This window comes from Rhinolophus hipposideros, assembly GCF_964194185.1.
Source record: "Rhinolophus hipposideros genome assembly, chromosome: 6".
Classification (NCBI taxonomy): domain Eukaryota; kingdom Metazoa; phylum Chordata; class Mammalia; order Chiroptera; family Rhinolophidae; genus Rhinolophus; species Rhinolophus hipposideros.
This window is the reverse complement of record NC_138052.1, coordinates 89,296,462-89,440,640: the sequence shown is the minus strand read 5'-3', so window position 1 is coordinate 89,440,640 and position 144,179 is coordinate 89,296,462. Positions and strand designations below refer to the sequence as shown.

At 36.4% G+C, this 144,179-nt stretch overlaps 1 protein-coding gene across 2 annotated transcripts; it reads left to right on the top strand.

Annotated features, from left to right (window-relative positions):
* Positions 1-43,957: 43,957 nt before the first annotated feature.
* Positions 43,958-135,748, top strand: CUL3 (cullin 3). Of its 2 annotated transcripts, XM_081051877.1 has the most exons (16): positions 43,958-44,518; positions 65,356-65,553; positions 85,405-85,518; positions 104,591-104,751; positions 105,727-105,841; positions 107,939-108,167; positions 111,940-112,085; positions 112,828-113,004; positions 114,215-114,385; positions 114,966-115,073; positions 118,535-118,659; positions 119,291-119,387; positions 120,849-120,983; positions 128,055-128,241; positions 131,842-131,987; positions 134,870-135,748. In XM_081051877.1, the coding sequence occupies exons 1-16, from the start codon at positions 44,453-44,455 to the stop codon at positions 134,999-135,001; spliced, it is 2,307 nt and encodes a 768-aa protein (XP_080908003.1). In that variant the 5' UTR covers positions 43,958-44,452; the 3' UTR covers positions 135,002-135,748. The 2 variants fall into 2 exon arrangements, with proteins under 2 accessions (XP_080908003.1, XP_080908004.1); XM_081051878.1 differs by lacking the exon at positions 65,356-65,553 and having other exon boundaries at positions 44,093-44,518.
* Positions 135,749-144,179: the final 8,431 nt, after the last annotated feature.

Sequence of the window (144,179 nt, the reverse complement as noted above, 5' to 3'; positions counted from 1 at the left end):
ACACCCAAATAGAACAACAAAAAGGAAAAAGAATCCAAAAAAATAAGGAAAGTTTAACAGGCCTCTGAGACAATAACAAGCGTACCAACATTCACATTATAGGGGTACCAGAAAGAGAAGAGAGAGAGCAAGAAGTTGAAAACCTATTTAAAGAAATGATGATAGAAATCTTCCCTAATTTGGTCAAGAAAATAGATACACAAGCTCAGGAAATGCAGAGAGTCCTAAACAGGATGAAGCCAAAGAGGCCCATACAAACATACATCATTATTAAAATGCCAACAGTTAAAGACAGAGAAAGAATACTAAAAGCAGCAAGAAAAAAGCAGTTAGTTACCTACAAGAGAACTCCCGTAAGACTATCAGCTGATTTCTCAATAGAAACTTTGTAGGCCAGAAGGGACTTGAAAGTAATATTCAAAGAGATGAAAAGCAAGGACCTACAACCAAGATTATTCTACCCAGCAAAACTATCATTTAGAATCAAAGGACAGATAAAGAGCTTCCTAGACAAGAAAAAGCTAAAGGAGTTCATCACCAAACTACTATTTAAGGAAATCTTAGAGGGACTTCTTTAAGACAAAATAAAAAAATAATAAAATAAAAAATATGAATAATAAAATGGCAATAACTACATACCTATCAACAATTACTTTCAATGTAAATAGATTCAATGCTCCAATCAAAAACTGTTGTCTGAATGGATAAGAAAACAAGACCCTTACATATGCTGCCTACAAGAGACTCACTTCAGATGGAAAGACACACACAGACTGAAAGTAAAGGAATGGAAAAAAATATTTCATGAACATGGAAACAAACAAAAAAAACACACAAAAAAGACAAATCTGGGGTAGCAATACTTATACCAGACAAAATAGACTTTAAAACAAAGAGTCTAACAAGAGACAAAGAAGGACTTAGTAATCCTATTTCTGGTTATTTATCCAAAGAAACCCAAAATGCTACTTTGAGAAGAGGTGCTCATCCATATGTTCATTGCAATATTATTTACAATGGCCAATATATGAAGGCTATCTGGGTGTCCCTGGATGGATGAATGGATGAAGAGGAAGCCATACACAGTGTAAAAAAAGATGGAATATTACTCAGTGTAAAAAAAGAATGAAATCTTGCCCTCTGCAACAACATGGATGGACCTAGAAGATATTGTGCTGAGTGTAGTAAGTCAGACAGTGAAAGACAAATGTCATACAATTTCACTTATGAGTGGAATCTAAAGAACAACATAAGCGAACAAATAAAACAGAAACAAACTCACAGATACAGAGAAACATTTTGATGGTTGCCAGATGAGAGGAGGGTTGAAGTGGGTGAAAAGAAGGAAGGGATTAAGAAGTACAAATTGGTTGTTACACAGTAGTCATGGGGATGTACGGTAGAGCACAAGGAATAGTACAGTCAATAATATTATAATTAGTATGTATGGTGTTGGATGGATACTAGATTTATTGGGGTGATATATGGGAGTGGGGTTGGTGAAAAAGGTGAAGAGAGTAAGAAATACAAATTGGTAGTTATAAAATAGTCATGGGGATGTAAAGTGTAGGGAATATAATCAATATAATATGGTAGTAACTATGTGTAGTGCCAGATGGGTACTAGTCGGGCGTATCACTTCATAAACTACATAAATGTTTAACTACTGTGCTGTACACATGAAATTAATATAAAATAATGTGAATGTCAACTGTAATTGAAAATATTTTTAAAAGGGGAAAAAAGTATAGGGGAATAAATTTCAAAGTTCCTGGTACAAAACAAAATAAGTCAGGGGATGTAATATGGAGCATAGGAAATATAGTCAATAATATTGTGATAGCATGGTATGGTGTCCAAGGGTTGCCGGACTTATCATGGTGATCACTTCTTTAGCATAGGGAATATAATCAATAATATGGTAATAAATATGTATAATGTAAGGTGGGTACTTTTGAATAACTATAATGTACACCTGAAACTAATATAATATTGTATGCTAGCTATATTTTAATAAAAATCTTTAAAAATTGGCTGAAAAGGATATGCATCCTAAATCCTAGGAATGTGGCTGAGGCAAAAAATACTCAAAAATTGTTTCAGTGTCTTGGAAGTAGAGCAGCCGTTGATGGCAAAGTGTATCTTTGTTATCTGGAATGCTGGAACAAACTGTGTCCATGTTGATAAAGTGAGGTCAACAATTGACGGTCTGGTAAGAAAAGATGATATAGGAACATTTGTGACAACATGGATGGATCTTGAGAGTATAATGCTAAGCGAAATAAGTCAGACAGAAAAAGCAAAGAACCATATGATTTCACTGATATGTGGTATATAAACCAAAAACAACAAAAGAACAAGACAAACAAATGAGAAACAAAAACTCATAGACACAGACAATAGTTTAGTGGTTACCAGAGGGTAAGGGGAGTGGGGGTGGGAGATGAGGGTAAGGGGGATCAAATATATGGTGATGGAAGGAGAACTGACTCTGAGTGGTGAACACACAATGGGATTTATAGATGATGTAATACAGAATTGTACACCTGAAATCTATGTAATTTTACTAACAATTGTCACCCCAATAAATTAAAAAACAACAATTGAAGGTCTGATGTGTCCATTTCTGCTCAGATCCCTTCAACACAGCTTCTATATGTGTTGGTATCAAGTCATGTGCTAGGATCCTAGGTTTCCCCAATTGATGGTACATACCATCAATTATGGTTTCTTACCTTGCAAAATAAACACAATGTGGTCAGAGAGAATGGTCACAAATCTAAACAAATTGACTTTTCCCATTTGAAGAACCCTAATCAAGAATCAATTTCCAAAAAACGAACGTCCTATGTTTTTTAAATAAAAAATAGCATGTTAGGACTGTAAAATACAACAGCCACTCTGAAAAGCAGATGGTCAGTTTCTAAAATAAAAAATAAAAAAATAAAAAAACTAAACAGATACTTAGTATATGACCCAGTCATTGCATTTATCCCAAAGAAAAAATATATATATATATGTGCACACAGACCTCTATACAACTATTCATAGCAACTTCAATCAAAATAGCCAACAAACTGTGGTACATCTATACCATGAAATATCACTCAGCAATACAAAGGAATGAGCTATCGATACAATTTGGATGTTCTCAAGGGCATTAATATGAGCGCAAGAGGCCAATCTCAATAGGTCACATGATTCCACTTAAACAATTATCTCAAATGATAATATAAATATATATATATAAATGATATATATAATTATAGAAATGGAAAACAGATTAGTGGTTGTCAGGTTTAGTTATGATGGGAGAAGATGTAGAAAAGCAAGCGAGAAATTTTTGTGGTGCTGGAATAGCTTTGTATCTGATTGCTGTGGTGGTTATGTAAATCTATGCATGTAATAAAATGACATGGAACTATACACATACATTGTACAAGTCAGTTTCCTGGTTTTGATATTGTACTATAGTTATGTAAGTTGTAACCATTAGGAGAGACTAAGTGACATGTACAAAAGATTTATCTGTACTGTCTTTGCAACTTCCTGAGAATCTATAATAATTTCAAGAAAAAATATTTTTCAAGTGCATGTGTAAGTCATTCAGAATATTTAAGAAATGGCTGGTATAAAGCAGATCACTTCTCCCCTAACATAACCAAGATGTCATATATATCATAAGGATTTGTAATATATCATTTTAATTTTTCTATCCTCATAAACAACCTTAACAGAGTTTCCTCTAAATCACTGACTTACAGCAACAGTTCTCGTTTTTCAGAGATTCTCACCCAAAGTTAGCTCCCATTAGTTAGACAACGGTTGGTACACCCTGTTTCAGCAAGTGCCCAGTACACAGTAGCTGCCCAAATATCAGTTGAGTGGATGTGTATGGATAAAATAGAAAGAATAGGTATATAAGAAGAAGACAAATTGCCAGGGCAACCTACATGAGAATATGAAGAGATTAAAAATGAAACAATTTGTAAAGCTAGAGAATAAAAATGGGTGGGGGTGTTTCTCATTTGGTGCCATAGTGCTTTGTACAAATACAGAAAACCCTACTCTTCTCTCCACAATCAGACCTTCTAATAGAAACATGAGATGAACCATCTTCTTAGGGTAGTTCCCGGAAACTCTTTTGAGTTCCACGCCAATGCAAAGTCACAATTCTGTATAGACAGATGTAAAGATAACCAAGTTTTGACGTTTCTTTTAGTGGTTCCCCACCTCAGGAGTTCCCCAGGTGAAATCTGAAACTGGTCCCAGTACACAGAGAGCAAGAAGAGACCCAAGAAAGAGGCAGACCGCTCCAGATGGGTATATGGTAGGTACAATAAACAAGGGAATTTACATACAAGGCTTGTCTTGGACGGACACCAGCCTGCAGAATCTTACAAGTTCCCATAGAGGCCTTAACTGGGTTCAGTCATGTATTCAGTCTGGGTGCTTTCAACAGCAACTCACTCTCTCAAGGTTGCGTCCTTGAAAATGGCTCCCACTCTGGGGAAGAGGTTGGGAGCCTCCAGTTGCCCAGCACTCAGGTCTAGCGTGGTCATGTCCTCTCAATGACCTCCTCCAACATCTTCCAATACTGGTTTGAACACAGTTCTGAAAGCAAAGATTGAAAATGCTAATGGTTGCATTTACCCTAGGATGGTGAAAAAAACATCTGTTTTCCTCTGTATTTTCCCTACTTGACCGAAATAAGCTCAGCCTCAAAGTCTATTTCCTTCTACGGTTAGTCTGGGGTGGCAAGGTCAATGCCTCTGGGGCTGGGCAGGTAAGGGAAATGTGTGAGTCAAATAAGAGGTAGTGAGACAGTAACCCAAAAAAGCATGCCTCACCTAAAGTCATTCAAGTTCAGTCTTATAAAAAGAAAAAGCCACACGCATTGTGCCAGACTGACAACTTTGCCAGCTCAGGTTAGACCATCAGGGCCCAGGGCATCAGGTAACCGCTGACCCTGGCGAACAGCAGTCTTCCAGGTGTACAGTCACTGAGGTGGGAGCCAGGCTTGTTTGTTTTCTTTTGAATCAGGATGAGGAGGTGGCCATAAGGAGGAAGTACTGAATTTGTTGCCATGAAATACTGAGGGCTCCTCCCAAAACACCCACCTGTTGAACTATTTACTTTATCAAGACTTTGGCATGAAACTCGAAGGTATCACTGATGCAATGAAATAGGCTACAACCCTGAAAAACAGCAGCAGTAGGTTGAGCACATTAGGGTACCCAGAAGGCTGCTACAAAGCGTTCATGAATATTCTGTTTCCTCCCACTCACACTAACCCAATGTCAGTAATTTGAAACATTTATGTTGTTCTGGGTAAATGGTGACGAAAGTAGAAGAAAACTTGCATCAACAGTGAGTAGTTCCTAAAAGCTGCTGCCAGTTACTCTCTGCTGAGTTTCTGTTCAGCTCTGTAGTTTTAAGTCCCAATAATCACAAAATTTCTTAGAAATAACCTGCAAATTGGCAAACCATGATTCCATCCCCATCCTCCAGCAAAATAATTTCAAATCTATTAATGCAGCCTGAAAATCTGGAAGCTTTCATTGTGTGAAATTCAGAAGCTCATTTGATTCAGGAGCCAAATTGTTCATTAAAAAAATGTAGCACTTATGTCTGTTTACTGCTAAATGTTATTCAAATGGTTGACATCTGCTCTATTATAAAATCCTACGTAATTTGAGATCTGATTATGTTATTGTATCTTCCTCTGTTCCCCCCAGATAAGATGTTCTTACAAATGACTTCCATTTTAATATCAAGAAGGCAGGAATTATTTGGACTTTTTTTTAAACTATAGGACAAATGTAAATCAGATTTGCCACCTTTCGGAGTACTCATTTATTAAATTATTTATTCAATGGCATTTTGAACAACTATGTACTAGCCACCATAATAGATGCCAAAAATAAAAGAATGAGTAAAACACGATACTCACCCTCAGCAAAATCCAGCAAAGAAATAGAGTAGGTGGACATTGGTGATTATGTATCTAGCATGCATTCCCCTCTTAGGCCTTCCAAACAGAACTCTGGCTGAAGAGTAAATCCATTCCTCTTATCAGTGATTGGGCAGGTGAAAATTCTTGCCAATGAGCCTTGAGAAGAGGTATGCTGGAGGCTTCCCCTATGCTCATCAGAATGAGCTTCTAAAAGCTTTCTTTTGTTTTCCTCTGATAATATTGTTCATGGATTATATGTCTGGAACAGCTGCATTCAATTCACTACCAGCCTGAGCATGGAGCGACCTGGAGAGAGGTGCAGAGCTGAGAGTCTCAGGGAAATGAAGCTAGACTTGATGGATTAAGATAACTGAAAATCTGTCCTATGACTGGGCTTCCAGTTATGGGAGTCAATGAATGTCTGTTATTTAAGCCAGCAGTGTTCCTTCCCGTATTTCCAGCTAATTTAACCTGAACCACAACATGAGAAATGTAAGGTAGGCATATGAAAGTTTTTCAAATTGTAATTGTTTCTGTAAGCATATTTTCAGTTATAAAAATTGTTTTCAGTGAAAATATATTTAAACGTAGAGTTCTATTGCATTCATCTCACATAGCTTAAGGATAATTTAACTGAACCAAAGCTATAAAGAGTGAACCCAGGTAGAGTAGACAACCTCTCAAGAGTGGTTCCAGCCCTAGAGCCTGTGAACCATGGTTGTTTGTGTAGCTGGCAGAGCAGAAATGTCAGCCGAACTCTACTGATCACTATCTTCAATAGAAAAAGGCTGAAAGTGACAAAATGGGAATTTAGGATGGCTCAATTGAGAAATGGGGATCCATCACCTAAATGACTAATTCTGATGGTATCTGCTGGTCCTGAACTAGCTGTGGTTTTGTTGCCCCCCGCCCACCCCCTATCAGTATTTATATCTCTGTTGTAAAGGATGTTATTCTGTGTATGAACTGTCACAGATTCCTGGCCCACATGGGGATTAAGTGTGGATAATAGTATAGGATCCCATCCTGCCCACCATCTCTAACCATGCTTGTCCTTCACCGTGAGCAGCCAAATAAGTTCCTACACTAAAAAAGAAAAAAGAGAGAGAATAAAAGGCCTGGGGTTCTCAACACCACATCTACCATCCACATGGAACAAGTAGCGATCATTTCTATCACTTCATATTAGAAGAGTAGAGCCACTGTAGAAATTGGAGCCACAAAATGTCAAAATGAAAAAAAAAAATCTTTTCTTTAAATTTCTGAAGTGTTTAATTAAAATGCATGAAGGATAAAATCCTGTAATGATTATGATTTTCCTTTGAAAAGAAAATTCTTCAATCTCAACTTTAATGTAGGTAAAAATATTTAAATTTTATTCATTATAGTGTATGTGGCTAAATAAAGCAAGTGATGGCAATTCTATGTAGATATTTTGTTTTCTTTTTCGCTATTATATTTCCAAAGCCAATGGCCTTTTTCAAAGTACCATTGCTGGTTTCTCTAGCTATGGGTGATGGGGTACAGGATCTGTCGAGTATTTTAAAGGGCACTTTTTGAGAATTCCATAGTATTCACAGATTAATATACAGAAAAATACTCACCATTTCTCACTATGATAATATCACTATATATTTCTAGGATAGTTTATGTTTGTTTATAACACTTCTTTGCATGCATTCTCAGATTTTATTTTTTATTTGTCTGTGAGGTAGACCTCAGCATATCAATCATAAAAGATATGAAAAGTGAATATACAAAGACTATGAAAACTTAGAATTAGTACATTAAAACGTAGAACATGAGCTCCACTTCTCTGACGGCCAATTTAGTGCCTTTGAAAAAGAATGTTATTGTAAAAACACTGGTCATCCCAAGGAACAGCACTGACAAAGTGTCCTCTTTAAGGAATTCCTCTGAGAAATGTCAAAGTGACACAAACTCCATTACTGATTGACTTAGGCTGTCATTTGTGATGAAACTATTATTTCAAATTCAATATCATAATCAAAAATAGTTTTAGGGCCACACCCACATTAACTGGAGTAGCACAAGCCACATTTCTTAGCCTAATGCTTTAAATATAACAGGGTCTCAAATATCCTATGCCTTATTCCCTACAGAAACAGGACTCAATTGAGGGCACCTGCTTAGAGCAAGTTCCATCTTCCCGAGAGATTCTTAAACATATCAACAGGGGTCAAAGGCAAGCATCTTCCTCCGATTTTCTCCCCTCCAACAAAGTCAAAAGGGAGCTGCAGATACGCGCTTTGCCCACTCATTAACATTCAAAGCCTCATCACCACTACCTTCAATCCCCCAGAACAAATCTCGTTAAGCTCCATATCTTTGTTTATGTCAATCACCTTAGTAAGTCCCAGATTCTCAGGTCATCTGGACCCTTCCTCTCTCTAACCACTATAAAGCACTAGTCCCTATTTAACGCCATCTGCCACCCTGCCCACACTGCCCTCTGCAATTCACAGTACATCCTTCGTAAAATCCCTTTATCCACAAGCTGTCTCTGAATGGTCTCTTCTCTTTCTTGCTCTGACTGTCACCTGGCTCTCCCCTGAGGAAACTGTTTCCCCTGCAGCCTCTTAGCCAATGGACCTCTTTTCTCCCACAGCCTTGGTGTTCCTTGGATGTCTAACAGGGTATCTCAAGCCTGACATGCAAAACAAGTCCCGATCTTCCTCCACAAAAGTCCTCCACTATAGACTTCCCTATTTTATTGATGGCAACCCCACCCTTCCAGTTTTTCAGGTCCAAAACCTTGGAGTCATCCTTGATCCCATTTTCTGTCACACCTCCATTCAATCTGTAGGGAAATCCAGTGGGCTCTACTTTCAAAATATATTCAGAATTCCAACCTCTTCTTGCCATCCTCAGTGATCCACTACCATCCCTCATCTAGATTCCTGCCATAGCATCTTGAGAAGTCTCCCTGCTTCCACCTAAGTCTTTCCACCCAACTGGAATCTTCCCTCAACCCAGCAGCCAGAGCAATCTTCTAAATATGTAAGTCAGATCATGCCACCAGCTGGAGGCCTCCCAAAGACTTTCTGTTTAACTGGAGTAGCACAAGCCAGTACCCTTCTAATAGCCTAGGAGGCCCTACAGGGTCTGCTCCCTTGGCCCATCAGATGTCTTCCACTCTCCCTGCATTGTTGTTCTTTACTCCCCGATGCTCCCTGGAGGCAAACACTGTCTACCCGAGAGCATCTGAACTATTTTCTCTGCTCGAATCTCTCTTCTTCCATATATCCCCAGCACCTCCACCCAGTAATGGTGACCCTCTTACCCTGCCTGCTCTATGCTTTCTCCTAGCTGTTACCCCTTCTAACGTCTATATGTTTTCTTATGTATCACATTTTTGCCCCCCACCTTGCAGAAGAATGTAATGGCAGGTGCTGGAACCTTTGCTTGTTTTGTTCACTGAGGAGTCCCAAGTGTCTACGTAGAGCATAGGACTCACTCTTGATCATCTCCCACAAAACTGCTTCACCAACAGACACCCCCCCTCCCCTTCCGCAAATCAGTTGATGGCAACTCCATCCTGCCAGTGGCCCAGGCCAAACACATTGGCGGCATCCTTGACTCTTATCTGTTACACCCACATCCAATCACTCAGGAAGTTGTTTTGGCTCCACCTTCAAAATAATTGCTCGATAATTTCATGCCGAAAAAAGGACTCAGTGATCCTTTTGAAATCAGCTAATAGTATAATCCAATCCCAATGAAATACCATGCCCTAATCCCAACCTATCTAATCCTTTTACATATCCCACACATTGATATCCCACTAACTGCATTCATATGTATGCATATGAATAGTCATTCTAAATATAATAGTCATTCTAAATATTAATTTTGAAACCACTTTTGTCTGGCTTGACTTTTATTTTGTATAGACTTCAATAACTTCCTCAGTATGGGGACCATGTGTAAGATACTTTATAAATCTTGTAAGTTCAGTTCAGTTCTCCTGGCTATAAGGGCTCAGTAAGTTGATAGTAATGCAGATAGTGATTTCACAATCGGCAGTCCAAGTCAGAACTCGGAGTTCTTGAGATCCTATTAAAAAGTCAATCCAGTTTAACAAATGTTTCTTGCATGACTATACTAGGAATTCTACTGGATCCTGAAAAGGACAAAACACATAACTCTCAAGACACACAGCATCAAATAGAGAACACAGTCATTTAAAAAAATAATTTTAATACAGTGTTATTTATGGAATAAGAGTACTGATACAAGCTGAGGGTAGTTTGCCCCGGCAAGCCAGTGATAGGCAAGGGCAAGTCAGGAATACAGTGTGTGGTAAGAAATCTCAAGCAAGGAAAAATCGAACAGGACTTATGTGTTTGTTGTGAAGCTTCTGTCCTTTATTACTAGTGATGCTGCCTCTCTCCATAGCAAGGCAGGTGGGAAGGGAGGATTCAATTCATGGACCAGGACATATGCATTAGGTAAGAAGTTTGGATTCAACTCTTTCCAAAGTCCCTTGCAAAACTTTGATATATAATGACTCAAATGATCAAAAAAAAGACTTTATAAATTTCATCAAGTTTTGACTCATAGAATGCTTTTGGCAAGGTTTGCGTGAATAATACTACTTCATGTGTCTGATGCCAAAACTGAAATATTAATAGACTGTGTGAAGATTTAAATCTAGTCATAAATATGTCTCCAAGATAAGATGCCTGATAATTAGGAGAAAAAAATTATCTGGAGCCGTTTCTTTCTGTGAACCATTAGAACTGCAAACAGCTACAATCTGTCTTTGCATTTTCCTTGAAAGTCAAATCACACAAAAAACAAAGAACAAAACTGCCTGTACCTATACAACAGCCCGGATAGAATTCTGTTTTAAGAAATTTTAACTACTGTTATGGAAACATCTTCTTCTGGAATCTGTTAATTAGTCTACGCGTTGTTTTTCCAACAGGCCTGGGTAAATACATTCACGTCTTCACAAAACTGAAAATAGACAACAAATTTCTTCTTTCTTTGGGAGTCATGTGCATCTTTTGACATTCTTTAAGCTATTCTTGGAAACAGACCTGGATTTGAGTGCTGACTTTATTACATAGGAGGCAATTGTTTCTGCAAGCCTTTGTTTCCCTTCCTGGAAATGGAAATAGCAAGCCTTGCCTTATCTCACAAAGTATTTCTGAGGCCCAAGTCAGATCTGAAAGCACATCATAAATACTGAAACATCATATACAAACAAAAGCTTGTATATGAATGTTTATGGCAGCATTATTCAGAATAACCAAAAAGTAAAAATAACTAACTCAAATGTCCATCAACTGATGAATGGATGAACAAAATGTAGCACAGCTGTACAATGGAATGCTATTTGGCCATGAAAAGGAAAGAAATACTGATACATGTTACAAAACGGATGAACCTTGCAAACTATACTAAGTGACAGAAGCCAGCACAAAAAGCCACATTTATATGAAATGTCCAGAGTAGGTAAATCCACTCAGACAGAAAGCAGATCGGTGGTCTCGGGGCTGGAGGAAAGAAAACTAGGGAGTCGTGCTAATGCAGACAGGGTGATGCCAATGTTTTGAAACTAGGTGATGGCTGCACAACTCTACGAATATACTAGAAACCTCTCAACTGTAAACTTTCAAAGGGCAAATTTATGGTGTATGAATTATATCTCAATTTTATAGATTATACAATACAAATATACAAATATTTATTTGTTACTGTCATTATTTAGGAATCTATTTCCAGATTAGGGGTCCTTTCCTGAGCACATGCTATAGTTCCTTTTTTGCCCGTCAAAATCTCTCTAAAGCACTAAAAGCTGCCCTACAGGCTTCTGGACAAGAACTGAGAAAGCAATTAGTTCTTAAAAGAAAGCAGGGGTTGGGGTCAGAATTGAAGTTCACACACATGATCACACACAAGTGCCATCACGGGCTGGATGTGTTGTGACATCACTTTTTACTCAAAGTCACACTTAGTGCTTATTTTGAGTCAATCATTTCGTCTGGGTAAAAAAGTGTGTGTGTGTGTGTGTGTGTGTGTGTGTGTAAGAGAAAAATGTGAAGACACAACACAATTTGACCAGGGCTCTTGTCTTCCTGCCACTATAGTTCACCAAGTTCTTATCATTTCCCAAGTTTCTGAAGACTTTTTTTCTTAACTTCTAAAAAAATTAATTAAAACAATTTTGTCAGTAGAAGCTAAATGATCAAGTGTATATTAAAACTTTCACTAAAATTATGTAATATCATCACCCCAAATGTTGCATAATATTCATTTCCTATCCACAAACTGTTTTCAAACCAAAGGCAATATAATCTTATTTAGTTTAGTGATTTTGTAAGAACCACTAAGGCATATACATCACACCAAAAATATATATTCAGTAAAAATTCAACATGAGTTTCATAGATAATTAATTTGTTGTTGCACTGATTATTATTTTTTACCACCCAAAGGAATAGCATAGAGCAAGAAATGCAAAAAGAATTAAAAAATAATAATTTCTTTAAGAGTATAGGTACAAAACTGAAAACATTAAAAAAACAACATGTAAGATGTTCCCATTTTCATTGTTTTTAGTGCATCAACATGAAAAGAAGACGATGTGAACGGCAGTTATTAGTAGCTGTATCTGAGCCGTGGTTGATGGTTGTCTTGGCTTCTTTGTGCTCAGCTGTGTTTTTTTTTTTTTTACTTTTCTGTAATAAAGGTGTAATAAAAGATGCAGTAGCTGTATAACAGAAGTTATTTGTAAATAAAGACACTGTCCTTGGTTTAGTTCAAACAATGCCAAAAGATGCCCTCTGAAATAAAACCAGCTTCTCTGTGACTTCAGGAAGATTGATAAAAATTCCAGTTTGGGAATTTTGGTCAAGAGAAATTTGGTCTGATGAAGCAAGGAACATATAAAGCAAGTCCTTTCAAAATCAGAAATTTAAGTCATTCATATGGTCTGATTAGACTTCTCTAATTTTCAGCTTTTTGGTGGTCATTAGGAACTTAGCCTAAATGATAGAGTGCTTTTAGAGAAATTACTTTTTTTTACATTTCAAACTGATATTTTAAGAATAGTTGGTGATGTTTCAAACTTAAGCATTGGTTCTTCCCGGGCCTTGAGCCTTCCAACTGGAAGTACATCATTGGCTCTCCTGGGTCCCCTGCTGGCTGACCAGAGATCTTGGGACTTGTCAACTCCCACAGTCACATAAGTCAATTCCTTATCTTTTATTATGTACTGTTTATAATAAATCATCTTATTTAGGAGATATATACACATATATATTATATACACATATATCCATCCATCCATCCATCCATCCATCCGTCCGTCCATCCATCCATCCATCATTTTGATACGGTTTCTTTAGAGAACTCTGACTAATTAATTCAGACCAGAGTCAAGGAAATATGATCCCAGAGAAGCTGAGACATCCAGATCATACTATTTCCCAACTCTCAGAAGTGGCCTCTCCTGACAGAAAAGTGTACCAGGGCTAGGAAAATGATTTAGACACTCACTCTAACACTTTTACTAGAAACACTACCGAGAAATCTGTCTATACTAGTTTCATTTTTCTTATTTGTTTCACATACTGTTAAATGAATTTCAAATTCGTCATATAAAATGGCAGCTAGTGCTTACTCTGCTTCCTTCCGTCTGCTGTCCACGGGCAGATATGAATTGCATATAAAACTTTGCTTATAAATAAACATATATGCTAGACCATGAGATGAGACTGATTTTTTTAACACTTGGCCTTCCAGCTGTGGTAGATAACTGTGGTAGATAACTGTGACCACAACGGACAATGCACACCTTTTTGCAGGAGAGCTGTGGATTAAAATACCAGCCAAGCAGCACTTGGCGTAGATGCGTCAGCACTGGTAATTGTCTTTGCTCAATTCAGTTGCAATTGACAAAGGAAGATTTTTAATAAAAACTCAGAATTTATAGATCATCCTGGCAACGGAGTGGGGGAACATAAGGATATTATCAGAAGGATTTTGCCTTGTCCCTCATGAAGGAAGTCACAGACATATGACAATATCTGGGAAATTGGCAATTTTTTGAGGGGGAGATTAAGAGTCGAACTTAAACTTTCAGAAAAAAAGAACAATTTGAGGTTTAAGGGGATAAAGAGATAAAGGAAACATCTGCAGACAGTGAGTACAAATGCAAATAAATAGAAAGTGGAAATTTTAACATAACAATACTTGCCTCTACATAGCCTCATTTGACACTTATGTCTTTATGAGGATATAGTAATGCTCCTGTTTTCCAAATAAGAAATGTAAGGGTTGGAGAGTTCAGTCGTTTTAGAATCCTAGACTCCAAATCTAGGCAACACACTACCTTTCATCCATGTTTCAAATGTTCTGCTTTTCCTGGCCATTCTTCTCATTGCATTCATTGCCTTCCATGCAGTTCCTACAATACCAATTGTGTTCCTTCCAGTAAAAGTTTATTATTATGTAACCCATGGCGTAGACTTTCACTCTCTCTTTGTCCCTCTGAGATAGTCACTGTCTATGCAATGATTCTTCTAGACCCCAATAACCCATGATGAAGGCTGTGACTAGGAAGGGAAAAGAAAGCCATCTCTCCTCCTCAGTCACGGCCTCGTGTACCTTTGGCTGAAGCAAGTTTGCACGGGACTTGAAGAGTTAAGCCAATGCTTGCAAACAACACAATAGGTGGGCAGAACCATCTGGTACAAAGGGCACTTGTTTTCAATTTGAATCTGAGGGCTTTAAGGTGAGACACATGCTCACCACAACCCCAGCTGTCTTACACTTCGCTGCCTCTGACATTTAAGCTGCCTCTGTGGCCCCTGGAAGCATTTGAATTTATAGTGCCAGCCACAGGTCTTTACCTCCAGGTGGCTGGTGTTTATTCCAAAGGGGCGCTGAATAGGGAGTATAGGGAGATTGAGGTGGATTAAACATGGTACCCCTTGTCTAGCTGCTCAGTTTTCTTATGCCTCACTATGACCAGATTTTATGCCTCACTTTCTAGGGCAGAGGGATTAGGCCCATGAGGAAGTATCTCAAGCTTTCAGAGGGTGCCCTGCCTAAGTCTCCCTTGCTTCCTACCTCCTCTCTCTCCCTTCAACAGCTTCCCTTGTTATATCCCATTCCCTTATCTTTTCCCAGGACTTTTCACCTCTCCCTCAAGAATAATATCCAGTAAATTCCACAACCCAGGCATTGAGAGCCAATAATGATGAGGATGAGGATGATGAAGGTGATGATGATAATAGTTAACCTGCATAGAATTTACACTTTGTCTGCGGCACTATGTGCTAAGTACTTTAGTATTTTATATGATGCTCCAGGAACTTATTAAACATATTTTATATGGGAAGAAGCTGAAACTCCAGGCCTAGAATGACATTCAGTGCCATCAGGCTGTGGGATTCCAACCCAGACTGCCTGGCCAGGGCTCTCAGCGGCACTACCTCTTCTGTATCTTCTGCTTTAAAGAGGAGAGAACTGGGCTCTTACTCAGGATATGAAAGTCTGCCCCAGGCAAGGGAAGGACCAGGGAGGAGGGGAGGCAGAAGAGAGGGAAAGTGGGAGTTTCTCTTCCAGGCTGCAACAGCCCCCACTTACCCTCTGCAGAGAAGCAAAACCAAATACATCCACCAACTTATAACAATAGTCATGGAGGTGTGAAGTACATCAGAGGGCATGCAGTCAGTCGTATTGTAATAACTATGGATGGTGCCAGGTGAGTACTAGACTTAACAGGGGGATCACTTCATAGGTATGTAAATGCCTAATTACTATGTTGTATACCTAAAACTAAGATAATCTTGTACATCAATTGTTTGAAAAATAAATTTAAAAAAACTACATCCACCAACACCAAGATTTATTTCCTTCTGAAACTTGGTCTGGGGTCTAGAATAAAGATTTATATTCTTCCTATTAAGTCAACTTAACTTTGACTTTATTTCTTGCAAATTAATATCTTAGTGTTAGTAGGCCACAAAGAATTTGCCCTGACTTTTCCCCACATCACATCATGAAGCAGCCCTTGTGAACTAGACAGTGAATGATACAGGCCTCTATCACTTTCTCCAAGAGAGGACAATGGGTAAGGAATGACGGTAAGGAAGAGACTCAATGTTTCCTTTCATAGTTTAATATAAGATAAACTTTGATAAAACTTTGATGCCTTTTTAATATTAATTTTTAAAATGCTACATAAAAGGAGATGAAAGACACTCAGAAAATGCATCTGATACTGGGTCCTAGAGATCCAGAAATACCTACAGATCTCAAACTTGGTTCTGTCCCTGTGCATCATAAGAGGTTGGCATTTTTTTTTTTTTAATGGAAGCAGGGGCTCTGTGGGCCACCAAAGAGAGGCCTGTTAAGTGACCTAAGTCTCCTGTGACCTGGAAGTCATTCATGTGATGGTAACCATAGAGGCTTATAAAAGTTAAATAAATAACTAAGAAAAATAAATAAAGCATATATGTATTCATACATTTGTAATGTATTCAGACAAAAATCCATTCAAAGCTCATTGTTAAGCAAATTAACAGACTAACCGAATTGCCCAGAAATTGTTATTTAGTACGGATAACATAATGAGTGTGTTAAATACAAACCTTCATTGACCCTAGAGGAGCTTTTATTTAAGAAGGGGAAGAAATTATGCCTTAGAGCATTCATTTTTAAAGCTCTTTACCATCTGTTTGGGTGAAAGACTATATAAAGGCCAGTAATCACCATTATCACTAATTCTCTGTCACTAGAAATTTTTTTCAGTTTACCATTAGCATTAAATTTGAAGCAAGAAGCAAGCTTATTAAATTCTAGAACAGATTTTTATTCTTTATAGAGAAATGTAGTTTGCAAAACACTTTTGATATTCTAATGTGGACTCTTAAGTCCAAAAATAGAGGATCCAAGCCAACTCTACCTGGAAGTGCCTGTCCCGCCTCAGACTTGGAAGGCTGTACAATGTGGGCTCGGTTAGGTTCTGGACTCTAGGTTCTAACTGGATAGCCAGTTACCAGGGAGACTCTGCTAAATGTTGGAGGAGTACCAGGTAAGTGCTTGAGGAGGCTGCCCTGATGTAGACGGCAAAGGCCTTACAACTCTGAGATACAGTGAGCCTAGTCCCTGAAAGAGAAAGATAATACGTATTTACAAAATAGTGTTGTGGAAGCTGTCTTGTAGGTTACTAACTGCTTTTCTCTTGCTGCTTTTAAGATTCTCTCTTTGTATTTAACCTTTGGCATTTTAATTATGATGGGTCTTGGTGTGGGCCTCTTTGTGTTCATTTTGTTTGACACTCTTTGCTTCCTGGGCTTGTATGTCCATTTCCTTCACCAGGTTACGGAAGTTTTCCGTCATTATTATTTCTTCAGATAAGTTTTCAATTCCTTGCTCTCTCTTCTCCTTCGGTTCCCCTTATGATGAGAATGGTGGTACACTTGATGTTGTCCCAGAGGCCCCTTAAACTCTCATTTTTTAGGATTCTTTTTCCTTTTGCTGTCACGTTTGACTGTTTTCTGCTACCTTCTCTTCTAAATCGCTGATTCAGTCCTCCACTTCTTCTAATTTACTGTGGATTCCCTCTAATAATTTCTTCATTTCAGTTATTGTGTTCTTTATTTCTGACTGGTTCTTTTTTTATGCTTTTTATCTCGTTTTTGAAGTCCTCCCTGAGATCTTTGAACATCCTTATAATCAGTGTTGGGAACTCTGCATTTGGTGGATTGCTCGTCTCCATTTCATTTAGTTCTTTTTCTGGAGCTTTCTTCTGTTCTTCCATTTGGGACATGTTTCATTGTCTCCCCCATTTTGGCTGCCTCCCTGTATTTGTTTCTATGTATTAGGTAGGACTGCTGGGTCTCCCGATCTGAGTAGTGTGGACTGTGGGGCTCAGTGGCACACTCTGCCTGGTCATTAGAGCCATGTGCTCCAGGTGTGTCCAAGGGGTGCCCTCTTATTGTAGTTGAGCCTTGATTACTGTTTGCATATCAGTAGGAGGGACTGACACTCGGGCTGATTGTGAGAATTGGTCATGACTACAGTGGAGGAGCTGAGCCACAGGGGCTGACCCTATGGAGCAGGATTTGCTTTAGCAGGGCTCTGGTGCCTGCCAGTCTGCCCTTTGGGTGTGTCATCCTTGCAGAAGGCAGGGTGATGCTCCAGGTGGTCTGAAGCTGGCCACTGGTCGTGCCGGACCCAGGGCCTCCTGGGAGGAGAACAGCAGCAGGCCAAGTCCAGCCACAGCCTGTGCCCTACCCAGAGTCACCTGGCATGAGCCAGAAAGCAATCTGCAGATGGACGCCAACTGCTCTGTGCTTGGAGTTGTCTTAAGAGGCCAAGCTGCAAACCAAGGCCAGCTATCACTAGTGCCGGGCTTAGGGCTGCTCAGCTAGAGGCATGGGACATGCTGAAGTCAGATGCCGCTTGTTTGGATTTTGTGAACTGTGGGGACAAAGCCCCAAAAAGCAGTTTTCCAGGCTCTCGGCCTCACATAGAAAGGTGCTGGCTCGGGTAGTAAATGGCCATTAACTGTGATCAGATGGCCATCAGCTGTGGCTAGTTGGCCGTCAGCTGTAACCCGTAAGCCATTGGCCACTAATATAACTGCTGTGGCTACGCTAGCAGAAAAAGAATGGGGGCTAGCAAGAGCGGATTGCAGAGAGGCGGATGCCGCCGGTGAGAGTATAGTGCTATGACTCCCCTATCTATGGCTCCGTGGGTGTTCCTTTTTGGCCTCACCATGTCCTGCGTTCTTATGTGGGGAGCGGGAGCAGAGACACCTGACGCCCCGCACGACATGAACCTTTGAGAGATTTTAGGAAAGTCTGTAGCATAAACCAACATAGGCTTTTTGAAGGGAAAAGCCACTGGAAGTGGTTTGGGTGGGCCCATGAGTTGGGTGGGGTGTTATCTCAGGGAATCACTGGATTGGAGTGAACAAAAGGTGCTAGCCAGGCTTATGGAGATTCAGACATGGTGGCCACCTGTGTCTGCACACAGGGAGGAGTGAGGGCTCAACAGAATAACAATGACTTCCGCCAGCTCCTCCATCTGGTAGAAAGCTGCCCCTCCAGGTTTCACCCTGAAGCCAAGCAATTCAGTTCCTCCTCATGTGTCTCCCTGGCACCTTTCAAGCTGCTATCCTGTCAATGGAGCTCAGAGCGGGTGAGTCTATCAGCGAGTAAGTCTGTACATGGGCCATTTAAGAAGAGAGCCTGGCACTGCAGCCACCCTCTGTCTCACTCAGCTGCAATATCTGCTGGTTTTCACACCCAGAAGTTATAGGGAGTTCTCTCCTTGATACTGAAATCTGGACTGGGGAACCTGGTGTGGAGCTGGGACCCCTTTGCTCCTCTTGTGTGTGTGTGGGGGGGGGAAGGGGGGTGATCTCAACACCTAAAATATCCCTCCCAATTTTTAATAGTCACACACAGGTGTAGAACCAGCCCATTCCACATGTCTGCGCCTCCTACCAGTCTCATGGTGGTTTCTTCTGTATGTCCTTAGTTGTAAAGCTTTGGTTCAGCTAGATTTCAGGAAATTCTCAGTGATGGTTGTTCTGTAGTATAGTTGTAAGTTTTTTTTGGTTGTGAGAGGAGGTAAACACATCATTTACCTACTCTGCTATCTTGACTGAATCTCAGGTCTATTCTTAAGTCAGTACCATGTCAACCCAAAGCTATGTGCAAGACAAAGTTATAGAGCATCAGAGACCAAGAGTATGCAAAGAAAGTCCAGTTTGTCAAACAGAAGAGGGCATGCTTGCAAAATTATACACAGAAGAATTATCAGTCATTGAAAGAAAAAGCAACTGTGGTCCTTGGCATGTTCCCAGTTTGCAGCTCCATGCCCAGCTGTAACTCATTTATATGAGAGCTCAATATCCTAAAAATAAACCTCCTTTTCAATTGGAATTAATTTGAGTGGGTTTCTGTCCCTTACAACCATTGAGTTTGCCTTTAAAAAATACCCCCACTCATATAACGATTCTTCCATGATACTTTTCTGAGTCATCCCAGCTGGAACAATTCTTGCCTTGCTATGCTACCTTGTCATGACCTGCCTGCTTCTCTATTCTTCCTGCTTTCTCGTTACTGTACACCCCCTCCTAGAGGCTTAACCCTCACCCCAAGCCCTACTATAGATTGTGTTTTATTATCTGAGGAAACTGGAGAAGCCCTAGTTCAATCACCCAGCACTGCTCTGGTAGGAGTTAAAGCAGTCAGACTATAGCTTATTTCTGTGACCAAACTCCCATCTTTGTCCTTTCAATAATTTTGGTAATATCAGATCTTCCTAAATTGATTCTACCTTGCCCTAAGCAGTTGTTTTCTGAAATTCCAGTTTTAAGGCAGGGGCTGTGTGAGCGCTCCCTAACCTTAGAAACTTCTTGGTATCAGAGCAGTTGTTCTCAACCAGGGGCGATTTTGCTCCCAGGACACATTGGGCAAGGTCTGTTATCACAACCATATGGGGGAGGGGTGCTGCTAGCATCTAGTGCGTAGAGACCAGAGACGATGATCCAAAATTAACAATGCTGAAATTGAGAAACCCTACTTTAAAGTGCGGAGTAAATTACCTTGAGCCAGTTATTTAACAATTCTATGGTGCGGAATTTCCCTTCATAAAAATATATTCCTTATAGGGTTATCACAGTACCTATCACAGCACTCTCTTGGAGCCTTTAGTACTCTGTCATAATTATGTTTGTACAATGAAAACAAAACTTGTTAAATAATTATGCCATTATTTAATGATTCCTTTCTTATTCTATGTATATTTTTTGGAAAAATTCTTGGCAGTGATGAATTCCATGTTTACTTATCAAACCTCTCAGGATCCTAAGGCTTCAATCATATTCATCTCTTGATTCTTTTAATGACATTATTTTGTGGTGGTAAAATACACATAATGTAAAATTTATCATCTTAACCACTTTTAAGTATACATGTTGATGGTATTACCGTGTTTCCCTGAAAATAAGACCTAGCCGGTCCATCAGCTCTAATGCGTCTTTTGGAGCAAAAAGTGATATAAGACCAGGTCTTATTTTACTGTAAGATGGGTATAATATATAATTATAAAATATAATATAATATACTATAATATAATATAATATAATATATAATATAATACCGGATCTTATATACTATAAGACCAGGTCTTATATTAATTTTTGCTCCAAAAGACGCATTACAGCTGATGGTCCGGCTAGGTTATTTTTGGGGAATCATGGTAAGTATTCATATTATTGTGCAATCCTCACCATCATCCATCTCCAGAATTTTTTTCTTGCAAAATTAAAACTCTATACTCGTGAAATAACTCCCCATTTCCTCTTCCCCACAACCCCAAGCAATCACAATTTAACTTTCTGTCTTTATGATTTTGAATACTCTAGGTACTCATATAAGTGGAATCATAGAGTATTTGTGTTTTTGTGTCTGGCTTATTACACTTAGCATAATATCCTCAAGGTTCATCTCTGTTGTCGCATTGTGTCAGAATATATTACATGTTCAAAGCTGAAATATATATATTTAATATGTATTTAATATTTAATATATATGATTTATATTATAAATATATTACATATTTTTATGTTACACTTTGCTTATCCATTCAGCTATCAATGGACACTTGGGGTGTTTCCACATCTCGGCTATTATGAATAGTGCTGCTAAGAACATAGCTGTACAAATATGTCCTCAAGACCCTGCTTCTAATTCTCTTGGGTATATACATCCAGAAGTGAAATTGCTGGATCATGTAGTAAATCTATTCTCAAGGAATTGTTATATTGTTTTCCACAGCACTATGCTATTTTACATTCCCACCAACAGTGCACAAGATTTCAATCTGTGTCCTCACCAACACTTACTTTCTGCGTGTTTTTTTTTTTTTAATAGTAGCCATCCTAATGGGTGTGAGGTGGTGTCTCAGTGTAGTTTTGATTTGCGTTTTCCTAATGATTAGGGATGTTGGACATCTTTCCATGTGATTATAGGTCACTTGCATATCTTCTATGGAGAAATGTCTATCCAAGTCCTTGGCCCATTTTTGAGTTAGGATGTTTGGGTTTTTTGCTGTTGAGTTTTAGGAGTTCTCTATGTATTATATACATTATTACCTTATCAGATACATAATTTGCAAATATTTTCTGCTATGCTATGGATTGCATTTTTACTGTTAATAGTTTCTTTTGATGCACAAAAGTTATTATTTTCATGAGGTCTAATTTGCCTATTTTTATTGCCTGTGCCTTTAATGTCATATCCAAGAAATCACTGTCAAATCCATGTTGTGAGGCTTTTGTCCTATGCTTTCTTCTAAAAGTTTTACAGTTTATTCATATTCTCCTCTCGATTGGTTCTTAGAGCTTTATTTTCCCATATAAAGTCTACAGCCTAACTATGGCCTGTGTAACATACACACAAATGTATAACTCATCTGCAAAACACAAAGGTAATTAGCTATTGTGCTCATGCTTGTGCGCGTGCGCGTATGTGTGTGTATACCCAGGTGCTCACGTGCCTGTGTTAGGTCATCACTTGCTACAAGAAATAGAAAAACCATGACACCAATACAAGAAAATACGGGTATGTTGGGTAAAGGTTGTGGCTAAACAAATAACTCCAAAAATGTATAGCTGTTCAAACAAAAAAGTTCGTTTTATTTTTTGCTTATGTAACAATCCAAAACAAGTATTTCCAATGGATGGCAGGCTCTCCTTAAAGTGATAATTCAAAGACCCATGCTCCTTCATTCTTGTGCCATCTTTAACAGGCTGCAAGTCCACTTGCATCAAGCTGATGAAAAGGGACAGAGACTGGAGAAGCCAAACTTGCTTCTTAACCATCTTGGTTTAGATACCTGTGCAATGTCTACTCCCATCTTAGTTTAGACACAATGTCTACTTTCAGGCCTTTGACAATACCTAGTCATGTGACCTTCCTAGATGTAAGGTAACTGGGAAATGGAGTTCCTGACAGCAAAGCTACTTTCCAATGATTGCTCCATCCTTGTACTATTCAGTATGGTAGCCACTTGTCATTGGGCCCTCGAATGTGGTTCATCCAAATTGAATTGTGCCACAAGTGGAAAATGCACACCAGACTTTGATGACTACACATGAAAATAAGAATATAAATACCTCATTGATAATTTTTATATTAAATACTGATTGACATAGCAATATTGTGGATACATTGGGTTAAATAAAGTATATTATTAAAATTAATTTCACTTGTTTCTTTTTACTTTTTGTACTGTAGCTACTAGGAAATTTCGAATTACACTCTATTTCTATTGCATAGCACTGTTATGGAAATCAGCCTTCTCTATACACAGATTATCTCACAGAATCAAGATAAGGAATATGTCTGGGCCACCCACAGAATCAGGAAAAAAAAAAAACCTGGAAGTTCTCCATAATCAAGATGTGTGCTCTCTTTTTGCTATCTCTCTCTCTCTCACTGGAGCCATGTGGTCATTGGTCTCTCTCTCCATACCTACTGGCTTTACTCTTCTTTCTCGGTCTCTGTCTCTCTCTGTCTTTCTCATCCGTGGTCCAATCATTTGTGGTCAGGAGACTGGGGTCAAACAGCTTGCTTTCTAGTCACTAGAAGCAATGGGAACAGTTTCTCAAGAAGGGGACATGGGTAGGTCAGATAAATTGACTGATGTGTTGGCTCATAATGTAAAATGTGTAAATGCTACATGGGCTTGGCAGCTGTCAACATTCCCCAGTTATTACGCTTAATAGACTATACTTGCTTTGAGGCCTTTTGTAAGAACTCTGTGTTGAATAGGTGACAAATTTAATCTGAGGGTATTACTATTTGACTCATGTCATCACTAAAGAAAACATGTAACTAATCTTTCTTTCTGGGGCTTGCACAAGTACCCAGAAATGGTCAACCTTACTGATATGTCTTTAATTTCCAACAGTATATCTTGGGCTCAATGCATATTTATAGAATATAAGACAGCCCAAAGGACCAGGCTCATTAAGTCATATGCAGAAATTACATGAAGGTACAGAATTAATAAATGGGAGATATACCCCCAAGTGTAATTCTCCCTTTGGGCTGGAGCTTTAAAATTTTATATATACTATATATATTTATATATATGTTATATATGTGTATGTAATATACATAATATGTAATATATATAACTATATATAACAAATTATGTATTATATATACTATAATAAATATCTGATAACAGTATGAAAACAAGAATGTAAATATTTCAGTGATAATTTTTATACTGATTACATATTAAAATCACAATATTATGGATATATTTTTGTGTGTGTGTGTTATCTCAAGAGATTACCAGATGTTTTTTATGTTCTCAGCAATCATCTATATGCCAGATATTGTCCTAAATCCATTATCACAATTAACAATTAATAAGAAGAGGGGCATAAGGAGTGGAATACAGGTAGTAACTTTTGTTGAAAGATAAGATTTGATTAGCTTCAGGGTATGTCCAGGAAAGACGAACTTTACCAGGGCTCTGTAGAGGAACACTGGACAGCCAGGTGCAGATGAGGGCTCTGGGCATCAGAAAGGACATAAATATGGTGCAAAAAGGGGGGGCAGTAGTGTCTCCAAATACATATTTGCCTGCTTTATCTTTCTGATGGAAATGGAGCTTTAATAACAATACCCTTTTCCCTAGTCCAGTTGCACAGCCTGCTTTGAGGCTAGGGACGTCAAAGTCAGTAGGACTCTCCCAAGGCTCGAAGTTTCCTTTGGACTCGTCTCAGTAAGTAGGTGACCTTCCAGGAATGAGCTGACATTTCCTGTGGCATATTTAGGATGTTGAGCAGGGCTGGCTGTAAGCTGAACGGTGGTGGATGCATTCTTTGTCGTTCTGTCTCCTGCAAAGCCTGCTCAGAATCCAGTGTGTGTGTAGGTCGGACAGGAGATGACCTCCAGTCCATCAGCACACAGAGCTGGGCCTACCGTCTCCCACTGACATGCTGACCTACCTCCCTAGAAGCCTCCCCTTTTCCTGAGTATCATTTCTTTTCCCCTTTCACTGAATAGAGATGGGGCAAGCATGCTTCTGCCAGCTGTACACCCCTCTCAGCTTGGAATCCAGACAAATGCCCGAGGGCACGTTTGCCAGGGAGTGGGATGAAGTAATGCAAACAGCTTAGCTATCTTCCACAACTTGTGGGTGGCTATAAAGTCTACGCATGAATTTTGATTGAATCGTTGGCCTTTATATAATGCATTGTACTTTTTATATTCTTTCTAGCATAAGCTCCTGAAATTAAGCATATGTCTTATGCATATTCACCACATTTGACTAGATTATTAGCTCTATGAAGGCAGGGACCAACTCTGTCTTCTTGTTTTTTCTGGTATCTGTGGAGCTAAATACTGATTGCATGAATGAATAAATGAGTAATGAATTTACTTATACTCTTGGTGTTTTGTTGTCTATGTTGATTCTGCATCTTTGCTGTAGTTGTTCTTTTAGGGAAGACTAAGATGGATTTGGCTCAATAAGACCCAGATTCTATGTTTTCTTTCTGAAATTCTAATTAAACATATTCTCCATTTTTTTTCTTAGAAATGTTCTACAGTAAATCAGGTTGTTACAAAAGCAAAATCTTAGCTTTCATTAGAAACTGGTTCTACATTACAATCATAGTTACATAATTTGACTCTTACATGTTTTATAAAAAAATGACATTAAAATATATGTAATAGTATTAATGGAAGTCAAACAGTTTCAAATCAAGTATAAAGATTGTTATTAAAGGATTTTAAAAAGGTGTTTTTACTTTATTGTATCTAGGAAGCATCTATATCAGGTAACCACTTACTAAAAATTACTTGCTAACAAGCAATTGGAAAGAACACCCAGAAATTTTAGTTGTACAGAACAAATAACCCTTTCTTCTAAAGAACCAACTCCTTTCTCCCACGTATGTGAAAATAAATAATAATGGAGATCACATAGAGATAATAGTATCTGCATAAAACTCTAACATGTAATAAAAACACTTTCACATACATTACCTCTTTTTATTCTTAGAGCAATCTTCTCAGAAATTGAGCTGGCATTATAACTTGTTTAATTAATAAAAAGATAACTTAAGACCCAGATAGTTATAGTGTAGTTGAGGGAATATACCTCTGATGAACTAGAGGTAGGACTCAATCATTATGATGTGCTGCTTTCTTTAACTGTGAAATCTGGAAATAGAATTTTCTATGGTGACTTGCAATTTTAGCCAAAAATCATATTTTCTGTGTGACTCCTACAAATCCCTCAGATCTTAATTCAAAGATCTCTTTCTCAAGGAAGCCTTCTCTCTAATCACCAGGCTGGGTCAGGTCTCCCTAGTATATGCTTTCACAGGGCTTGGTAGCTTTCATACATGGTACTACTTATTACAATTGTCTCTTATGGGCTGTGTTTGTGGCATTATTTGATTACTATCTTGTCTCTATGGCCAGAAAGCATGCCATGCTTTCATGTATTCCTGGAGCTTATCACACAGATAATTCACTAAATACCATAACATTAATGAGTAATGCAACACATGATTTTTAAAAAAATGGAGTTTCAAGTCTTAGAAGGCATTCAAAGAATGAAAATTCTTTCTCAAAGGATTTGGATTGACGTTTATATTTTATAAGAATTCAGAAGAGTTTTAAAAAATTAAACAAATGTAGCAAAGAGATTAAATTCAATCCATTGTTACTAAATTGCAGTATTTTTAGTTACATATATGCACTAAAAGATTACTTCAAATATTTAAAACACTTCTTAATATCCATAAATCAGTAACACAATTTGAACTTACTTTTTAAAAACTTAATTTATTTTATGCTTTCTTTGTAAAAGCATAGGTTAAGTGCTGAATTGCATTATTTTTCCTTCTCTAAATAGCCTGAGTATCCTATGTTTAGGAAAAAAACCATTTGATTCAAATTATTTATAGCAATATATTTTATTAAATTGATGCTGAGCAAAGGAGAAAATGGCAAGGAAATTTCAAGAAATAAAAATAACGTCATAGTACATATGGATTAAATTTATAGGAAACTTTATCCTACTTCCTACTATAAAAAGTTTTATAGGGCAGTAAGACATCCAAAAAAATTATTTTTTAAGTTGACTAATAGAAGAAAAGAAAGTTTACAGGTTTTTCCAACTCTTCTTGATCCATAATAAAAATTAAGTACCATTTAATAGAATTTATTTAAATGTGGGAAAAGGCAGTAACTAAAAATAAAATATATCTCATTAAAACTGTCAAAATTTTAATATGGAATATCATGGTTACTTTTCTTTCATCCTAAACACTGATAAATATCTATAGAAAAATTATAATTTTCTTAACTTTTTTCATAATCAAAATACAGAGGGTGCCAAAAGAAGTATACACATTTTAAGAAAGGAAAAAACTGTAATACTCAATATATATAGATAACAAAAGGTGAACACAAGTCACATTTGACTTCTGCAATTACAAGAGGTGCTCAAAATGGTTACCATCAGTGTCCAGACACTTCTGATTACGGCGAACTACTGCTTGAGCAACGTTGACCAAAGTGTCCACTTGTATACATGTTTTTGGCACTCCTGGTATACACATACATGTAGTATTAAGATAGCCTTTGACTTAGACGAAGAAAAAATTACCTAAATTAGCAATTGCAAAAATGAGAAAAGGACTTAGGGGGAAATTCTTGAGACAATTTCATTAATATAAAGACTCAGAAAATAATGTAAAAGTGACTGAGATCTTTAACTAAGAGATCAGAGCAACCCAAGAGGACTGTCTGGGAAGAACAAAAGGGAATGGAGGTCAGGGACGTTACTAGAGTAGGAAATAGGCAAATCCACAGACCTCTAAAGCTTTCCATAAATATGAGTCTCTTCCCTGGTAAGCCGTAATTTCCTACTTGTGTTGTTTAACTTAATAGTAGAATTTTAGTTAAGTAGGATTACTAAAAGTCTTGAATGTTTTGTTTTGGTAAATTCCATCGTTACTATGATGCTTATTCACAGGAGAATGGCATAAATGATACATAATGCTAGAAAATTGAGTTGAAAATACACTTTTCTTTTATATTCTCATTCCCATAATAGAATAGAAAATTGAGTCTGATGCTGCTGTGTTACTGACACTTCAGTAAGATTTAATTAGTTTCTCTGACAAAGCAGTAAATCTTTAAATTAAGAAGTTCAGGAGTACTTAGCCCCATAAATTCTCTAAGGAAATTTAAATAGGAATAATAAGGTTTAAACACATCTTTTTTGGTGCTTCCCATGAGGCAGCCAATGTTGGCCCTTGACAAATAAATGGCTAACATAAATATACCTTGAATCTGTAAGAGTCCATTTCAGTCATTTAGTAAAATAAAACTTCAGGGTGTTAATGAATTAGAAGTCAACCTCCAGAATACCAGAAAATGATATAGACAAAATATCAATCAATTCATAAATGTCATATTCTTCTCTAACAGTAGCCAACATTTACTAAGTGCTTAGGAAACACTGGCCTGTTCTAAGTGCTTTACGTGGATTGAATTTTTCTTTAACCTTCTACCAACTCTATGTGATTAGTGTTATTATTCCCATGTTACAGATGAGAAAACGGGCATAAATAAATTGAGTGACTCCCTAAGGATATACTGATAGAGAATTTCTGTAGTAAAGGCTGTGGGTATGCCTACTGTTTTCCGTTGGGCCTTGTCAATGTAGTGCATACCACATTTCCAATTGCCAGGGCCCTTTGCAGCCCTGTCTGTGCTATATGCAAGACAGGCCAGAAAAGCCAGAGCTAGAACACTGACCCCCTCCCAGGAGCTCTGTCAATGATGGATGGAATTTGGTATAAAATGGCCCAGATCCCTTATCCCTCAGACTTGTGTATTCTATGTTGGCCAGTAAGTGTTCCCAAGTAGGATTAAACTTCTGTTACCCACAGTATAACTTACTTGAAAATTCTTCATTTATTGGTTGCCTTCTCTCCCCTGTCTTATTTCCTCAATCCTTACCAGCGATTTCTCAGGTCATTTCCCAAATAAACTGTTTTCACTCATATCCTTATTGCAGAGTCTGCCTGGAGGAACCCAAACTAAAAAAGAGCCCTACATAGGATTAGAACCCAGATAGTCTGGCCGCAGAGTCTGCGTGTTTAATTACTACAATATACTGCACATTCTCCCCAAAAGTTGGAGTATATTTTGTAAAAATTGTCGCAAGACAGGATAGAAGGAAGAATCTTTGTATCCATTTTATACCTCAACTTCTTGTCAAGAACTGTGAATGGTCTGAGATTTTATTTTACTCTCCTTGCCAGCAAACAAATTAGCATGTCATAGTTTGATTAAGGCTGGTAGAAGACATGAGACGCCTTGGTCAGAGACAAGAGACTATGACACACAGCAGTAGCAGTAGCTTCAGAATCAGCATTTGCACCAGTTCCCTGAGGCCCATTTTCCACAGCGCAATACAGATATGCCCAGATAGATAATTGCACATGCAGTGGACTATGGTTTGGGAGAGAAACCGGAGGTTAAGAAACTCAAATATTTTATACTGGACAATAAGCATGCCTGCTCTTTGCTCCCGAGAGAGACACTATCTTTATCTTTCAAGGATGTTATCTATACAAAAATCTTTGAAAAGATAGTCTGTAACAAAGGTAATAGTTGCCTCACTTGAAAGGTGTTCAGATACGCAAGAGACCCATGGAGAATTGTCTTCTGTGTTTTGAAATCAAGAAAGATGTTCATAGCTTCATCACACAATGGAAACAATTATGCCTTACAGACAACGGCAAAAACAAATAACAAAAAATTTAAAAATTGTTTATTGCATCATTCTTAGCTTTCATGTTTTTGTTATTTTGTTTTCAAAGCATAAACACATTTTCTGTTGATGCCCTCATAATTCTGTCAGTTAAGTATTTTATAGCTAATGGAAAAATGACTCAGAAGATAAGGTGCTTCACTGACACTCACCTAGTAAATAGTGGAGCCAAAAGTTAAACCCAGGACTCCTAACTCCAAAGCCACCAAACATTTGACCAATAGCATTAGAGTATATGGACAACTGCCTAGAACTTAAAAACTAAAGGATTTAGAGGATCTCTTCATTTTTTCAATGCCACCACATTCCCATGTTAGAATTTTGGGAGTACTATTGAAGACATGAGTTGGGTAGAAGAGAGAGAGATGCAAGTGGAAGAAAAAACATGTCCTTTTTTCCTTTTTAATGCTCAACTTCCCTTTTCTTTTAAGGTGGTATGAACTGTGTAAACCAGTCACTGCTAAAGTAAAATGTCCCAGTAAAGTCGAGGGCTTAGAATGGAGCTATGAAAAAATAAAATTCCGGAAGAATCAGAATTATAGCATTTTCACTCAAATAGATGTAATAATATTTATTTCAGAATTTAATGCAATTTTCTCCCACCAGGGAAATGTGCACAGTCTGAATGCATTCAAAAGCTCAAGTTAATGTTACATGCTTGGACATACTGAATAGCATCAGGTACCATCATTTATGACATATGTTATCCCTGAAATAAGTAGATAGGTCCACTATATCAAATTATTGTTAAAGTGCATTATGGAAATTTTTTTACTTAAAGGAATTTTATAGCGAATCCCTTTTGTGAAAAAACAAACAAAACAAACAAACAAACAAAAACAAACAAACAAACCACTGCACTTAGAGAGACATTACGATTAGTGGCAAATGCCTTGACCAAATGGTGGAAATTCTGGGATTCTAACGCTACTGACCCAGTTGTCATTTGTAATGAGGGATGGGGAAATTGAACTACAGATAATCTCTAAATGTCCCTAACTCAGATTTCCCTTTCCTAGAGTGCAGTGACTAGAGTGACTAAAGTGAGTGCCTAGAGGGCACTGGTTGTAGACTCACACAGATGTCGGATGGCTCTCAGCTGTGCTGCTTACTGGATGCGTACCCTCCTGCAAGTTATGTGATTTTCTTACACTTTTTCCTAACCTGTAAAATTAGGATAATACATACTTCAAATAATGCTTGGGAGTATTAAATTAGATAACACTTATTAAGCACTTTGTTCAGTGCCTGACACATACTAAGCACGGAATAAATTATACTCAATATCATTGGTAGTTGTACATTTTCATGTCAAGTTCACTTATTGTGAAATTTCCTATAATTCAGGTACGTGTTAGACTCTTAAATAAAGTCTGACTGTAAGTAATTTAATCCATGCACTCATGTTTTTTCTAACATTTTATTGAAAAATATCAAACCTATTATAAAAGTGAAATAACTATGCACTGAATACCTATATACCCACCACTTAGATTCTATAAATTACACTTCACTAGATTCGTGTTATCACATACTTGTATCTGTCTATCCATTTCTATATGCATTCAACAACCTTCTTTGTTGATGTTTCAAATTCTGTGGAAAACAGTACACTTTTCTCCTAAAAATATCAGCCTGCATATATTAAATAGAGTCCAGAGTTTGTTTGTGGGATTTTTTTTTCCTATTTGAGGTAAAACTTAACGTACAACAAAATTATGGATTTATTTTTATACTTGGAAGTGATTAAATATTCCAAATTAACTTTTGTGGTGACTTACATATTCAAAATCAAATCACTTATTATGTTTGCTATAACCTGTAACATAATGCCTTTAAAATCCCAAATGTCAAAGGGCAGTCTTATAGGACAGCTCAACCATATCAAGTGTCTCTTTGGTGGTTTTATTTGAACACGTAATTTGATCCTGGTGTTGTATATCCAAAACCATTTGTATATCCGAATCTATAAAATAATAAACCTTAATAAAAGGAAGTTCCATCACACACGCACACACACACACACACACACAACTGTCACTATGTCTAGTTGGATGTTAACTAGACTTCTTGTGATTGTTTCAATTATACACATGCTCATATATCGATTATATTGTACTCTTGAAACTATTATATGTCAATTGTATCTCAATTTTTAAAAAAAATACATATATAAATACGTAGTAAGAAGACATCAAAAAAAAAAAAAAGAAAAACAGACACTACAAGTCAATAAAATTGGAATGATAATGAAAGTCACATTCTGGTTCTACAAATTTTTGTTTGATTCCACAATGTTCAAACAGTCAAACTCACTAGTTTCTCTGAATAGCTAAGAGGAAGACAACTAATAGCTCCCCCACCAAAGAAAGGGCTTTGTCAATCTTGAGTCTTATTGGGTATATGCCAAGAGAAAGAATTCCAACAATATTATCCCCTACAGTGTACCTGTTCAGAGAGTTTTATCATTCACACTTATTCTTTGCCAACCTGTCATAAAATTGCAATACAAAGCAAACCCTGGACAGAAAAAAAAAAGTTCCACTGTAGTTATTGAAAAACATCAATTAACCATAGTTGGGTCACACAGATATATCTAAATTTTCTGGTAAACTAAGGAAATTCATCTTGCTTCAAATCCTCTGTGAAACTTTTGTTCCTTTTTCTAACATGTTAATTTATGTCTTTCTTCAAGCCTATGGTCTTCAGGAGTAAAGATCACAGTGACAGAAATAGCAAAGCTGCAGAGGATATGAAGAATGACGGACTCTGTACGGCCCCGTCCCCACCCCACACTAAGGTCACATGGGTATTTGTTTTACTTGCTGGTATGTTTGGTTTGTTTCCATGTTTCTTTCACGTCAGAAAACAAATCCTGATGTGATAGTTAATTTTATGCGTCAACTTGGCTGGGCTAAGGGATGCCCAGATAGCAGGTGAAATACTATTTCTGGGTGTGTCTGTGAGGGTGTTTCTACAAGAAATTAGCATTTGAATCAGAAGAGTGAGTAAAGAAGATAAACCTCACTAATGTGGGCATCATCCAATCCTCTGAGGACCCCAACAGAACAAAAGGTCAGAGGGAGAGGAAATCTACTCTCTGCTTGGGCTGGGCCTTCCATCTTCTTGGATTTGGTACTCCGGGTTCTTGGGCCTTCAGACTCAGGCTGAATCACACCAGCAGCTTTCCTGGTTCTCCAGTTTTCGGAGGGCTGATCATAGGACTTTTCAGCTTCCATAATGATGAGCCAATAGCTTATAGTAAATCTATTTGTCTAGCTAGCTAGCCAGCTAACTCTTCTATTGGTTCTTTTTTTCTGGAGAACCCTAATACTCATACATCTAGATTCTTGTCACTTAAGGTAAATGCTGTACATTGTACTAAATTCATTCTGCACACACTGAATGCGTTTTCAAAGCAGGGGTGACGCAGCCAGGTACACTTCCACCAGGACTTTCTCACCTGCTAGTTACGTGACATGAGGCAAATCACTTCACCTCGCCCATGCTATACTACTACATTTTTAAGCCATCACTCAGAATTGCAACAAGGTAGTTTGCCAGGGTCTTAGGCACAACTTTCCATTTATTGGTCACTCAGCAACATCCACTTAGTGCCCTCTAATGCAAAGCACTCAGGATGATACCGACCAAAAATTATTTTTGATTCACAACTTACTGGAGCTTCGTCCCACTCTCCTGTGTGAAATAGATGATTCAACGGAAAAAATAACACAGTTGTGAAGTAAGTGTGTGTACTCTAGAATTGGAAGAACCTGAAACTAGATTTTTAAAAAAATAAAAAAGTTTGAATCCCTCTCTCACGATTTACTTACGCAGTGACCTTAGGCAAATTACTTAACCTCTCTCAGATAAGACAAGTTACTTAGTGTCTCTGAAATTTGACTTGCCGACCTATAAAACAATAAAACAAGAGCAGACATTAACCAAGTGCTTATTAGTTGCAAGGCACTGAGCTAAGAGCACTTAGCATTCCTTAACTCAATTAATTCTCACAATAACCTCATGTCAGTAGGTACTACTGTTATCCCTTTTTATACAGGAGTACCCAGGGTCATTCAGCTAATTCGAATGGTGCCTGGGGTCAAACCCAGACCTCTTCATCACAATGCTAATAATACTGCATCACACAGGGTTGCTGTGAAGAGGCGGTGAGCCAAGCAGAGTTGTGGGGCAGGTATGTAAATGTTCAATCCGTGCTAGCAAAAATGTACCTGAAGAACACCCAGAAACTGTACTGTAGATATTTTATTACTTTTAGGAAGCTACTGAATGTTTAAAATAACAAAGGCAATAAATTAAGAATAGATCTACCCTAAAATATGAACTTCTACTGCCCAAAGAAGTTTCTGAGTTATGCCAGCTCTCTACATCTTTGGGAGACTCACATACCTTTGCTACCAAACAGTAAAGACAGGAAAGATCAAGAGCTTGAAAGGTTCCAGAATGATTAACGAACACTTTTTGCATCAATCAAGTATAATATAAACATTTCTGAGCTAAACACCCCAATACAAAGTGCTCACATACTCACCCATTCCCTTGAGGCGGGTCTAAAATGAACTCAAGGTCACACATCATTCTGGGGAGAGGTCTTGATTAATTTTCATTGTAACCTGGAGAGGAGTCAACCTCTTATTAAACAGCAGGCATTGGAGTGAAGAGAATCCCAGGATCCCCCTTAGCAGCCAGGCCAGGAGAGGATGGCACTCCCAGAGGACCACACCAGCCCTTCCCCATATATTGGCTCAAGTAGGGCACATGTTTGAATCTCTCTTGGTCACACCATTTTCCCATATATTTTACATAGATATGTTTGTTATTGGAAATTGCAGCAAAATGATATGGAAGTTGCTTTTCTCTTTTTAAAGATCCTGCCAAACTAGGGAATTTGCTTTTTTCCAGGTACACTTAGTTTCTACGAAATAGAAATGAATGCTAAGGTGTTGATGGCTTAATGCAGTCTTCTTCCCACAGCATTTACCTCTGAAAAGACCTTAGAGAGCCTAATGCTTTACCAGCAGTGGGATGGCTGGCTTTGGGGCTCAGGATGGAATAAATACTACGAGGTTCTGAGAGACAACAGAGGGCTTCTCACACCATGTCTCATATCTATCTTGTTCACCTAAGCAGGTGGCTCGTTTGGTCTCTCTGTTTTTGTCCATTTGGTTTGTTTAGTTTTGTTTTTAGTGGGAAGAGTTTGGAGAATAAAGAGGCATCTTAATCATCTGTCAAATTGCTCTATGCGGACAACCACTTTGTCCTCACTTGCCTGTGGCTACCGTTGTCTATTGGTCTCATGAAAATGGGGAGCAGAGAATAAGGTTTCTCTAGCAGCTCTGAGAGAGGAGCCTATGATCCCTGAAATGTGTGCAGGTGTCCGTGGAAATGTGTGTGCCCATGCTATCTTTTTGAAACAAGCTGCATCTTTCTGTGGGGCCCTGGCTGTCATGTGCTTCTCTTTAATCTCCTTATCCATGTCTGAGCTATTCTTTCAGTGTAGTTGGGGCCTGAGATCATGTCCCCTTTAGCCAAACACCCTATTATTACACACACACACACACACACACACACACACACACACACACTTCCTTTTATACTCCTTCAAATTCATTCATCTCCATGTGAAATCTCTTCAGAGATAAATGAATGTGTTCTGTACTACTAGGTGGTGGTGGTTGCCTCCAAGATCTATTTTAGCCCAATAATTAGTATAAACAAAGCCCATTCTCCCTTGCCACCAAGTGGGTTAATAGAGACATGTAACCTAGTCTTGGCCAATGAGCCATAAGAGTCTCTTGGGACTGCTTCTGGGAATCGTTTCCTAGCTCATAACTCAGAGCCGTAAGAAAGAGACGGTCTCTCCTCTTCCTCTAGTCTGGACTTTGTTGTGTCTATAAGTGATACTTATAGCCACTTTCCTAGCAGCCAAGGCCAGGGCCAAGAGAACTGCCACAAAGTTGGGCCAGATCCCTGATGCACCATGCCTAACCTACGCTAACTCTGGACTTCCTGTTATGTGAGATAATAGATTTGATTATTGCTTATGCCAATTTGAGTTGGATTTTCTGTTAACTTGCAGCAAAAAGTAATTTAGCTGATTCAGATGTACTGTTTTGATGGACAACCTTAATTGTTAACCGTCATTTAATTTCACACATTCAGCTGCTCATCTACCCGATTGCTCTGATATAACCATATTGTAATTGCTAATATTTTTTGAGTTCAAATTACAGGTCAGGTATTGATATAGAGGAGTCTGCTGGCTAGTTTTATAAGTTGAAATTGTTTATATTCAATTAATTTTTACTTATTCCCTATCCCTCCCATGGTAACTTGTTACAATGTGTAACTGGTTGGTGTAATGTTAGGCGGTAGCTGCGTAAATTTCCCCAAAACTGATGGCCAGTGGGTTGATCACACCAGAGCCACGTGGACCATTTCTTTTGCTTCTAAAAGTCTGGATACAGTTATGGAAAGAACTGCCTTCTTCTCAGTAGGCACACAAAAATAAATACTTCAGATAATACAACACCATACATTTAATCAGAATTTTGAGGATAAATTTAATTTACCACGTACTTACCACTGATGTGAGACTCATCATTTTTCAGTTATAACGATGTACGGTCCAGCTTTGCTGCCATCTTGTGCATAACGAAAGTGACATGGCAGTGGGGAAAGGAAGGCAGACGCACAAAGGATGAGGAACTGGATGATGTGTAATTTACATATCCAAAGCTTATAATTTGTGTGTTTTAGAAAGAAAGAATACAATATAAGAAAGATCACAAGAAGTGACAATTGGGATACAGACATGTAACCTAGTCTTGGCCAATGAGCCATGAGAGTCTCCTGGGACTGCTCCATGTATTTATTTTTAAAGGTCCATGTGTAACCTTAAATAAACATAACAGATTTAAAGTTTTAATCCTAGAATTGTGGTGAAACCAAATCTTAACGAAAGTACAGAGAGGGTATCCTAGTGACTTAAAGCTGTTGAAGATTTTGACTTGGTTTGAAAGTCAAAGTAGAGTTCCCATCATTACTTCTTCTTTTCAGTTGTTTTTAGGAGCTTTGCTGCTCCTATGTCTCCCCCTAGGAGGACAGCTACCTTGAGATCTTCCTCCATTGATAAGAGGGAGCTAGTCGATAAGCCTACAAAAGCAAATGTAGCAGGAAAGGTTAATGCTGATTGGAAAGTGATGTGATTGAGAGGATGGAAGTACAGATACCAGATACAGATGATGGGGAGACCACGGTGTAAGGGGTGATCAGACTGGAAATCAGGGAATAGATCGAGCAAATAGGATGCTGTGGGAGCTGCATGAACGAAAGTCGAAAACGGTATTAGAAGTTAACCATCAAATAACTGTTAATATTCCTTGAGTTCAAACTATGCACCAGGTGTTGCGCTAAGTACCTTACTTGTTTCATTTAATCCTCACACTAGCCTTGTGAAGTTGGCACTGTCACTAACCTAACTTTATCAATGAGAATAAACGGGGCTCACCTGATACACTGCAGAACTCCGATTAGAATCCAGGTAGTCTGACTCCAGAGCTGGCACTCTCAACTGTGGTGCTATTAATATATTATTTACTAGTTTAAAATATTAGTGTACTGGCAAAACAGCCACTGTTAGTCTATATGATGATTTTAATGTAAAGTACCGTGTTTCTTATATAAGACATGGTCTTATATAAGACCTGTTTTATATATTATATTATATTATATTATGTATTATATATTATACCTGGTATTATATTATGTTGTATTATATTATTATACCCGGTCTTATATTAAAACAAGACCAGGTCTCATATTAATTTTTGTTCCAAAAGACGCATGAGAGCTGATTGTCTGGCTAGGTCTTATTTTGGGGGAAACACAGTAGAAAAAGCCAAAGGGCCTTCCCAGTATCAGTCAAAAGTCTTGTTCGTAAATACTCTACGTGGATATTACTTGTTTGCCTCTCCAGATCTATTCTCCACCCTTCTTCACTCTGCTGTGGGTCTTGGAAGGCTGACCATTACGAGCTCCATCACTGGGCTCCTTTGCCTCCTGGCTTCTGGTTAGGGTCATCCAATGGGAGTCACCAGCCAGAAGTGCGAAGGGAGCAGGACAGTGAGGCCGCAGCATTTTCTGCCCTGTCTGCCTCCCTGCTGAGCCAGTAGCTTAGGTCCTCTCCTAAGGCTTCAGATGGCCAGGCAGCCTTCTCCCATAGCTACAGAGAGAACGCTCTTTCCAGGTTCTGGTGGCCACTTCTCCTCTTGGCCCTTCTAGCCTAGAAGTGGTGCAAGGCTCCCTGCTGTTGTCAGTCCTGAGATGCTTCATCATCCCTGCATCACTCCCTAACTGCCCACACTTCTGTAAATAGGCCCTGCACTAGAGTCGCCTCATATCCCTTGTTCTAGTGAGCCATCTGTTTCCTGCCAGGACCCTGACTGATACACAGCGGAAACAAACTTTGACTATTTTAAGCAAAAATGGAATATGGGAAAGGCATGTTTGAAGTCACAGAAATGAGGGGAGGTGGGAGGACCAGAGTTGGAGAACAAGCAGGAATCAAAGGACTGCTGTAAAGCTGAAGAGCAGGAATGACAGCTAAAGTCATCCAATGGGAAGCGCCCGGGCCACCCACAGCCACTGCCCACGTGCCCACCAACTGTTCCTGTGTCCTTCAGTCACCTACTCCAAAGTTTCTAGGAGAGGATCTGATGGCCTGAGTCTACATTGTACATCCCCAGCTGACTTGGGGAGTGGAGAGGAAAAATCAAGCCCCTTTGGCTACTGTGAAAGGAAGTAGACACCACTACCCACCAAGACCACGCCCAATGGGAGAATCCTTTAAAAGAAGAAATCACAGTACTGATAGAAAGCAACCCCCCCCAAAAAAGCACAAATGTTGCTGTAATAATTAATAAAAGAATGTGAAACTGCCTTAACAATCCAAGCATCTGAAGCAACTTTCCCCAAAAGATGAAGGTTCTTATAGAGATAGGCACTCAACAGAATTTCAGTAGCGGAGAAGTACCACTTCTAAAGGTCTCAGAAATGAAAATTCTTTACAAGGTTTTTTAACTGGGTTAGATATAAAGTTACTAGTTTCATCCTAACAAGGTGTCCATGTTGTCCATTTCTTAGAATTGCCCATTTAATGGGTCTTCTGCCCAATAACCAGCCACTCAAGAACCAGAAGATTCAGGAACCAGTAACAACAAATCAATTTATCTCCAGGAATTCAGTCATCATATCAATTTGGGACTAGAAATTGGCGCTGACAATTTTTTTTCTTATTTGTTAGTCTCTTAAAAGGTTATTTTTCATCTCTATTAGCAGTCCTTTGCTTTATTCAGATTTTGATTTTTACTAGTTCAAGATATAAGAATAAAGAATACAGTTTTACTGTGAACTAAAGACAAATAGCTTATTGAAGAAGTTTAAGATAACGCTATTTTATTACATTTGTTGACTGCTGTATTGATAATTCACATAATTATTAAATCTAGCGTAAAGTTTAGACTATTTACTTTTATATAAGTAAAAGCTCTTTGAATCCATGCTCTATCTCAACTCCAAAATTAGCTTACTTCACAAAGACCGAGCTGATGACTTATAAATGTCAACATATACTTTCTTTGTCTCAAATGAAAGCAATACATATTCGTAATTGTCCCCTGGAGATTTCTTGATACAGTTGTTGTTACCAATAAGAGGAAATTCTTTTTCATCAAAATAAAATTACACGGATGCAATGCCTATAATTTTCAATTGAGGATTTATGTTCTGTTAAATTAGGTTAGTTGGTTGTATATATAAATATTTTTATTTCCAAAATATTAATTTACTGGATAAATGTGGAATAAACAGAACACTGTCCAGGCCAACTAGAAAATTTCCAGAGCTGCCAGCTAGATGCTTTTATTTAGCATGATAATGTGATGAAAAATTGAGATGGGTTTTTATAAGAGTCATTTTAAGATTTTTCTTTAATTCAAGATGTAACTTTGTATCAGATCCTCATATGTTTTAGATGCTTCTTGTCTTGATGATATATGTAAGGAAAACAGTAAAGACAAACTAAAAAGGGGTATGGAGAAGACAGACAGTTTTCATATAAGTAAGTGTCTATGGTTATATTTCAATGGGATACTCTTCCAACACGTCATCTTATAAATCACATACAAATGCTACTGCTCTAAATATGTACAAATCTAATGGCCTACAATATATATTAGTATTACAGGAAGAAAGCAGAAGACCTAGCCCTTACTTTCCAATAAGTGATAATATCTATACATGTTCCCCTTCCGATTTGAAAATATTACAGTTTTCCCTAACACGGTCTTTGTCTATTCAAAACCATTGAACAGGTCTTTCTAATTGAATTGGTAGACTGTCAGCTGTTTTAATAACCAATATCAGCACAATCAAGCGAGCAGGTCTGATACAGTGATTAAAGTGGCTTGGTATCCTGGATACCTAGAAACTCATGGCCAAGAAGAGGCTATTCCCTTTCACTGGCTTCTCACAGTCCGTACTGTCCATTTCCAGACTGAGAAGTAGAGAAGGGGCTGGCTCACCCAGCCTCCCAGCTTTGACTGCACGTGCTCCACACAAATAAATGGAAATGTGGTTACTGTTCTCCTGTGTCAGGACACCATCAGCATAAGTAGAAATACCAACCAGCAGGCATGCAACATCTAGTGAGTTCCTATTCCAACAGTGCTTTCTCTGCTAGATCAGGTGGCATTTGGCAGAAAAACTAATATCCTGACAGTTAATTTGCTATTTGCAAGTCAGGGAATACCACTGGGCATAGAATGCTGCTTTAGAGAATATTTCGTATACATTTTGAGGATGCTGGTTTTCCTAGGAAGAAAAACATCTGATTTCTGGACTGGAGTGTATAGGAAGTTGTTGCCACATCCAACTTGGGTCTGTGGTTCCAAATTTTGAGATGTGAAAAGGAACTCCCATGTTTCCCTGAAAATAAGACCTAGCTGGACAATCGGCTCTAATGCATGTTTTGGAGCAAAAATTAATATAAGACCCGGTCTTATTTTACTATAACATAAGACATAACATTTACTATAACATAACATGTTATATTACTATATAAGACCGGGTCTTATATTCAATTTAGCTCCAAAAGATGCATTAGAGCTGATTGTCTGGCTAAGTCTTCTTTTCGGGGAAACACGGTGTATGTTCTGTGATGGCAGGTCTTATCTGTCTTATTCACTGGGAGCCTGACAGATAGCAGCCATTAAATAAATATTTCTTGAATAAATGAAGGAATAACTGAACAAATAAATGAGCAGTAGGTTTCTTAATGGCAGTAGCAGACAAATTCATTTTGAAGAGTTTTTCTGGGTCTTTGTGGTTAAAGCCTAACGGAACACATAGTTGATAGTGATTCTTTTAAATGCAGTTAAATTTTGCTTAAGCAAAACCAACATGAAAATCTGAGCTCAGAAAAGAAATTAATTAAAGGGTGATTATATGCATCCCAATTACATGGACACATGCTTTAATGCACGGAGTTCCTAAATGTAAGCCCATGATGTTTTCTCACGTTCACAGTGAAATGAGAAATATCAGCTCAGTGTAGTGTTCCTCACAAGCCTAAATTAATCAATTTAAGAAACTGTCCTTTATTCAACAATTAACCTTCCCCCACTTATGCATTTAAAATACTTTTTTAAAAAATAAAATAATGGACCCAGTTTCATGCTAGTTATTCCTTTTTAATGCCCTTACTTGCCAAAAAATATATTATTGGTTTGTGAAATCCAAGTGTTGGAGACTGGCTTATTTTTAAAATAAAATTTATTTTATAAAAGCATGCAAGCTTTCTTTTTTTTTTTTTTTTTTATAAACTTACATATTGAATAAAGGAAGATACCGTATTTCCCTGAAAATAAGACCGGCTCTTAACTTTTGCTCCAAAAGATGCATTAGGGCATATTTTCAGGGGATGTCTTATTTTTTCATGTACTACAATCTACATTTATTCAAATACAGTCATGTTATCTTCTTTTGGAACATCGTCACAACGTGTTGAATGCGTCCTTCTGGCTGACAATCTTAACTGGGGCTTATTTTCGGGATAGACCTTATTTTCGGGGAAACACGGTAGTATAACCTTGGCCTTGGTCCATGATAACAGCCAACAGGTGTTGAGTGGCCACTCTGTGCTGAGCACTGCTCTCAGCTTTCTAAAATGTATTAAATCATTTAAATTTCATAGTAGTCCCAGGAGGAAGTATTATTATTATCCCCTTTTTACAGATGAGGAACTCCAGGTATAAACAGTCAAAGCCTTACCCCAAAAGATACATAGAGGTAGTAGATAGTAAATAGAGGTAGTAAAGCGATAGAGCTAGGAATCAAATCAATGGGTCCAGAACATGTATATTCTTATATTACAAAGAAACTGGGCCACAGGACAGTACCATCAATAGAAAAACATTGGTTGTTATTTTCTAATGATTATGGAAATGCAGGCTCAATTAGCATACAGATTATAAACTTCTATCCAAGACTCATGTTATCTTACATTTAAATCAGAGCTCCACCCATTCTTACCTTATCAACCCAGTTCTTGATGACCTATTTTTAGCTTCAGTGTTTACACAGACTTTTTTCCAGCTACATCCTCATTTCTTAACGTTGTGTTTTGATTAACAAATACCAAAAAAACAAAACAAGAAAATATATCTCCAAAATGGGGCATTTCAATTAAGTAGGGGATGAAAGCACACACTCAAATTTAGTCATCAGGATTAAGTTAATTTAGGGCAAATTCAACCTTATCGTCAACAAATAGAAAAGTGTATTTCAGTTTAGTTACTAAAAGATATAAAACCCCCAACTTCCAAATGCTATATAAAAGTATTAAAACCCCAGCTTCCAAATGTAGATACCCATCCCAACAGTAGGTTCTTATTTAAAATGCAAAGATCACAAATTTTAGTGGGAACTCACATACATATTTCTCTGCAGCATCAGAAATCCCAATAAAACATCAATTGGACCAAGAGGTAAATTAGAAAGTAAAATTCAAAAGTAATGAATCAAACTAGACCTTTTGTCTATAATGAAAATAAAAAATTCCAAATTTGCAGCAAACTTAATCAAAGACAATAATTTGGCTTTCAAAACCTACAACACTCTTGGTAGTGGTAAAAATGATTAGGTAGGAGAAAGGTAGCGTCTACTAGGTTTGGTGCAAAAGTAATTGCGGTTTAAAACGTTAAAAAATATACATTGTAAAAACCGCAATTACTTTTGCACCAGCCTAATATTCTATCTTCTATTTAACACCATGCACCAAAATACTGCACTGCATTAAGGGAGTTGTCATTTTATTTCAATGGTATCGAAAAAGAAATGTTAATACTTTGAAGTCCTGGGTCCCTCAAAAAATATCAGGGATTGAAGACATCCTGGAGCTTCTTCAGTTTAAGGAAATTTTGTGGTTTAAAATTTCCACCACTCAGTCCTGTGAGTTGGGGTGGGCACATCCAATCCGAGTATCTTGTTAAGCATACAGGACCCTAACTTCTGACACTGCAGGTGACTCCTGCACAAACTTCTTTCAACTTTCTAGCTTCTGCTTAAGTACTTATCCCTAGTCCACATGCCCTAGAAAAACATAGGAACCAGTTCTAGAACGTAGTTACTCACCTGGCAGCTCACGCTCCTCCCCGAGACTATCCTCCGGCCCCAGCCCCAGCCCCAGCCCCAGCCCCCACCCTAGCCTAGCCCAGTCCAGACCCAACCAGCCCACTACAATCCCGCTCTGCCTATCCGAATTTCCCCCGCCCACTCGGTCCACGTGACCAGGACCCCCCACCCCGTTCCGCGCTCCACCAATCATCAACCTCGTCTGACCAGAACCGGTCTCCGACGCTCCCCTTTCAAAAAGGAAGCCTACTCCTCCCGCCCTCAGCCCCTCCCCTTTCGCACCTCCCCGCCCAGTTGGCCCCTCCCACTACCCCAGCTCCTGGTTCCCCTCCTCTCCTCGCGTTGCCCCCTCCGCTCCCGGGCTTCGCCCCGCCTTACCTGGGAGTGCGCGCTCGCCCTGTTCTCGCGAGATCTGAGCGTCCCCCGCCGCGGCCAGCCGCCTCCCCCTCCCGTCCTCCCACCCCCCTCCCCCCAATCTCTCCACTCTCCGGCTCTCCTCCCTCCCTCCTCCCCCCTCCACCCTCTGGGCCGGATCTCGTCTCGCTGAGGCGGAGGAGGAGAAGGAGGAGGAGGACGTTCGGCCTGCGCAGTGAGATGTTTGTCCGTCGCCGCCGCCGCCGCCATCGCGGAGGAGCGCGATAAAGGGAGCCGAGCCGGGCGTGAGGGGGGACCCCGCGGAGCCACCGCGCCAGCGCAGTTCCCCAGCCAAGCCCCAGCCGCCGGAGCCTGAGCGGCCGCCGTGCCCGCCGCGGCTGCCCAGGGGCCGGCCAGCTCCTCAGCCCACCCCGGGGGCCGCGCCGCCGCCCCCAGCGTCGCCCCTCGCCTGCCCGCCCGCCTTAAATGTGACACCGGCGCCTCGGGGTGCGACCCGAAGCCGCCGCTGGGGAGGGGACGAGCACCATGTCGAATCTGAGCAAAGGCACGGGCAGCCGGAAGGACACCAAGATGCGGATCCGGGCCTTTCCGGTGAGTCTCCACTCGGCACCCGGGACCCCGGGGCCGGGGGCCCGCCCGAGAGCCGCACGCGAGGCCGGGGCTGAAGTCCCCCAACAGGCCGCGGCCCGTGCTCCCCTCCCCCACGCCGCCGGCCGCGGGGCGCGAGCCTCCCAGGCAACGGGGCGGCGCGGGGCCCCTGCGCGGCCGCCCTCCCGGGCCGTTCCCGGGGCCCGGCGCCGCGCCCCCGCCCAGAGCTGCGCCTCCGGGCGCTCCGCGGGCGTCGGCTCCGGCCGGGGCCGCGTCGCGGGTCCCCGCACCTCTCACGTTCCTGGGGTGGAGGCCCGACCCCTCGCTCTCCTGTCCTCGCCGGGTCCCGGAGACGCGCGGTCCTGCGGGGATGGGGGCTGTCGGAGTCCTGCCTGTGTGGGGCCGGCCTGCAACTTTTCACGTGTGGCTTCGCTGCGCTTTAACAACCTGACCCGGCCTAAACGACGGCCAGCCAGACGTCTGGGAGGATGACCACTGCTCTCCCTGCCCGTCCTCGGGGGGTTGTGCCATCAGCCTAGCCCGACGCAGTGACGGGGGTCCGCGTAATGCCAGGGGTGATGCGATGCACTAACAACGTCAAGTGTGTGCACAGCACCCCGCATCCACCGGCCTGCAGCGCTTACACGCTCTCTTGTGCAGGAATCGCCTCCCCACCCGTGGGAGGGTCGGGAGAAGCCAGGGAGAACACAGTGCACAGTGGGTTCCCAATTTCTCAGTCGTGGCTCCCCAAAGGAACGAGTAGTCACCCCCCTGAGTCGCTTTTCTCGATAGGGTTTAGTGACAGCAAACATATTCTGTTGAGAAACTTTCTTTTTAGCATTACGTTGAGTCCTACGCTTGCGGGGTTCAGTGTAGACGGTAGAACTCTGGATGCCATATCTGATGCAGGTAGGCAATGGCAAGCAATTAAGTACACTGTTGTAACAGAAACTGGACATACTTGCTCATGTCGCTACAGTAACGAGCATATGTCAAGACAGACAAACTAGTAATGGAACGGAAGATTTTGTTTTAAAACAGTAAAACTAGAGAAAGATCTTGGGTTTTCCTTCTTAGAATCAAACATACCGAGTGAGGAAGGAAAGGGGGAGGGTTGTGCTCCTTAAACCATGCTTTTTCTAAAGTGCGGTTCGCAGCGAAGACACACTTGACTGATATAATCGTCCTCGTTGAGTAAGAAACCCACCCAAAGAACTTGATCTCTCTGAATTCTTAAAACTTAATACATGTGATGCAGAGTTCTGAAATTGTAATAACAGAAGTACTAATGTCAGTGTGTGGAAACTTCCGGTTTTATGTAAATAAAGGTAGGATAGACTCAGCAGAATTAAGTATTTTGATAGTGATTAAAGGGATTTTGAAGGTTTAAAATTTTTTTCCCCCTAAGTAAATGAGAAACTACAGAGAAATTAAGAAATATTGACAAAAGACCACTAATGAAGTCCACTGGCGTGTTTTCTCTTATAATGGAACAGTGAACTGGGTTTATGAACTTGTGAGGTCACAAAATCAAATCTGACCATTTTTGGCAAAATTTAGAATTCAGTATTTAAATAATTTTATACAAATTTTCTAGGACGAGTTTGCTATTCTTGGGGTCTGAGTTCTTCTCATTCAGATTATTACTAAAATGTGGAATGGTTCACATTTGACATCAACTCACTTATGTTAATATTCTGATTAACCAGTTACACCTTTGTGTATTATTGTCAGCTCTTTGATCTTCGTAGTTTGCCTGTTCCTACCTGTTTTCACATTCCTTCCTTCATTCATTCAACAAATACTGAGTACTGTGTACCAGGTTCTGTTCTAGGGGCTTGGGGTACAGCAGTATAGCTTGAAAGACCAGGATCCCTGCTTTCTGGATTTTACATTGTTGGGAGGAAGTGATGAGAGAGAATTTCATTATTCCTTTAGCTGAGGAGATAATATCATGTGATAGGTTAGGGCATAGTACTGAAACTGAATCTTTTTTTAAGTAGCAGTATGATTATGAGCTAATTTGGATCCTTTCTGTCTCTAACTTGTTGCCTGATACGTTTTTCTAAAATCCTTGTGACTAGGGTTTGATATTTAGTAGTTAATATAGGCTAATTTTTAAAAGCATAAGACTTTTTATTATATCATTATTAACATCATTCATAAGTAGTTCTCAGTGAATCCGTACATTTTTTAATGTATAAATTTTTAAGTCGTACTTCCTTGAGCCTTCATTAAAGATAAAGATGTGCCTCAGAAGTATGGTATTTCACGTGGTAAATGTTTGAGTTCTTACAGACCTTCTAAATTTTTCCTTTCTCCACGTTAGTGATCTTTTACATAACTATAATCTTCATAGATTGCTAGTCAGAAGTAGTAAATACACAGTATTCCATAAATAAAAAATATTGTGTATGTATGTACATACTTACAAATACTGTATTTTACAGTACCATTTGGTTATATAGTTACTATAATTTAAGGGAAATTATAGTTTAAACAAGGTCTCAAGAGCTCATTTCAGATTCTGTTTTATAAAATTGGTGTGTAAAAGAACACAAAAAATATGTTTTGGGATTGTTTTGTTTTCATTGCAAAATAAGATATTTTATAGATGTGTAAACCTATACCAGATATAGTCCCATTAGTAGAATCAGGTTCTTTTTAGTGTTTTACAGTGCATATTTCAAGTGTGCTTTCTTGTTCACAAGAGTAGAAGTTGTGCCATACCAGTTTTATGCACAATTTGCATTTTAGGTAGACCTTTTCATAGCATTTCAAGGAAAATTGGTTCTTTTTAAAATGGAAAACAATAAAGAACTTTCTGGATTCATAAATTGTTGATGGAGGAAAAATTTATCCCAGCCTGCAAGCTTCCCTGCAGTGCACAAAATCTCTATCATTTAACATCTTTTTGTGGTTTTTTTTTGTTTTTTTTTTTGTTTTGTTTTGTTTTGTTTTGTTTGGTACCCAAGTAATAAGGGCCACAAAACTTTTTTAAGGAAGGAGGCTGTAGTTGCCCAATTCCTGGAAACTGGCTTTGGACCAGAGAATGAAGGCTACCCCAAGAAGTTCCTGCTCTCCTTTCCTTGCTGTTGCCATGTGTCTCACTGCTGAGCTTTTGTTCCACTATGTAGGATTAGTTGCTGTCAGGTGCTGCACCTTTTGTCCTTATCTCTCTCTGAAAAGCCATTCCTTACCATCTCTGTTTTCCAGGGTTATGACCACATGGGCTTGAAAAGTTTGATTGGATTGGAGGAGGTGATATTTAAATGGAAGTGCTGGCCTCTCCTCTGATTTGCCTTATTCGGCTTAGCTTTCAGAGTTTAGGAGACATGTTTTGGTAGTTACTGTCGTTAGAGTGTGATCTGGAAATGGCTTCAGTTACTAGTTTATAGACTCATGCTAAATCATGATAAAGAATCTCTGTTGTGATATCCACTCATATTTCCAGATGAGCTTCACAGAGCTCTACCTGTGTCATGGATAGGGAATGATACGGAGGTTATTGTTAGATGGAACCCATAAAGTGACTGACATTTATTAGTGATAAGTTTTAAGATCATTTCTGATGTACTTAAGAACACAAGAACTTGACGACAAATGAAGGCAGTTAATGTTTTTGTTTTTCCTAGCTACATAATATTTTCTGAATTTGGGGGGGAACCTGTTTGATCTTCATAATAGGTGTTTATTGTTTAGGGAAAGTAATGGTTGCCTAGAACTAGGTGGACTGTACATACAGGAAAGCTGAATAATAGTCTTGCAAATTACACACGGTAGGGAATTAACTAAATTTGTTTTTCATTCTCTGGTATTTTCTTGTAGAGAAATTCTGGAGTAAGGTGTAGCAGATTAATTAAAGTGTTACTTACACTTACTCTGATTCTCTTTAATAGTTTTAGGATGGCCTGCTGTGTTATAGATGTTAGTACCTCTAGCTTTAGAAGTTGAAAAATGAAAGCATAAAGTAGTTATCTATAAAGTGTTTATTTTGCATTATCTTCCTTGATAGCAGTTCAGAGGAGCTTGGAAAATTATTAGGACCAGTATTGACTTTGAAACTATTTTTGGTAGTATAGAACATAATGTGAGAATTTGGTCTTTTTAATAATGTATTAGCCACAAGGTCATTCATTCAAATAAAATAGAGAAAGCTTCACTTGTCTATACATCATTTATTTATAGGTTTGTACGTCATTCATTCATTAAATAACAGCATTTCTCTAGCTCAGAAATATTATATAATTAAGACTAGAAAAATTAGTATGCTTTCCTTTTTTATTAATTGGGAGACGTTGGAGGTAATTTTTTGCTGTTATTTTCATTCAAGATTGTCTTGATATTCTTTAGCAATTTTGTTAGATTTTTATAGAAGTTGCTAGACGATTTGTAATTTTAAATAGTGTAACTTTGAAAATAGTTCTTGTTTGTCCATTTTAAAGTCAACAAAAAAGTAAAGTGTTACCAAAGTGATACACATTCATGATAGAAAACAATAAATACCTAAATTTATAAATAAGGAAATAAAAATTACCTGTAACCCCACCGCTTGGAAATACAACATTATTAACGTGTTGATGTGTTTCCTTTTAATCTTTCATACATGTGTGAGCACACAGTATAAGTGGGGTACTATGTCATTTTATATACTGCCTGTTAAAAAGAATAATATTTTACTGTACATTTATTTCCATGTTAAATATATTGAAAACATGATTTTTATTGACTGTAATACTCTGTAGTACCTCAGTTTGCTTAATCATTTCCGTACTGCCAGGTATTTTGATTAAGTCCAGTAAATCCATATTTTCTCTATTATAAATAATACAGCTGTGACAAGGCGTATAAATATTTGAGCCCATTTATGATTATGGAATTACTGGGCTAACCGTGATTGATATGTATTATCAAATTGACAGAAAGGTAGTAACAATAATAACTAACACTGAATGCTTATCATGTGCTGTGCACTGTTTTCTCTGTTTTGCATACATAAACCCAGTAACTGCATAACTCTATAGACTACTACTATTCTTAATTTGTTTACAAACGAGGCCTTGAGAGGTTAAGTGGTTTGCTTAAGGTCACTATACTTGTTAAGTGGCAGAACTGGGATTCTAACCCAGACAGTCTGGCTCTAAAATGAATGCTCTTAAGAATTAATTACACCTCTCAAGGTTGTGTCAGTTTTAACTTCTGCCTAGCAGTGTCTTAGTCAACATATATGTTTAATTTCATAGATGAAAAAATAGCACTTTAATGCTTTAATTTGCATTTCTTTACTTCTTGTAAGAAAAAAAACTGGACAGACTGTAGAGAATTTTCATTTAGTGTTACATAGAAGGAGTGTGCCTAAAAAGTGGAGACTGAGAGCATCAGAGTGTGGGCTCTGGACTGCCAGGGTTTGAATGTCAGCTCCACCTCTTTCTAGCTGTGTTATCTTCAACAAGTTACTTAACCACATCTAGCTTCAGTTTTCTCCTCTGTAAAATGTAAACAGTGGTTGTACCTACCTTACAGGGTTGTTGTGACATAGGGAAAATAAAGCGTTAGAACAGTACCTAGCACACAGTTAGCTGTTGTAATACCAACATTTAGCCATGATTATGTCACAATTTAAGTACTAAAATTGAATGTTATTTCATATGCTTATTTTAGTGATGCTTTTTTTTTTTTTTTTTCTTAAACAACCAAAATTTATTTTCTCACTGTTCTGGAGGTTGGAAGTCCAAGATCAAGGAGCTGGCAGGGTGAGTTTCCTCCGAGACCTGTCTCCTTGGCTTGCGGACGGCTATCTCATTGTGAGTGCCTCCCTGGTATCTCGATGCTGCCATTGTGGTACAGTTTTTAGAACTTAAAAATGTTATGAAAAACTTACAGAGTCAATTTGTGAACCACCCTAAGAAATGAGTCTCAAAGGATATAGATTTGGTTCCACTGGGGCACTTCAAAAAGATGCTACTGGCTCTTGGATAGATTCAGAGGGGGAGGTTCCAGTAATGATTCTCACATAATCATTGGAGGAAGTGTGGAACTTGATTGAAGGATAAACACTTATTTGGTATGTACATTCTAATATGTACATTCAGTGTTTACCTAAAAATACATTTTTAAATTTCCTTTCAATTTTTTCTCCCTTTCTTTTCCACCCCCTTTTTTTGTTTCACTTATGAACTAGGTTGTGGTCCCTGCCCAAAGCTTATACCAGACACCCATTTGAACCACAAAGCACTGACGCAGTGTTAGAAAGTGTGAGTGGTTAGTGAACGATTGATTAAATGAGAAGCTAGTCCTTTAAGCCAAACCGTAGTAATTGATTAATTTGATAAGTCAGTGCAAGTAGTACTCTGAAATGTTTGATCTTTTTGCAACTATAAGTGAACTGTTAAGATGTAGTAGGTTATTAATGATCTTGTGGCACTTTCCTTAGCCAGGGAGTCAGGCTCATCTCCCAAAGCAATACTGACTTGAAAGTAAAAGGTGTAGGATTGCATTGGCAATAATCTTGGATTGAGCATCACAAGACTTAATCTGTGGTCCTGTCGTTTCTGTTCACTAGCTGTACTTTACATTGTACTCCCTTTACCTTGACTCGTCCTCCCAGTCTGTTCACCTGTACACTCTGGTCCCCTGCTTCACTCCACTGTATCCTCAGCCTGTAGTTGGAATTATTTGCTGCCTTTTCATCTGAAACCTGGTGTGCCCTGAGAATGCAGGCTTATCTTCTTGAATTGAGATGTCTATTTTCTTTGTAATCCTTGAGTCACTGGGCCCAGATGCCATTTATTGCCACATCCATCATTCTCTTGTGGCTCAGGCCCTTCTGAACTATTCTTTTGAGTGCTTTCTATGACCATCTTCTAACTCTTATGTGTGCTCCCTCAGTCGTTGAAGACGTTAATTCCTTCTTCACAGACATTCTTTCTAGTTTAAATCTTAACTTTATTCAGTGCATCTAGACATAGTCGTTCACTCCATTTAAATTACATTTATTATGTGTTCCTACTAGGGGTCAGGTACTAGACACAGTGATGGTCAAACAGACCTGGCCTCTTCTATATTTATCGTTATCATGTCTTGGAGCTTGTCATCCTGCTACTTCAGAAATCTTAGATTCCAGTCTTGTATTCTACACTAGCTCCTCCATTTATTAGCTCTAGCACTTGAGCAAATCACGTAACCTCTGCTTGTTTCCTCTTTTGTAAAAAGGAAGAAACAATAGTACCTACTTCATAAAGTTAATGTAAGGATAGAGTTAATACGTGTAAAGCTCTTACAATACTGCCTGACACATAGTAAGCATTATAAATAAATGCAAGCTGTTACTGTTATTTAATTATTCCATCCTGCTTTTTGCTTGTTTCCTTCTCACATTAGTGTCCTCTTGGATCTCAGGAAGACTTCTTTCATTCTCCCAAGCTATGGGGCCTATTACTAGTTGCCCCTTCTTTCCTACTACCTTCTCAGAGCAATGCCAGAAATACCAGCAGAAAGCATCTTGAATCATTCCACCTATCTGTTTTCACTGCTTGTACTTTTTAGGCTATTTGCACTTCTGGTAAAAATTGCAAGACACAGCGGTCTCTAACTTAGCTGAACTCTCAGTGCTTCAGGGCAATTTTTGTGTATCCCTTGTAAGCTCCCTCCCCTTTCCTGAATAAACTATTCCAGACTCTCATCACTGCTCTTAAGCTCTTTATTGAGAATTATCTCCCTTCAAGAAATTTAACTACTGCTTCATTGTGAAAACTAATGTTATTTTGTGTAAGTTCCTTCAGCTTCCTTCCCTTTCAGTTACATTCTTTAACCTGTATTTTTACTCATTCTCAACTCCTCTCAGGTTTCAGAGAAGGAAGATGTTCCTTTTCTGTCTTCCCTTTCATGGTGACTACATATTATTTTTCTTCATAGCTAGAGCCGTCCAGGAATAGTCTGTGTGTCCTCTATTAGAACACAGTTTTCTTTGGAGGCGGCAGTAAGTCTCTCTGTACTGATCTTACTGCAGCACAGTAGTGTCCCAGCAATGCTGAATAGTTTGTTTTGTCATCTTTGAGATAGGAACTAGAGCAATCTTTCTCACAGATTAATTGTGAGGATTAAAAGGAATAATATCAGAAAATGCTTTCTAATAAACAATGGCATCTATGAGACATTGAAAAGAATTTTCTAATCATAAACTTAGAATTTTCAACTAAAAGTAATATGTTTCATGTGGGACAGTTATTTTCAAACTCACATGGTCTCCAGGACCCAGGAGGGAGTGGAGTAGGTATATTTTTAAAATCTCCCCCTCTGGTAATGTAGAGTAATTGGTACATTGCCATTTGTATAAAAGATTTCATTTTACAAAGTTGTATCAGCATTTCTTTAAAATCGCTAGTCATTAATCCAGCCTTTTTAAAGTTGAGGAAGTCTACTTGCCCAGGTTGATAAAGTTAGTAGGAAATTGAGAACAGATCCAGGAGTTGCCTTAACCCTTAATCCAGAGCTTTGGCTCCTAAGAAAGCATTATTTTTTTTTTAAAGTCAGTTTTAAAGTTGAGAATGTAATTGAGGAAAACTTCTTAATTTCACTTTTTATTCATTTAGTATTTATGATCATTGAGAAAGAAATGGACCCAAATTTGCTCTTTAAATGAGAATGGCTACTGCTAAGCAAAAGAATAAAGACTTCAAAGGGATATTGTTACCTAGTTTAAGAAAATACAACTTTTAGATACACTTCCTATAAAAGCAAGCCATAATTAAGAGGGATGCCTTATAACATACTGACTGTAAGTCATTCTTATCTAGAGCAGCCCTTAACTGAGTAAAACTTAGCCTCTTCTATTTGCCATATCCTCTTAGAAGTAATCATGAAAAATTTTTTTTCCATTTTCATTTCTAATTTATTAATAGTATGATAAGTTGCTTTATAAGATTAGTATCTACAACTTGTTGAATGTCTATCTTGTGTTAGGCTCTGTTTTAGGTACTTTGAACTATAATTATCTCAAATCCTCACAACAATCTATAGGTCTTGTTACTCCTGTTTCAAATCAATCTGGGGATCAGAGACCTAGTGAATTATGTATAACATTACATTTACACGTAAGAAAGGGCAGAGAGCTGGGATTCATATCCCAGGCATGTCTGACTCCAACAACTCATGTTCTTTTCATTACACCACACTGCCTAATTATATTCTGTTAAGAATTTTCTAGATTCTGAAATGTTTACTTTTTTAATAGGAATGTACTGGAAAATTAATTCTGAGGTTTCTGTTTAAATTACTAGCCACGGGCAGATTCAGGGGGCCTGAAACTTATAGACTGCAGTACTCTATGAAAAGAATTCAAAATTAAATCTGGGCCTTGGAAGGAGTTTTTGCAAGCGTAAGCCACAGTAGATTCTAGGTAAATGCACCACCACTCACAGAATAAATGTTATTAAAAACTTTGAATCAATTGAAGTATATATTCAGTAAAATTTGAGTATATAAATTGCTTAAGGGGGCCCTGGTGTATGTTGACTTGAATAAAGCAGAATCATAATCTATAAGAAAGACGTTAGCTGACGTATTTATGAGTTAACACTTTTCCTTTTATAAGGCTGATAGCACACATTTTTAAACCCCCTTTTTAGTTAATCGAAATTTATCTTGTTGACTGTTTAGAAAAAAAGCAATTCCTTAAAATTAACAAGTGTGAACACTTTAATATAACCTTTAAATTTTTTGTCTTTGAGAATATTCTAAGTAGGTAAACAGTAAAATGAATTTGTAAGCACAAAGATCAGACGCTGAAATATTTTACTTTTCCTCATTGTATATGAAAGGTGTGTTTTTTTTGGAGGAACGCTATCACTAGCCAAATAAACGAGTAACTTATTTACTCCTATTTATATTCATAGTTTAATTTTTGAAAGCTAAGAGGAATTTTAGAGAGAATCTGTTCTGATCTTATTTAATAGATGAGGAAATGAAGGACTAGAGCGGGTGGTTTACCGAGAAAAGATACTCTCATGACTTGAATTAATGGAAGAACCATGACTTAGAAGGCTTATTTCCAGTTGAAAGGCTTTTTTCCCTAGACCAAACTGAAATAAGCATGTGGCCATAATAATTCAGTGTTATTGTTAGCCTATTCAATTATAAAATGATTTCTTAATATTGAGCACCAGGCGATTTGAGTTGACATGGTGTAAGGGACACGCACTTAGCTTAGGACACGTGGGTCCCTTCGTTGCTCTAACGAGCTATGTGATCCTGGATAAGCCACTTAACCACAGTCTCTTCATTTGTAAAATGAAAAGATTTTAATTTGGGGTTATTTCAGGCTTATTCAACTCTGAAGATTTCAGTAAAAGGCAGCATATTTATACAGAAGTCTAGCAACTGAAGGCTGGTGTGTTCCGTGGCCTAAAACATTTTGTGTGATGTTGCAGATGTCACCTATCTTTTCAGCCTTAGAATTTCTTTTAAAATAAGATTGGTATATTTCAGTGATGATTGTTAACTCCTAATATGAAGCAGTGGGAAAATTCACTATGTTCTTATATAGTTCTTTCTGTGTGAGTTGGTGGTTTTAGAGAAATTTTGAGCAGATTTGATGTCAGATTTTAGTAATAATTTTATATGGTAGACCTTTTGCTGTCATATCACATTGGGTTACAGCTTAGGTTCATTCAATTCAAACACAAAGCTAACCGTGGCAATTTATACTGTTGAACATGTTTTTATGTTTTCCTTTGGATTGTATGTAGCTGATTCTGGTATAAACTAATTTGTTACTGTCTTACAGTTTGTCGAGCTTTTACACATTATCATAGTTTTGGTAAAACTGGATTTACCCATTTAAAAAAAGAACAAAATTTAGTGACTTAAGCTAAAGAAAAGCAAATATTGTCACTTTTAATTAAAATCAATAATTTTAGATTATAGGATAAAAATACTAAACTCCATCACTCACTTAGATATAAAGTATTTTTTCCCTGCGATGCTACTACTGCTATTTTGAGATTTCATCCAAAATCTAAGATTCCTGTTTTTCTGTTTTTTCTGTTTTCCAGATGACTGTTTAAGGAGCAATTTTATACATAACATGCTTAATAGTGTTTGGTATTTAATAGTATATTGGGAAAAAGAACAAATCTTTTTATTATTTTAAAGTGTTGATCTTACAGATGCAATAACTAATTTCCTTAATAGGGAGGATCTCTAATTTTAATGTTTGAAGAGCTTCAGTTAAGGTGAATATTTTGCATTAATATTTTCTGGATAAAATGTGTTTAGAGAAAACAGTACCAATAGTTTGACAGTGACAAACTTCTTGCCTCAGTGAGAATACTTAGGATGGAATCTTTATTTGTTGTGGTCTTCAGACTGAAATGTTACACTTAACATTTTTTCATAATTCAAAAAGGCATTCACAGAGGTACAGTTGAAATAATACTGCATTGTTAGTACTCTTAAATCAGTTTGTGATTTAAATGGACTTTAATAGACTAATCTGGAAGCTTGACCTGTGTCTTTGAAAAAAATTGTTCCCAATTTTCAAATTGATTTTTGAACAGCCTACTAATGTTGAGGATTGAAATGCAAATTGTAATTGAACATTCTGTTGATGATTTAGTGTTCTTATTATGTCATTGTTCTATAACTTAATGATTTTAGAGGCCAATGAATGTAGATCAGACTTAGTTTGTGATTTCACTGAATTGTCCCAGGCTGCTGTGCTTTTCCAATTGAAAATCTTTTTCTCTCTTTCCTTGACATCAGTTGCTACTTTTGGCAGCACAATTCTGCTCCCACTGTAATCAAAGAGAAACCAGTTAACCAAACACCAGTAGTCTTAAATTTATATTCTGGTTTAAGTCAGTAAGTAAGACTATATGTCTCTTCTGTGTAGTAAAGAAATAAACACATTTATTGAGCAAGTACTGTGTGCCAGATGCTTTCACAACCTTACTTAATTGCCCCACAGTATACCATCTTCCCATTTCTCCTGCCATAAGGAGATGAGGAAAGTGAAGTTTGGAAAGTTAAATAACTTGTCCAAAGTCTGAGTATTTCTCACTGGGCTCTTTTCCTCAAAGCTTGGATCTTTGAGGCTATGTTTTTGCTGGTTGAGGTTGCTTACAGATTAATTGATGGATAAATGGGATCATTGCAGGTGTCTTCAGTCATTGTGTAGTTGTTGGTCATCAAATAAGATTCATCATCATTATGAACTATAACTGGGCAGCATTTAAATCATATTTTTGAATGTTATCTAGGCATTGTGCTGTGTCATAAAGGGTACAATAAAATAAAGAGAGACTTTATTTTACTCTGAGGTGCCTGCAGTTTGGGAGGGAGCTTCATTTCGTAATTTATGGCTTCGTTGTGTCTGACTAGAATACTGCCATTCCTCAGATATTTGTACCAAAGCAACTTTTTTGAGGCTAAAGCTCAAAATTAAGATCAAGCATTTTTCCTTGTTTATTTTTTTCTAGCTGTGTCATTCTGAATTGCTTGGAATTTCAAATTCTCACCCTTTTCTCCCACCCACCCTGTTCTAAATTTCTTGTAGAAAATTATTCACAGGGGACTAAAGACTTCTTGTTCTTTGTATGTAGTGGATGTGAAGAATACAGTTCTCTTCATTTTAGTTTTAATTGGCTTATGCTGTAGTTCTCTCCAACTCTTAGTAATTACAGAACCTGCAAGATGTGTAAGTATATGACAGACTTATATTCTTCAAATTCAGGCATTTTGAAGGTTATGTTTTATTTGAAGTCATGTAGATGAAAAGTCAGAAATGTTTGTGAAAGGAAATAAAGACCATTAGCGTAATTTTGGTTATTGATGATTAATAATGAGGGAATTGTAATCCTTGATTGGAGAAAGGTAAGGAGGGAGAAGGTCACTTTTAAAAATTAAAGTCTTGATTTTGATTTTTAAAAGTCTTACTAAGCCTTAAGAATTTAAGAATAATCACATCTTTCTTTAAAAAAAGAGCTTTGCTGCTTTTCCTGCTAAATGAATTTACTTTGCATACTGATGATCACTTTGTAACTTGAGCTTCTTGGGGATAGACACTGTGTACACCTAACAATTCCTGTGTGTCCTCGACAATGAGACCTAGCAGGACAGTCAGTGCGTCTTTTGGAGCAAAAATTAATATAAGACTCAGCATTATATTACATTACATTACATTATATTATGTAAGACTGGGTCTTATAATAAAATAAGACCGGGTCTTATATTAATTCTTGCTCCAAAAGACGCATTAGAGCTGATTGTCCAGCTAGGTCTTATTGTCGAGAAAACATGGTAGCAAACATTAAATGTTCATCTATATATGTGTGTGTGCATTTTATTTTATCATTTTATGGTTTTGCTGAAGCACTGTTACCAGATTCCTTCCTTGAGTGTATTGCAGTTATTGCAACCTAAGTAAATCTTTGTTTCAAGTGGAATTAAAATCCTGCTCACATAATTTAACAATTTAGAATATTACTTTAAAACAAGAACATTACTATTTTTTAAACTGTACATAAAACTAGGGACTTCAAATTTTGTAATGTTAATTTGTGTTCTGTATCAAGGATGGGTGAGAAATTAAAGTTCATTAACATAATTATTTTGCTACTGTTGTTGACATGTTGACTTGATGCCAAGACCAAAGCATGTATATGTAGAGATTTGCACTTGAAGCTAGTTTCCTTTGGCACACAGTTTTTGGACTTGTTTGATTTCAAGAAAGATTGTAGCTTATGGATCTTCTCCTGAATTGCCTTTTCCATCCATTAGTTTTCTCCCAGTTAACACTTAATAAAATTAATAATTAAGCAACCTTCTGAATGGAAAAATCTGAAAATACTACTTGGTACATGAAATTGGGTGTTTGTTGCTTGCATGTTATACCTTATTTCTATTTGAAAAAGACATTTGATTATTTAAAAATTACATTAATTTCTGTAGATAAGCACATTAAAATATTTTTCTATGTTATTGTGCTTAGTAATTCAGCTGTTCATGTTTCCAAAATTGCATTGGTGTAACATTCGTAAAATGATATGTATTCACCATACATTTGTTTATGGCCTTCTAAGTGGCATTGAAGAAAAATGCACAATCCCATAAGTATTTCATAGCCCAGTAGAAAAAGATGCACAAACATAATTATGAAGCATTATGGGAGTGTAATGATAGATATAACCTGGGTATATCTACCCAGGAAGAGCTGAAAAGGAGTCATTAGCTTTGCTTGAGGTCAGAGAAGGATCCCTGGAGAATATGGCACCTGAGCTGTGTTCAGAGGCTATGTAAAGAATCAGATAAAGAAGAGACAGCAGAGGGGGCTATAAAGAAGATACGGGAGGGTGGTGCCTGGGTGGGGAGGTGTGACCATGGTAGGGAATTACCATTGGTTTAATGTCATTGGGGAATACTTGTAAAGTAGGTAGTGGTGGGTGACAGATGAAGTTAAAGTGGGGATAGACTAAATCATGAAGAGTATTATGTTCCCTTTTAAAATACACCCACCCCCTCAACCCCTGTTTTTAATGAGAGCTGGGTTTTGAATAGGGACATGATCCATCCATGTTTATTTTGATCGTGATTTTGAGGAAGATAGATTCCAAGAGGTTATCAGAATTCATGATTGTTGGAAGGCTCTTGCAGTAGTCTAGATGAAAGTTTTACGACAGTAGTGTGCAGGACGAGTGAATGGGGGCATATTTGAGAAATATCTTGGACCCAATGTTAGTAGCACTTGATGATGGATGTGAAGAGGGTTCAGAGAGGAAGGAAGAAAAGTTAAGGCTTATGCTTGTAGCTTATAGGTTTGTGTTGCCTCAACTAGAGAATACAGGAGGAAATTTGGGTGGGTGTGGAGAACGAGTTTATCAGGGATTTTGGACATGGTTAAGTTTGATCTGTGTCTGGAGCAGTTGATTGGAGACGTCCAGCAGATAGTTGAATAAAGTAGTTTTAGGCTATAGGGGGAGCATCTAGGCTGGCAATATAGATTGTAGACAATTAACCTATAAGCCAGTAATTTATCTTCTTTGAGGTGTGGGCCAAACTTCTTGGGAAATCTGAGCTAGGGGCCAACCATCCAGAAAAGACGTACACACACGTTATATTTGCAAAATTTTGCGTATAATGTTAGGGGGCTCCAGAATCCCTTGCCAATCTCGAGTCTTGTAAATTTTAGAATGCTAGATGTGTGGGTAGTAGTTATAATCATGGTAGTGAAGGAAAATGCATGGGGACCCAGTGTACCACAGAAAGAGCCAAGGACCAAGGACAGAACTCGGGGGATTAAAATGATTTACATTTTACAAATAGTGTCTTCAGATAGAAGATACTGGAGAAATAGAAGATAGAAGTAGAGAAATACTGTTTCTGAAAGAAGGCTACATTATACTTACATTTAGCATAGTTATTCTCTTCGGGTACTGTTGTTTTAGCTCATATCTGTTTATTTGCTGAGCTTGAAAAGCTATATTTCTTTCTGACACCTGATATTCATAGATGAGAGTTCTAAGAGATTCTATCATTGGGCATTTTTGTTAGTCAGCATGTGAGGAATTATATTGTGCCCTGAGCTGGGCTAAATTCTACTGACATTCTCATTTAGTTTTCATGATAGTCCTTTGAGATAGATACTGTTATTAAGCCTGCTTTACACGTGAGGGAATCAAGGCTTAGAGGAGTTGAGTAATTTGCCCAAGATCACATGGCTTATGAATTTAAAACAGCATGACACAAATCCAGGCCAGTCGGACACCAGGCCTATGTTCGCTACTGATATCCATCCCCCATACTGTGTTTACCAAGATAATCAGTGTCTGGCACTGTGATACGACTTTTCCATATTAGCACCGTGGAATGTGAGGCAAGCCCAATAGTTTGGACTAGATTTAGGGATATATGAGTTCTAATCCCAGCTCTGTGATTTGGGTATGTCATTTAATCTCTCTGGGTCCATTTTCTTTTCGTTTGAAAATTTTGATACCTGAGCAGTCACCAGAAATGTTGTCGTGTTGCTCCATCTTTGTCCTATTTGTAAGGCACTAATACTGAGGAAAATACTAAATACAATCTTGAATGACAAGACAAATTTTGATTTATATATGTGAGAAATGATTTTATTATAATGTGACTTTACAATATTTGAAGCCTCTTGGTTTATATTTTTTAAATTCTTTAGTTTCTAACAGCAAATGTAATAATTCTTGCTGGCTAGAGACCATCACTACTCTTGCACTTTGGGGCCAATGCACTGTTTGTACATTTTCTAATTTTCGTGGAATCTTATGTTATAGAGCTTGAAAAGATCATTTGAAGTTTTACTTAACTATTGGCAGTATAGTTATCTCTGGAGTTTGTAGTCCATATTAACTTTGCTCTTTCTTTGAAATTGTCCTGAATGTCCTGCTTTATATGTTTGTTTAATGGTAAGGGATGGTGTCTTAGATTGCTTTTTTATAACCTCTGCATATGCTGTCAGCAGACTAAAACCGCATTGCACACTGTCTCCCCTTACCTGTGAGGGATACGTTCCAGTATCCCCACGTGGATGCCTGAAACTGGTAGTACTGAACCGTGTATATACTATATTTATTTCCTATACATACATACCTATGATAAAGTTTAACTTATAAGTTAGGCACAGTAACAGATTAACAACAATAATAAAATAGAATTGTAGAATTATATAATACAATTATAACAATACGATGTAAGTTATGTGAATGTGATCATTTGTTTCAGAGGATCCCTTTCTGAAGTTGTCATACGGGCTTAGTGCTTTCTTGCTCCTATGTTTGGAACACGTTTTCTGTTCATGTCTTTCACCCCCAAATTTAATTCCTTTTCTGCCTTAACTAAGCAATTAGCATGCACTGTGGCTGTTAACTTTTGCCATTTGATGTGCGACAGTAAAACTAGCACAAATTTCTTTTTCCTTCCTTACAATGGCATAGATAGACGAGTCATTCTTACCGTAGATTTTCCCAACCTCAGCATACTTTTTTAAAAATCTTATTAAGTCAAGAACTTTCACCTTATCACTTAAAGGAAGCACTCTATGGATTCTCTTTGGCATAGCCAAATTGCCAGCATCACTACTCTTGCACTTTGGGGCCATTATTTAATAAAATACAGGTTATTTGATCACAAGCACTGTGAAACAGCGACAGTTGATCTGATAACTGAGATGGCTAAGTGACTAACGGGCGTTTAGCATGTACTGCATGGATACACTGGACAAAGTGATGGTTCACGTCCTGTGCTGGACAGAGTGGAGCAGTGCAAAATTTCATCATGCTACTCCATGGCGTGTAATTGAAAAATTATCAGCTGTTTATTTCTGGAATTTTTCACTTAATATTTTCGGACCACGGTTGACCAAGGGTAACTGAAACCGCAGAAGGCAAAACCATGAATAAGGGAGACTACTACTGTACATTGAGTAGTAGGCCATAATTATCACATGGGCTTGTGTCTTTTAGTTACGAAAAGTTATAAATAGTTATATCTTGTATTTTATATGGATCTGATAAAAAATAGACAGTAGTTTAGGTGTAGGACTAAATTAAGACCATTTCAGAAAAGTCTGATAGACCTGGGATTTGAATAAGATTTGAGTAACAGGAAAGAAGTTGTTCTCTTAAAAAGTTCCTTTTTAAGCTCTCCAGAAAAGATTAGAGTAATAAGACATCTACTTACAAATCCTCCTGATTGATAATTGAGCTGGTAGTTTATTGATGGAGTGACTGAAAGAATTGTTTTGCCTACCTACTCCTTCCTCTTTCGCATTCATACCCATTAGACATGGCTTGGAGAGGATTCTTTTTTTTTTTTTTTTTAACATCAGTTTATTGAGGTATAATTGACATACAAAAAAACTATATATTTAATATATGCAACCTGATGAATTTGGAGGTAAGTATTCATCTGTGAAACAAACTATCACCATAATCTATGCAATAAGCATATCCATCAACCTTAAAAGTTTCTTCCTGCCCTCTTTGAGGTAGATTCTACCAGTTTAGTCATTTCTATCCAGTTCAGGTCAGAAGTATGTGTGAAGCTGATGTGTAATTGTTGCAGGGTTTCCTAGGTTGTGAATGCAGAACTTGTCAATTTTATGTGGCATATAAAGGGTTACTTAGTCAGAGATGAGGAGAAAATCAATCAACAAGTATAAGTAAGTGCCTGTTATTTGCTAGATATGATTTTATTATAGTGGCTAAGGGATTCAGCAGTGAAAAAAAACCTTGCCTTCATAGAGCTGACATTTAGCTGGGATGAGGGAGGCCAGGAAAATAAATAAGGAATGTGGGGTTGGACTGTGGGGGTCCCCAGTAGGAGGCAGCTGCTATTTTAAATAGAGTGGGCAGGTAAAACTTCATTTTAAGATGACAGTTAAGCAGTTTTGAGGTTGATAAGTGAATGAGCCATGCAGACATCTAGGGGAAGAGCATTTCAGAGAGAGGAGCAAATACAAATGCCTCAAGGTGAATTTGACAGATTCCAGGAATAGCAAGGAGGCTGGTGTGGCTGGAACAGTGAGCAGGAGGAAGACTATGCTCAAGTCAGGAGATTACCAGATCAAACAAGGCTTTTGTAGGCTAGTGTAAGGACTCTGGCCTGGACTCCTAGAGAAATAAACAGTCACTTGAGGGCTGGGAACAGACGAGTGACATGATCTGACTTGTGTTTTCAGAAGGTCATCTCACTGCTCTATGATATTGGGCCAAAAGCAGAAACAGACCAGTTAGGAGGCTGTTGCAGTAATCTGAGCGATGATGGTGGTTTGGACAAGGCTTGTTAACAGTGGTAGAGGTGAGAAGGAGTTAGATTCTGGTACATTCTGAAGGTAGAGAAAATAGAATTTCCTGTAGGAGTAGAAGTGAGGTAAGGGTGTAAAGAGGTATACAAGCTTTTTAGCATTAGCAAATGACAGAATGGATTGGACATTTGCTTGGTTGGAGAAGACTGCAGGAGAAGCAGACTCGGGAAAAAATTAGGGTTTCTCTTTTAGACTTGATAAGTTTGAGGTGTCTAGTAGGTATTCAAGTAGAAACATTGAGTAGGTAGCTGAATATATGACTGGTATTAAGGAGAAATGGCTAAATATATAAAATTTGAGGTTAACTTAAAATCATGAGAATAGATGAGATCAACTTCCCCTTTTAAAAACTGTCGGTAGACAGTTTTAGAACCTGAGCCTTAGGGTTGGAGGTTGTGGTGGCGTGTAAGAACCGGTAAGCAGACTGCCATATAGGAGCTAGAATAGGAAGAAAATGAGACTGCAGTGCTGGCAAGGCAAGTGAGAAATCTGTTCTAAGGAGTAGGAGTGATCAGCTCTTCCAACTGCTGCCAGATACGTCAAGGAACATAACTCAGACTGGGACCGTTAGACTTAGCGATGGGGAAGGCACTGCTGATCTTCTCGAGTAATTTCGGTGAAATGGTAGAGATGAAATCCTTACTAGAGTGGATTCAAGAGATGGCGGGAAGAATAGGACTTGGAGACAGCAACATAGAATATTTCTCCTCCTTTGCCCCATGATTTTGCTGTCAATGGAAAAGCGAAATTAGGTGGTGGTGGAAAAATATATGGGGATGTGAGGATTTGTTTGTTTTTAAGATGGGGAACGGATAATTTTGAATGCAGATGGAAATTATCTAGCAGAGAGGAAAAATTTGATGATGCTGGGAAGGGAGATTGCTGGGGATGGGTGTCCTTGAATAGGTGAGTTGTGATGGAGCCAGAGCAGCAGTATTGTTCAACTTCATTCTATATAGGGCTCATCTGGGGTTCTTGTTAAAATGCAGATTTGGTGCAGTCTGGATTGGGGTCTGAAATTCTGCATTTCTAACAAGATCCTCGCGTTTGCTTATGTTTCTGGTCCCTGTGCTATAATTTGAATATAAGAATTTGGCACTGTGAGCACAAGAACGAGCAGGTTATATTGGTATGCAATCAGGTATGTTAGTGGATATGGTCAGAGTTTGTGCAGTTTCTCTTCAGGTTGTTTCTGTTTTCTCAGTGGAACAGGAAGCAGGTCGTCATCCTAGAATGCGGATGGCGGAGGGGGTGTCAAATCCTCTAGGGGAGTTGGGTCAGGAGACTTGAGAAGTAGGATTGCGGGTTGCCTAAGGGCCTACTTTTGATTAATGATCCTGAATTTAAACAGATGAATCAAATATGGGTGTATGTATGTTATTCTTCATTTACTCTCAGCTACTTGGGTGCAGGTGAAGAGTAGGTGGGCAGTTGAGATTTAAAATAGCATGTATTTTGGAGGAAGAGAGGGGCAAGTGACTTATGAATGTGTATAAGCTAGTAAGAAGTGATGGACCATGAAGTCTGAGACGGGAAAGGAAGAAAATGAGAGAATGCTAGGTTAAACAATAAATATATGGTGGGCTTTTGTTTTTTCTTGTTTGTTTGCTTGGTTTGTTTTTAGTTGCAAGTCTCCCAGCTCTGTAAAATCTCCAGGAGAGGGAATCCCTGAGTTTGTGTTCTACTAAATAAACTTAGGGGAAAGACGTCTTACACTTTTGGCTAAAGCAAGTATTAACATCAGAGATTATGACTTTATTTAAAGTGGAGGGTTCTGCTTCAGATAAGAGAGGAGGGAGATCTTAAAGGATTTTTTAAAAATTGCTACTATCAGCTTTAAAAACTATTTTTAAATGCATCACTTTATTAAAACAGATTGTTAACATCCTTATAAGTCATACAGCTTTGTCATCATAGCCATATAATAAAATATTTATATGGACAAATACAGATTTTCAACCATTGGTTTTTGTTTTTGTTTTTGTCTCTTTCTCTCTCTTGGATATTACAGATGACCATGGATGAAAAATATGTAAACAGCATTTGGGACCTTCTGAAAAATGCAATTCAAGAAATCCAGCGTAAGAATAACAGTGGTCTTAGTTTTGAGGAGCTCTATAGAAATGCATATACAATGGTTTTGCATAAACATGGAGAAAAGCTCTACACTGGACTAAGAGAAGTTGTTACCGAACATCTCATAAATAAGGTATCCAACTTTAAAGGACTATTGCTAATTATATTGAATCTAGAAAATCCTTATATACCATATTTTATTTTGACTAAAAGTATTGTTTTTAAAGGCTCCAGATAGCCTATAGAAATAATAATTAATGACTGTATTATAAAACCTCACTCAAAACTAATCACCTAAATTAGAATTTTTGATAATTGAGAGAGGATGAAATTTGTGATCTGTAATAAATATTTTCTATATAATTAAGGAAGAAAACTTGCAGTAATTTACAAATGCTTATATTAATGCTAATTACAAATAATCATTTTTTTCCTTAAAATGCTTAATCAGCCCATTTTAGCTTTCTTTACTTTCTCTGTATATTTGAAAATAATAAAACTACATGGTTTAAAAAATATTGTCTTAAGACTTTTCACCATTTGAAATTGACTTTATTCATTTTAACAGAGTTTTATTACAGAAATGTGAATTAAAAACAGTACAATGGTGGGCTGTTAACATTATAAAATGGTTCTTTGGTTCAAAAAAGATGTATTTGTTTTTTAAGAACATATGTTTTTATAGAGCAAACTCTTCCACTGCAAGTATGTCTTGCTTTAAGATTGTTAGATAAAATGTAAATACCACAGATAAATAAAAACTTCTCAAAGTTTTTGTGTGGTATTAGGGTATTCGTTTTTTAAATTTTATTTTGCAAAAATGGAAAAGTTGCACCAATAGTACAATGATCTCTTTTATTGTAGATTCACCAGTTGTTAACATTTTGCCACATTTTGGCCAATCTTTTTATGATACTTGTTATTACTATTATGATATTATTGCTGAACAATTAGAGAATAAGTTTTAGATTTACTTACCCTCAAATACTTTGGAATGTTTCTCCTAAGAACAAGGAAATTCTCTTAACCAAAGAACAATGTTCAAAATCAGGCAGTTTAACATTAATATAATACTGTTATCTAATACAGTCCACATATAAATTCACCAGTTGTCCTGTGTAGCAGTGATGTCCTTTATAGCAGTTTGTTTTCTGATCCAGGATCCAATCCAGGATCACAGCCTTTCTTTGTCTCTCAGCACGTTGACATTTTTGAAGAGTATAGGTTAGTGTTTGTAGATTGTCCCTCAGTTTTTGGTTTGTCTGATTGTTTCCTCATGACTAGTTTCAGGTTATGCATTTTTGGCAGGAATAATACATAAGTGATGTTGTGTCCTCAGTGCATCACATCAGGAGGCACATGATGTCAGTTTATCCCATTATTGGTGATGTTAACTTTGATCACTTGGTGTCCGCCAGATATCTCCACTGTAAAGGTACCTTTTTTTCCCTTTGTAATTCTTAAGTAATTTGTTCAGATATATTTTGAGACTGTGTAAATATCCTGTTCCCCGAGAAACTTTCATGTGATGGTTTTAGCATCCATTGATGATTCTTGCATGAATCATTATTACTCTAGTGGTTACAAAATAGTCACTTTCTATTTCTACTATTCCTTCTACAAGTCCTTTCTCTTAAGTGGGGTTACATGAGCAGGTAGCTAGTATTTTATAAAGCAGGTGATTGTGTTCTTCATGCAATCAACAGTTTTTGTTAAGTGCCTACTGTGCACAACTTTTAGGAAAATACAGTGGATGCAAAGAGGTATATGATAACCATCGCTTCCTAGGTTTGTTTGTACTCCGATGTGAGACATGGCTACACACATTTAGCTAAGTGTGAGGCATTATATAATTAAGCGGTAAATGAGTTGTATAGGCAATACATGGTTTAGGAATTCTAGTGAAAGAGAGATTACCCTGGGCTGTCAGATTTCCTGGGGAAGGATCAAATTGGACTGAGCCATGACAAATTTGGGATATAAGTGAACAATGTGGAAGGCATATCAAGGATGGCAGATGTCACATGATTATATAGAAATAAGCTGGGTACACTTAAGTGGTAAGTAGAGTTTAATTGAGGTATATAATTTGTGGCTATTAGTGGATTATAGTGTTGCAAAAATGGTTTGGGAACAAATTGGAGAAAAACTTGAATGTCAAGCTAAGGAATTTGGACTTAATCATTAACAGTAGACATTTATTGGAGGTTTTTAAGTAGATGATAATGAGACAGACTATTTTAGGAAGATTAAGATAGAAATGTAGAATTGGGAGGATGTTTGCTAGAAGCAAGAGGAAACCGGAAAAATCTGAGTAAAGCAGTAGGCTAGAAATGAATGGGTGATGTCAGAAATTCTGAAGTAAGACTAGATAGAATTTGGTTACTGGGAGAATTTATGGTGCCACCAGTAGAAATACTATGAAGTTATAGTGGAAAACTGATTTGGAACTGGTAGAGGAGATGATAGATTTTATTTTAGATTATATTGGAAATTTTTATAGTTGTCAGGCACCTTAGAAATTATTTTATGTGTGAGGAAAATTGAGTGTGAGATCATAATAAGGTGCTCAAGTAGGAATATCATATGTTTAGAGATACACAGGTTTACAGTTTGGGCAGGAACTCAAAAGTGACGCTCAAGATTTGGCATTTGGTAGCATATATTGAGGGAATAAGTATTGGAGTTTAGAGAACGAAAATTCCAGAGTTAAGGGATGAGTCTTCAAAAGCAAACTGCGGTTAAGTAGGTGTGGGAAATAAAGAAGACTGATTTAAGAAGCTTGGTATCGAAAGAAAGAAGAAAAATAGAGCAGAAGAATTTTGCTTAAAGATCTTAAAGGAGAGAAGATTGGGACAACTGAGGTCTTGGATGTGGAGAGAGCATGGAATTGAGAACACTGGAGAAGTAAAGGTAGAAGAGGGACTTGTTCTCATTTGCCAGAGGTTTTGTAGGGAATGACGATGATCACGACTAACTCTTAATTACTGTGTGCTAGGTCCAGTTTTAAGGCTTTTACATGTATTAACTTAGTTAATGGTCACAATCCGATGAGCCAGATACCACTATTAATCTCTGCTTTACAAATGAAGAAACTGAGGCACAGAGAATTGGTGATTTGTCCAAATGCGTGCAGCTAGTAAGTGGCCTAGAAGGAACAGTTTTCAGTCAGTGTGGCTGCAGGCTGAGTCCTTGACTTCTCTGTCGATCTGCTCCTGGGGCATAGTGAGTGGGCTAAGATGCACTAAATAGGCTGTCACTGAGGGTGCTTAGGGGCCTTCAAAGACATTGGCTCGGTGTTTGGAAACCTATAGTCCTTTACATTCTAGGTCTTGATTTATATAATTAAAATGAAGGAATTGGCAGTAATAGCTCTGAGATTATTTAGTTCTAAAACGAAAATGAGCTGAAGAGACCTGGAGTATCCCGTGGGGAATATGCTGAGGAATTGCCAAGTGAGGGGAAAGATAGCTCAGTAGGAAATGGCCTAAATGTGTGAATTTTTTGTTTTGTTATTTTTTTTAAGCAGTGCTTTTCAGCTCTGGGCACCGATGCAGAAAAAAGCATCTGTAGTTACTGTGCTAGGATTGAGAATTGGCTTGTCTAAAAAGTGAGGAGAAGAGAGGAGGCCAGAGTTGTGAGGTCAGTGTTTATGTGATTGATTTTTGAACTCTGCGACATGGTTAGGTAGAAATTGAAGTCATGTTAATAAATAACTCCATGGTAACTGTGAGAGCTTTAGCATATTTTAAGTTGCTTAAAGTGGTCCTAGATCTAAGATTAACTGTCATTTCAAAATGCAGGCAGTGCCCTATAATATATTCCAGAGAACATGTATTCAGGTTGATTGTACTAAAGAAGTTAAAAATATATGTGTTCAATTCTTAAGTTTATTTTTTTTACACAGACATTAATGATATGTCACCAGTATCTGAAAATGTTCTTTTAATATTTTTCTTTCGCTAACACTCATTTAACCAGCTTGAAGTGTCAGTTTCTGACTAGGAAATATGCCAATTACATCATATCTAGTGATTGATTTCTTTGTTTCGGTTGAATTAAGTTTTTGAATTTCTGCTAGTATCTGCTCTTTGATTTTTATGTTTCCCATTTCATTTTTACTCTATGAAAAACTTCACTGTATAAATACAGTACTACTGTATGAAGGAGACACTATCAAGAGAAGCCTATTAGCTGACAGGCAGGGCCGTCAGACAATAGTAGCCTAAAATGTCCCCTGATTTAGGAAGTCTCACATTCTACCAAATGAGACTTTTAGGAAGGTGTCCGATAAAATATACTTAAGTGTGGTTTGCATGAAAATCTGTTACCTGTCTCAACTTCCTACCTTCTGGATGGAAGGTAAAGGAATGGTTTAGGGTTCTGTGGTACCACAGTAACCACCTTTAGTCTCACAGAATATATCCCATATATCCCTTTCTGTTTGGAAAGCATACTACGTGGTGTGTTCATCAAATTTTTGTTCGCTTTGCTTTTAGCAGTTAGCTGAACTGCCTAACTAATAATTATGTGTGTGTGTGTGTGTGTGTGTGTGTGTGTGTATTTTAGCAAAGTTATTTTCTACGGAAGTGAACCTTTTAGTGCAGCTGGAACCGATCTTTCATGTTGAAGAATTCAAAGGAAGTACAGTTTTTACGTGGATATGGGTTTATTATAGTTTGTTGGTACCCTTATTTCAAGATGAGAATAGTGAACATTTTGAGGAACATTTCTGGTAGAGTGCTACGTACTGCCAGAGGGCAGGTGAAGGGAGGACACATCTTTGAGATGAAAGTAGCTGATTATTGGCTTTGGAAACAAGTTCACAAAATTGAAGCAGGCTAAATGCTAGGAAAGCTAAATGCTGTTTCTCTTACTTGGTAGTATTTTCTTCCTATCGTAGAGGAATGTTCCCTTTGAGGAAACTGAGCCCCAAAGGAATTCAGTGACTTTGTCAAGACCACAAAGCAAAACTTGAGGGTGTCATGTGGCGTTTGTGCCTAGCCATAAGAAAAATCTTGACTTATTTTAGTAAACACGAAAATGTTGCAGAATTCACAGGGATTATATTTTCTTTAACATTTTTCTTTTAAATAGCTTTAAAAGCATGGTTATACTGGAGACAAAAAAGTTCTTCTACTTTTTAGTTTTAAGAATTTTTAAATTATAGATTTTGTAAAAGTCTCAAAAGTATCCAAATAAGACTTAAAATTCAACATTCAGAAGTATTTATTATTTGCCAGGCTCCGAATTAAATGTTAGAAATCTATTGGTAAATAGAATGCATCTGATCTTTGCCCCCATAGAACAGATAAACAAGTAAACAAATGTTTAGTTATAAAATATAATGAAGAAATCATGATATAGTGATAGAGAAAAATGATGAAGGCAACTATTCAACTCAAAGGGTTCTTTGAGGAAGTGCTGGTGTTTAACCTGGGATGGTAATGAGAAAGGTGCTCATGAGAAAAGTGGGTTGATGAGCATTCCAGGCAAACGGAATACCTATCAAACATTTTTTGTATAAAGGACCAGATAGTTCATATTTTCAGCTTCCTGAGCCATTTGTTCTCTTGTCGGGGCTACTCAGTCTCCTGTTGGAGCACGTGGACAGCAATAGACCATAGTGGTGAGTGGGTGTGGCAGCATTCCAAGAAAACTGTTTTAAAAGACAGCAGGCCATCTTTTGTCAATTCCTGTACTAGAGAAATTGGGGGTGGGAGGGCGGGGACTGTTCTGAATGGGAAATTAAGAATTGGCAGTGGGGAAGAGTGCAACAAGGCTGAGATTGGAGAGAGAAGCAGAAGCCAGGTCATGCCAAGCCTGGAAGCCAGCATGTACGGGCTTCGTACTTAATTATATGTACATTAGGAAACCATTCAAGGATTTTAAGCATGACAGTGATAGGATTTGATGTAGGTTTTTAAAATATTACTCTGGATGCTATGTGGTAAATGAGTTAGAGGGCCCAAGAGTTAAGAGAGAGGAAGAAAAGAGTAATCCAATAGTTCAGGTCAACGATGAGGGTGGTCTTGCAGGAGTGCAGAGACAGTGGGGATAGAGGAAAGTTTTCAGATTCAAGATGTATTTTGGATGTAGGTTTTACCTGCAGACTGATTATAGAGAATAATGAAAAGGGAAGAATCCAAGATGATTTCTAGGTTTGGGGCTCTTGAACAACTTAGTGATTCCATTTTTTGATTTGGAGTGAAAAAGGGAGCTCCATTTGGACAGGTTAATTAATAAGATGCCCATGAAATTGCATATGCAAATCCAGTTCTCGGAGAAGTTTGGACTGAAAAATGTAAATTTGGGAATTACAAGCATTTAGATGATATTTAAAGTCCTGTAAATAGGTGAAATAACAAAGAAAAAAAGAAATGAGGGCTCCCTTTGAATGAACCCCAATGAATTTTAACATTTCACATAGTTTGAGGATTGCAGTGGAGACTGAAAAATGGCTAGTGTTAGTGGTTAAGGTCAGCTCTGACCTCAAATTATAAATTTCAACATTTATTTATCTGAACTGTGGTTTTTCGTGTGTGTTTGTGTGTGTGTGAGAGAGAAAAGACCATTTTAAATTCAGAAATAGGGATAATCAATTGTTACTTGTGGGTAGGGTTAGGTAAGGGTTGAGTTGTTTCTTAAAAATTTTTTTTACAGATTTGTTGAGGTATAATTGACAAATAAAATTTTTAAGATTTAGAATGTTTTGTTTGGGGGGGGCATCTCCTTTTAGAAATTCCTATTTGGGGTTCAAACTTGACAGTCTCTAAGCTCATAGTACAGTAACCAAAGGCGTGCTTTTTCTTCTACCCACTGTTGAGCACTCCGTGTTTAATAGTGAGAAATAACTTAGAACTAAATTCAGTGGAAAAGTACTGGGTAGAAAGTAGGGAGAACTGGACTTTAGGCCTAATTCTCCACTAACAGTCTTGAACAAATTACTAGACTTTTTGAACTTCAGATTATTAATTTATAAAATGAAATGAGGGTTCATTTTGTTAGCCTGAATGAGCCTTAAAACTATATCATGATTACATGTCTTGACAACTTGGGGTTATTAAGACTTAGAAAGATCATAGTTTTTGCAGTTTACCATTGTTCATTCCTGTATCATAATACATATGTTTAGAATAAAAACTTTTCCATTTTTAATTGTCAAGGGAGAAACTTTCTTTTGTTTTAATGTGTCAAGAACTTGTATCTCAATTCTGTGATGCTTAACAGGTTTTTAAATTTGCCTTATACTTAATTTCCCTCTCTTTCAAATTATTACTCTATAGTAATAATTGAATACATGGCAGCCTCATAAAAGAGCTTTATAAAAGTTAATTCTCATACTTTTGAAGGTTTGTTTTCCTCTTAGAAAACAGCTGAACAAGAAAGGTGTTGACTTTAACTCTACTAGAAACAGCTTCTTATTGATAAAAATAACACTATTCCAGTGGCTTCCAAAATCCTTCTGTTCATACACCCTATTCTTAAATAATATGATTGGATGGCAAGAAGGCAGAATAAGAGGAGCTTTATCCTGCTCACTTTCATTCATTCAGAAAACTGTCTTTTGACGACCTATTATGTGACAGGCACTGGTCTACTAAGCATTTGCCATCTATCAAAGATCCCTGCCTTTGCAGAACTCATGTTTTGGACTTACATACTTGAATCTGTGCCTTCTAATTCTGCTCAATTCTAAGCTCTTTGTTTTACAGGCAAAGAAATGGAAGCCTTGAGGGGGAATAGTTTTCAATTTTTAAGTGATTTTCTTATTTGGATGCTTTTTTTTTGGTAAACTAAAGTATTTATGCAATAACACTCTACTGTTTATTTTGTGTATATAGGGTCTCATTTGCTGAAAATGATATCTTTATGTATACTATTGTTTTAATGTATTAATTTTTCTCCCCAGTTTTAGATGGAAAATGAGAAGAGGTAGAGTTTCAGATTTTATGTTTATTTGTAGGTAAATTAAGATGTTTATGTGAGGGTACTCATTACATGTGGAAATGAAGTTGGTAATTTTATGGTAAACTCAAGACTATTTTGTAGGCCAATTAAACAGACTTAGCTTTTATAATCAAGCTTTTAGGACTTTTCCTTCCTTTCTAGGCAAATGTGAATGAATGTAGAGAGATTTTTTAATGGCATCTATGTACAAAATATGTTGTAAATATAATGATTGCAGTGAATTATGAATGATGTTGATAGAAACACTCAGGAATAAGGTTTTTGTTAGCAAAGACAGATTCAGAGGCCCACAGATACTGAATGTCTCCGTGTCGCAGCCACCCAAAAATAATTAAGACACCATGCCTACCTATCAGCAGGAAGCCCCCAGTTTTAGAGAGGTAATCATCAGATTTGAAGGGGAATTGTTTTCCCTGAGGAATTTAGGACACGGTAGAAAGAGCTCACTTTTGATGAGCTTTAAAGGGTTATTAAAGACTCATCATGTGAATGAACAAAGGCAAAAGGCAGTCTCAGTTGGGAAAATGGCATGAGCGAAAAAGGCAGGGAGGTGTGAGTATTGGTGAGGTAGATCATTGTAGATGGCACATAAAGAACTTTAAGTGCTTTTGTAGGAAATGAGAATGGTAGTTATTTGGATTAAATTTTGAAAATCATTGTGGGGGGGATAGCTTTTATTCTGTGGGTGATGAGAGTCGTTGATTTTTATCTTTGAAAAGAGACTGAAGTGGAGAAGTTGGAGTCAAAGGTTTAGTAGGAATGCCATTTTCAGTGCTGCATTGCTAGTTATCTTTCATTCTCCTGCCATCTTGTCTTATTCTTTTTTCTAACTTAAAGTTGCTGGAAGAAACTGAGAACCCGTTGGATTAATATTGGCGTTGCTTAAGGTGATGACAGGAATGAGAAGAGAATGGCTGTGAGCTACCTGTACAAACCCTTGAATATGATATGGAAGAGTTACTTGATGGAAGAGTCTTCTGCTATGACACAGAAGAGTAATCACAAGAGGAAGAAATAGTTGGGGATAAGGTGGGGAATAGGGATTATTAGAGAATCAGGAAGATAGCAACCATAGGATATGACGGGCATAGGAAGGAAGTTGAGTAGCTTCTACTTTGAAAGGATTAGAAAAGATGTTCCTAGAGAGCCAAGTTTAAAGTGTTACTTAGCAAGTTCACCCATGTTAAATAAACACCAGCTATTTCCGCTTACATTGTTGAGTAGACTTATAAGTACTGTGAGTGCAGGTACCCCTGTCTGTCTTGTTTTCTGTTGTGTTTTCTAGTGATATTCTTTTAGTACATTGAATAAGTGAATGAACAAATAAGGACCTGTTTCATCCATCTTTGTGTCTCCTGCCTCTTCACATAGTTGGCAGTCAATAATTGTGTGTTGAAAAGAACCTTTAAGAATAATACTAGCAGTTAAATGGAAACCATCATGGTTTATATCCATGAACTGCCGAGATGTGTTTTGTCTTCTTTATGTAGGTAATACTTCTATCTACCCAAGTTAATTACTGAATCTAACCACTGTTTAAACAGAGTATGTTTCACCATTTAAAACCACAGTGTAATTTTTAGGTTGCATACATACCTCTGTTTTTTTTGAGACTGGAGTTTGTCAGTGTACTGGATACTAGATACTATGACCTTGTACAACGGTAGTTCTTTTTTTCCTTGGTACTCAAGAAAACAAAAAATTGCCATACTTTATATATGTTTTATGACTTATTCTGTCCGTATCCCCATTGTTCAGTTTAACTAAGGTACTTTTGCTATGATGGCTTTTAGTGTGTATCTTATTGTCTTAACCATTAGGAATCGAGTAATTTGCAAATGATAATTCATATTATCCTTCTGTGATATACTACTTTTTGCTTTTTGTTTCCCTTTTCAACCAGTAGGTAAAAAGCTACCTTTTTTTTTAATGGCATTACTTTGTACTCAGAAAAATCCTGATTTTCTAAGTTGTTTTATTAAACAAAAAAAATTAAAAAGAGTGTCTAAACAAAGAATGTATTTTTTAAATATGAAGCCAAATTTAGATGAAGTTTTTATTTACTTGAACATTTAGCAGATTTTCTTTATCTATGAAATTATGAAAATGTTCTAATTCTCATTGTGTGACCCTCCTTTGAACCCTCATGACTTTTCTAGTGCTAGTCATTGTATTCTACTTGGTAGTGCGGTCACATGAATGCTATTATTAGGATGCTCTTTTTTTCCTCCCTTCCCCATAGAGATGATACAGTGGCTGAATGTGTCTCGTGTCCCCCACAGTGACTAGCATCCTGCTTTGCTTGTTGCAAGTAACCATTAAATATTTGAATTCTCATTGGGGAAAGATTTTATATATTCTTTTGAATTAAGAGCTTCACTTTGGACACTTAAAGCAAAGAGTGAGTGGGGAATATTGCCCCTAGGAATGAATTTGATTTTGTAATTGCAAGTAGTGTGCTCTTTGTGAAGTGCTTAAACTTATATTACTGATTATCTATACATTAGAAGTTACTAGTAGAAGAATCTTCCAACATCAATCAAGAAAAAAATTTTCCCTGCAGTGGCTATCTTAATTAATGATAATGTCATGATTCCTCTAATCAATATTGCCATCTTTATTCTAAAAGTTTAGTGTAGATAATGAGAACAATCTTGTCAATCTAGCAAATATCAAGAGGGCAGTGAATTTTATATCATTCAGGAATCACTTGTCATTAGTAAATTCTTAGAAAGTTTTAAATATCTATAGCAGTTAAGATTAATTCTCCTAATCTTAATAGAAGCTTGCTTTGAAATACAAAAATCCTAAGGTTGTTATATGTATTATGAGAGCAGCATCTATTCACCAAACTTGTATTGAATATACAAATAATAAGAGATTGACTGCATTACAAGCTCCTCCAAATACAGAGTAAAATACATCCTTTTATTTATAGAGAATGTATTGTCTTTTAGATACCGCTGGTCTTCACAGAATGTGAAAGAATTTACCAGACTCAGAAGGAATAAGAAGTTAGAAAGTTTATTCAAGAATAAAGGCGCTGGCAGAGAAGCTGCCGGTGGGTAGACAACTGCAGGTTAGCTTTTTGTTATGTAGGAAAGGGTGGGTAAATTTTCTCACAGCAGATGTGACATCCATCTGACTTATAGACTGAGGTCATTTGATTGACATATGCAGGCTGTATAACTAGTTTCTTTCTACACATGCTCCTACCCATAATGCATACAGAAAAACCCACTGGGTAGCCAAGCCATAATGTTCATTTTATTCAAATTGTATTACAATGAGGCTGGAGTTCAAGCTGAAGGCAGGCTCCAGCAGATTGCGCAGGTGTCAAAAACTAGATATTTCTGGTTGGGGTCTTACCTCCTTTTTCTAAGGATGTTTCAACAGAAAAATTTATCTCTAAAGGCTGAGTCTGGGGAGGGGATGCAGGCCTGGGTGATCCCCTTGGGCTCACTGTTAATAACTCTCTTTCCGCCTCATCAGAGAAGTTTCTGTTTTATAGAGGAAAGGAAAGCAAGAATCAAGTGAAAATTGGGAGTTTAAAAATCCAATGTGAAATACGTGGATATGTGTGTGCATGTGTTTTATGTCACTTGTTTCTCAACATTTAAGGCCCTTAAGAATTTTCTGGTAATCTTGTTAAAATGCAGATTCTGACTCAGTAAATCTGAGACAGGACCTAAGATTGTACATTTCTAACAAGCTCCCAGATGATGACCATGTTGACCCTGAAACTACTGTGGAACACACTGAGGAGCAAGATTCAAATCCATACGTGAATAATATAAATATGTAACACAAATAATGTTGTTATGGTAGCAAATACTTAAATGTCATTTAATGTGGGCTAGGCACTGTTCTAAGCATTTTGTGTATATCAGCTCATTTTATATAAACAATAGGTCCTTGAAGTAAGTGCTGCTATTATTATTTTATTAAAACTGATGCACAAAGAAATTAAGTTACTCAAGGTTACACATCCACTTAGTGTTGGATCTGTGATTTGAATCAGGCAAATTGGCTTTTCAGCATCCATACTCCTGTGCTGCCACTATTCACTATATATGACTGTTATATAAAAACAGCAAAACATTGCACTGTCTTTCTTTAATCTTTTAAATCAGGAATTGTAGGGCTAAAGCAAGGAGCTGTGGAGTTCTTTTGAAATGTTTGTGTCGGATTAGAAGAAATGTCTTCTGTTATATTTTGTGGCTTAGCTTCCATTGAGATTTCACTTCTGTACTAAGCCACTTTTTCTGATAGATTTATGCCACATCACTCTGGTGTGATGAAGTGAAAATTTTTTGAGATCTTTAAGAATAATTCCTTAATGACATTTCTTGGAAAAATAGGATTTACGTAACGAGTAAAATTTGTAAAGTGACAAGCCCCCAAATCACGTATGTGGGACTGAAAAAATTCAAATGATATAAGTGCGAACTTAAATGCTCTTTTTAATCATGGGTAAATGTTGCATGTTTATGTAAATACTCTGGTTTCATCAGATGAAACAAGCAATATGTTTTAGAATTTAGAGCCAAAAAGATACATAGCAGACGTCCAGTGACTCTCAGTTATTTTAAAACCATGGGAAACCCCTTTTAAGTCATACAAAACCAATAGAAATCATGTTTCATCAGGGGAAACGGAGCCCGCCCTGCAGTGGTACTAAGGCATCTTAGTGGAGCGTGGTGTGAATGCCATTGATCTAACCAACCCCAGTCCTATTACAGGTAAGAGGAGCTGCAGACCAGATGGTTTAAGTAACTTGGTCATCGTCCTAGTTACAGCTGTCTGCCCTGGGCAGTTGTTTGTAAATACTAGTTGGATTGTTTTAGCTCCTGGATAAATGTTAAACTACTACAGATTTCTAGGAGGTCACACCTCTTAAAAGCACAGTATCTTTAGGATACTTTTTAATGTTCTTTGTTTAATTAGCATGTGCTCCTGTTATTTATGCCCCATTTTGTTTTTAATACATGATGTCTATTTTAGTGCAAAATAATGCTAAACACAAATTTCCATACTTCAGAAATAATGATTATTGTGCTGAGTTTTGAGACTTAAGAAGGGAGTCCTTAACTTTCAGTAATCCCTATCATCATTAATTATATTGCTCAGTTCTAGTTTCAGTGAACTTGAGAACTAACATCTTTATACATAATAAGTTTTAGCTGATGAATGTCTTTGTGTTACCTAGAAATTCTATTAGGATTGGCTGCCTGGGATTTTGCTTCAGGCATTGAAATTTAGAGGGTAAAAAAATGTTAATTAATGATGAAAAATTGTTGTATGTGGATGTGTTAGAGTGTGGGGAACTGTGCAGATTATTAATGCCCTTCAGCTCTCCCACCAGACGAGCTGCTGGCCCAGGGTCAGCCTCCTTGTCAATCCATGAAGATACTTGGATATGAAAACTGAAGGGCAAGCTTGTGCTCGCTGGCCTTTCCTGTCCTCCTCCTTTCTATCATCCTCTTCCTCCTTTGGCCAGTAATTTGACTGATTTGAGGATGTGTTTTTTGCAACTTAGACATTAATTTATCAGTGAACATGTTTTATTGCAATGTCAAAAAATAAAGGTTTTCATTTGACTTAATTCCACTTTAATCTTTGCTAGGGATATAGTAAAAAGAAAAGGAAAGGTTAAATTCACAGAAACAAAGAATGTAGTAGGACAATTTGAGTTATTGCAGTCATTCATAAGATTGATATACTCAAAATAATTCACAATTCCTTCATTGTTTGGCATTCAAGTGGCCTTTATGAGTTAAAACTGTGGTATCATAGCTTCTGTTTATGGTATGATAATAAAACAGGAACCAATTTAAGAATCATAATTGCTGCAAGATTTAAAAAATCAATATACAGTAAGACTAACCTTTTGTTTTTATGTACAGTTCTATGAATTTTATCTTGTGTAGATTCTGATACATATATAACCGATAATCAATATATAATAGAACATTTCCTCACCCTAGAAAACTCCGTTTTCCCTTTATAGTCACATCTTCCCCCATCCCTAATACCTGGCAACTACTGATCTGTGTCACTATAGTTTTGTTCTCTCAAGAATGTGATATAAATGGAGTCATATAGTTTGTAGCCTTTTGAGACTAACTTCTTTGTTGATTCACCATAATTACTTTGAGATTGATCCAAGCTGTTATATGTATCAATAGTTTGTTCGTTTTTGTTGCTAGTAACATTTTATTGTATGAATGTACCATAGTTTGCTTATATCCATTTACCAATTTACTTGTTGAAAGACATTTGGGTTGTATACAGTTTCTTGTATGAATAGAGCTGCTCCAAACTTTCGTGTACAGGTTTTTGTGTGAATATAAGTTTTCATTTCTCTAGGGTAAATATACCTAAGAGTGGGATTGCTGGGTCATATGGTAAGTGTGTATTTAACTTCATAAGATACTGCCAAAATGTTTTCCTGTGAGGCTGTACCGTTTTGCATTCCCTTCTTTTGCCATGTACCATGTTTCCCGGAAAATAAGACCTAGCCAGACAATCAACTCTAATGAGTCTTTTGGAGCAAAAATTAATATAAGACCTGGTCTTATTTTATTATAAGACCGGGTATAATATATAATTATAATATAATATATAATATAATACCAGATCTAATATAATATTATATAATATAATATCAGGTCTTATATTAATGTTTGCTCCAAAAGACTCATTACAGCTGATTGTCCAGCTAGGTCTTATTTCCAGGGAAACACGGTATGGAGAGTTCTAGTTGATGGGAATCTTCTCCAGCACTTGGTATTGTCAGTACATTTTATTAGCCATTCTAACCTGTGTGTAGTGGTATCTCATCCTGGTTTTAATTTGCATTTCCTTAATGGCTAATGTTGCTGAACATCTTTTCATGTACAGAATTGCTTTTATATATATCCTCTTTGGTCTAGTGTCTGTTCAAGTCTTTCGCCCATTTCTTAATTGAATTACTTGTTTTTCCGTACTGAGTTGTAAGAGGCTTTTATTTTTATGTACTCTGGATACAAATAATTTGATGTCTTCTCCCAGTCTATAGTTTCTTTCTAGTATTTTAACGGTATTTACAGAACAAAAGTTTTTAATTTTGATGGAGTACAATTTTATAGACCATGCTTTTTTGGTGTTATGTTGGAGGTTGCTTAAAATCTCAGATGACATTTTTCTTCTTGTGTTTCATTTTCGTATACCTTTTTCATTGAATTACTGTAGTGCTTTGGAAATGATACACTATAACTAGATATTTTTCTCCTAAAGTAAATGTTAATGTTCAGTGTTAGTTGATGACTTACAAAAATCAGGACTCATAATTGCATCAATATTATTAATATATAAGAACATATTCATGTTGAAGAAATTCTGTGAATGGAAGGAACAGAAATGGTTGGTGTGGCTCTTTTAAGCCAGTGGTTTCTTAATTCTGGCGGCAGTATCAGAATCGCTAGGTAGCTTTTCTTACCAAAAAAAAAAAAAAAAAAAAAAAAAACGCAACAGAGATTCCCTTTCTTTGGATCTTGGGTGGGCCCAAAATTTTTTTATTAGTCTTTATTTTTCAGAGAAGTTTTAGATGCACAGCAAAATTAACCAGAAGTTTTCCCATATACTCTCTGCCTTCACAGACAGTTATAGCTTCCTGTGCTTTCAGCATCTCACACCAGAATGGTACACTTGTTACAATGGATGAACCCACGTTGACGTATCAGTATCACCCAGTCTGTAGTTTACATTAGGGTCCCTCTTGAGTTTTGACAAATGAATAATGAAATGTATCCTCCATTATAGTACCAAACAGAATAGTTTCACTGCCCTCTGTGCTCTGCCTGTTATCTCTCCCTCAATCCTAACCCCTGGCAACCAGTTGTTTTTTTAGTCTCCTTAGTTTTGCCTTTTCCAGAATGTCTGTATGGTAGTTGGAATTATACGGTATGTAGCCTTTTTCATAATGTCTTCTTTTACTTAGTACTTACGCGCTTAAGGTTCTTCCATGTCTTTTCATGGCTTGATAGCTCATTTTCTTTTTAGTGTTAAATAATATTCTACTGCCTGGATGTAGCACAATTTAATTTGTTTACCTACTGAAGGTTGCTTCCAAGTTTTGGCAATTATAAAAGCTGTGATAAACATCTGTGTGGGGGTTTTGTGTAGATATAAGTTGTTAACTCCTTTGGTATTTTTACCAAGGAACATAATTGTTGGATCATATGGTAAGCATATGTCTAGTTTTGTGAGAAACTGACATACTGTCTTCCAGAATGTCTTCTATTTTAGCCTTTCCACCAGCAGTGAGTGAGAGTTCCTGGTGCGCTACGCCCTTACCAGCATTTTGTGTTGTCAGTGTCTAGGGTTTTGGCCCTTCTAATAGATACGTAGTGGTATTCCATTGTTTTAATTTGCAATTCCTTAGTGATCAGTTGGTGAACATCTTTTCATACGCTTATTTGCCATCTGGATTTTTTTTGTGTGAGATGTCCAGGTCTTTTGCCAGGTTTTTAAATTGGGTTGTTCATTTTCTTGTTGAGTTATATGAATTCTCTGTATACAGTAAGTCCTCACTTAACATCATTGATAGATTCTGTGAATTTAAGTGAAATGACATACAATGAAATCAGTTTTACCGTAGACTGAGAAACAAGGTAGAACAGTCCCTTATCAGATACGTCTTTTGAAAATGTTTTCTCCTAGTCTGTGTCTTGTCTTCTTATTCTCTTGATGAAAATCTGTTGCTCTTAAATGATTCTAATTCTCCACTGGGTTTCTGATTTCCTGTTTTAAACTATTGTCTGTGTATTGATTTTTCTTTTGCAAGATTAAGTGCTATGCACAGCCATCAGTTTTCAACTACTCATTCTACAGCTGATCCCGTCTTACACTCAACTTCCATGGCTTTCTTACTTGTTCGTGCTTGTCTTGTTCAAATTCCAACTCTTCATCTGGATAATCTCGTGTAGGTTTTCTTAAGCAACAATGCCAGTCATACTTACCTACAGGCCTCTCTGGTTCTGGTACCACCTCTATAGCAGGGTTCCTTCCCATTTGTCTTTGCTGGTGCAAAACCTAATGGTGGTTGTGTTAGAGTCTGAAACGAAGTTACTTCTACACACTGTCCTCACTTTCTGTCTTTTTCACAATTTATTGTTAACTTGTAAAATTAGGTTAATTTTTTCCACTTAATGTGTGTTTTGGTTTATATGCCAACTTATCTTTTTAAAAGCCTGTTTTAATTTTCATAAAAGTTGAATTTTCATCTCATTCTTAACCATTTTATTGTATATATGTGACCAAATATCCATTTGCTTTTCATCTATCAGAGTAGAAAGATATTTTCTAGTATTAGATAAATAATTTTTTTGCGCATAGAATGATCTGAATAGTTAAGAGGAGATTACAGCAAGTGTATCTTAAGAACATTTATTTTATATCTTTTAGGTATATGTGTGTATGTGTAATTATTCAGAAATAAATATAACAATTAACTCTTAATAACTGTTCTAAGTAATATTCACTCTAATTTGTGAGGATAATTTTTGGAAGTATGATGCAAATAGTTTTATTATTTATGACGTGCTAGTTGGTCACATTCTTATTTTGTTGAAAGGCAGGTACTACATTGGTACTTGTTGATATGTTTTACTTTAAAGTATATAAATTAGTGATTTTGAAAAACGTCTTATTTTATAACTTTTTAAATATAATTGGACTCTTTTTCATTTATCCAAACAAATATACCAAGCACATTTTTGTGTTCCAAATTCAAGGTGACTTTAATACAGGTAACACATAACTTGATTTTATAACAAAGGGTATACAGACATTCACTTAAGTCCTTAAGAATAAGTAATTGCTAGATATTCTGGTGTTTGGAATATATAATTTTATTTTTGTTATGTAGTACTGTAGTTTCTGAGGTATTGTCATGGTTTTAATTTAATTGACATTGAAAATTTAGTGGTTCCGTGAAAGAATATGAAGTTTGATGAAGAATTATAAATAGGTACATTTTCAACTGGCTGTGTTTTTGTTTTAGTGTTAGCTACCTTAGGAATTTGCATCTGACAAGTGGTAGGCTTAATGAGTTGAAATAAGTGATATATTTTTCACTTTGTATAATAGTATTTGTTTAACAGTACTATTAACTAATGGACATGGATGTTATCGCTTTTGACATAGTCAACATATTTACGGAATAATTTCTCAGTGATGTATTTTGAAGTCCAAGAGCTTCAAAATACATCTGTGTTTAAGACAAAATTCAGTTGTGAACAAAATATTAAATGTATAGTAAAGTCTAATTTATGTGATGTAGGCTAGTGGTTTTCATACTATATGTTTAGTAGAATAGATATATTGTCCCATCACTAAAATCTCTTGGTCTCTTTTTCTCTTAATATATAAGAAAAATAAATTAGATACAATTTTCTCAATTAGAATTTATTCTCCCATGTGTTGGGAATAGTTTGTTATGTGTATTTTCTAGCAGTGTTTGGCACTTCCAACCACTTGTTTATACTAGTTAAGAGACGCAGTGACATTTTATTTACATGTGTTTAGAATTCGGGTTTATAGATATATTATCTCAACACGTGTATTAAATAATGTGTTTCTCAAAAACACCATGACTTCAGATTCTCCCCAACCTGAAAAAGTTTACTAGTGCAGATTATCTATGGTAAAGGATGTTTGGAGAGAAAGGTGTCTGGTTAGGCTGGAGTTCTTGAGAGTTGAGCTAGACCACAGAGGATTGGTTGGATTTGAATAACTGGAAAGGTTGGCAATATAGTCCCAAAGTGTTATAAGAACTTAGGGGATAAACACACTACTACTTCATGGTAAAGCTGGAACCAGTCTAGATTCTGTTCCTTAGTCAAATAATATTTCCATTGGACTGATAGCATAGCAGGAAGTAGTAGTAGTCAGTAACCTTACTGGAGAAGGTGGCAGTATGTTTGTGGACTATGTTAAAGAACTTTTGAAGTCTTCATAATCTTACCAGGATTGCATTAGGAAGGCATTTCAGACTCAGGGAACTTTATGTGCAAAGGCAGATAGCCTGAAAGAGCTTACCATGTTGGAAGTTGATCATGGTATTGGAGGGGCGGGGGGAATGAAATAAAGGGTCTGTTCTAGGTGTGGGAGGTACACATGGAAAAGACAGAAGCCCTGCTGCTGAGGAGCTTACATTTTAGTGGGAGAAACAAATAAATAGTAATATAATAGGCAGTGATGAGTACTGGGAGGAACAATAAAGTACAGGGTGAAGGAGTAAAGATAGAGGTTGTTTGAGGTAGGGTGGTCAGGGCAAAGCTCTTGTGGGAGTGAAACAAGTAGTAAGAAGTGAGGGAGTGAGCTCTGAATCAAGGCAGAAGAAATGACAGCACATTTGCTGTGTGCAGCTCCATTTTAGCTAGAGTGTCCTAAATTAATAGTTTTTGCTCACTGAGTGTTTACGGAGTGCCAGGCACTGTTCTAAGTGTGTCACAAGTGTTAATTCAATCCTGACAACAATCCTATGAAGTGGACTCTATTTCCCACATGAGGAAACTGAAGCATAAAGATTAATTTACCCAAAGTCACACAGCTAGTCAGGGAGGTGGGATTCAAGCCCAGGTAGTTTGACCCCAGAATCAGTGGTCTTACCGTTCTTTAAAGATTGGGGATGGGGGGTGTAGTTGGAACAATAGCCTGGGGCCAGTACTGTAGGGCCCTGCAGTTCCTTACAAGTATTTAGGATTTTATTCTGACTGTGATGTTCAGTGCCCAGAAGGTTGCTTTCTGATTCTGGAGGTCGAGGGACAGGTCTGGACTACAAAACACATTTGTTAGTCATCGTACGTAGACTATATTATAGCTTAAAGTATTTCTACTGGCGTGTAATGTATTTTTTTAATTTAAAATTGAAGAGTCTACTTCATTATTTTATTGAACACATATGTGCATGTATACATACGAGCGTGTGTATGTATAAACAAACTGTAATGAACTCTTCTGTTAATAGGTACGAGAAGATGTACTTAATTCATTGAATAACAACTTTCTTCAAACGCTAAATCAAGCTTGGAACGATCATCAAACAGCTATGGTGATGATTAGAGACATACTCATGTATATGGTAAGTAGAGCTTTTTATGGTTGTTTTTCCTTTAAGAAGTTAGGCATTTCGAAGCAAAATGTCTTTTTTCTGTTCCATTTGTTGGATAGTCAAAGTCAGTGTGGAAGGTGCTTTTTTTAATAAACTATTTCTTTTGCGATGGCCACCTTATATAAGTGAAGTCTTATGTTTCATATACTTCCATTAGAGTGGAAGACTGAAAGGGAAAGATTTCATTTTTTTCTCAATATCTAGTACTTGAGCTTCAAAATGGAAAATAATAAAAAGCTTTATTAACATCTCCTCTTGAGTAAGGTGGTTGAGTGACAGCATGATAGATGAAAGCTGAATATTCTGTTACAAGTTTTTAAAACCTAATGTCCCTATATCTTCAGTGACAGGATGTCATTTTAGAAATATTTTTGTAATAATTACATTCTAATAGCTGCCATCTATCTCTCCTAATAGTAAATCCTTGCAGTATGTATATTCTTCAGGTATATATTCCATTTTTCACCTATTATTACTGTGTTTTTTATCAGTCAAGAAAATTACCTTGTTCAGCATGAAAATTTGGAAAACATTGACTTGAACTAAGATGTTTGATTACTTTCAAGAAGATTAAACTATCAGTTTTTTTAGCTTGAGTATGATTGTAGAATGAAACTAAATTCATTAAGCTTAATTATTCTGTCACTGCAAAATTATCAAATCTAGTAACTTGTTACTTCAGCGTTTATGTTTGGGAATTGGACATAATAGTTTTCTTGTAAGCTTTCACTCGCTGCTTTTCAAATTTTAATTTTCAGTTTCTTTAGTTTTGATTTTTAGTTGTAATATAGTGGTGAGAGCTTGTCCTAGTTTCTTTCACTTGATAGAGTAAGGTGTGGAAAGAATTTTCAATGAGAGCAAACAGCTGTGAAGCTTTTTGTTGTGCTGAGTGGATTCAGTCAGGCCTATTACCGTTGGTTTTGTAGGGCTTAATGGCAAGGGGGCCACGAAGAGCCTGCTTCATTTATCAAGGGGTTGATAAAGGTATAACAAATTATGTAGGCTTTCTGAGCCTCACGTTTCCTCTTCAGGATATAGATTCATCTTTTCTTAATATTTTGAGGCAAATGAGGTAGCATGTGCACACAAAATGTCTGAGATAAAAATGTAAAATAAGTTAGCTTACCGCTCTTCTCTGGAATTGATGAGTCTTTCAATTCTAGCACTAACACTAAGGTAGAAAACCACTTGTAATTTTATGATCCATTGCTCTACTTATGAAAGAAGTATTTTAAAATTATACATACCCACTCTTATATTATTTTTAAACTTTGTTTTATTTCAGTTCCTTTTTTTTGTTGTTCTCAAATGAAATCTCAAACCTGGGATCCTGGCTGTTACGTGACCATAGTCAAGTTCATTCCTCAGCTTCCTCATTTATAAAATGAAAATAATGTGCCAACTAGGTATGGTAGCCGTGGGGCTTAAAGGAGCCATTCACGTAAAGCACTTATAGGGCCCTGGACCACAGTAGTGTGCTTAGTAAAATTAACTGGTCTGCTTGTCCTTTCATCCTTTCATCAAACCCACCTGCTACTCCCACAACCCTGGATCAGCCTATCAACTTGAACCTTTCCTGGGCCTCTGCCGGAGGAAGCCCCACGCGAGGTAGATTAGTGCCACTATTTGTCCAGTGTCACAAACCTCCACACTGCCTAGCAGTCTCCCTCTTTCTCTATTCAGCTCATTCCACCACTTGGAAATATTTTTTTCTCTTCAAACTTCCAGTTCTCTTGCTGGTCTTTTAATAAATGATTTTGTGTGCTATCTCTGAAAGAAAAGAAAAAGCATCAGGTAGAAACTATGTTCACATCTTGCCACTGAATCTATAAGTTTACCTATGTTTTCTCCCCTTTGGTGTTTTTCTTTCCTGTTTTAATGGAGGGTGCTATCTCTTCTGTCAAAGGTCAGTTCTCCATCTGTGCTAAGGATCACATCCCTTTCTACCTTGGCAAAAACCTGGAGTATTTGCAGGTTCTGCCTTTTTACTGTGTGCTACTCATCAGCTTTATACATGTTTGGGCCACTCACATCCTCAAAATAAAATTCCACTTTTTCTGTTGGACCCATGCTGCATTTCCGTTCACAGCTAAATGTCTCATAAGAAATGTTGACACTTGTTATCTATCTTTTCTCATCTTTCATTCACCTTGAATAATGTGTTCCAGTTAAGCTTCTGTCTTAACTATTCTGTTCTGTCTTGCTTTTATTATGATCACCATATCTACACATCTCAAGCAAAGATCACTGCTAATTCTCATGCGCCTTTACTTTTTTTCAGCAGCATTTGGCACAGTAGACTAGTCTTTTCTTCTGACATGTTGGGTCCTTAATTTCTGTGACAAAGCACTCTTGGTATGCCTCCTACCTTTCTGATTCTTCCTTCTCTGACCCTTGACTGGAAATGTTCTTCGGGCTTAGTCCTAGATTTCCTTCTCCGGGTACACTTCATTTACTACCATAGCTTCATTTGGTGCCTCTGTGCAGATGATTCCCAAATTACGTCACTAACCTCATTCTCTGAGGTTTAGGCTCATCTAGTTATTTGTCTAGTTGATGGCTCCCTTCATTGTCTGAGAAGTTCTTCCAACTTGGCGTCTCCAAATGAGCTTATAATCAGTGTCATTTCATTTGTTCATGCCGGAAACCTGGGACTTAGTCTTGTCAGTTTCTCTCTCTACATCATGTATTTCTAGAATCTGCAATTTCTCTCTGTTTTACATCTATTAACCAAGACCAAAGCACCTTCATTTCTCTCTTCGAGCATTCAGTAACTAGTGTTACAACATTCCCTGTGCTCCTCTCTATTTTCCTTTCCATATTGCTCCCAGAGTTACTATGTTACTTCCCTGCTGAAATCTTTCTCTGCCATCTTGGAATCTTCACACATGCCTGCTGTCTGGAAATGTTTCTAGAATGTTTCCTCTTTATGTGATTTGCTCCCACTCACCTTTTAAGTCTTAGCTTAAATTTCTGGTAAGCTTTCCCTGATTCACGCTGTGAATGTTCTGCCCACTGGCCGCACTTGCTTTTATTGTGTACCCAATACTGTAGCTTTGCAGCATTTATCACATTCATGAAAAACAGTTTAGTGCCTCGTTTCCTGACTAGATTGGACTTTCTGAGGAGGGGCTGATACCTCTGTCAAAATACTGTGTCTCCAGCACCTCACAGAGCTCCTTGCACAAACTGCGCACTTAAATATATTTCCAGTGAACTAATATACAGATTCTTTTTTAACAAATTGTGATTTTTTTCGTAGTGCTTGTTAAAATATGTTCTTTTAGATTCAGAAATTAAAGTGTTGATGAGATACCCTCATATTCCACAAAATAGAATTCTTTCATTTTCATATCCTCCATTCTCTTTTATTTTTTCTTTTTATTTACAGTATTCTGGGCTTAAATAAATGAGTGTTTTTAAAAATTAAGGTAAAATTTATATACACTGAAACGTGCGTCTTTTGGAGCAAAAAAATATATAAAATTATTTTGACAGGTATATACACCCATGTAACCAATAAATATGTCAGTCAGAATAAATGATTTTCTAAAAATCAAAAGTTTTTCCTGTCGACATCTACGTTATTATTATTATTATTATTATTATTATTATGAATATCTCTACCCTCATTCCAGACTTTTTCAGGTCACATTACCTGCTAGATAGGACATATACCTGAGGTGTACCAGTTCATGGCAACTAAACAGATTTCTTCTTTTTATGAATACGAACTCTAGATCTCCGTCTGAGAGAGAGAGGAGAGATGCTTCATTGTCAACCCACATACCACCTACTCAACTAGTTGACTTTTACTCTTAACAAGGAATTGTCTGTGTCAAAAATGTCACACATGAACCTCAGTGTGTAGACACTAGGGACACACTAACTCTTGAAAATGAAATGTGTTCACAGGTTACATGAAGGCAACCATTGGTCAAAATTTGTCCCACATAACTTGGTTGTTTGGCAGGTTCAGTGTTTCAAAAAAAAAAAAAGTGTTCATGTATCTAGATGGAACATGTGACCTCTAGTTTCTGCCACTCCACCTCTTCCTAATGTTTGACATTTGCATTACCTGTTTGGCCCCTGAACACAATAGAGTTTGTAATTTCAGCTTTACTTAATTTATTTTTAATTCATTCTTTTTTTAAAGAATGATTAACATGTTGAAATTTTAAGGTTGGTTTGGAGGTGCTCAGTATAAGCTTTATTTTCAGTTTTAATTGTTTAAAAGATTATAAAATACTCAAAATTTCCCCCAATTAGTAAAGTTTGTTATAGGTTACATACCATGTTTCCCCGAAAATAAGCCCTAGCCGGACATTCAGCTCTAATGCGTCTTTTGGGGCAAAAATTAATATAAGACCTGGTCTTATTTTACTATCAGACTGGGTATAATATAATATAATACCAGGTATAATATAATGTAATACCGGGTATAACGTAATATAAGACTGGGTCTTATGTTAATTTTTGCTCCAAAAGATGCATTAAAGCTGATTGTTTGGCTAGGTCTTATTTTCGGGGAAACAGGGTAATAGCTTTAATTGTATAATCCATAAGTATATATTAATGTTCCATTCATTTTTCCCCCTTAAATTATAAAAATGAATACAATATGAAGAGGAAATTAAATATGGATGGTATTTTATAGGCTTCTTTTGAGTAATTAGAATTAATGTCAAAGGAAATAGGAGAGCATTTCCTATTATGATATATAGGTTAAGAGAAAGTTAATAGAGGAATTTTCTACATAAAACATGGTAAATTTCAAAGATGTTTTTATGTTTTTACTTGAATTTTTCTGTTACTAGTGATTGTCACAACAGCAAAGATACAGACAGTAGTATTGCAAGTTAGTCTTAAAGTTTAGAGAGTATAAATTCAAAATCATGGGGAGAGTTAAATTAACTCAGGGAAGAGGGTCAGTGCTTCTTTGAGGTATTTGGAAAGTCATCAAGGATGATAAAGTGGTAAGGGTGGAATGTAGTAATAACTTTGTGGGGAGAAACTGAAGGAGGAACTCTCTTCTGATGCTCTTGTCTTCTCAGTAAAATAGAAGGTGAGGCCAGCAGTTGAGGGTGACAGAAGCATATGAGGTGTTGAGGAATGTGGTAGACTGAACAATGGTTCCTGAGATAGGTCCATAACTAATGTCTGGAACGTAAGGATTGTTACCTTATACGGCCAAAGGAACTTTGCAGATGTTATTAGATTGAGGATTTTGAGATGAGGAAATTGTCCTAGGCTATCCTGGTGGGCCCAGTTGAATCACAGGGTTCTTCCGAAAGAAAGGGTCACAAGACAGAGTCGGAGGAGAAAGGGATGTGATGACAGAGGCAGAAATTGGAATGGTATACTTTGAAGATGGAGGAGGACTACAGCCAAGGAATACATGTGGCCACTGGAAGCTGAAGAAGGCCAGGAAGTGGATTCCCCCTCAGAGCTTCCAAAAGGAACCAGCCCTGCAGACATCTTGACTTTAGCCCAGTGAATCTGATTTTAGTCTTCTGCACTCTAGAGCTATAAGAGGATATATAAGCTACTGAATTAGTGGTAATTTGTTCAGCAACAATAGGAAACTAATATAAGGGAAAAGTTTGGTCAGTCTCCTGTGCTGGGGTCAACTATCTGGAAATAAACAAATCACCTATAATTGTGAGGGCATAATTTAGGTGAGTTGGCACAAATTGTGTATAGTGGAGGCAGTCAGCAGAATTTATACTTTTTCCAAGGGATACTTGGCAATCTCAGAGAAGAATGTTCAAAATAAGGAAAACCCACTGGTAGAATTTGCCTTTTTGAGTATGGGGGAGAATTCCTTTTTTTCTTTTTTTTCTTTTTTTTTTTTAGAATAAGCTTTTTTTTTATCAAAGAAGTACTGATGCGCAAATGCTGCAGATTAACTTTCAAAAACTGCCTTCATGAATTCTAAGATCATTAGTATCACTGATGAAATGGTTGATCATGGCTGTTTAATAAGTAGGCATGTGAATCATAAGGTCCCAGGAAAAGTTTTAGGTACATATTAGGGATCAGTAGACCTGAAGATCCAGAGAGAGAAAAGAGCAGATTTGTTAAAGTGTAACAAAGTAGGAAATGTAGAAGGAAAAGATCTTCAGTGCCAGAGATGTTTGATGTTTTCTAATAATGAGGTTCAAGGTTTGCCCATATCAGTGTGAGGGAGGGAATCCTGGTAAGATGGGAGATGAAAATTAAGGCATCTGTAAGGAGTGTGTCAGATTGGTAGTCACTGAATGTTGCAGTTACCAAAGGTAATAGACCGTGAGGAGTAGAGTTGACAAGAATAATGTAAGCCATTTGCTGAAGGTACCAAGGACTGTGTGTCCTTGGACATCAGAAATAAGATGACAACATGGAGACGGTGGAACTTGTGAGTGTATTTTCTCCTATAGATTTTGATGCTTGTAGGTCCAAAAAACATTTCTTCTTTACAATATTCTAGATTACACATTTAGAGGAGTTTGAAAATAACTGTATTCTGGAAGAGCACAGATAGGTTGCTTAAGAATCTTCTTGGCACTTTCTCTGTTTTCAAAATAATATCTTAGAAGAAAATGGGATCTAGTGGCTGTGGGACCATTACGCTTCACTTCACACCTGTTCAGTGTTTTTTCTGACTGCTTTTGCAAGAAGGGTCTGTTCAAGGCAGGCTTTCCCCATAGGTGCTCTAGTGTTGGCATTGGTGGCTGACAGTATAAATACCTTGGCATCTTTTTATGGTTAGGTCAGAAGCCAAGTACGAGGCCCTTATGTGAAATAAAACCAGGGCATCATCATAAACACTTTAAAAGATTAGGAGTGTTGTATTTGATAATTGGGATTTCTTCGTTGCCTTCCATTTCAATTTCTGTTTCAAACAAATTAATAGAACCATAAATACTTCGGTTACTCTGCCTGGTGAACTGTGTGTGTGTGTGTGTGTGTGTGTGTGTGTGTGTGTGTGTGTGTGTGTGTCCGCGCGCAGGTGCGCGCTTGCGTGCAGTAAAGATGGAGCAGTCCTTGACACTGAATTCGGGAGGCAAGTATGTATTCAGCGTGAAGTAGGCCCTGTGGTACATCAGAAATAGAGCATGTATTTCTTTGTGTAAAAAGGAAGTAAAACTTGGGTACATAAAGGGAGCTGCTCCCAATTATACATAGGAAATTTGGAGTAGTGAGAAAGATACTTAATGATGAATTAAGAGACACCCAGCTTTAGTTCCTACTTTATCGTTCATTTGCTTAAGTCATTTAACCTCTCTGGGTCCCTTTTTTCCTTATAAGGAAAATAAGTTTATTGGATAAGCGTTCTGATTTCTGAGGCTTTCGGGGGTTATAAGCCCCTTGGAGAACGGCCCTCTCCTAGAAGATGCATGTGTGTGTGTACACACCATACAACATACACTTTATATGCAGTTCCAAGGGGTTCGTGGCTTCCCTGAAGCCTGTCTATGGGATCTGGTTGAAGACGTGTTGGTCAGATCATTTAAAATTTTAAAGCTCTTTCAGCTCTGAGGTTGATAGAGTATTGGCTGCCTATAAGCCTACCCAGTACTATTCCTTATAATGGCAGATAGCCCTTAGTGTGTGCCAGGTACTGTTTTAACCACCGTAAGTATATACTCATTTAATCCTCACAAAATACTACAAAATATTTTAAATACCTGACCTTTCAGGTGAGTATTGTACTCTACATTTTGTGAATGAATAAACTGAGTTAATCAGGTTAAAAGTTGAGGTTAGTGAGATTAACCTGCCAAGATCACACAGTTACTACATTACTGGAATAGTGAAGTCTTTGTTGATTCCAAACAAAGACCCATGGTCTTCACCTCAGTGCAGAATTATGTATGTCAAATCTGCTTAACAGAATTTATAAAAATTTACCCAGAATCGACCTAACATTCACTCATCTTTGTGCTTAGGACAATAAATTCATTCGTCAGCTATACAAGTATCAAGCCCGCTTCTAAAAAGCTGTTTCCTTTTTGCAAATTCTTCCGTCATTGGGAAATTTTTTGATGTGGATATCTGTTTGGGCAGGTAATCTTGGTTTCCCAAGCCTAGTTTAAGAACAGTGACTTTATCTATGATCCAAGTGTAAGCTACCAAAGCACATTGGAAAACTTTGCTATTCTGTGTTTCTTTTCTCATTTTTTATTTTGAATCTGATATTAAAACCCTTGTTGAAGAATTGACTTTCTAAGACTTTAGATTGTTAATTGTCATCAGAAGCGATTTAAAACCATCATTATTGTAATACTTAGAAACTCCCCAAAATGTTAACTGCCCTAGCAATTACTCTATCCACTTGATCGTATGCTAGCCCTACACTAATTTGAAAGTCGTCTTCTAAATTTTTTTGAAAACATTTTTGTTGATATATATCAAAAGTAGTACACAAGTCTGTTTTGCCCATTTTCTGAAAATGTGTTTTCTTGGTTTTGGTTTTGTTTTTTAGTAATTTGTGAAAGTTCTTTATATATTTTGGATAGATGTCCTTTGTCAGATAAATGTATTGTGAAATACCGTCTTCCCTTCTGGGCTTGCCTTTTTTCTCTCTTAATGGTAACGTTGAAGAAAAAGTTTTCAATTTCAGTTTAATGCCAGTTTTTCAGTCTGTAATTGCTGAATAAAGTATTGCATACATACCTGTTTGGACAAACTTATTAACCATGTTCCAATCTTTCACGTCTTTACTAATTTTTTTTGTCTGTTTGTCCTATCAGCTATTAAGAAATGTTCAAATCTTCAGATTTGTAATATTACTCATTACAAATTTAGATTTATGTATTTCTCCTTGTAGTGTATGTATTTTGAGTTTTTGTTACAAAGTGAATATTAATTTAGTATCATTTTATCTTTCTGTTGAATTGACTCATTTTTATGAAATAGCCTTCTTTATCTCTAGTAATACTTCTTGCCTTAAAGTCTGTTTTGTCTAGTATTACTATGTGACCTTTCCTTTTGTTAATATTTGCATGGCACATTTCTTCCCATCCTTCCCACCTTTCTGTGTCTTTGTATTTAAGGTTTGTCACTTGTAAGCACCACACAGTAACATGCTTTTTAAGTCCATCTGATCATCTTTGTTTTTAAATTGAAGCATATAGTTCACTTGCATTTAATGTAAGCACTGATACGTTTGGGTTTACTTTGCCATTCTACTATTTTTTTTCTATTTGTCTCATCTGTTTTTTATTGGTTTTCCCAGCTTGCCTTCTTGAGGTGCATTAAGAATGTTTTATTATACCATTAGCTGTTATTTATATGTTCTTTTTAAATTATTTTAGTGGTTAACTTAGAGATCACAATATAGATCCTTGACTTATAGTTTACTTTGTTAGTTTTGTTTTGTTTTTAACCATTTATTGAATACTGTAAAAGTCTTAGAATACTTTGACTTTCTGGGTTTTTTTCCCCCCTTGGTTTTCAGACACTTGATCCTGAGGTGTTTTGTTTTGGTGGTGGGGAACAAACCTGGTAATTTTACCAACACTGTATATAAAAATGTGAAGGCCCTGGATACTATCTTTCTTCAAAAGAAATATACTTTTCTTCTGGCAGGCAGGCACAGCCTGGGGCAGATCACTATGATTTAGTTGAGAGTTGGCTTTCAGGCTATGTTAAGGTTGGCCTATTTTTAGTTAGCCTTTATTTCCAGGACATATCTTTACTCACAGGGAATAACCCTTCTGGGGTCTCTGCTAAAACTTGAGGTGTTTATCAGTTTGCTTTCCACATTACGGCGCTTTGAATCCCAGCTTTGGTCTCCTCACCACTGCCAGTCGGCAGGCTGTGTCTGTTCAGCTCCTTTGCCTCCCAGCGCTGCTTTATTGGTGTTTTGGTGTCTCGCCCAGGTTTAGGTAGTGTGTCAGTAAACATCTCGATGAAACTTCTCTGCAGAATATCTGCTTCTTTGCATTTCTCTCCTCTGCAGACTTTGGCCTCCTAGGCCTAGCTGCTTGATAGCCAGCCCACCTGTGACTTTCTGCTTGGCCTCCTATTTCCAGTCCTCCAAATTCAACAAATGACCCAAAGGAATGAGTAAAGTGAGGCTCCTCTCCTATACGCGCCTTTTCTTTAGACTCTTTTCTTTTTTTAAGGTTTGTATTAAAATATGGCTAACATACAATATTATATTAGTTTGAGGTACATCATAGTTATTTAGCAGTACCCACCTGGCATTATATGCAGTTATTACCACACTATTGATTACATTCCCTGTGCTAAAGAAGTGATCACCGTGATAAGTCCAGCAACCATCTGACACTGTACCATGATGCTTTTACAATATTATTGACTGTATTCCCTATGCTGTACATTACATCTCCATGACTTATTTGTTTTATACTTGGAACTTTGAACCTCTTGTTCCCCTTTATCTCCCCCACTTTTTTAATTTTTCAATTACACTTGACATAGAATTTTGACCCCACAAATCCACGTTACCTTTGTTGCTCTTTGATGCTTTTAAACAGTTGGCGTTTGTTTGGCTTTTTAAAAAATTATTGTAAAATACACATAACATAAAATTAATTATCTTAACCATTTTTAAGTGTACAGGTCAGTGATATTAAGTACATTCACACTGTCGTGCAACTGTCACCTCCATCCATTTCTAGAATTTTGATCTTGGCAAAACTAAAACTCTGTACCCATTAAACAATAACTCCATTTTGTATTCCCTCTTCCCTGCAGCCCCTGGCCACCACCATTGTACTTCCTGTCTATGAATTTGACCACTCTAGGTACCTCATAAGTGTAATCATAGAGTTCATCTGTGTTGTATCATATGTCAGAATTTCCTTGATTTTTAAGGCCGAATAATATTCTGTTGTATGTATGTACCACATTTTGCTTATATATTTATTTGTCAGTGGACAAGGGTTGTTTTTCACCTTTGGCTATTTTAAGTAATGCTGCTATGAATATGGGTGTACAAATATTTCTTCAAGACTCTGCGGAGGAACTCCAGTTTCTCCATATCCTCACCAACACTTATTATCTGGTGTGTTTTGTTTGTTTGTTTGTTTGTTTGTTTGTGGGTTTGTTTTTATTTTTTGATAGTAGCTATGTTGGTGGGTGTGAGGTGGTAGCTTTTTATTTTCTTCCAGCTTTTATGGTTGTTCTTGCCAGAGGAGTTGGTTTTATAAAGCTGATTTTTTAAGCCTAGAAATAGAACTACGCGGAATAGCATCTTGATGTAGATACTGTTTTACAGATGGGAAGCTGACACAGAGTTAACGTGACACCTAGTAAATGGCAGAGATAGGATTGAAACAGTCTGTCTAGCACCTAAATCTATACTCTTAACAACCGAATTATACTCGTATCGCTTCTCTAATACACTTCTTTCCTAATTTCTTCTTACAATTTCATTGATCCAAGACCTGGAGGGTGTTTACTTTTATGGTTCTAATAGGGACTATTTTCTAGTGTTGTTGGGTTTTTTCTCTACCGTTAGATTATTACACTTTGGAGTAGGGAACAGTGCTTTTATTTATGATTTGGTGCAATATACACAGCTTTAGAGAAACATGACTAGGGTTTTGAGTTGTCAAATGTCCTAGTCCTAGGATGCAGTTCTTAAAATAAGTGAAAATTATTTAAAAATAGAATTTCTTACAACTGCATTATTTTTAAAACTTTCACAGGCCTGAGAGAGAGGCCTGTAAATTCTGGGCCCATTTACAGTGATGGAAACTGAGCTTTAGTTGTGGGACTGTTTTAAAACCAGGTTTTTTGACACCATGTTCTGTGCTTTTTCATTCACTTTACCAGTAATATTGTTAAATCCAGAAGTGATTCTCTTTGTGTACAATTTAATTGTTTCATGTGTTTCCAAAGGTTCCCTTTCAGCAATGGAATCAGGCACTAGCATTGTGGAAAATACTGAGATAGTTCTTTAAACTTTGATCTAATTAGACTTTTTTCCTACTACAATACTGCAGTAGAAACTTTCTGTTACTTTTCTGGGGTGGGTGGGTGGATGTGTGTTTGGGGGGGAGGGTGGTTGATGCTTTTAAATTTTCTATTTTTATCTTCATTGCGTTAAGCCTTCTTAAGTCATGTTTATTCATGTTTAGAAAGGGAACCCTATTTGAAAACACTTAGATTTATTACTTGCTGATAGAAGATAGCCTAGTGATTAAGCTTGGGAAAGCAGGTTCAAACATGTTCTAACAGACAGTAGCTACTTGTTACAGAGTTATTTGCTTGTTTGGTCTTTTTTGTAAAATGAGTTTTAACTCTTCAGGGTTTGTCTCTAGTTTCTGAGTAGGATAAATGTTTAATATTTATGAAGATTTTCAAAATTCTGTTTACATTCCTCTTTTCCTATCCTCTCTTTTAAAAAACAAGACAGTTATAGATCCTCTTGGCTGTGAGGACAAGAAACTGAAAGAATTATTTAAGAGTTTGATTAACCAGCTTTACAATTTGCTTGATAAACCAACTTTCAGAGCTATTTGCTACCATTTTAACTGTGGTCTTTGCCTAAATGAATAGCTGCCAGTGGCCACAGGGGGAACCAGGCAAGGAAGTATAGATGAATACCTACTAATCCATAATTGCCCTTGGTTCATTAGTGGTATTAAAAGTACTGAAGTATTAAAAGTACTACTGGTATTTGAAGGAAAAATTTTATAAACTGCTCCCTTAGGCACTATAATTAAAACAAAGGACTATTGTATTTATATTTGGAGCACTAAGTTTTCAGAATTGAATGTGACCCAAAGGTTAGTTTTAGAGTTTGCTTCCCAAATACCTCTTTAATTGTGCAAGAAAACATTATAAAATGAGACACTAGATATGAGTGATACTGTGAAAGGGCTTATAATTTGTTTCTTTCCTTGGGTGCACCATTGCTTACTGTGCCCAATATCCACTTATCCTAGTTTGCTTTCCTGTGACATAATGACTTGTTAAAAATATTTGTTAAATAATTTCTTTCAGATAAATTAAGTAGTAAGAGTTAAGTTACTTTTTGAACTTCTCATTAACAAATTATTTTTTGTTTTATTTTGATGTATTTTTAATACCATTCTCAGTAATGAAGCTGTTTAGCCCACTTACAAAGTCACTCCTTGACTTTGCACAGGTGTAGCTTTCATAAGATTTATACTTTTGCATAGTGCATCTTGACACCTCTAAGGATGCTTTTGCATGCTGAGTTTGATCTTACCTACATTAGTTAAATATTTAGGTATCTTGGTGGATTAGGTACCTTGGTGAAGACATCAGTTAAGGGGAAAAGGCAAATCTTTACCAAGATGGTGGGAGTAGTAATATCTGTGACCTTGTAAGGCCAAGCACTTTGTAGGCTGATGTCCTGTTGCTAAGAATGAGAAGAGCCCTAGGTCATGAGTAGGGGTTTTACATGGACATCAGCTGGTTGAGGTTCCCTTTCCTTTTGTAGCAGAGGAAGAAAGACTACAACTCTCTACCTCAGCTCCTAGAGACCTGTCTGTCCTAGTTGATGCTTTTAAACAGATGGTACTTTTTTTTTTAATCTAGCTTTTATAGTTGTTCTTGGCAGTTGGGAAGTTGGCTTATAAAAGCTATTCTTGTAAGAATAGAATTGGAAATAAGTGGAATAAGATTGTGAGTTAGGTGTTGTGTTACAGATGAAGCGCTTATAAGTTGGTTTATCAAGCTAACTATACAGACGAAGTCAGAGACAACAGCAGGCTTTTTCCCAGCTGTGAAAGCGGACAGTGAAGTGGTCCTATCATTGATTACTCCTTCTCACCCCCTGGTCCATCTGGTTTGTGAAGGTTCTTGCCCATTTCAGGTTTGCTTGGCCTAGGAATAGCAATTCCCGAGAGAACCATAAATTTAGAGATTTAAAATGTAGCTTATCTCAGTGATGATGAAACTCACATCCTTTGAGTAAATCTAATGTTTGATTTAGACATTAGGCTTTCAAACATGTTTTTCAGCACATTTTATATTTAAAATGCCTGCATTCACTCATATGTGAATAGGATATGAAACTGAAAGCAGCAAACGAACAAGACAAACAAGAACTCAAACAGCTTGGTGGTTGTGGGAAGGGTAAGTGGGGGAGGTAGAGAAAGGTAAAGGGGAGTCAAATATGTGGTGATGGAAAGAATTTGACGTTGGGTGGTGAACACACAGTGTGATGTGTAGATGTAGTGTAGAATTTTATACTTGAGACCTATATAATTTTACTAACCAATGTCACCCCAATAAATTTAATTTTAAAATTAATTGGAAAGGAAGAAATAAAACTACCTTATTTGCAGATTTAAAAATGCCTGCATTTTGGCATAAAAAGGCAAATAGAAGCAGCTACCAACCTTCTACCTTTGTTGAGCTCTTTTCAATAGATAAATGACTAGTGTTGGATTCATATAAAATACATTTTGGTCAAAAAGCCTGAGATTAAAATATTTTTAGATTATTGTTTAATATTTCTCTCTCTTCGGATGATTTTATCTTATTTGTACTTTGAGATTCTTTTTCTTTCTCTTTTTTTTGGCTAGGTTAGAAGTTAACTAGAGCTGGAATTTTTAAAGAAATCTTTTTAAAAATTAAATACTAACTTAGAAACATATACAAAATAAAAGTCCTACAGTGATTTAAATGATTAGAGCTACGTTAATACTGTATTACATAAAATCAGCCAGTTATTTTCTAAGAGTGATTCCTATTAGAATCTGTGATGAAAATGCTGTTGTGTACCCACAGGCTGACTTCCTTCTGGTAGTACTAATAAGCAATAAACAGAAGGTTTAGCGTGTTCATTTAGCAGTTATTTTCATATACATCTTGTAAAGATCACAAGTTATTGTGAATGTGTGCATGCATGCATTTCTATTTAACATGCACACAAACATGAGTGTATGCATGTATAGCTTTCCTTTTGCTAGATGGTCATTAATCATGCACACCAAACATTTAATATAAATGGCTATTTGGTATTACTAATTTAAATAGCCACACTCAAGTGTGTCGGTTTTCCCTTCTCCATTTATGAGCTCTCTGGTATCTATAGTGAAATTTCAGGGTTAACAGGTTTTCTTAACATTGTATGTCATTTAATTATAACCATTATATACACCTTCACAGTTTCACATTAAGAGACAAAGGTTCAGTTCTTACACTGCAACATCTTTATTTCCCTTATCTACAGTCACCTTCCATGGAATTAAATGGCCTATGCTCTGCTCAAACACTCCAACAGGGTGTTCCCATCATATTTCCTGTACTGAAGTTTCCTCCCCTTAGGCAGTGTACCTGAAGGATTCACCAGCTACACCTGACCCCTTTTCTCCCTTTCTGCCAGAGGGTTTGAGATAGCAGACGTTTTGGCCATAAGGTTTTAGATTTACCTACTTGGGTTGTGATAGCATCACTGTGTTTAGGATTGGAGAAGAGGGAAACTCAGGGAAGGGGAGACTGGTAACAAATAGAAAGGGAAGAAGTAATAGTGAAATGTATCTCGATCCCTGGTATGTGTTAATTTTTTATCAGAGAGTTAACTTTCATAGGAAATCATATTAGAGTTTTAGAGATATCTTAACCATCTCTTTGTGTTACCTAGGGCCAGAGTGGATAAATGACTTACGGTCACACAGCCAGTTAGTGATAAACACAGAGATCATACGAAGAATTCCTAACTCCACATCCATTATTTTCGTTACTAAAAAATGTACTGTAACTGATACATCCACTTTAGAAAAAACAGTTTGGCAATTTCCATGTGACCCAATACTTCTACTCCTAGAAATTTATCTCAGAAAAGTAAAAGCTTATGTCCACAAAAAGATTGTACCCAAATGTTCATAGCAACATTATTCATAGTAAACAAAAACTGGAAATAGCCCAAAAAACCTTCAGCTGATAAGTGAATAAACTAAATGTAGCATATCCATACAGTGAAGCACTATTCAGCACTAACAAAGAATGAAATGCTAGTACATGTTAGAATATTAATGAACCTTAGCAACTTTATGCTTAGTGAAAAATCTGACACCAAGATCATATTCCAACTATGTGAAATGTCTAGAAAAGGAAATTTATGGGAAGAAAAGGCAGGGGTGCTAGAAGTGGGAATTGACTGTAATAAACAGGCTTGAAGGATTTGGGGGGAGTGGGGTGATAGAAATAGTCTAGGACTGGATTGTGGCAATGGTTGCACAACTATAGAAATTTACTGTGAGTTATGGACTCTTAAAATAAGTAATTTTATGGCATGTAAATAATACTTCAAGAAAACCAAAAAAGGAGGAAACATTAAAAAAACTTCATTCTTAACGCTTAATTTACTCTGAAGATTACATTATATATGCCTTTTGTTTTCTTATAGGGAATAGTACCCTTTTACCAAAAACAATAAAATCTGACCTAATTCTTTGACATTTCTCTTAGCCTAAATTAAGAACATTGGATTTCTTAAGAAAGAGGTTCATATCTTAGTGACATGTTAAACTTGATAATATCATATGTATACATACAGAGGGTGTCAAAAAATGTATACACATTTTAAGAAAGGAAAACTATTAAAATTCTAATACTCGATATACTCATATACTGATAACAAAAGATGGATACAAGTCACATTTGACTTCTGCAGTTAGAAGAGGTGCTCAAAGCTGTTACCATCAGCGTCCAGACACTCCTGATTATAGCAAACTATTGCTTAAGCAACGTTAACCCGGGTCCACTTGCATACATTTTTTTGGCACCCCTGGTATATATCCTTTACAAGATTTGTTTCATATCCCATAGCATGTAGTTGAAACTTATAGTACTTGCAAGAATTACCAGTATTTTCTATATTTTGCTGTGAAATAGCTTGGTAACAAAGTTCTCTCACTGCTGTTCAATTACTTTCCAGTATATCTTCTCTATTTTGCTCTTACCAGTTGAGCTTTGTGCTCACTGAGAGTCAGTTGTACTTGTTCTCAAACCTGTTTTATACCAGCTGTACTTCTTTTATTATTACATAATTTAATATTGTGTAAACGAATAAAATGGTGTCAAAAACAATAGAATTTGTTTTTTGGCAAACTAGATCAAATGTTTTGGAAAAACTTGACAAAGGCAAATCACGAAATATTGGTTTGAATTAGGTGTGGGTCGTTTAAAAGACTGGAGTGGAAATTGTAAAAATCTCGAAGGATTTTGCATTCAGCTTGCTTCACAAATGTTTCTTGTTCAAACTACATCTTATTGAAAATGAAGAGAAATGTTAGACAATTTATTATGTATGAGTGTATGTAACAAAAACAATGTCAGAGGAATTATGGGACTCATATTGAAAGAAAAAGTCTTGATATCTCAAGGAACATTTTTGTCTGTTTTAAATTAAAATGTTTAAGATGCAGGTATATGTGTGTATTTAATAGTTTCTCTCTCTAACCACACATGTCTTTAGTTAACCAACCAGTTACTGGTTTTGATTATGTTGGATAAGAGTGATTCTGTATATGGTACTTTGATGTAACACACATGTGTATTCAGAACTATAAAACTCAAATTTATAAATAATTTATATAGTAATTGGAGTGATTATTTTCATAATAAAAAGGATTCTTGTTACTTTTTAAATTATTAGATTTATGCCATTTTTTTTAAGTGCATCTTGTTTTTTTATGCTGAAAGGGGATCCAGAATCTAGATGAAGGGAGGTTTGGGCTTGAAGGTCATGAGAGTAAAGAGTAGCTTCAGTGAATATGAAACAGTGAGAGCCATCAAAAAGGAGGGATGTGTTGTGGAGGGGGGTTAGGGGGAATTGGAATTTCAGATCTTGAGAATGAAAATGTGAAGTCCAAGAACTTGTCAGAAAAGTCATCAATGAAAATTTTGAACTTGCTAAAATTGATGTCAGGATTTGAAAAATGTGAGCACTGAAAATTCTGATAAAAGAGCAGCTTTCTTGTAGCCACTAGATATGTACCATTGTATAAGATAAATCAAAGAAGGTTAGAGGAATGATGTCATATGAAAAGAGTGCTGCTCCTGGAGAATTTAGTTAAAATTGGTTGGAAGGTTGATCAATACCATTTTAGTTGCATTGCCAACATGGTAGAACTTCTGTTCATGTTTGATGTTGCTTGTAATGACCGTGTTCCTTTGAAAAGTTCAAAGATCACAGTTTGCAGTGGTTCTTAACTGTTTTTGGATTACAGATGCCTATAAGAATCTGGTAAAAGCTCTGGGCTCTGTTTCCAAAGTACTTATGTATGAACAAACACAATAATTTTTATAATTTTAGGAAGTTTACAGACCCACCAAAGTCCAGAGAACAGAAAGGAATTCTGTTACTAATCCTTTTGTGAATTAAAAACAGTAGTTTTATTTCAGTGTACTTTGGTGTAAATACAGATTTTCAAATAATGCAAATAATAGGACTTTTATAGCCAGTTATTCTGGATTACATGTTGGTAAGAACTTGAGAATAAGATGACTGCTAGTAAGTAAGCTGTTTGAAATGACAGTAACTAGAGGTGTTTTAATGGTGTAACATTTAATGCTGCTCTATTTATAAGCATTAGAGCCTTTTTAATATTTACCAGTAAGCAATTAACATTTTCATTTGGATCTGTATTTCATTCAGCTCTCAATTTTACTTCATAAAATATGATCTTCAAGTGCAGTATTTAATAATGTCAGAACCATGTTTGGGCATGGTATGTATGGCTTTGAGGAGAAAGGAACATCTGCCAGCCTTGCTCTCTACCTTTCTCCTCTGCTTTCTGCTTGCTTGCCTCCCTGGGTCTGGTGCTTGCTTCCTACCCCCCACCCCCTGCACCCCTTTTTTTTAGGTAAATGGGCAACCACTTATAGCCATTGTTTGTTTCCATAACAGTTGTAGAGACTTACTTTTATATAGTCAAAATCGAATTCTATGTTACTTAAGATAGCTTGAAGTGTTTCTCACCTGAAAAATATATTGCTTTTGGAATTTTATTTTTTTTATATTTATTATGGCTCTCAGTGATTATTTTTGTGTCTGCAAGAGTTATATTCATATTTCTATGATTTTGTTTTGTTTTAACTGCAGGACCGTGTATATGTACAACAGAATAATGTGGAGAATGTCTACAATTTGGGGTTAATTATTTTTCGAGATCAAGTTGTACGTTACGGGTGTATTAGGGATCATCTACGACAAACGTTACTGGATATGATCGCAAGAGAGCGGAAAGGAGAAGTGGTAGACCGGTATAATCATGTTTTTACACTTTGGGTTTTGGGTTTTACAGTTACATGCTGACAGCCTATTCACTATCAAAATTTTATTAAAGCTTATTTAAGTTTGATTTTCTAGTACATGAAAATCCTCAAAAACCTGTATCACAGATAACAAAGTTACCTAGATTTTAACTTAAAAAGGACACCTCTGTTTTTAGAAGAGACCATCCTAAGCTGTTATTTAGTATACTTTTTAAAAGCAAATCAGCCATTAGTCTTCCCATTTGATTTTTCACATATTTTTTTATGCTGACATTTTGGGTTTTCTCCGTCTTTTCCTTTAAGGGCTTTTGGCTAGGTTTCTTTCTTAACATATATGAAGAAAAATGTTGAACATAGTCTCTAAAATGACTAAGAATTACTTTACCCTTCTGTCATATTCCTTCTCCCTTTCCAACATGATTACAGTGCCATTTTTATGACTCTACAGCTAGAGTAGCTTGAAATAATGCAATACTGCTTTCTCTGCTTCTCTGTATTCAAAGCAGCTATAAGGTGAAGACTTGTAAAGTTGTCTTTATTTCAGCTTTTGGTGCTTGGTCAGGATTGCCCAGAGCTATTTGATATAAAACAATGATATTGCCTAGTAGTCATTGTATGTTGTACCGTTTCAAGCAACACAGCCTCCTTCCCTCCTCTCGGCTTCCCGATAAGCAGCCTTTTTGTTCTGTCTGTGTCTTTAAATACACAGGAATATTTAGACAGCTTTAAAAGTTTTAAGTTATGACAGCATGACAGCAACTTGAGATAAAGAGCTGTGCGAGTCAAGATATAAAGTAATTTAAAATTACTTTAAATCTTGTGTTATAAGTGAGCTGCTTTCGGGAGATTGGTCACTTTGGTAAAAAAAAAAAAAAGGTTCTGACACTCTAGCTACTTCTATTGTATTTTTACATGAACCTTTAATGTAATTTGATTATCAAATGGTTTAACTTCTTTTGACAGAGGCGCAATAAGAAATGCTTGCCAGATGTTAATGATTTTAGGTCTTGAAGGACGATCAGTTTATGAAGAAGATTTTGAGGCTCCTTTTTTGGAAATGTCTGCAGAATTTTTTCAGGTAATTAGTGACAATATAAATAAGTGCTCTTTTAAGATGTTCTTAATTATTGAATGTAGTTACTAATTTGAACATTTTGACCTTTTTTTACTGAGGCCTTTGGGAAGGAACATGCAAAAAATACCCTTCAGCATACCTAGCCCACATTCTCACATTCCAGTAAAGGAACTTATTGGAGAGTTTGAACTTACACACATTATGTTTTAGCTTACATGTCATAAGACATATAAATATAGAAATAACTAACGTTTTATTGTATTTACATGTTACAGATTATTTGCCATAAATTCACAGGCAGTGCATCATCAATAAAGTCTCACTGTTCAGGCTTTTGGTAGTATCAGTTGCTAGTAAAATAAAGGTGGGAAATGCATGATCCCATAGTGCATATGTATCTTAAAGACTGTTGATTGGGAAATTACAGGTCAACAAGTACAATTGATGCAAATTTGTGGCAGTATATGCAACCCCAAACCAACTACATTGCTAAAAGTGAAGCTTAACTAGTACTAGCTTGTAATGAAATGAGGATGATAAGTAAGTAGCATGATGAACGTAAGAAATGTCTTTAAGTAATGATAACCAGGTTCTAACTAGCTGAGCCATTTACAGTAGCTTTGTAGTGTTGCCAAAACAGACTTAGTTGAAGGCCAACTTAAAGATTTTACTCCAGTAATACACTTTTTAAAAAAATGAATGCAAAATTATAATAACTCTTGGTAAGTCAGTATGTCATTCATAAGAGCCACTAGATATATTTAAAAATGGAACTCAGTGAATTTTGGTGTCAGTTTTACCCATAAAGAAACAAAGAATGGGCTTGCTTTTTCTTTTTTCTTTTTTTTCAATCAGTTTGTAGCCCATGAGGAAGACCTTTGTAGCCTACACTGGTGAGCCTGGACTATGCTTTAGAAACTATTAATTTCATAATGTAGGAAACACTCTTTTTTTCCTAATATTACAGCAACTAATTCTGGGTGTTTTTGACAATGTTTTTGACCTTTGCATTTGTTTTAATTTCCTTCATTACAGTGTAGAAATACCAATAGAAGATAAATTGTCCAGATTCCAAAATGTACTGCAGTGACACTATGTATGTGTATGTAAATATACATAATATGTACTATTTTTAATAGCAAGTGGAGAGGTGGTCTCACCAAGATTTTTGTTTAGTGTGTTAATGTCTGTTCTTAGAAATTTGATTATTTTCAAGGATTAAAAACTACCTTTTGTTAAGAAAATAGGAAATGTTACTAAATTTGTGCATAGTTTATAGCAACATATTTCCTACCTGTTTCCCCCAAAATAAGACCTAGCTGGACCATCAGCTCTAATACGTCTTTTGGAGCAAAAATTAATGTAAGACTCAGTCTCATATTACATTATGTTATATAAGACCCGGTCTTATTTTACTATAATAAGACCGAGGCTTATATTAATTTTTGCTTCAAGACACATTAGAGCTGATGGTCTGGCTAGGTCTTCTTTTCGAGAAAACACAGTATTCTGTAATTCTTAGATATATTCATTAATCCTACCATCAAATAGGTTAAAATCAGTTGAGTTAAATTTTATAATTTAGTGGAACTTCTATAAGGCTGGTGTTAGCAAACGAGAGTAGTAGTATTTCAAAGCTGTTTCTCCAATTTCAGTATACATACTCTTGAGATTGGGAGTGGGGTGGCAGGAGGACTTCAGAACTGGCACTAGCAGTATGTCAGCAAAACTAGATGATAAACGTGATGAATCTTTCTATGCATAATTTTACATTGAAACAAATCAAAGAAAAATTTCATACTCTCACTTGGGGTCAAATGCTTCCTTCTGGCATGTGCTTACTTTTCTGCTATTTGGAATGCACTGGCAAAGTTTGAAAAACACTGCCTAAGATAATGTATTAATTTAATTTAGTCTTGTGTAAATGCTTTAAAGGATAGAGTTCAGACGAATATAAACTATATAAAATGTGTGATAAACTATATAAAATGTTAGTGCATATGGTACTTAGTTTGGTTTATAATCAACACTATAGAAACACAGTTAAAAGCACATTTTGCTTCTATGTTTAAAAAACAACAACATGCTTCTTATTTGCAGATGGAAAGCCAGAAATTTTTAGCAGAAAACAGTGCTTCAGTATATATAAAGAAAGTAGAAGCTAGAATTAATGAAGAAATAGAACGGGTGATGCACTGCCTTGACAAATCAACCGAAGAGCCAATTGTAAAGGTGGTTGAGAGGGAACTCATTTCTAAGCACATGAAAACTATAGTAGAAATGGAGAATTCTGGGCTAGTACATATGTTGAAAAATGGAAAGACAGAAGGTAAGTGTTAGCAATTGAAAATAAAATCCTTATAGTATATTCTACCAAGTTTTCAGCAGTAATATTTTTATTTTCTTATAATTAAAATAGATTATGAATGTCAGTTTTCAAGAAGTTGTGGTATGTATCATTAATTTATCACTTGCTACTTTGACAGGATTTAATGGTTCAGTCTCCTTACTTTGTTTTTCTTAACCCAGAAGATAAATCTAGTATCGTTGGTGAGGCCAACAAGCTCCTCATCTATTTCTGTACTTCAGTTTTATATACTAGAGGGTTTGGACTCTCTATAGTCTTACATACTGTCCTGTAGTTTTTGTGATTCTTTTAAAATCTGAAATTCTAATCTTAAAATTTTTGTAAGCTTTCCTGTGAGAGTTAATTGTGATGGTAAGGGTGCCAAAAATGCAAAAATAGGTGTCTTCCAGGTCGGTATATTTAAATAATTTAGTAGATTGGTTTGGAGGACTCAAGTTATAGACCAAAAAGGGAGAAGGGTGAATTGGGTAAAATTAAAAGTAAACATTTTGAGATAACAGTAGCATTTACTTATTTTGGCTATTTACCTTTTCCTGAAAACAATATTTTGTACCCTAGAAGAAATAAATGAAAGAATAACAGTCATGTTGTTCTCATCCTTAATTTCTGAAGCTTTCCTTTAAAACCATGACTTTATAAATCACTGACATGGTATTAAAAAATAAACAAACATGGTACTCTTGCTATTCTACTGCTTCTTAGACGAAGTCTTAGCAATATTTTAGCCACTTACTTCTTATGAAAGAAGCACATACTGCCTATTGGGGTCATGACTAGGTAGGGAATGAAAAAAAAATAAAGTGAATAATTCTAAAGAGAGGAAGTTATGTAAGAGAAGAGAAAAGAAAGATGGTGGGAAGAGAGGTTGTTCCATGCTTCCTGTAATGGAATCCTTGCTTTGTGTTTTGAAATGGTTACATTTCTATACATATGATAAGTTCCTGAAAATTGTACATAAATTTGCTGCTTTTATTAAACCAGAGAAAGTGAGTTTTTAAATGACCTTTCTGGTAAACCTTATAAAAGTGAAAAACAAAACAATCATTGTTAAGTATGTCATGTTTTCTGAAATAATCCTTTGAATGGCGGAGGCCTAAGTGAAGGGTTAGCAAACTTTTTTTTGTAAAGAGACAGATGGTAAATAGTTTAGGCACGTGAGCCATATAGGAAACTATTCCTCTCTGTTGTAATAGTGAGAAGCTATACATAGACAATAACACAAGTGAATAAACTTGACTGTGTTTCTAAAACTCAAAAAATATCAAAACTTCATTTGATTTTTTTTCGGCAATTTAAAAATGTGAAAACCATTCCTAGTTCATGAGCTGTACAAAAACAGACAGTGGTCTGTATTTGTATTTGGTTCATGGACTGCAGTTTGAAGACCCCCTATCTAAATGGTCCCTGGCACATTCGAACTTTATGAAAATCGTTTTCTCTACTTGAACAAAATGAGAATTGACAAATTTTCTAATGTAGTATTTACCTATTGAGTTAATGCTTTCTTACTTTGAGTGGAGAGTGGGAGGTAGGAGAGGAAAGATTAAATGGACTGGAGATTAGGGGCCATGAAACGTTTGATGGAGAGGTGGTTGGGCATGCCTGAATTCAGTATCTCTAATTCCATGGAGACTTGGGTTAAAGGCATTAAGTATGCCTGACACATATGGCAAGTGCTTAATAGGTACATAAATGAAGAAATAGCAGAATAGCTACTTACTGTAGTTTATTTACTGTGTAACACTTAATATTTTCAGCAAGTAAGCAGCTATCAGATTCTAAATTAAATTGTAAACTCCTGGCTTCAATTTTCCTGTCTTTTCCACTAGATACCCGATTGCGAAATGTCTTAATTTTGCTAGACCCTGCTCTTGAGCAGTATGTCAAGAATAGGTCAGGAGCACAGCTTCACTATTATGAAGACAAATGTCTCAATATAGAAAATGAAAAAAACAGTTGTCCCACCAGAATGGAGGAGGAATTGGATTGGTTAGCAGATGCAGATAGTACTATGAAATTCAGTTCAAATGACATTTTATTGCTTTATTAAGTGTGTACAGAAATAATGACATTTAATTTTTGAATGCAAATAGTTTTTATTTTCTCTTTCACATTCCCCACTATACAATATGTTTATGTACAGTGAAATACAATGAAATTGTATTAATTTGCATAAAATTAAATATATGACATATAATTAGGCAAAACTGTAACAACACAGGAGCAAAACAGATAAGTTGGGAACCATTTTGTTAGAGGTATTTTGATATGCCAAATTTACTGTACAGTGTATGTATCCATAAATTACTGTTGTATTTGTAATACCTGTTTTTAACATGGGAAATTTGGTAGTAAATCATTCCAAATGTGAGAAACTAAGCTTTTTTGTGTGTAAATTACTTTGAACATATATTATCGATGAAAACATTTTCAAATAAAATTTGCTTTTGCAAGTCACTAAAACAAATTTTAGAAGCCTTTTTTTGTAAAGCTTGCTTCTGAGTATTTTTTAAATACTTACAACTTTAGTTTTAGGATCTAAATTGCTCTTATAGACCAGTGTAGCCAAAGTATAACCTGTTTGCCAAAATATGGCCCACCACCAGTTTGGTTGGAAAAAAATTTCAAAAAGAATATTTCATTACACATGAAATGATATAAATTTTATATTTCAGTGTGCATAAGTAAGTTTTATTGGCACACAGTCATGCCCATTTTTACGTGTTACCTATGGCTTCTTTCTACCTACAATAGCAAAATTGAGTAGCAGTAGAGACTATATGGTCCACAAGTCTAAAATATTTACTATTTGATGCATACAGAAAACATCTCCTATCCCCTGAACTAGAAACTGCTGTTTTAACTCCATTTTCAAAAGATCTTGATTATGAAACTTTTTTATATCATTATAAAGTTCTAATACTGTCGTCTCCCAGTACATTCTTATTTCAAAGAAACGCTAGACATAATGGAAAAGCAGTATTTTAACTCCACATTTTCTTGATACAAAAAATGGGCAGGGTCCAACCTTTTCATTCTAAATAAAAACAGTGTAGTTAGAAAAACCAATTTTAAAAATACAGATGCTGGTTTAGGACGTCACCCTGGAAATCTTAGCAGTTGCTCCGAGGAAAACATGAAGAATAGGGATTTATGCTGTAAATTTCATACAAACTTGCCCATGGTATGTAATGAAATAAATCCTTCTATTTCTTATCATTTGAACTCTTCATATAGAACTTTTCATAGATACATGCTTAAAAATACCTGTAAGACTTTAATTGGTTTTTAAATTTCTTCCTTATTATTTTGACTACAAATTACACCATAATTAAAGTTATCCTTTCAATAAACATTTTGTAATATTACTGGGTTCTAGATTAGAATTTTATAGGATAAATTGTACAGAAACTCAAAACTGTAGTTTTCATTTTTTATGGCTTTATTATTACTGTTTGGGCATCTTCTTCATGTAAACTCAAATTTCTGACACATTTCATTGATGCTTTCAAAGCATTGCATCTGAAAATTATTTCATAAATTACAATAACTATTAATTAGCCTATTTTTTCCTTTTTCTATTTTGCTGGGGGTTCTTTTTAGTAGTTTTTCATGTCAGCAAATGGTTGTAATGGAGAAATAGTTTTTAGTATCACAAATCAGCATGAACAGAGATTCACATTTTTTTCTTAATCTTTAATGTTGCTGATTTGTGTGTTCTTTCTAATTGCAGACCTTGCTTGCATGTACAAGTTATTTAGTCGTGTGCCAAATGGTTTGAAAACGATGTGTGAGTGTATGAGTTCCTATTTGAGGGAGCAAGGTAAAGCCCTTGTTTCTGAGGAAGGTGAAGGAAAGAATCCTGTTGACTATATCCAGGTAAGTGAACACAGAGGATGCTCTGTAAGTTTATGATAAAGTGGTGTTGACAAGTGCTACAAAGGTCACCTACACTAAGCCACGTATTATGTGTTTTTGACTTAATTGTCCCAGTGATAAACTCATATGTGTAATTATCCTAAAATATTTTAGAATTTTGCAAGTGTGTATACTTGTAACAGGCAGCCAGACTGAGCAGCTTTTCATTCTGGTGAAGACCTTGTTTAAATAGTCTCAAGAAGGAAAGTTATTCTTTCTACTTTGTTGTTTGCCTGAGTGTTCATACACTTTAGTGTGTTAAAAAAAACACACCGTGTGTTAAATACTTCTTGTTTCAAAATGTTTTGCTTTTAAGCAATAATATGAATATATTAAGCTCCAAGTTTTTCATATTTTAATATAAACAATGAGCTTTTTGGGTATATTTTTAAAGCTGTTTTCTCAGGCTTGCCCATTTGGTCAAGACAAAGGAGGGTGAGAAGAAACACTGAGGAGGTTCTTTGATTCATCTTTAGTAGAATAATACATTAAATGGAAGGTAGACTACGTCTCTCATCAGTGACATTTTTAATAAAGGTTTAAATATCGGCTTGAAAATAATAATATAGAATCTATAAGTTTAACACTGAATGCACACGTTTATTGCCAGCAAAGTTGAAATAAACAATACCTGTTCATATGCGTATTGTTTATAGACAGATTATTATAATGTATCTTAAATTTCTTTGTTTTTGTTTGAAAGGGCTTATTGGATCTGAAGAGCAGGTTTGATCGTTTCCTCCAGGAATCATTCAATAATGACCGGCTCTTTAAGCAAACTATTGCGGGTGACTTTGAGTATTTTCTCAACCTCAACTCCAGGTCCCCTGAATACCTCTCATTATTTATTGATGATAAGCTGAAAAAGGGAGTCAAAGGGGTAAGTATAAGGCATTTGAAAATATATTAAATTTTATTTGGAGATACAAAATTATACATAAAATGAGGAAATCAGATATAAAATTAGGGAATATTGTATAAAAGAAAGTATAGCACTTTGCTGTATTTAAATGTGTGCTGTGATCTTTGGAAAGGATAGTTTAGGGTATTTGAAATGGTCGGAGGTACTTTGATTTTTTTATTAACGTGTAATTAACATCAAAAACAAACAACTACACGGCTATAGTTGTTAACACTGTGAGGGTTAGACGTCCTATAGAGGTAGTAAGGAGCTGAAAATAGCTCCCCATGGCGCTGGACACTGTTGATCTCATCCGGTTCTGAGGGTTATATATTCAGTGATACTTGGAAGCCAAGGATTTGAAGGCATAGACTAGAGTAACAGTCAGAAAATAGTTTCTAAATATTCGGAAGCTCAGTTTCAATCGTTTATTATATATTTGGGATCTTAGAAATTCACTGTAACAGGAAATCAAATTATGCAATATTGTAATCACGTGTAAATTGATCTTTTGGACTTCATCTTGGAGTATTTGTGAGACAAAAGGAAAAAGCAACAAATGGCCACAGATTTTACAGGGAGCTATAACGAAGAAACAAACAAAAGGAAGATTACCAAAGACACAGAGTAGAAAAGACTCATTTGTTTAGTCTTCCCTATTTTTTAATATACACTTAATACAACCTGCCACAGTATTTTCTTGCCCTTAATTTAAAAAATAAGGGCCTGGGGACTTTTTAAACTCTGAATTACAACAAAGTATTTACCTTTCTATTTGTACAATTTAGATTTTGAAACGCTTATATGAAAATAATCTGTCTTTTGGTTGTGTGCGTTCCTGCCTACATATTACGCAAAGGCATTCGTTCTTTTTTGCAAGTAAAATTTGATCTCGTCTGTTCTCAGTCATCCTTTAATCCAGCCATATAGCACTTCATGCCTCCATTTCCGTGGTCGCCATCTAGGGAATGGAACCCCATGTCAGCCTCTGACTAAAGCTGCACTAGATAGGATGGCAGTGTTGTGCTGTGCTATTACAAAGTCGGAGGCACTTGCTCAAACGTAGCTCACCAGATATTTCTGTTTGTTGTCAAACAGTATTGTTTTTAAACTGTAGATGAACTATGGTGTTATTTTTGTAAAACTAAAATTTTGTAGTTATTAAATCATCTTTTACTTGATTTTGCAGCTAACAGAACAAGAAGTAGAAACAATATTGGATAAGGCAATGGTCCTCTTTAGGTTTATGCAAGAAAAAGATGTATTTGAGCGTTATTATAAACAACACTTGGCAAGGAGACTTCTCACAAATAAAAGTGTTTCTGATGACTCTGAAAAAAATATGATATCTAAGTTAAAGGTAAGATGTATATAAGATGGAATGAAGTGCACTTAACTAATGTGTATCACATGATTGAACACCAACATATGATTGGAAAATATTTAATTGATTTAAAATGTTTACTGCTATAAATAAAGCTAGATTTTTTTTTTTTCCAGCAGGCTGTATTTTTTTTTCCCAACATTTGTTCAAGTTCTGTGACATTCAGAGTTTACTGGAATTTTTTTGTGTGACAGGATATATTCATGGAGATCTGGGTAGGGGTGCAAGGGGAATATTACTATATAGTTCTGTCACAAAGGTGTGGGCCATGGACCACCTGTATCTGTGTCACCTGAGATGCTTGTTAAAAACACAGAGTTCTGGGCCCTACCTTCAGTGAGGTTCTTAGAATCTCAAAGAGTCTTAGAATCTGCGTTTTAAAATAAAATCCTTAAGTTATTCTTAAACACTAAAGTTTGGTACCCGCAGGCATAGAGCAACTATTGGAAAGATTTAGAAATGATGGCAATAACATGGAAGAGTTTATTTCTTTGTATGTTTTCTCATAGAAAAATCCGTTATTTATCCTGTCTATATTTGTGGTTTTCTTCCACAGACTGAATGTGGATGTCAGTTCACATCAAAACTGGAAGGAATGTTTAGAGATATGAGCATCTCAAACACAACCATGGATGAGTTCAGGCAACACCTACAGGCAACTGGGGTAAAATTCTCCATTAATTTCTATTTATATACATATGTAATTTTATGTAGTCTTTTGTAATGGGCATTTTCACCCACATATCAAATGCTGGTGTCGTAGTGACAACATAGGTTTTGTCCATGAGTACTTTAAAATTTATTTTCCCCCATATAACCTCTTTTTCTAACTATTAATGTTAAAATATTTTTTCTTATTCTTCAAAAACATCCTCTTCACTTGAAGTAATATGCTGAAAATTGAATGACTAGAAATGATTCTGCTGTTATAGTCATTCTAGATTATGGAAAGAATATTGAGCTTAGGCAAGCTTACTGAGTGTTAGTACTCTTCCTTTCACTTTACCCCAGGATTGTGCTGTCTTGGTTACATACTCATCTGTTAGATCAACATGAGTGGGCCTGACATCCTCAGGGTTGGTGGGTGATGGACTGAGTATAAAAACACGGGCACTGGTGTGTTAGAAGTGTTGTTTTGTATTGTGACTCCCTGAAGACAGTAAGCTGTCACTTGTATGGTTTTGCAGTCTGATGGGGTTTTGTGAAGGATTTAGTAAAGTTCAGAATTTTTTTAACTGTTTTTCTGTTTTACCTTAAGTTTAGAGAACTCCAGTTTTTCTTTTAAAAGTTGTCTCTCTCAAGTGACTGTGTATCACTTTGTTTAAAAGTTAAAACATAGCACAACCATTTAAAACAATTGGGAGGTCTTTCCTTTAATATTTACGTATAAGATTATCACTTCTGCTGGTCCCACAGTCTCATCACAAACAAAATATTTGAAAATACCTAATTGTATAGAAACAGATATATATTAAGGAATTCTGACCCAGAAGGACTTTGGTCCCTCTTCATTGTAAATAGTTATTTGATGATTTGCCTCATAATTTTTACAGTGGAGAAGAGCCGAGAGCAGGAAAGATAACAAGTCTGTGATACTACAGAAATTTGGGTGGACAGGAACTGAATAATATGATTTCCTAGATAGGTCTTTTTTTTTTTTTCGTTTTTAAATGATTTAGGTATTTGTACTTCATTCTGTCTCATATATTGTTATAATTGTATTTTCATGTGGTAGAATTTTTTTTTTCTGGTTATTTTTTCCTTCACTGATCTTACCCATTGAGAGCTATAGGAAAATAACCTGGTTTGAATAAATACTGTGTTGAAACCTTCTGTAAGTAAATGTTCCTTGGTGGGTTCAGCACCCTTACTACTTTTTTAAGTGTGTGATTATCTTGTCCATGATAGTAAAGGCTTTTTAATATGAAAATTATGGTCCTTAGTCTTGATCACTCTGTGGCCATTGTTTCATTTAAAAGGGGGGGAGGGGTGACAGTTCAACATGATGATTTCATTAGATTCTCTTTGCCTTTGTTATTTTCTGTTGTTAAAAGCTTGTGAATTTTCCAGTCTTTCATTTTGAATATTCAGATGTATCCTTCACTATGTGGTAGAATATTTGTTTAATAATTCTTTAACTATAATAAGTAGAGTGCTTATCAAGATGCTCAGAGTTATATTAGGTTGGTGCAGAAGTAATTGCAGTTTTTGCAATTTTAAGCTTTTAAACCACAATTACTTTTGCAACAACCTAATATATCTGCTAACCTAGCTGCCACTTCCACTACTGTAAGACCATTACCTGCATGCAACTACTGGCTTTTTTTTATCATTTTTTATGCTAAGGACCTAAGTCTCCTAAGCCTTAACCTGTGTTAGAAAGATTTGATGAAAAGTGAGAGTAATCAAAACAAATCTTGAGCTTTCTAAAATCAGAATCTTTGAGCACTTTTAAAATAGCACCAATCTTCAAGTAGGTGATTCTCTGTAATTTGCTTGGCCTTTTAAAATATACCAAGAGTGGCTCTTCTAGTTTTAGAAGTTGTAAGTATTTTCTTAAAATTCGAATAATATTTGTGGTATATTTTATTTAGACAAATCTTATTATGGTTAAGGTAATTTAAGTATTTGTCCATTTTTTTCCCTGTGTTTTTATTTTTAAAATGGGGACAGGGCGGGATAACCACCTTGCTGTCATATTTTTGTTTATATCATCAAATACCATATCCTGACAGACTTTTCCAGAATCTCTGTCTCTCTGTACTTGCCTCTGCCGTGCACTATCTTTGAAGAGAAGCTGAATGGCTTCCAAATATTATTAAAATAGGAAGAGAAGATACGAACCACTAAAGTAATAGTTCTTTGAGATTTTTTTCTTTTCTTTTTTTCTATTTAACAAATAATTCATTGACTACTTTCCGTGGCAAGCGTTGTTGTAGGCCCTGGATATACAGAGAATGGAACAGACAAAAATCCCTGCCATGATGGAGCTTACACTCTAATCTGGTAGGCAGATGATAAACAAGTAAACATATCACATCTCAGCTGGTATTAGGAGATACAGAGGGAATCGGTAAGGAAGACGGGGGTCACGGAAGGCCTCTTTTAAATGGCATTTTGAGGAAAGACTTGAAGATTAGGAGCAAAATGTTTGGGTATAAGGAAGAAGAAATAAAAGATTTTATTTTCTTTGGTGGAATGAACCAACTGGTGAGCCCTCCCCCAACTTGAAAATGTACCAGCAGTTCTCAGTACTCCTCTATTCATCATCTAAGAGCCTCTCTCTCCTGTGATCATGTCTCCTGTGTGTCATCTTAAGATGCCTCATTTCAGTTTCTTTAAAATGGAGTGATCATTTAGTACGTATCTGAAGAAATCTGAGTGTGGAATACTTCATGATATGTATATTCATCCCTTTTAAAACTGTATTGCTAAATCCTCCAGGTTAGATAAAAATGAAATAGTGCTTTAGAAGAAGCTGTGAATATCAATAATAAAGATTCACCCTTAAGAATTTCCATTGATGTGCTTTATTGTCGTTTTCTTAAAGTTTAATTTGTTTAAAAAGAAGAGAACATCCAATTGTGACAATAATGCTAGCATATGTTTTGTAGAGGCAGTCGTTCAAGTATTTATAGAGTTCCTACTATGCAGAACTGAATCCACAGTGTCCAGTGCAAAGGTTGTTAGAGTGTGAACCACTTACGGAAACATCGATCAGTGTACTTGAAATGGGAGTGAGATAGAAATATTTTGTTTGTGAGTTAAGATGGTTAAAAATACTTAAAGGCTGATAAGAAAGAGATCCTACAATTTTCTTTAAAACAATATGAATGTGGCCCCTTAACATTTTATCTAAAAAAAGCTTACAGGCCAAAACTTTGCACTTCTCAGTGACACCAGTAACACTTTGTTCACATGCTAAGAACTGTCCTTGGTCAATACTTGAAAGTCAACGTCTTAAGCAATAATTATGAATATTTGCCAGGACAGGTAAAAGGTAGAGTTTTATTTGCTCCATATTGGACATGAAGCTAAAGACTGTGAGAACTCTTAACACTGTGTCTGTGTGGAACAGCTAACGAATCCTAGTTAATTTGTGGGGAACATCTCTCTCTCCCACAGGTATCTTTAGGTGGTGTTGATCTCACAGTTCGGGTGCTCACAACCGGATATTGGCCCACTCAGTCAGCCACACCAAAGTGCAACATCCCACCAGCACCGAGACATGCTTTCGAGATATTCAGAAGGTAAACACAGCTCAAACTTGGTATTTCCAGGTACAAATAATTGTCCAACATTGAATTAAATGTGAGCATTAGTGTCACCGATTGAGGGTGAATATGCTCCATTTTTTATCACATGTTCAAAAGGAGAATTTATCCTTTATGCTTTTAATATGTAAGAATACATTGCATAAACCCTTTTCAAGGAATATTTTATTAATGTCCTTCAGCATTAGTGCACGGTTAGGAGTATATTTTGTATTGTTGATGTCTGCCACTGGCATAGGACAAATTGATTATTGAGTTACTATGGAGAAAGGTGGTCTTACGGAGCAGCAGTGACTGAGCAGCAGGCCAGGGGCAAAATGTACCAGTGAGATGATTTAGTCTGCTGCCTTTATCATGTAATAATATCCAGCTAAGTTACTCAGCTCTGTCTTTTTCTCTCTGTGTGTGTCTCCCTCTCTCTACCCCCTTTCCCTCTTTTTTATTTGTTTCCTGTTCTGTAAAAAATTGGAACTGAATTTGATTCCTAAGGTTTCATCTTTTAAACTTTCCCGTACATAAATGTTTGTTAAGAGTTGTTATACTGTAGTTTATAATTTCAAATATGTAAATTGTATGATTCTCTAAAACCTGGTTTGATTTGCTGAAGGTTTTACTTAGCCAAACACAGTGGTCGACAGCTAACACTCCAGCATCACATGGGTTCTGCAGATCTCAATGCCACCTTTTATGGACCAGTTAAAAAGGTAAATATTAATAATTTGAACATATTTATATTTTGTAACTTAAAATTAGTCTATAGAACTGATTTGTGATTTTTGTTGACCTGCATAAATTATTTATTTCTGTTATTTTCCCTACCTGTGTGAAATATTAGAAAGGGGGAAATTTTGACTTTGATTTATTCACTTCTGTTCCCTCGGTTGGTAACTTCATAACAGTAGCCTTCCTTAAGGCATATATAATAGTAAGATGATTACACATTTTTATTTGTAAGAATTGACTTGATACAGTATTGCATAAAATAATCAAATAAAATATTAATTTGAGGACATACAAAGCCATGAGTCCCTTTTTAAAATTGTCAACAATTCCTGTAATCCTTATTGTCAATAATTCAAAACCAGAACATTTAATTGAGATTTATGAGATGTACAAAATGTTACTAAAGGGATTATTTAAAAATTAGCACTATACTAGTGAGTTGCCTTCATTTTTAAAGAGTAATCACTTTTTTGTATCTAAAATTGTTAGGTTTAGAGTAATAGTTTAATTTTTATTGCTTGGTGTAACTCAAATCAGAGCCATTTGCTTTAAAAATAGAAAAGTAATAAAAAGCTTCTAGCACAACATTAAAGAAAAATACCTAAGTTGTCATATAGGCAGCAAATAACAGTTTTATTCTTTTTTATTAATTAAAATCTTACTAGTTTTATATGATGTCAGTATGACACCAAAGTTTTTTTTAATGTTGAAAAAGGCTCCATACATTCTAAGTTGTTTATTTAATTAAAATGGGAAATATTCCTTACTATTCATTTAGTTGAATAAATGTTTTTAAACTATTGTATATTTAAGTGTAAGTGGGAAGGTTAAGTATACTAATGAACTCAGTTTCTAATTATTGAAAGGAGAGGTTTTTTCCCTAAATGAAAAGTATTATTAAACAGATGGTTTTAAAAACACAATTCACATATTATTGAAGACTTAAATTTCTACTTTGTACTTCTGAAATCATAGAGCAGGAACAGGCTTAAGGATGGCAGAGGTTAATTTTTCACCATCCTGTGCTGTTACTTGATCTTTTACTGTGATTAGATCGCACAAAAAGAAACCAAACCCTGCTACTTTTAGTAGTGGTGTAGTGGAATGATGTCTTCTAAGTCCTTTAATATCCCATTGTGTACTATTAAAATAATTTTAGCGGTGAATATAAGGAATTGTTGATTGATTACTTACTCAGATACGTTAAAGTGTTCACAATTTTTAAAAAGGACAGTCCTAAATAAAGACTGTGTGTGTGTGTGTACGTACATACACATATATATACACATTTTTTAATAATATTTTCTTTATGTATAGGAGTAAGTTACACAGTTTTCTAAAGGAGGGGTTGGACATTACCAGGCTTATTTCTCAAACATACTGTTAAAGTTAAACCAGGAGATAATTATATCTTATTTATATGTTTTTTAAAAATGAAACAGGAAGATGGATCTGAAGTTGGTGTTGGAGGGGCACAAGTAACTGGCTCTAATACACGGAAGCACATACTGCAAGTCTCCACTTTCCAGATGACCATATTAATGCTCTTTAATAATAGAGAAAAATACACGTTTGAGGTATGGGTTGGTTATATAAATTTTAGCAAATTGTATTTCTTAATTCTTACCTGTTGAGTCTTATTTGAATAACCTTTAGAGTTATTATTTGAGGATGAGGATGAGGATGATTATGATTATTTGAGTAACCTTTGAGTACCGTTAGAGAAAACAGCATAAAATTGGGCTATGGAACTATATGAACATTCACGTAAGGGATCACATTTCATTTTTTTGAAATCGACTTTTTGAAATGTATTGAAGTATAAATACATTTTATAAAATGAAACATACCCCATTTAAAATGCACAATTTGATGAGTTTTAATAGATGGGTGCACCTGTGAAACTAGCAATACAAACAATATGTAGAATAGTACCCCCACCCCAGCATTTTAATACTCCTTTGCAATGGGTTCCCTCCCACTGTTTCCAAACCCTGGCAGCCAGTGATTTACGTTATATCACCATAGATTCGTTTTGTCTTTCTAGAATTTCACATAAATGCAATCGTATGTTACTTTTTGGCTGTTACATGAATCTACTATGTTTTCTGTATCTGTACATCTGTTGATGGGCATTTGAGTTATCAAATACAGGCTCTAATGAATAGAGCTATATATTTAACTTTTTAAGAAACTGCCAAAGCAATTGTACTATTCTACATTTCTGCCAGCAGTGCAGGAAAGTTCCAGTTGCCTCACATCCTCTCCAAAATTGAGTATTGTCAGTCTTTTTAATATTAGCCATTTTAGCTGGTATATCATTATATCGCATTGTGGATTTAATTTGCCTTTCCTTGATGACTAATGATGCTGCACATCTTTTATGTCTTCATGTGCCATTTTTATGTCTTATTTAGTGGGGTGTCTCTACATATCTTCATTGAGTTGTTTAAAAGCTCTTTATGACTTCTGTATACAAATCCTTTGTCAGATCTATGCTGTATTTTCTCAGTCTGTCACTTGCCTTTTCATTTTCTTAGTGGTATGTTTTAAAGAGCAGAGTTTTTTAAAATATTGACTAAGTCCAATTACCACTATTTTTCTTTTTACAGTTCTTGCTTTTGGTATCCTAAGAAATTATTGGCTACTCCAAGATTGAAAAGAATTTCTTCAGTGTTTTAAGTGGTTTATAATTTTAGCTTTTACATTTAGGTCTATGTCTATAATCAATTTAAAGTTAGTTTTAGTATTTGTGGTTAGAGGTAAGGATTAAGAATTATTTTACACATACACACAGATGTTCGATTGTTTATTCCAGCATTATTTGTCGAAAGCAATCATCTTTTTTCTTTAAATTACATTAGTCTGTTTATTAAAGAAGTCAATTGACCATATGTGTGGGGTTTGTTTCAGATTCTCGAATCTGTTTCATTGATTTCTGTGTCTTCCCTTACGCTAATTTTACACTACCTTGACTGTCAGATTTCTTTCTCCACCCATATTTTCCTTAGAGTAACTGTTTTAATATACTTACTTTTTTATTACCTTTTTTCTTTCTCCTTTAAATGGTTCACGTTGAAATGAAGATCATGTGATTCTTATTACATTTAAATTTAAGATAATATTTTAAGAGGTGGCCATTTTTATGTGATATTCCTTAAGGAAATGTTTTGAAAACCTAAGTATTTTAGGTCAGTGGCTAAGTTAAGAGGTTTTGCAGTTACGTATTTCCAGATGTGTCTTACTTAGGGAATAACCTTAATTTTCAAGCACAAGTTATACGTGATTAAGTCCCAAGAATATTGATTAAGCAAGTATCGAGTACCTTACTCAAACATGGTAAGCCTTTTCAAACAGGTGTAATTGTCTCTAGCAGCCTGGGTGTTTCGTTCTACAGTTCTCATAGGTAAACATTTTAAGCAAAATAAGCTACTTGAAAAATGCTGGGGTTGGTTTTCAGAATTCTCGTTTATAAAGAGCTGGCAAAAATGGGATAAACAAAAACATACATTCATTCTCTACAGCCATTATTGGAATTGCTAGTAATTTAATGGCTCAAGCTTTTCACTTTCCCAACCAACTTGGGATCATTGATGCTAATGAGCAGTGATTAGGCAGAAGGTAAAAATTAAGTAGAAAATTCCTCTAATATTTTAAATGTTAGCTGAGTTCCAAACCAGAAATCTGAGCATAAGTGGTATCGTAGAATGCTGTTCCTATGGCTCCATAGACTTCTGGCTGTTTATATCTCAAACCAGGGGCACTGTAAGAAGGCATGTGAAGCTTGTGTTTACCCACACCATGTGTTTTACTATAGTCTGCTTCCTGAGTGTTATTAGGCAACTCTTACAGAAATCATCTCCACAAGTTAGAGGAGATAGTTAATCATTTTAAAGGAAGCTGATTTTTTACCTGTGAATATTTTTTATGAGTTCTGTAATGGTATATTAATTATTTGATACTGCATTAAAAAAAATCTTAAAACTTAGTAATGTAAAACGACCGCTAACAGTTATCTTTCGTGGTTTCTGTGGGTTAGGGATTTAGGAAGGGCTTTGTTGGGTGGTTCTGGCTCAGTCTCTTAAGAGCTTGTATTAACATGTCAGCTGGGCCTTCAGTCATTAACATTTGCTTGGGGCTGGAAAATACACTTCCAAGCTGTTGGTATTTACTTCCTTGCCAATGGCTGGCAAACTCATTTGGCTGTTGGTAAGAGGTCTTAGTTTCTCTCCACATGGGCCTTACCACATGGCTGTTTGCTTGTCCTTCCATCGTGGTGGCTAGCTATCCCTAGAGTGATCAATCCAGGAGACCCAAGCAGAACCTGCATTGCCTTTCTCACCTAGCCTTGGAAGTCACATATTGTCACTTATTTTCTTTGTCACCCAAATCAACCCTGACACCGTAAGGGGGCCACACAGGTTAAAACATACCAGTATCATTGCGGGCCATATTGGAAACTATCTACAAAAGGTGGCAGTTATTTGTAAAACATTTAGTGCATAGTAATCAGGCTGCTGGAGCTTTTTCATATATACAGAGGGTGCCAAAAAAATGTACACACATTTTACGAAAGGAAAAACTGTATTAAAATTTTAATACTCAATATATACTAATAACAAACGTGAATACAAGTCATGTGTATATTTTTTTGGCGCCCTTGATAAATATATATATATACACACACACGCATATGTGTAGCAAAATTAATGTCAGACAGTAGAATTTAAACAGCAAACCATTAAACAACAGTGATAATATTTCATCAAAAAATTATAGCAATCATCAGTAACATAACTTCACAATATATGAAGGAAAATGGTTGGAAGTAAATGGGGAAAATTCCACAATCATAGAAATCCCTTATAAATGTACTGACAAACAATAAAAAAATGGGATAAAGGAGATTTGAATAACACAATTAGCAAATTAAAATTGAATGCTGTACAGAGAACTTTGAACCTAGAAAGCAAAATGCACATACTGCTCTTGGGAAATATCTGAGGCTGGCATAACCTTATTAGTAAAATTGAACCAGGAAAATACAATAAGAGAAAGAAAGCTTTAGGTTATTCACCATAAATGCACAAATATTAAATAAAATTTTAGCAAGTCAGATTCAACAGTTTATTGAAAAAATAATTCACTGTTTCCAAGTCAGATTCATTCCTGGAATACAAAGAAGGAATTTAACAGATAGTTATGATATTTTATATTAATAATAAAATTAACTGAACACTTGCTATATTGCCAGACACTGCTTTAAGGAGAGAATCAGTTAATGATCTCTGCAGATGTACAAAAAACACTTGATAAAAGTTAGTCCCCAATACTTATTTCCAGTGTGAGAGACTCTTAGCCACCTAAGAATAGAATGAAGTGCCCGCCTTAATGTCATGAAGGTGCATCTAATGAGAGACCTAAGCATGCAGTAGTTGCCAGTAAAATATTAGCCACTTCCATTCACGTTAGGAACAAGTTAGGATGCCTGCCTTTGCTGTGACTTGTTCTGCAGATCCTAACTAACATAGTAAGAAAAGAAATAAAGATGGAATTTTTAAATATCAGGAGTTGACAAAATTTGTGGACAGTATGATTATCAACTTGATAATCAACTAAGAAACCATTCTCTGAGAAAAGTTTGGTTGAAAAATCAACTTTTCTATAAATCAGAACTAATCAGAAGATGACATGAAGAAAGGGATATTTTAATAAGAATTATGATCTTCCTAGGAGTCATTCTAACAAGAAAGGTAGAAGACATACCAAAAAGGCAGTAAAAGAAAACGAGTATGAAAGGGTAAATGTACCCAAATGGAAAAACTACATCTTATAAAAGAGTTTTTTTTTTTCAAGTCATCTATAACTTAAGTGAAATCCCAGTCAAAATACACAAACAATTTATTTTCTATGAAACTTGACAAGCCTATCCCAAAATTCATCTGGACAAGAAAATGCCCAAGAATAGGCAAAATTTTTATTGGAGCGGCAGGGCTTTGGGGTGGGGAAGCCCAATAAGTGAGGAACGAATTTGTCCTAATTCCAACACATACCTTAAAGTTAAAATTGTGTTAACATGTAGAGAGATAGCTTATAAGAACAGAATAAAGAGTCCAGAAACAGATTAATATATAGACAGGTGTTTGGGACTGATGAATTTGCCATTTCTAATCAAACTTAATTAAAATAATTGCTGCATCATTTGGGGGACTGGTCAAAGAGTAGTATGGGGACCTTAGTTCCATATATCATATCGAATACAAAATAAAACTCCAGATAGATGTAAGCACAAATTGATAAAAATAATAGAAGAAAACAATATTTTGATAAGCTTGATACGAGAAAGTCCTTTCAGTAATCCTGTTCCATAAACCACAAAGGAAGACTGACAGATTTAAACACATAAAAAGTAATAAAACATATGATGCAATATCATAAATTTAAAAAGAAAAGATTAAGAGACTAGGAGAAATTACTTACAACATGTGACAGAATCGAAAGCCATAAATATACAAAGAGTACCAATAAGTCAATACAAAAACGATTGAATAGAAAAACATGGAAGGAAAATGAATAGATAAAACACAGAAGCATTACAAATATTCTTTAAACATTAAAGAAAGTTTTTTTCTTGTACTGGTCATGGAATTTCAAATTAAAATAATGAGATAACCATTTTTAGCCCAACAGATGGACAAAAGATAAAAATTCTGTGTTGAAGGTAAAGAGAATAGATACTCATAAAACTGTTGTGAAGTTACATAGTTAAACAACTTGTCAGCTTGTCAGTATCTATAAAGTATAATATATAACTTTGAGGAAACATATTTCTAGAAATCTGCTTCAGGAAGCCTGGCTTTGGCTTTTGTGTTCAAAGACAGAAATGCATGCTCCATCATGAAACTGGGTACAGTTTCAATCTTTATTCATATCGTGATAGAGCAGTACTATGGAAGTTAATCACCTTATATTAACATGGAAAATCTCCAAGAAATCAGTAAAAGAATCATATAGTGTGATCCCGTTTGCATTTAATATTAATACTAGTTAGTGTAAGATGGGCGTGTTCATCTTCATACATATATATGTGTATTTGTGTTCATGTATGTAGGTGTCTGGGAAAAGGCATAGAATATTGAATTGCAGTAGTTACCTCTGGGGATGATCTGTAATGGTCAACTGTCACCTAAGAATGTATTTATGTATTTCCATTTCTTTGAACATGATTAAGTAATAAAATAATATAAATAAGTCATTTGTAGCATGCACATAATAATTAAAACCACCTATTTAACTTTCTGGGATTAACATTTATAATATTTGAAATGTCTAAAATAGCTAGACATAACCAGAGATCATTTGACTCAAAAGAACGTGCATCATTATCACTAACATTCACATTTCTCTCAGTCCTCATGTACCATGAGAGTTCTTCAGAAGGACCTAAGCTGTTATTCATGGACTCTTGTGAAAGGGAGAATGACTGTCTCCAGATCAGTTACACAGTCTGAACGTCACCATCTTCATGCCCCCTTTTGTGCTGTTTTTGAGAAACAGCTTTATACAGTGAATTAAAGCGATGCGTCCTAATGTGAAGACTTTTTGCATCATACCTCCCGGTAGATGTGTAGGGACTAGCTCATATACGTGTGCAATTATCTTAACAGTCCCACTGACATACGAAGCATATAATGAATTTAAAAATTGTACAGTTGACCCTTGAACAAGAAAGGAGTTAAGGGCCTCGACACCCACCTGCCCCCAGCTGCAAATCCGCATATAACTTTTGACCACAAGGGTTGGCCCTTCGCATCCTGGAATTCAGCCACATTTGGAAACTAGTTGGGAATGAAAAATACAATTTTCCATCCACAATTGGTTGAATCCTTGGATGTGAAACCGGCAGATTTGAAGGGTCAGCTGTATTTATTGAAAAAAAAATCCACATATAAGTGGACCCGCGCAGTTCAAACTTGTGTTTTTCAGGAGTCAACTGTACACTCGTTCTTTCCCAGTGCTCGTGCTTTTTTTTTCATTGCTGTATTTTATTCATCTCATTATAAATAGCAAAAATTATCACCTGCACTACAAAACATTTCTTACTGTGTTTTATGTTTAGTATTAATTACCAAGTATTTGTTTTTCATTTGGTCATACAGACAATAAATATGGTCAATTTGGATTGTAAATTTTGATTGTGTAGAGGACAGGCCTTAGTTCAAGCCTGCTTTGCTTCTCCCTACGAAAGAAGTTGCTAAGCAGAAGAGTAGTGTTGATAAACTTGGAAGGAAGATTGTAGAGTACTTCTAAAATTAGCAACCGTGTAGTGGTTAATGCTTTATTTTTACCTAAACACTAAAGCAGGTCCCTAATATTTCCTGGTGGATGACCTTTTTAGAGTAGGCCTTAGATCTCCTGAAACAGAAAAATACACATATTTTCCATATTTTGTAATTTGAATCACCTTTATCTCTGGTTCGAATAAATGAGATTTCAGGGAAGTGTCATAATAGAGAATTCTTTGTTGTCAATTATTTCTTTAATGGAATTAATTCTCTCTAACCACTGCTTGATCAGTTTCACTTATTAATTTGCTTGAATCTTCCAAAAATTCCAGTTATAATAATGTCAATCTGATGAAATTTCAGGAAATTCAACAAGAGACCGATATCCCTGAAAGAGAACTCGTTCGAGCTTTGCAGTCTCTTGCCTGCGGTAAACCAACACAGCGGGTTCTTACAAAAGAGCCCAAGTCAAAGGAAATAGAAAATGGTCATATATTCACTGTTAATGATCAGTTCACATCCAAACTACACAGAGTCAAGATTCAAACAGGTATCATATTTTTCCTCTTTAAAAAAATTGTATCTTTTTCCTCTAAAAAACTCTTACCTATTGGATTTTTATCTTTTAAAAGTAATTAGTTTCCAGTGCTGTATGACACAGAGGTTTAAGATATAAAGCTGCTTTTGTTGGTATGTGTTCCTGTCAAAATAGAGTTTAATCCAAGTACAGTAAGCATTTAAAAAAAGTAATTCATAGTGTGAACATGGTACTTACTTCCATATATGGTTTTTGATGAGTGAAATACAGTTTTATGAACGTTTTACTTAAAATAATTCCATTTAACTAGTTAACTAATAATCAGTGGACACCTGTTTTGAAAACTGATTTATAGATTTCTCAAAATTGGGAGTTACCTCTCTAAAGTTTGGTTTTTAGATTCAACTATTTATATTTTGATGAATATTTTTAAGTTTAAAAGCCTTAAAACTCGTATCTCTAACTTACAAACATAGAAGTGACCCTATTGTGACCAGTTTTTAGTACAGCCTTATTTTTAAGTTGATAATGAACACCCTGTTTATTGTGTATTTAACATAATGTAAGATGTATGTTTTCTATGCATTTAAAGGGGAAAAGGGCACTCTCCTTGCTGACGTTTAAATTCTAATATAGTTTTCTACATGTTTTAAAACTAGTGGATAAATTTTCCAGTAGTAATTCATTATAGTTAATGTGTCTTATAGTAAAACAGTACTTTTAAAATAAGATAAAGTTTTCAAATGCCTAAAGTTTTACGATTTAAAAAAATTGTATTTACATTTTATGTTAGTAAAAATAGTCTTTTTAAAATTATTTTAATGCTAAATATACAGTTAATTTCCAGGATACATTGACTCAAGAACTTTATATGTACACTTTTATTTTCCTTTTTTGACCCTGATTGGCTTTGTATGCTTTTTGAAGAAGAGTGGTATGTCTCTATTAAAAGCCTTGGCTACTTTGTCCCATAGTTGCACATATCATTGTATCTTCATCACCAAAATTGGTGCCATGTCTTTGGGACACAGATGTATATTAAAAATGAAACAACTATGCTAAAGAGAGTCATGGAATAAAATGTCTTTTTCCCCCAGTGCAATACATATGAGTTTACAGTTTGGGGCAGATACAGGTTTAGGATTTCAGGACTTAATGTGTACCGTGGATTTGGAGGAAAAAAACTTGTATGGTGATACATATCTGAATTGCCTAGCCTCACAGTTCTTTACCATAAATGTCTTTGTAATCACAGATTCCATCATGAACAGCAATAATATATATTGTCAAATAATTATTATCAAAAAAAAACAGTCTTCATGGATTTTTAATTTTTGGTTGTGTGTTTGTGTGTGAGTGTGTGTAGAGTATTTTACATCTGATTAAAATAGGAATATAGTTATATAAAGAAGAATTTGACTAGATGATGTCTTACAGCTCTTTTCAGCTGTAAAATTCTATAAATAAATAATGTTTTTCATTTGGGAATGGTACTTAGATTACCTTGGCTCTTACTGGTATTTTGTGTAACTTAAAATTTTCTCTCTGGTGATAAGTACTGTGACCACATGGATTTTCTTAAGTCGTCGAAATACATTTGCCTTTTGGAGAAAGCACTCAGGCTTGTAATCAGTAACTCAGAGACGCTGACCATAACTCTGCTTATTACTGAAGTCAGTAATACAAGTTCAAGCAAGGGAGTGAAAAGTATTACTACAACCTTTGTAAAGAACGGTTGTAATTTACAATAACTGCCATAATGGACAGTCTTGCCTATCACCCCCGCTCACTTCTTCCCCCCTCACCCACCTGCACAGGCAGACACTTGTGTTACGCTTCTAAGTGCAGAGCCTAGTGCTAGGCTCTAGGAGAGTGCTCGTGCCCTCTCATTTTATAAAACATCACAATTCAGTGTATATCACCACAATCTTCCCGTTTATCTTAGAGTACACCTGTGTAGGTTACCAAATTCATATGAACCAAATGGATGGTTTAAAAAAGTCTCCCTCCAGCTTTTTATTTTAAATATTTTCAGATCTACAGAAATGGTTAAAAACATGATAGTGGACATTGGGAATGGCCATCATCTATGTTTATGAGTCATTAAAATGTTGCCACATTTGCTTGGGCACCCTTGCCCAGGCCCACCATCTTTCCCTCCTTATGGGTGTGTATTTGCTACAGCATTTTAAATTAATTTGCAAACATCATTACACTTCCCTCCAAATACTTGAGAATACATCTGTCTCCTTGGGATAAGCTGTTTTCCCACATACTTGTAATACTATATCACACCCAAGAAAGGTAATGCCATAGGTTTACGTACCACAGGTTGTATGTCCACAGTTGTCCCCAAAATACCTTTCATACCTTACTTTTTGGATCCAGGATTCAATCAAGGTTTTCACGTTAAATCAACTTTTACATCTCTTTAGTTCTATTTAATCTAAATCAATACGTATCTTTTTTTTATGACATGGACTTTTTTTGAGGAAAAGCATTATTTTTTAGTAGACCATTTTAATCTAATTTTACTTTTTGTTAATATACGGAGTGTCTTTGATTAGGGAAAAGACACTGAAAGCAGAATTGTTAACCAAGAGATTCTTGTTAGAAACAGCTAAATGGATATGCACTCCACACTCATCTAAGTTTTACCGTCTGCTATCTCATGGGTATGTCCATGCCTAAGTCAGCAGGGTCCCATGTGTGGCTCTTGGTAATTGTCCAGTTTCTACCTCCAGAAACTTCACATCTATCTCTTGGTGATGACCAAATAAAAATTCAGTTACCACTTTTCTTTGTGTGCTACTTCAATTAGAGCAGAGTTGTAGGAGAAAAGGACTTCTGTATTTAATCCCTAGCAAGTGCCTTGAAAACTATAGGGAATAACAGGTTTAAGATTTCTCCTAAAGATTGGAACATAGTATACTTGTATTGAGATGGTGACATAAAGAAATTAATAAGATATAACAAGAAATTGTTAGATAATTGGTGAGAGGTACAAATGAAATAGTTGTTGTGGAATTTCTTTAATTGACATTCTAGTGATACTTCTTATTTATTGAGCTAACTAAATCTTGGCAATACATACTCTTTCCTTCTCTTTAAGTCTTAGAGATTACAGCCCTATTTTGAGTTAGTAAGACATCAGCTATTCTCCTATGTGAGATACTTTTGGTGAGGTTTAACTTGGAGTCATGGTGGTCAAGTACTAGTTGACCTCTGGAAGGCACAAGCTATGGAAATGACTGATAATTTTACTACTAAAGATATCCAGCTACATTTTTCTTCTTGGAAAGAAATACATTGTATTCTATAAAAATAAAACTGGTTTTATTATCTCTGTAAGTTAATTTCCTAATATTTAAAGAAGAACTTAGAATTGCAGGATTTTTATATCACTTCTTGTTATTTAAATATTTATTAAAATAGACATTAAATTAGGCACTTTTTGAATGTTTACTTGGGATAATAAACATACTCTGAGAGGTTGAAATTGGTTTTTTTCTGTGGATATTACTAAATTATATTGTTCGTGTTTATAAACCACATTTTTCATTACATTTGAAATTGCATGGTAATCACATGGTAAATGTCTTTCTCTTTTAGTTGCTGCCAAACAAGGTGAATCTGACCCAGAAAGGAAGGAAACAAGGCAGAAAGTAGATGACGACAGAAAACATGAGATAGAAGCTGCTATAGTGCGGATAATGAAATCTAGAAAGAAGATGCAGCACAATGTGTTAGTAGCAGAGGTGAGAACATTCTAAGCCTGGATTCATGTAGAAAAGCAAAGTAACGCTAATAATTGAAATTTAGGAAAGTACTACCTACCGTGTTTCTCCGAAAATAAGACCTAGCCGGACAATCAGCTCTAATTCATCTTTTGGAGCAAAAATTAATGTAAGACCCAGTCTTATTGTAAAATTAGTAAAATATAGTAAAATAAGACCGGGTCTTATATTAATTTTTGCTCCAAAAAGATGCATTAGAGCTCATTGTCCGGCTAGGTTATTTTCGGGGAAACACGGTACATTCAACTGATTTTGATGCAATTTTAAAATTAGGAAACAGTCAGATAATACTTACTATTAAAAGCATGACAAGTTGATAATTAAACAAAGCAATACATTGAAATATGTGCACACTTTTAAGAACTGATGTTTGTAATGAAAATCATAGCATATTGTCACATGAATAAACAAAAAAATTTTCCTGCTATTTAATACTGTTGTGCAAAACAAACTGACTTTATTTCTAAAATTAGTAATTTACCATTTATTGAGTGTTTACATATTACAAATTAGAAAACTAAGGAGGGGAGTACCAATTGGGAAACCATTAAAACAGTGAGGTAAGAGTTAATTAGGGCTGAGTAGAGTATCGGTAGAGGATAGAGAGCTGAATGAAGACAAATGAGAAGTAGAATTGACAGGATATTTGACCGATTATGGGAAATGAGACGGAGGGGTCAAGGAAAACTCGTAGGTTTCTGGCTGGAATGGCTAGATGAGGTCGGTCCCTTAACTGAAAAGGGAAGGTAGTATGCTGCTGTGTTCCAGTTTACTATCCTGTGCAAGTTGACTTCCTGACACGAGACATAATTAGTGAATAGTCAGTAATTTCAAAAATCATGACAGAAAAACACACAAATAAACACTTAAGACATTGGCAATTAGGTAGCTGATTAATTTTCCCAGACCTTTTCATTGGACTGGTAGGAGATTTTTGAGGGCAGTGCCTTGAGGAGTAATGGAAATGAGACCACCAGGGAGAGTGTCGTGTCCTTTGAGGTGTTGGCTCATGGGAAAGGGCAGAGAGAGCAATACTCCAGGATTGAGTGTTGAGTTGAGGGGTTCTGAATTTCATTTTTTTAGATGGGGAGATATTGAGGATGTTTATATCCTAAGGATAAGAAAGGAGTACTTTAAAAGAAAAGGAAAAAAAATGAGATGAGGTGATAATTGATGTACCAAAGTCAAAGGAAAGGTGAGAGGATTGGAGAGAACCCCGGTGGATGGTAGGTGTATTAGCAGGGATGTTACTGAGTATTCCTGAGAATACTGACTGTGTGTTAATCCAGGATGGGTGCATGTAAGTGTGTGAGGGGGTGAGAGGGAGGACTTGCAAACGGCAGCGGCCTTTCCCTGGAGAGCAGGGTGCGAGGCTCCCAAGCTCGGGGACTTGCTGAACTTGAATACTGTGCATTTGGGTTATCACTACATCAGAGATTGGCAGACTGTTAGTTCGGTTTTTTTGTTTGTTTTTCTTGTTTGTTTTAATGACCAGTTGTAGCCTGAAAGCAGCCATAGATAACAAATGTGTTCCAGTAAGAATTGAAAACAACAGGCAGTGGACTGTATCTGGCCTGTAGGCTGCAGTTTGCTGTCTCCTGGTCTACACAGAAGATGTAAGAAACTACGACTTCACTCAGTAGGGAACTGAGTAGTAGATTTTGAATGATGCAGCACACATGTAGAAAGGGTGTTTATGGAACGAACAGAACCAGAGGAATCAGGAAGCTGAGGGGACTGTTGAGAGTGTAGCCGAAGTGATCTTGTGTACAGACTAAACCCTGGCAGGAGGGAGATACAGTCAAAAGAAGATACTGATAGCTTAGAAGAAAGGGTCAGAGGATTCGAGATTCAGATGGAATGATAAAACTAGAAGGCTGCTAGATTTTAGTTGGAGAATGAAGTGCTGCAGTTTCAGATTTCAAAGAATTATCAATCCATTGTGGTCTTGGGCAGTGAACGGATCCAACGGGAGTAAAAGAAAAGCTGGCTGATGGGTGGATGGTCTGCAGGAGGCAGGGTGGGTTCCTAGGAAAGCCTGAACTTGGGACAGAAAGCTTTAGATTCTCATCTCTTAACTACTGGCTCTGTTCATGTCAGTTTTCCTCTCTGGCATATTTTTCTCATTTGTAAAAATGAGACAACCTAACTGCAGGGCTAAGAGCATTACTAAATAAATTAATGCATACAGAATGACTGATGATACAGTGCATAGTCAGGCTTCGACTACTGCTGCGGTTACTGTTTTATTATTACTGATGTCACAATGCCTAGAATCCTGACAGCAGATAGAGGAAAGAATAGCGCCAGTAGTACTTACTGTGGACTGGTAGTAGGGCATTATTCTAAAGCATCACATGTGTTAATTTCATGAAGTTAAGTAACTTTCCCAAGGTCCCAGAGCCAGTAAGTGGGAGAGTTGGGATTGGAATCCAGGCTGTCCAGGTCCACAGTCTGTGCTCTCAGACATGTTATGCTACCCACGTTCTGTGAATTGGGAGAGTAACCCAGAAGTCAGTAGCTTACAGCATCAAATGGTTAAAGTCTAGGTGGTATATACATTCATACTAATATATTCCAACTTGTTCTACTCCTAATCCATTTTAGTATTCTGATGTGAGCAGGTGGTGTGTTCTAACCTTACATTACATTTTCAAATATCTTTAAAGTTTTGGTATTTTTAACTTTGGTAATCAAATTACTAAAGTTTGAGCTGAGTCTTAAAATTCCGCATCAGTTCTGTTCAAAAATACAAATTTTGTGTGTTTATATGGAAATGTTAACATATTTTTTAAATTTTCTGGTGAGAAATAGTGTTGTTTTTTTTTTACCTTCTGTTTTAGGTAACTCAGCAGTTGAAGGCTCGATTCTTACCAAGTCCAGTTGTTATTAAGAAACGTATTGAAGGACTTATTGAGAGAGAGTATTTGGCACGAACACCTGAGGATCGCAAAGTGTACACATATGTAGCATAAAATACGTCCAGAAATTTGATTTATTCTTGGACTGTACTCTTCGCATGGACTGGGAAGTTCTTTTAAATCATTAAATACTAAGACGACCATCTCTTCTATTAAATTACAGTACATGTTCTAGACCATTCAGATCAAGCCTTTACTCCCTTTGAGAGTTTTCAACATCAATTGATTGAGCTTCAGGCTTTACAACATTTATCCCTGTAGAGATCATCTTTACAGTTCCTCGGGAAAATGTGAATGTGCCGCGTTTTGTTTTCAATACTGTATGAAAACAGGAAAAAAATAAAACAAAAATTTAGAAACTACAGCTCATTAAAATAAAATTGTTGGATTTCATTTCCCCAGGTCTTCAGTGTTGATGTAAATGTGTTTTTGTAGTGTTGCTTAGCACTTTGCGCATTGTATAAGTTGGGTAACAAAAATGGTAAAAGAAATGACACAATTCCCAATTATCTTGCTCTGCTTCTGGCATTTCTTTAGCTAGTCATGTTTAATTTAAAGGTTTGATAAATGCAGAGACCGAAGCATACAATCTGAGCATGCTTTATTCTACCACTTGCACTGACTGATCTTATAGCCTTATGACCAGGAACCTTTGTTTTGGGCTCAGTACACACCCTGATTTGGTTTCCCCCTATTGTATTTTGAAATTTCTCAAATTCAGTCTTAACGATGATTAGGTTTTGTTCCTCATTATCTCTAGAGAGAGAGAATATTTTAGTATGTATAAATTGTACAATAATTTTTTGCTGTTATACTCACTGCTAATAGTGGATTGTATAGGGCAGTGTTTTTATTTCATTTATTGTAGACAAAAATAAATGAATTTAGCATACACATACCCACTAATTCAAGTACGTCAGAGCACAAAGTTGGCAGCTGGTTATATTTAATTCAGCCCCTTTGAAAAGCACATACAGTCTATACTTTGTTTATAAAATACCTTAGGTTCCCCCTCTCTTAAATATCTATATTTTGGTGAAGCTGAGGTGCACTGTTAATTTTCTGTTTCAGAATGCATTCTAAAGATGCAATAAATATGATTACTTTGATATTTTTTAACGAGATCTTCAGTTCTTGCAGTTGACTGTGTTTTGGAAAGTGATTAAGCAATATTTTTCAAACCTGATGATTCTTGGATATTTAGCTGTTGTCTTCCAAAGAGTCATCGTTTCATGTTTTTAAAGATGTGCTTTGTGCTGAAGATTCATGTCGGTTATCCTGTGCTTCCAACTTTCACCAATGTTTTTTACCTGATTGATCTGCCAAGGATTATAGTTTGCTTTATTTTTAATAACTTCAGAGTATTTTTATCTTCAATTTTATTTAATTTTGTTTCATTTTGTTTTCATAAGACATTGTTTCAGATATGTAATTGGGGCAAACCACTATAGATTTCTATTGGATAGAAAAATGAAATGTTACTAGTAAGTTCAAATAACCAAACCGTTGACTATCGATACTGTTGATACATTTATTAGAATGTATGTCTCCGAAGATGGTGTCTGTTTAAATTTATGGTCAAGTTACAACAACTGAATTCTAATATGGATTAAAAACTCCACATAAATATTTTTCCCCGTGCGTCTTGGGTTATAATTTTCCTTTTAGACTTGCAGATATGCCCTTACTGCATTTAATTTTGTCTTCATTTGTACTGTAGATTTGTAAGCCTTATGCTCTTGATCTCTACATTTTCCACTTTTACATGATGCAAATAAGATACAAACGAAAACTATCATGAACATTATTCTCAGGATACTTTTACCATACTTGAGTGACAGTAGGTCAGGTGTAACATGGAAAACTGAAGGGTTTTACTTTTGCTGATTTTTACATAATTGGAATTTCTATAATAAGGTGTTTATAAGGAAAACACTGGTATTTAGGTTTCAGAGTTTCCTTATTGCTTTCAATTCCCAATTAAATGATATGTAACACATTGGGAAATAAAATAACTCAGATTGTCAACATTAATAAATATGAAGGATGTAAGCACTTCATTTGAAATCTAAATGAGACATTAAAACACAAATTTCCACGTTAGTTTAAAGCATTAAAAATCAGTAAAGTTAAATTTAATGTCATCATCTCAAGTGTGAAGGTACAAATCCAACCTAGAGTTTAGAGACATATTTGTTAGTTTTGGAGCACAGGTTTGATGTTTATGTTTCTAAATGCTTATAAATATATTGAAACATTTCTGAATTGCAGTTGAGTTGGATAGGTGGAGAATGCAACCATTTGCACTCAGTTGCATTTCAGTCAATTGCAGTTGAGTTGAATAGTTGGAGAATGATGCATTGAAAAACAAAATTGGGTCACCTAACATGCTTATATGTTTTAGCTCTTAAGTGTATTTTAGCTCAATGGTACATTTTGACGTTGCTTTCTTTTCAGCAAGAGGTCATTCATGCTATTCTCAGTTTTTTAATGTCTTAATTTCAAAGCATCTTTACCATTTATTTAATCCTGTTGATGTGAATAAATTTTGGTGACTTATACTTGAAGAATTTTAAGGAGGGCGGATACATAATTTTCCAACTGCAAAAATAATGTAATCTTTGTTCACTTGTTAAATTGTAATTCTCTGCTATCGTCATCGAATCCAAGACAGTGTTTACTTTGAATTGTTAAATAGTTATATTATTTAAAGATTGAAAATTCATTGCAATTAGGGAACACACAGCCTCACAAAATAAAATGTGGTTGTGATTGCAAGGATTCTTTATGTCGGTGAATTTTGGGGAGTTGGGGGATGCATGTCTCTGTAAAGGCTATGTTAGGGTCACCTGTGTAGCATTGCAAACATAGACACGTTCCACTTCCAAACCCCCAAGATGCTGATTCGCCTTCTCAATAAGAATTCTTATCACAGTAAAGCACTTTTGATGTTCCATCCCCCCAGTGTGTATGTTGGATAGCAGGAAAGGCTTAGTGACAACCAATGATCTTAAGATTATACCTTCATCCCTGGTAAACTAATAGCACGTTGGCATCATCTCAGACTTTTAAATATTATTTAGTTCCTCAATTTGGAAAATAATATGTTAAATCTAGACAATACTAGTTTTATTTACAGTTTTAAATACTCATTTTGAATAACTGGTATTACAGGGTTTTATCATTGCCTGTCTAACTTGAGACTCAATTTTTATAGCCTAATTTTTCATGAGCTATCGTATGTATACTATTAGATTGTCTCAGTCTTGGGGGGAAAGCTATTACATATCAAAATCACAGATCAGGTATTTTACTACATGGTACATATAGTGGGTCAGTGTATTTGGCACTCATATGAATGTTAAAACATTTCAGGTTAGCAGCATTGTTATACATCATTCCTGTTTCCAAAAGCAGAGTTAGAAATGTTAAATAAACAACATTGGAGAGTGCGTATTACCATGTGCCAGACAACCTATCTGAGTGCTGTCTGAGTATTTAATTTAGTCATCACATCAGCTCTATGAGACGAGCACTGGCGTTACACATTGTTGCTCAAGGTTACTGTTAGGATATGGCAGAGCCATGGGGTGGACCTGGGTTTGATCCTGTGTTCTGTCTCCTGAGCCTGTATTCCATACTACAAACAAACATGATTTTCTACTTATAAACTTACCACTTAATTTGTACCTCATTTACATGAAACAGAGTTACAGTACATACAATATGGCAAACTAAAAGAATACATGAAGCATCTCAATATGGAACTTAAGATATTTTGATTGTTTTTACATTATTTGCTGATAACAGTTTTGGGTAGGAGGGGAAATAGGTAAGTGGCTGCTGTCTGGAATCTTAATTTTACATGCTTGATTGGGTAACATGGGTAGAGGCATAAATTTAAATCTTGAGTTTAAAAAAAACATTCCTTATGGGGTGCCTTTCCTATACCAAATTGGTTATTTAGCCAAGAGGAGACCTGAGTGAATCCAACAAGTAGTAATACAGAGCTTGATAATGAAGCCTTCAGGAAAACATGAACAGCTAGAAAGTCTTGAAAACCCATTCATTTGATAGTTTTAGAAATAGCAAATTTGTAAACATGTCATTAAAGTGATTTGATCTCAGTATTAGGGTTCAGTGAGCCAAGCAGAAGTAGCTTTATATGTGAGGAGCTCAAAGTAACCTTGTCTATGTTTAGTAATTTCGTCAGATTTCAATGTTCAGATAACAAAGTACAGTCCAAATATATAAAACTTGAATGTAAGAATTCTTGCAGTGGGAAAATTAAAATTCTAAGTCTCAAAATTCTGCTGTTGCGATACTTAAATGTGTCAGCACAATGTCTGGCATGAGGTGGGGGTAGGAAGTCTGCGACGGATGTGCTTAATGATTGCTACGTGTTTTGGGAGAACGTCTTAAAAGAGTTGAACTTCATAAAATTTGTACGTTATTGGGAGTATGACTAATATTCATGATACGATATTTTTTAATTTTGTAAATGGAAATCATTTGATTTTTGGTTTTCAGTTGGCTAAAAAGTGGAAAATGGAGACCAATTGCTGGGCTGTTCCAGATGGTTTCAATCCGATTTTAAAACTCTTGAGTCACACAACATCTGATGAAAAAACTCTGACTTAGTGATGCAGCAACTCTCAAGATCCCACTAAGAGTTAATGGGCGCAGGAAATTGGGCCCAATTCTGTCTGATTGGAAAACCTGTGCTTTTAATGAGTTAATGTGCCCCCAGTTTTGGCAAACTGGGCAGCACTTTACAAATTGAATTTGGATCTGAAAGTAGATTTTCTTGGTGAGTATTTTAGTGAACGTTTGTTGATTAGAAAGTGTTCCTTGGAGTATTTGATATTGTGAAACTTACAGATCCTATGCAAGAGAAAAATTTAATATTAGCTGTGCATATTGGTATATATGGTATATGCGAATTACTTTGTTTATAGAACTGATGTCAGGTATCAATATCTGTAGAATTAATCATAACTTTTATTCCCTATGTGATGCTGTTCTCTGTATTAAAAAGTAACCACTAGACTGATTTTTTTTTTAATGGAATGGAATTGTAGGCCAAAAGAGACAACCTAAAAAGCATGCATTAGGAGGGGAAAAGGGCAAAAATCTGCATTTTGTTCCAGCAATAGACAACCATTGTATGTAACTGTAAAATAGTGAGATTCTGTAGAAAGCCTCTTGCAACTTCTACATCTAGTGAAGAGGGAGGACAGTCAATGCATACTATATTCACATTTTTAAAATTTCCCTCTAAAGTTCACCTGCAAAACCATTTTTCAACACTGAGGAAAGCATTCTCACTATTTTTTGACCAAAATTGATATCTAAATTTCTCATAAGGCATTCATATTCACCAAGCTGACTTGAACTGATTAAAAAATCCGTTCATTCTCAAAAGAAGGGGTGTACTCATTAAGATTACACAAGAATGGGTTACAGACTTTATAAATAGCTATTCCAAAAAAAGTGGCAAGTGATTTAGTATTTTAAATCACCAGAATTTCCTAGGGAAGCTTTAAAACAAAACTAATGCCTCTTGTAGATTTGATTTCATAGACTTGAGGTGATTGTTTTGTGAAGGTAAGTTTGGGAACTATTGCTTTATAGGTATTAACAAGGATATTAACTCAATGTTACTAATTAGAAGAGAATGTTCATTTGCTAGGATGCAATCTGTGAGATCTTTTAACATTTTTGTTTTTAAACTTGAGACCAGGTCCTTTATTTTAAGGAAGGCGCAGCTCACAATGGCCCATGCAGGAATCGAACTGGCAACACCTCAGCTGGTTAAGGCAAGAGGTTGGTCAAGAGGTTTGATTAAAAGTGGGCCAGTTAATTTCAAGCTACTTATGGCCACAGGTCACAGTATTAATTACAACCAACCAATTGTCATTAACGGATCCTAATTGGGGGGAGGGGAGAAGAACCAATGGTGACCTCATAGTCAAAGGGCAACCTGTGGTCTTAACAATTGGGCATTCCCACTGGGAGAAATGGAACAGAAACCAAGTGTTCAAAGCACAGTGACCTCTCTCCCATTAAAGTTTAGGTAGCAACACTAACAGTGATTCTAAGAAAAAAGGAAGTGCTTACTGAACAGATTAGGACTTTTCCCACCATTAGAACCGTTGGTTGTGAAGCAATTTAGTGAGATCTTAGTGACGTAAATTAGTATTTTTGTGGTGCCAAATGTGTGAGATCGAAAGCAAGTGTAAGCCATAGAGGAGGCTCTATCAGTGTAATACAAACAGAACGAAGTGTTCCCAGTGGGCCTGGGGCTTCAGTTTCATGAGCATCCTCTTAACATGACAAGAAGTGACGGCCTTAAGCATGACACTTAACTCCCTAGTACTCAAACCTGACTTCTGGATTATTTTTCAGTCAGGAGCTTTCATAGAATCATCTAGTAATTAAGTACAATATGTGTCTTTAATTTTTTTGTAAACAAAGTTGGGACTCATAAAAATAGCTCCATCAGATCAGTGCTTAGATTAAGATCTAAGTGTGAGGAAACCCAGAAGCTCCCTGACCGGCAAACCAATTCTCAAGGTTGGGGGAGCAGCGATGGCCCCCCTTTCAGCCTGTACTTGGGCCCTAACGGTGCACTTTGAAGATGTCTCACTAATTATTGCTATTCTCACAACCCTGGCCACAGTAATTGCTCCTTCAGCCCACGGGTGGATACACAGCGAATTAATGTTCAATTCTCTTTATAACTCCTCCACAGACCTCAACTATGAATCCACTGGTAGGTCTGGGTGACAAATGACATTACTACTCCTGGGGGAGATTTTTCCATGTGTAGCTTCTCTTAGATTTGCACCTTGTATTTACTAAAGGAGCAGCTGGTAGCGTGCTCTCACTGCAGTAGGTCTTAGCATGACACCTGTCAGTAAGTTCTCAAGGCTAACTTCATCCCAACTTATTACAACAGCATTCATTATGAGACAATGGTAGGGCCCCCCTTCTGTACAGTTACAAGCTGCATATGAACCCAAGCTGTTGATTTAGCCTTATCACATCATGCTCTAATCAACTTACTACCTGAAAACTGATTTATAAACTAAACCATTTCATACTATTTTCCCCTCTCCTTTGAACTGGTGTAACTTCTTAAAATAGAATGCTTCTGTTAGGAACTTCCTTCAGTCCTTGCTTAAATGTCCTTTTTTTCCTCATTATTTGCAATCACTGACCACACAGTGAGTTATTACAATGGTACAATCACTAGTGTAAGTGTTTTGTACATGTTATGTATGTAAGTATGTGTGCACATTTGCATATGCATGAGGGGTGACATTAGATCTTACAGGTATTGTACATAGCTGATAGATTGGTAATTTCTTTAATAATTACTACTTTATCATAATTTCATAGTTTATCAAATGGCAAACCACATAGTAAGAAGTGTAAACCCGTTTTATTTGACTACTTTCACTGAGGAACAGTGTATTAAATACCAATGAAACTGTCAGGCAAAAATGTACACATACATACAAGCCTATGTAGGTGGAACTCTAGGAAGTTTTTTGACTAAAAAATCTTAGGTTATATTTATGAGTTAATTTCCCATGGTTAAGTGTGTCATCAACTACTATGATGAAAATAACTAACTCCCTGTGGTAAAAATAAATGGACTAAAAATGCATAAACAAAGATGTCTACATACACTATACAAACGTTATATTTATCTTGTGCAGCCAAATGTTTGCATGATTTATATATTTTCATAATTTCTGATGTCATTTTTCTGCAACTGTATTGTACATCTGCACCTTTTTGAAAATAAGTGGCCGTATCACGTGACCTGTGTCCGCCCACTGGGTGGCTGGGCCTCCAGTGCAGCACAAGTCCCATGCTTTCTGGAGGGCGGATGGCCTCCCTCCCATCTGGCTGCAAGTTGCTTCCTCTGTCTGTGTGCCTGCTTCTAACGGCCTCCTTGCTTCTCCTGTGCTGCACACAGGAGCCAAAGAACTGCCTTCCCACAACTGCCATTCAGGAGTAAGTGAGGCTAAGACAAAAGGAAGGGAGCAATCACAGGCCTGGCTTTGTGAGCGTTTGTTTAGACTTTGCAAGGCCATTTGGGTTTCGATTCTGAAGTGTAAGGGACATTTAACCACCAGAATAATGACGTATGACTGTATAATGGATCATCGCCTCTCTCCATTGACTTCTAATTCTTTACATTTCAGTCAGTCCAGGTTTGCTTAAAACAAAACAAAATAAATCTTCTTTAAAAAGGAGTCAAGCCGTTTAAAGGGGACCATGCAGGATAGGATGACAACACCAAATCCCATGGAGTTCTAATTCATTCCTTGATTCACTCAAGACAGCATGTGTGCAAACAATGTATCGGATATGCACATTTTCAGAAGTTTCTTATGTTGGTGCCTGGAACGCCCATTCATCCTCAGAAGTGGGGTGTTGCTGTGATATGAGCATTTCCAGTCTGTTACCTAGTTTGTGTATCATACGTAACCTACTAAATTTAAAGTGTGAATGTAATGAAATATATTTATATTGAATAACACTTTGTATTGCATAGAGTTCATTTGTTTAGCCACATTTATTATGTGTCTTCATACATATTTTTGTATGTATCTTCTATGTGCCACGTAGAGATTTAGGTACTGGAGACTCAGCCGTGAACAAAACAAGACGAAAAGCTTTGCCGTCAAGGAGAGAACATGGGGAGAATTGCCAAATATAATAGATTTGATAACACGCAGGATGGTGGTAAGCGCAGGTAGGGGAGATGAAGTCGCTCAAGGACGTGAGGAGCAGCATGCAAAGGGGTGAAATCACAACTGTGAAGGGAACGACCAGCGTAGGCCTTATTTAGAAGGTTACATTTGAACTTGAGGGAAGTGAAAGAGCAAGCAAGCCATGCCGCTCTCGAGGAAGAACGTTTCAGGCAGAGAATTAAGCAATTCAAAGACCTGCCTAGGCTGTTCAAGCAGCAGAGAGGTGGCTTACTTCATGGGTGCAGAGTCAGGAAAGAGCATCAGACTGACGTCAGCTTTCTTGAAACACAACGCCAAATGCACCTCGGAGCAATGCTGGCAAATACCCCAGGGAAAACGCTTCCTGAGAGTTTCATGCCAGACAAATGATGGGGCATCTCTAAAGCCGAAAGGAAGTGATTTTCAGGCCAGCGTGTAACTCTCTAAAAAGAAGGACTGCAATTATCTGCCCAAACATAAAT

Coding starts and splice junctions, on each gene's coding strand:
- CUL3 (XM_081051877.1), top strand. CDS start 44,453: ATGTCGAATCTGAGCAAAGGCACGGGCAGCCGGAAGGACACCAAGATG. Junction 104,752..105,726: donor AAAGGAGAAGTGGTAGACCG/GTATAATCATGT, acceptor TTCTTTTGACAG/AGGCGCAATAAGAAATGCTT. Junction 120,984..128,054: donor GAGAAAAATACACGTTTGAG/GTATGGGTTGGT, acceptor ATGAAATTTCAG/GAAATTCAACAAGAGACCGA.